This window comes from Saimiri boliviensis, chromosome 1 (genome assembly GCF_048565385.1).
Source record: "Saimiri boliviensis isolate mSaiBol1 chromosome 1, mSaiBol1.pri, whole genome shotgun sequence".
Classification (NCBI taxonomy): Eukaryota; Metazoa; Chordata; class Mammalia; order Primates; family Cebidae; genus Saimiri; species Saimiri boliviensis.
In genome coordinates, this window is record NC_133449.1 from 28,711,292 (window position 1) to 28,852,345 (window position 141,054).

At 49.4% G+C, this 141,054-nt stretch overlaps 4 protein-coding genes across 7 annotated transcripts in view; 2 read left to right on the forward strand and 2 right to left on the reverse strand.

Moving 5' to 3' along the window:
• Positions 1-22,484: 22,484 nt before the first annotated feature.
• Positions 22,485-96,809, forward strand: TOGARAM2 (TOG array regulator of axonemal microtubules 2). 4 transcript variants are annotated; one of them, XM_039463915.2, is made up of 21 exons: positions 22,485-22,708; positions 31,791-31,921; positions 35,811-35,937; positions 39,437-39,547; positions 40,489-40,776; positions 41,845-42,056; positions 42,780-42,961; positions 46,604-46,650; positions 49,438-49,604; positions 52,172-52,322; positions 53,131-53,295; positions 56,904-57,054; positions 57,795-57,900; positions 58,825-59,060; positions 70,590-70,748; positions 75,799-75,916; positions 76,332-76,426; positions 78,286-78,478; positions 79,389-79,605; positions 89,506-89,592; positions 96,455-96,809. In XM_039463915.2, the coding sequence occupies exons 3-21, from the start codon at positions 35,910-35,912 to the stop codon at positions 96,790-96,792; spliced, it is 3,051 nt and encodes a 1,016-aa protein (XP_039319849.1). In that variant the 5' UTR covers positions 22,485-22,708; positions 31,791-31,921; positions 35,811-35,909; the 3' UTR covers positions 96,793-96,809. The 4 variants fall into 4 exon arrangements, with proteins under 4 accessions (XP_039319849.1, XP_039319857.1, XP_074251748.1 ...); XM_039463923.2 differs by lacking the exon at positions 31,791-31,921; XM_074395647.1 differs by lacking the exons at positions 22,485-22,708; positions 31,791-31,921; positions 35,811-35,937 and having other exon boundaries at positions 39,037-39,547.
• Positions 61,480-69,618, reverse strand: LOC141583826 (syncytin-1-like). Its single transcript, XM_074395646.1, has 2 exons — positions 69,537-69,618; positions 61,480-63,855 (listed from the first exon to the last, which is right to left on the reverse strand). Exon 2 carries the CDS (start codon positions 63,848-63,850, stop codon positions 62,123-62,125), a length of 1,728 nt encoding a protein of 575 aa, XP_074251747.1. The 5' UTR covers positions 63,851-63,855; positions 69,537-69,618; the 3' UTR covers positions 61,480-62,122.
• A 13,574-nt stretch (positions 96,810-110,383) lies between the features above and the next one.
• The window catches only part of CLIP4 (CAP-Gly domain containing linker protein family member 4), a 128,810-nt gene continuing 98,139 nt past the window's right edge, over positions 110,384-141,054 (forward strand). The window contains exon 1 of the mRNA XM_039460520.2: positions 110,384-110,472. The gene's annotated coding sequence lies outside the window, so the exon portion shown is untranslated. The remainder of the gene's footprint in view (positions 110,473-141,054) is intronic.
• PCARE (photoreceptor cilium actin regulator) lies at positions 110,579-119,803 on the reverse strand. Its single transcript, XM_003941521.4, has 2 exons — positions 116,056-119,803; positions 110,579-110,966 (listed from the first exon to the last, which is right to left on the reverse strand). The coding sequence occupies exons 1-2, from the start codon at positions 119,721-119,723 to the stop codon at positions 110,768-110,770; spliced, it is 3,867 nt and encodes a 1,288-aa protein (XP_003941570.3). The 5' UTR covers positions 119,724-119,803; the 3' UTR covers positions 110,579-110,767.

The window sequence follows — 141,054 nt, forward strand, 5'->3', positions numbered from 1 at the left end:
CATATACTTAAGACAGTAGCTTGTTTTAGGGGCATGCAATGTTAAATGTGTTCTTGGGTTAAGGCAGTTGGAAGCTGCTTCTCTGATCTACATGGAGTGCTTTTCAGTGTGGCTGAGATGAGGCTCTAACTTGGGATTCCCACACACTCACAGCCCGTTTTCTGCACACTGGAATTATCTTCCCATCCTATACACGTGTGCTTGCTTTATCATGGTAGGATCCTAGTCTGTTTCAGCACTGTCCATTCCATTCCATTGTTCTCTCTTTTGACAGTACATGATTAACTTTGGGGGCTTTAGAATTTATTTTTATTGTTGGTGTCTTTATACTTCTTTGAAATATTTTCCTAAATATCTTTATGCCTTTCATTCTCCCGCTTTGCTAAGTAAAGATTATTTGGTTGTAAGAAACAAAAATTAGGGCAGTTTAAGCAAAACAAGTGTAATTACAATTTCAAAGAATTGTCAGGGTACACAGCGTGGCTGCAGGGAGGGATTACAGGAGGCAGGTAGTTTTTTTTTGAGATGTCGTCTCCAACTGTTGCCTGGGCTGGAGTGTAATGGCGCAATCTTGGCTTACTGCAGCCTCCACCTCCTGGGTTCAAGCGATTCTCCTGCCTTAGCTTCCTGAGTAGTTGTCATTACAGGTGCCCACCACCACACCCAGCTAATTTTTTGCATTTTTAGTAGAGATGGGGTTTCGCTACGTTGGCCAGGCTGGTCTCGAACTCCTGACCTTGTGATCTGCCCACCTCGGCTTCCAAAGTGCTGTGTGGTCTCTTAACTGCTGCCTTAGAGTTCGTGCTGTCATTTGGTTGCCTGACTGCTCCTGAGGTTATGTTATCATCCAGCCACTTTCCAGTTCTTAGGAGAGCTGGGCATTCTCTGCTCCTTTAGGTCCACCCCTTCCCCCCCACCCTCCACCTTTCTCCATCTGCTCTGTGCCCTTGAGGCTGAGTTCCACTGATGGCATCAGCTCAACTCCCTTGCTGAGATTGAAGGGTTGAAGGCCACGCAGAGTCCGCATTCCCTCGCTGAGCTCTGCCAGACTGTGGTTTGGTGGGGGCTGCCCTGGTCCTCCGCCTGTGCCCTTCACTCTGCCTGGAAGTCCAGTGACAATTTCCTTGTGTTGGTCCCTTTCTGCATGTCCCAGAATGCCTCACCCTTCCCCCACTCCGCCCTGTAGTCTCCCTTAACTCTACTCACCCTGTTAAGTACTGTAGTCCCTTTATAAAAATCTTAGCCCTGCTTAAAAGTGTTTGTTTCCTGCTGGAACCTGAGCCAGTCCGCATTCCCAGTTCCTGGGGGAGACATCTGATTGGTTGCATTTTGTTCAGGTGTCCATCCTAGTCCGATCACTGCTGCCTGGGCTGGGTTCACACTGGGCTGGGTTCACGCTGCACTGGTGAGTTCCAGGAGGCTTGTGAGGAGGGCAGTCTTCATGCCGGAAGTCTGGTGCATTGGGAACTGAGTTGGCATCTGCCTCACAGATAGCTGTTACCATTTAAAAAACACACTTAAAGTTGTAAAATATAAAATCTACCATTTTAACCCTTTAAAGTACACAGTTCAGTGGCAGTGAGTACATTTATGTTGTTTATTGCCACAATCATCTCCAGAACTTTCTCTTCCTCCCACAATGCAACTCATCCATTAAACGATAACTCTCCCTCCAGCCCCAGCAACCACCATTCTACTTTCCTGCTCCATGACTCACTATTCTAGGAAGCTCATTTAAAAATACATATTAATTAGACAAGTAATATAGAAATACATTCTTTTTTTTTTTTTTTTTTTTTTTTTTTTTTTTTTTTTGAGACATCGTTTCACTCTCTCACCCAGGCTGGAGTGCAATGATGTGGTCTTGGCTCACTGCATCCTCCACCTCCCAGGTTCAAGCAATTCTGCCTCAGCCTCCCAAGTTGCTGGGATTACAGGCATGCACCACCATGTCCAGCTAATTTTGTATTTTTAGTAGAGACGGGGTTTCTCCATGTTGGTTAGGCTGGTCTTGAACTCCCAACCTCAGGTGATCTGCCTGCCTCGACCTCTCAAAGTGCTGGGATTGCAGGTGTGAGCCACCACGCTCCACCAGAAATACATTATTGTAAAAAAAAAAAAAAAAAAAAATGCAAATGCAACGCCTAAGGCTGGAGTGACTTTGCCCGTCACCTGGGCTCTCCTTCTGGCTTAGTGATTATATGCAGAGGCTACTGCTGTTACTTTAGAGTTTTGGACCCCAAATCTTTTCTGTGAATCTGTATAAATATAGATGCACTCTCAGAAAATAAGTGATTTCTTTCCCCCCCGTAAATAGTATACTGTATGTATCGTTCTGGAACTTGAGCTTGCTTTTATTTATTTATTTATTTTTAAATTTATTTTACTTTACGTGCATACTGTATCTGGCATTTCTCCCAATGTTATCCCTCTCCACCCTCCCCTCCCCCCCACACCCCCATTGTCTCTCCCCTACCCCCACAAATGTCCCCTGTGTGTGATGCTCCTCTCCCTGAGTCCACGTGTTCTCGTTGTTCAACACCCACCTATGAGTGAGAACATATGGTGCTTGGCTTTCTGTTCTTGGGTCAGTTTGCTGAGAATGATGGTTTCCAGATTCATCCAAGTCCCTACAAAGGACACAAACTCATCGTCTTTTATGGCTGTGTAGTATTCCGTGGCGTATATGTACCACATTTTCTCTGTCCAGTCTATCATTGATGGGCATTTGGGTTGGTTCCAGGTCTTTGCTATTGTACACAGGGCTGCAATGAACATACATGTGCATGTGTCTTTATAGTAGAACGATTGATATTTCTTTGGGTATATATCCAATAGTGGGATTGCTGGATCAAATGGAATTTCTATTTCTAGGTCCTTGAGAAATCGCCACACTGCTTTTATTTTTTAAACCCAATATATTTTGGAGGACTTTCCAAATTAATGACATGGGACAACGTCCCACAGCAGGATCAGCAGGCGGGCTGGTTAAAACACAGACTGCTTTGCCCTACCCTGGAGTTTCTCATTCAACAGGAAGGGGGCCGAAGAATGCATCCCAGCTGCTGCTGCTGTCTTATGGCTGTGCCTCTGAGAACCACTTCAGGAATGTGGGCTGTTGAACCATTCCCTGATCAACAGATGCTTGGGGTGCTTCCAGTTTCTCAGGAAAGAGAAGTTGCGGTGACCTTGTTCCTGCCTTCTGGGCACCTGTGTCGGCATCTTTCTAGGGTGGGTAGGGACAGGTGGAATTCTGGTCATGGGCTACATGTACCTTAAATTTCAATAGGTTCTGTCAAATTGCCTCTCAGTGTGGCTATAAGAATTTATAGATGAGCTTTCACACATTTTACCCAAGTTAAAAATAAATCCTGTGGGAATTTTGATTGGCTTGTGATAAGCCAATAGGTTAATTTGCAATTGATTTCTTTTTTCTTTCTTTCTTTCTTTTTTTTTTTTTTTTGAAATGGAGTTTTGCTCTTGTCACCCAGGCTGGAGTGCATGCAGTGCTGCATTCTCAGCTCACTGCAACTTCCGCCTCCCAGGTTCAAGCGATTCTTCTGGCTCAGCCTCCTAAGTAGCTGGGATTACAGGCACGTACCACTACGCCTGGCTAATTTTGTATTTTTAGTAGAGATGGGGTTTCACCGTGTTGACCAGGCTGGTCTTGAATTCCTGACCTCAGGTGATCCACCTGCCTCAGCTTCCTAAAGTGCTGGGATTACAGGCGTGAGCCACTGTGCCTGGCCAAGAATTTATTTTATCATGGAATATTATAATGTTAAAACTTACGTTTCTTAGAGTAATACAATGACGATGTTTTAAAATAGGGAAACTGCCGCTTCTGCCTCCGGCTGGAGTCATGACATTGGAAGAAATGATCTCATTGCTCTTTTACGAGTGTATATATCTGAATGTCCCAGTTTAGGCAATGTTGATAAGGTTTGTACACATGGTACTTACCACACTGTTACCTCATGAATGAATGATTTTCTGTTTATTTTGAGCTTCAGTTTCATAAGATAGGGAAAAAAGGTGTCTATAAGGGTGGGGAGGGTATCTTAAGTAAGAGAAGTTTTTTTTTTTTTTTTTTTTTCCGCTACTATTCTCTCACAGCTGGTTGCTCAGGCCCTGCATTTGACACGGTGTTCAATGTCCCTAGGAGTGGGACTATGGCATAGTGATGAGCAGGGAGATATAGTTGAGCAACTAATTAGGATGTGAGGGTAGAGCACAGTGACTCACAACTGTAATCCCAGCACTTTGGGAGGCTGAGGCGGGCAGATCACCTGAGATCAGGAGTTCGAGACCAGCCTGACTAACATGGTAAAACCCTGTCTCCACTAAAATGACAAAAATTAGCTGGATGTAGTGGTGGGTGTCTGTAATCCCAGCTACCTGGGAGGCTGAGGCAGAAGAATCATTTGAACCCGAGAGGCAGAAGTTGCAGTGAACTGAGATTGCACCATTGCATTCTGTCCTGGGTGACAGAGTGAAAAAAAAGAAAAAAGAAAAAAGAAATTGATCTATTAAGAGCCAGGGATCTAAATGATTTTAGGATTTGAGGGAGGGCCTTTTAGAAAGCAAGAGTGATGGAAGTGCAGGACAAACAGGTCCGTTCTAGAAACTTGCAGCTCGAGCACTTTAGAACTGAGCGTCTTGATTCGGTTGGAAATCAGGTGTAAGACATTATCTAGTGTAAAGAAACCAAAATGAGTTTTCATGAGCGGAGAGCCTGTGGCAGATTCTTTTCAGATGTCTCCCAATGTTCCTTTCTCCCTCACTAGACATTGTTTTTTTTTTTTTTTTTTTTTTGAGACGGAGTTTCGCTCTTGTTACCCAGGCTGGAGTGCAATGGCGCGATCTCGGCTCACCGCAACCTCCGCCTCCTGGGTTCAGGCAATTCTCCTGCCTCAGCTTCCTGAGTAGCTGGGATTACAGGCACGCGCCACCATGCCCAGCTAATTTTTTGTATTTTTAGTAGAGACGGGGTTTTCACCATGTTGACCAGGATGGTCTCGATCTCTCGACCTCGTGATCCACCCGCCTCGGCCTCCCAAAGTGCTGGGATTACAGGCTTGAGCCACCGCGCCCGGCCGACATTGTTGTTGTTGTTGTTGTTGTTTTTTGCCTTTTCTTTTGAGACAGGGTCTCGTTCTGTTCTCCAGGCTGGAGTGCAGTGGCATGATCATGGCCCACTGCAGCCTCAGACTCCTGGGCTCAAGTGAGTCTCCTGCTTCAGCCTCCCAAGTAGCTGAGACTACAGGCATGCACTCCCATGCCTGTCTAGTTTTTAAATTCTTTGTTGAGATGGGTCTCACTATGTTGCCTGGATTTTGAACTCCTGGGCTCAAGCAATCTTCCTTCCTTGGCCTCCCAAACTGCTGGGATTGCAGGTGTGCGCCACTACACCGATGTTCTGTTTTTGCATTTTAGAGTGTACACGTGTGTATTGGCGTTTTGTTTTTTGTTTTTGACGGAGTTTCACTCTTGTTACCCAGGCTTGAGTGCAATGGCGCAATCTCGGCTCACCACAACCTCCGCTTCCTGGGTTCGGACAATTCTTCTGCCTCAGCTTCCTGAGTAGCTGGGATTACAGGCATGTGCCACCATGCCCAGCTAATTTTTTGTACTTTTAGTAGAGATGGGGTTTCACCATGTTGACCAGGATGGTCTCAATCTCTTGACCTCGTGATCCACCCGCCTCGGCCTCACAAAGTGTATTGGCTTTTTGCTGTTGCTTGGATTTGGTGAATTTAGTGGAAGCAGGACCAGGGTGCTACAATTGTATCTTTTCTCATCCTTTCCAGGCCTGTTGGGATTGTGCTGATTACTTTCTCCAGTTAGAAGTATAATACAGACGTCAATATATAAAGCAACCACTAGGTGCCAGCCTTGCTTTGTGCAAATTTCTTTTTATCCAAGACCAGGAGACTTCTGGGAAAGCAGTTTGTTCCAACCTGCTCTGTCTAACAGGGAGGGTCAGGGTGTGAACTCCCTGCCTGCCAGCCCTCTGGGGTTGGCTGAGAGAATCTCCAGAGTGCTTCCAGCTCTTTTCCAGTGTCCAGATCCTGAAGCAGAGCCTGAATGACTGTAGCCCAGCATCAGGCATCATGAGAGGAACCTAGAAGGAATCCTGGTGGGAGGAGATCGAGTCTCCAGGTGGTGGCTGCACCACCATTTTCGCTGGCCTGGCTGTACCCTCCCTGGACCTGACCACACTACCCCCCCTGCCCCCGCTACAGATGCTAACCCGATAAAGTGCCCAGCTGGCAAGAGAAGCTGCAGCAGCTCTTTAGTCTGACACAGTTGCTGAGCATAGGAAGCTTGAATTGACGTTTCCCCATCTTATGTCCTTAAAAAGTGAAGTAATAATAAGCGAAAAATACGAAAGAAATTAACCACATCATACAGCAACTGTGTCAGTTTCCCCCTAGACTTTGTCCATGAAAACCAGGAGTTTACATATGTCAATGATAGTGGGGGAGAGAGAGAAGAATATAGTTTTTCACTTTTCTCAACTTAGGAAAATTTCAAATATACAGAAAAGTTAAAAGAATAGTATAATGATCTGCATACACACCACTTAAAGCAAAACACGGTTGATAAAGTCATGCCACCCTAACCACGGGGATATGTTCTGAACGATGTCGTTGGGTGAAATGGTGTCATTATGAGAACATCATGGAGTGTGCCATCAACCGAGATGGCACAGCCTACTACACATGTAGGCTATACTGTTTTTAGGCTACAAACCTGGACAGCATCTTCCTGTACTGAGTGCTGTAGGCAGTTGGAACACAGAGACATATGAATCTAAACACAGAAAAAGCACAGTGATATGGTATTATAGTCTTATGGGACCACTGTCGTAGATGTGGTCCAACATTGACCAAAATAGCATTATGTAGTCCATGACTGTGTTTTGCCTCATCTATATTTGCGTGCATGAATTTATTTTTGTTGATCTACTAGAAAGTAAACTGGAGGCATCATAACATTTTGCCCTTTTTTTGGAGATGGAGTCTTGCTCTGTCGCCCAGGCTGGAGTGCAGTGGTGGAATCTCAGCTCACTGCAGCCTCTGCCTTCCGGATTCAAGAGATTCTTCTGCCTTAGCCTCCCAAGAAGCTGGGACTACAGGTGCGCACCACCCGCCGCCTCCTCACTAATTTTTGTATTTTTAGTAGAGAAGGGGTTTCACCATGTTGGCCCAGCTGGTCTTGAACTCCTGACCTCAAGTGATCTGCCCACCTCAGCCTCCCAAAGTGCTGGGATTATAGGCGTGAGCCACTGCACCTGGCCAACACTTCACTCTTAACCACTGCAGGGCGATGTGCCTAAAAATTCTGACGCCTGCATAACTACAATACCATTATTATACCCCTGAAGCCCCAAACAGTAATTCCCTAACATCATCCAATGGCCAGTTCATATTCAGCTTCTTTTCAAATCAGGATCCGGGCAACACTTACTCACTGGATTTGGTTTTCAAGTCTCCTTTAGTTACTGTTGCTCTGAAATGGTCTGTTACCCTTCTCCCCACTCAGTTTTTTCTGAAACATCGACACCCTGAGGAGATCAGGCCAGTTTTCTTGCGGAATGAGCCACATGCTGGATTAGATCATTTCCCTAAGTGAGTTTAACTCATTTCTGTACCCTCTGTATTTTCTATCATCTGGAATTTGTACCTTGGCACTACCCAGTACAACTTTCTGTGATGACAGAAATTTTCACTGTGCTGTCCAAAATGGAAGTCATTAACCACAGGTGGCCAGTGAGCAACTAAAATGTAGCCAGTGTGGCTGAGTGACAGAATTTTTAATGTTATGTCATTTTCATGAATTTACATTTAAATAGTCTCCCCTCCCCTCCCCTCTGTTCCCCTTCCCTTCCTGTCTCTGGTGTCTCACTCCATTGCCCAGACAGCTCTCCACAGCCCTGACCTCCTGGACTCAAGTGATCCTCCCACCTCAGCCTCCTGAGTAGCTGGGACTACAGGTGCCAACCACCACACCTGGCTAATTTTTAATTTTTAATTTTTTTTTTTTTAGAGGTTTGGGTCTCCCTATGTCGCCCAGGCTGGTCTTGAACTCCTGGGCTCAAGTGATCTTCTCACCTCGGCCTCTGAAAATGCTAGGGTTACAGGCATGAGCCACCTTGCTCAGTATGCGGTGTTTTCATTTTAAGAAGTCAGTTCTTGGCCGGGTGCGGTGGCTCATGCCTGTAATCCCAGCACTTTGGGAGGCTGAGGCGGGCGGATCACGAGGTCAAGAGATTGAGACCATCCTGGCCAGCATATTGAAACCCTGTCTTTACTAAAAATACAAAAATTAGCTGGGCGTGGTGGTGCGCGCCTGTAGTCCCAGCTACTTGGGAGGCTGAGGCAGGAGAATCGCTTGAACCCGGGAAGTAGAGGTTGCAGTGAGCTGAGATTGCACCACTGCACTCCAGCCTTGCAACAGAGAGAGACTCTGGCTCAAAAAAAAAAAAAAAAAAAAAAAAAAAAAAGTCAGTTCTTAGTATTGTCTAATTTTTCTTTCTCTTGTTTTTCTCTTTGAGTCATGGATTATTTAGAAATGTCATTTTAAATTTCCAAGTATATGAGCATTTTCCAAAGATCTTTTTGACATTTCTGATGAATTTTGCTGTGGTAAGGAACATATTTTGTAGGATTTAATCCTTTACTGAGATTTGTTTTATGACTCAGGGTATGATCTATCTTGGCAAATGTTTCTTTTTTTTCCTTTTGTTTTTAGAGACAAGGTCTCACTCTGTCGCCCAGGCTAGAGTGCAGTGGTACCATCATAGCTCACTGCAACCTCCAACTCCTGGCCTCAAGTGATCCTCCTGCCTCAGCTCCCCAAGTAGCTAGGACTATAGGCATATGCCACCACTTTCTAAATTTTAGTGTGTTTTTGTAGAGCTGAGGTCTTGCTATGTTGCCCAGGCTGGTCTTGAACTCCTGGCCTCAAGTGATCCTCCTGTCCTCCTGCCTTGGCTTTCCAAAGTGCTGAAATTACAGGCAAGACATGCAGTGCACCTAGCTGGTGAATGTTTCTTATGCACTTGAAAAGAATGTATATCTGGTCGAATGTGGTGGCTCTCGCCTGTAATCCCAGCACTTTGGGAGGCCGAGGCGGGCAGATCTTGAGACCAACCTGAGGACAAGAGCTTGAGACCAGCCTGGCCAAGATGGTGAAACCTTGTCTCTACTAAAAATACAAAAATTCGTCGGGCATGGTGGCGGGTTTTATATATATATGCTTGGAGGCTGAGGCAGGAGAATTGCTTGAACCCAGGAGGCAGAGGTTGCAGTGAGCTGAGATCGCACCATTGCACTTCAGCCCGGCAACAGAGCAAAAACTCCATCTAAAAAGAAAAGAATGTGTATCTGCTACTGTTGGGTGGAATGACCTGTAAATATCAATTGAATCAAATTGCTTGATAGTGTCATGCATGTTTTCTACTTTTTGTTTCTACTTATCCTATCAATTATTGAAATAGGTCTATTGAAATATTCAAATATCAATAGACATCATCTGTTTTTCCCTCAGTTCTGCCAGTCTTGCTGCGTGTATATTATGCTTTGTTATTGGGTATATTCACATTTAAGATTGTCATATCTCCTTGATGAATTGAACTTTCTGACGTTATGAAATGTCTGTCTTTATACCAGGTGACATTTCTTGTTCTAATGTCTACTTTGTCTAACGTAGCCACTCTGGGTTTTCCAAGTGGCTTATTATTTGTATGATGTATCTCTTTTTTTCCCCCTCTTTATCTGTGTTTTAAATTTCAAAGTGTTTTTCTTGTAAACAGCACCTAATTGGGTCTTGTTTTTTTTTTATTTTAATTTTAATTTTTAGTTCTGGGGTCCATCTGCAGGATGTGCGTGTTTGTTACATACGTAAACGTGTGCAATGGTGGTTTGCTGTACCTGTCAACCCATCACCTAGGTATTAAACCCAGAATATATTAGCTATTTCTCCTAATGTTCTCCCTCCCCCTACTCTATCCCCCAAACAGGCCCCTTCCCTGTGCCCATGTGTTCTTATTGTTCAGCTCCCACTTGTCAGTGAGAACATGAGGTATTTGGTTTTCTGTTCCTGTGTTGGTTTGCTGAGGATAATGGCTTCCAGCCTCATTCATGTCCCTGCAAAGGACATGATCTCATTCCTTTTTATGGCTGCATAGTATTCCATGGTATATATGTACCACGTTTTCTTTATCCAGTCTATCATGGATGGGCATTTGGGTTGATTCCATGTCTTTGCTATTGTGAATAGTGCTGCAGTGAACATACACATGTATAATCTTTATAATAGAATGATTTATATTCCTTTGGGTAATACCCAGTAATGGGATTGCTGGGTCAAATGCTATTTCTGGTTCTAGATCTTTGAGGAATCACCACACCGTCATCCACAATGGTTGAACTAATTTACATTCCCACCAACAGTGTAAAAGCATTCCTATTGCCGGGCGCGGTGGCTCAAGCCTGTAATCCCAGCACTTTGGGAGGCCGAGGCGGGTGGATCATGAGGTCAAGAGATCAAGACCATCCTGGTCAACATGGTGAAACCCCGTCTCTACTAAACATACAAAAAATTAGCTGGGCATGGTGGCACGTGCCTGTAATCCCAGCTACTTAGGAGGCTGAGGCAGGAGAATTGTCTGAACCCAGGAGGCAGAGGTTGAGGTGAGCTGAGATCGCGCCATTGCACTCCAGCCTGGGTAACAAGAGCGAAACTCTGTCTCAAAAAAAAAAAAAAAGCATTCCTATTTCTCCACAACCTCGCCAGCATCTGTTGTTTCTTGACTTTTTAATAATTGCTATTCTTACTGGCAGGGTTTTGCTTTTTTATCCCATTAAACTCTTCTGTTTAATTGGAATGTTTAGACTACTTACATGTATTTAGTTACCGGTTTGACTGGGAGTAAGTGTGCCACTTTGCGGTTTCTTTTCTGTTCGTCTCATCTGTTTGTGTTGCCCCTTTCCTCCTTCTTCTCATGACTTTTGGATGGAATCATTTTCAAATTTCACTGCACTCCACTATTGGCTGGTTAACCCTGCTTCTTCGTTTTGCCATTTTAGTGATGGCTCTGGGGTTTATCATGCGCTTCGCAATATGCGTGGCCTTTCCCGTTCCCTGGTGAAGGCCCTGAGCTATCAACAGGGACCCCTCTTTCTGAGCAGTTGGAACTCAGATGCTGTGTAAGCCCTGGGACCCCTTCGGCTCCCTGTTTCTCGGCGGCTCTTTGCCTGGAATGGTGCCCTCTTGTGCACATTTTAGTGTGGAGTGAAGCCTGAAGCAGACTCCCTACTCACACGCAGACTTCTGGTATTCTTTCAGAGATGGCTTCCTGCCGACCTCCCTCTCCTCTAGGAACTCTGCCATGTGACTTCCAGCTGCTTCAGCTTTTGATCTCTGTCTCCTCAACGCCACTAGATTGGGATGCCCCTTCCCTGCTTCGTGGTCTAGAATGTGCCTACACACTGAAAGCCTGATTCCTGGAGGCCTCACTTCCTCGGTCATCTTCTCTCAGGAATCACAGGGCTGCCTGTTGTCCAGTATCTGAAAATAACTGTTTCACACTTTATCCAGTTTTCTCGTTGCTTATTCTTCGAGGGTATTCTGGTCCATGTTATTCCCTCATGTCAGAAACAGATGGTTCACTTAACTTTTCTTTTTGAGACAAAATCTCCCTCTGTCACCCAGGCTGGAGTGCAGTGGCAACATCTCAGCTCACCGCAACCTCTGCCTCCTGAGTTCAAGCGATTCTCCCGTCCCAGCCTCCTGAGTATCTGCGATTACAGGCGTGTGACATCACACCCTGCTCATTTTTGTATCTTTAGTAGAGATGGGGTTTCACCATGTTGGTCAGGCTGGACTCAAACTCCTGACCTCAGGTGATCTGACCGCCTCAGCCTCCCAAAGTGCTGGGATTACAAGTGTGCTAACTAACTTTTGATTACTTGGTTATTAGACTGTCTTGCTTATGTGGCCACAAAGTGATTCTCCTGCCTCAGCCTCCTGAGTAGCTGGGACTCTAGGTGTGCACCACCATGTCCAGCTAATTTTTATATATTTTAGTAGAAACGGTTTTACCATGTTGGCCAGAATTATCTCGATCTCCTGACCTTGTGATCTGCTCACCTCGGCCTCCCAAAGTGCTGGGATTATAGGCATGAGCCACCGCACTCAGCCAAATTACTGTAATAATGTCAGAATGTATATAAATAATCCATGTTTACAGTAGAGAGCCTTGAAATAACAATTGCAGCAAGAATTACCCACAATCCCCTGCATCCTGAAGTAGCCAAAATTAATGGTTTAGCATATATCCTTCCAGACTTTTTAATGTGCATGTGTATCTATAAACGTAAAAATAAGACCATATCACCCCCACCACATGAAGCTTTATAATGGCTGCCTACTCCCCAAGAGCACAGGAGAAATGGCACCCATTTTTCCTGTGTATTATAACAGCTCATGGGTTTCACATGGAACCCTGCTGCATTTCGGAGATGTTTGTAAGACTCTAGACTTGAGAAATTTCATATGTAAAAGAAAGCCGTATTTGTTTTATTTTTAAAAGTCTGTAAGTCTGCAAATATAAAAGGTTTCAAGAGGAAGAATTTTATTTCATTAAAAAGGAAAGTAGCAGCTTTTATGTTATGTTTGTAGGCTCCCGAAGGTGCTCTACAAATGCATTGTTCAAGTGAATGGGCAAAAACAGTTAATGTTGCCAAAATAGATGATCAGATTTCAAGATATTTGCCAAAGTCTCGACTGTTTATGAATTTGGATCTTTTAACAATGAAAAACCCCCTGCCCTTTGAGGGGCCAAAGCGTGCCGAGACCAGCTCGGTCACAGAGACCCCAACCCGGACGGTGCTGAAGGAATTAAGAAACAGAAACAAAGATCGAGTGCAAAAGTGGGATCAGAGTGGGACCGTCGGGGTCTGCCAGCATTTCCCAGCTGCCAGCCCAGAGCAGACTCTGACCCACATATTTATTCTCTGTGAACAAGTGATTATTTTTAATAAGCAGGTGCTCAATGTTTCTTCATAGAATAAAGTTAGACTTAACAGGCAGCAGTACCTGTTCACTGCGAAGACAGAAATAAGCTAAAAAACGCTCTGGGAGTCAGCAGTAGGGACAAGCTCACATATCCTGTGTTTTGGGAGCTGGTTTAATTAGCGCATGACTGGTACGTACTGCTCACTTATTCTAGCAGTTTCCTTCCTGGTGATGGCTCAGTGTTCCTCACCTCTCAGCAAACAACATATACTCCCATCACACACACGTCAAGACCTCCTCCCAACAAATGCGGGGGGATTTCTGGAGCCCAGGAGTTTGAGACCAGCCTGGGTAACAGTGAAACCTTGTCTCTACAAATAATAATAAAATGAGCCAGGCTGCACCTGTGGTCCCTGCCGCTCAGGAAGATGAGGTGGGAGGAGCCCTTGAGCCCAGGCACTTGAGGCTGTAGTGAGCTGTGATGGCACCACTGCACTCCTGCCTGGGCGACAGGGCGGGATCCTGTCTCTGAAAACAAAACAGCAACAACAGCAAAATCAAACAGGCTGCTCTGCTAAAAAATGTAGAAATTAAAGCTCTGGAGCTCTTATCATGAAATGTCCTCCACTGGCCCTCGCTGAGGTGGCCACGGGCTGACCTAGCGTGCCTTTTCCTATAAACAAATTCAGTATCGAAAAAGCACTGGTGAGCGTGGTGAGGAGCTAGCCTCCCGCGCTTACTCTGTGACCTTTGGCAAGCCGCTTACCTCCCATGAGTGTCAATTTCCTCATCTACAAAGCAAAGATAAGAGCAATTCAAAGGGTGGACATGAAGATGAAATAAGATGGTCCTTTTTTTTTGAGACAGAGTCTTGCTGTGTTGCCCAGGCTGGAGTGGTGCAATGGCACGATCTTGGCTCACTGCCACTGCAACCTCCTCCTCCTGGGTTCAGGCGATTCTCCTGTCTCAGCCTCCCGAGTAGCTGGGGTTACAGGAGCATGCCACCACATCTGGCTAATTTTTGTGTTTTTAGTAGAGACGGGGTTTTGCTATGTTGGCCAGGCTGGTCTCAAACTCCTGGCTTCAGGTGATCTGCCCACCTCGGCCTCTCAAAGTGTTGTGATTACCACTCTGGGCCAGTAAGATGGTCTTTAATGTGTCTGGGGACAAGCACCCTCAGGTGTTCAATAAAAACTATCAGCAATGTTACAAAACTAGCTTAAATAGAGTCAATAGAGCAATAGATAGAAAACCACACCTTCTTTCATTTATTCCCATTATCTCCATCTCTTTTCCAGCTAGGTCCTCTCTTTTTAATAGTTAAATTATTATTATTATTTTTATAACACAGCAAATTCTACATTTGGCCGCCTTGGTTTCTAGACTCGTGGGTATGTTCTGCTCTCATATTCTCTCTCTCCCCTCCTCCCTCCCCGTCTCCCTCACTCCCTCCCTTCCTCCCTCCCCCCAACAGAGGCTGCCCATTTCCTCAGTGTGTCTGTTGGTTGCAATGAGGCCATCTTGGTCCTTTATACCTTTGTCCTTTTCCTCCCACCTATATGCACCTTAGGAAAATTGTGCATGACTTTGGGAGGCTGAGGTGGGCGGATTGCGTGAGTCCTGGAGATTGAGACCAGCCTGGGCAACATGGCAAAACCTCGTCTCTACTGAAAATACAAAAAATAATAGCTGAGCATGGTGGTGCATGCCTGTGGTCCCAGCTGCTCAGGAGGCTAAGGTGGGAGGACCACTAAGCCCAGGAGGTGGAGGTTGCAGTGATTGGAGATCGCGTCACTGCACTCCAGCCAGGGCGACAGAGTGAGACTCTGTCTTAAAAGAAAAAGAAAAATGCGCATGTTGAACTGAACGTGGTTTGGGTGAAGTACTCCCCTGTGTTACCTTTAAAAGGTCCTTAAAGAACCATTGCCTCTGCTGTGATCGTGGTCAATATTTCGGAAGCTGGCTCTCTCTTCATCTAGGATGAAAGAGGCCATTGGTGCAGGCAGTCAGTGAGTGCTGGGAAGATCAGCATGAGGGGAAGGCAGGGTATTTGCTCCTTAGTCTCACCAAAAGAAGATGCCATCCATTATTCACAGAGAGAAGGACAAAGGGCCACGTGTGTTTTAGGATGGAGTGCTGTGATCGGCTGTGCAGAGAGGTTTCAGGAGGATGCTAGCTGGGCTTCAGGAGCGTTGCAAGGTTTGCACTGCCGGCCATCTCTGGGGATTGAAATTTGTCATGGAGATTTTCAGCTCTAGTTTTAGCCTCATTGAAATGTGAGATTATTGGGGTCTGAGAGGTCAAGGGCATTGCCTGGCAGAAGGTGGCGCAGCAGTCGTGAGTGCTACAGTGGAGTCGGAGGCAGGGGGTTTGGTCCCGGGTGGGCACCTTTCCCAAATGCAGAAGTTGGAAGCTACGCTGGCAGGGCAAATGAGGATGCCAGAAGACAAGAGGCCCAATGGGACTTGGGTCATTCGCGCCAGTGGGTCATTAACTTTTGTACCCATGACATCTTGGTGGACAAGAAGAAAAACAAAAACGCCCAAACAAAAGTTTTGGCACCAGACAGACCTCTGCTGGGATCTAGACTCCAGCTTCCTGACGACAAGGTCTCTGACCAGTCCTTTGACCTTGGAATGAGAGAGAAGTTTCAGAAAGCCACTTTGGAATGAGAGATAACTCTTACAAGTAGCAATGTAACTGCCCTGGCACACAGTAGATGCCTCATGAACGTTAATTTCTTTTCTTTTTCTCTTTGCTTCCTTAAATTTGGGTTGTCTTCTATGTAATTCTTACAAAAGTCCCAGGACATAGGCAGGAACAATTTTTTTCCCCTCACTTTTGAGATGAGAAAATGGGGTTCAGAGAAGTTTAATGATTTACATGAGGCCCCAGGGACAGAGCCGCGTCTGGATCCCAGCAGTCTTGACAAGAGAGTAGAGCTGCTGCAGAATTAGATAAACTGGGTTTTAATCCTTTTGTGACCACTGCTAGTTGAGTGGCCTCTCTGAGCCTCAGTTTTTTTCATCTATAAAGTGGGGATAATAAGAGTACCTACCCAAAGGGTTGTTTTGAAGACAAATGAGCTAATATGTGAAGTGCTTAGACTGGCAAATAGTAGGTGGTAGCTCTGATGGTTAAATGAACCATTAGGATCCTGGCCCACTCTCTGGGGCTTTTGTTTAAAACATTTTCTTTGGGCATTCTAGGGACTGTCTTTCAGAGCATGGGTATCCTGCCTATTAATGTGGGGAAAGGGAGTTCATCATTATCCAGCTGTGTCAAGTTGCTTCTCCCTGGTGGCGAGTGCCATGGGGCTGCGTGTGTACCCTATTAGAAGCCCTGGGTTGGGGGGGCTGGGGGGCCTCCATTGGCTGACCCTGAGCTTGCTGTCAACTCCCTCCCCATGTGTGGCTCTGTCTGACTGTGGCTCTGAGAGAGTGGACTCTTTCTATTCAATTTGCTACTGACAGACACCAAAAATTGATTACTAGCCATGGTAACTGTCACCCAGGGGAACTGTGAGAAACAAGAATCTTTTCTTCCATTCACATCAAACAGAGCCAGTGCCCAGAGGCCTTCGGGCCTGGTTCTCACTCTGGCCGGCCCTGGCACATCTCCTTGAGGAGGAAGCGTATACCCTCTCCCACCCTCCTCTCCCTCCTGGGGAGCCCTGGCTGACAGCTTGACCCAGCAGGCCTGGACGCTGCAGGGCTGGGACGGGACTTCTTGCTTTTGAAAACTCCCCTGAAGCCTGACTCCTCAGGTATGGAGTGGGAATCTCTGGAAAGTTTTTGTCAATTATATGCCAGAGGGGAGTTGAAATTGCTCAAAAAGGCCTGTGTTTTGTGGGAGTTTATAGTTTTTTCTTTTCGGTTTTTATATGACAGTATCTCACTCTGTTGCCTAGCTGGAATGCAGTGGTGCGATCAGAGCTCTCTGCAGCTTCGACCTCCCAGGTTAAGCAGTCCTCCCACCTCAGCTTCCTGAGTAGCTGGGCCTACAGGTCTGTGCCACTATGCCTAATTTTTTTAAAATTTATTTTTTAAATTTTTGTTTAATAGAGACGGGGATTCACCATATTGGCCAGGCTGGTCTCGAACTCCTGACCTCGTGATTCACCCACCTCGGCCTCTCAAAGTGCTGGGATTGCAGGCACGAGCCACTGTGCGCAGCTCCGTAATTTTTAAATTTTTGTAGAGATGGGGGTCTCTCTATGTTGCCCAGACTGTTCTGGGACTCCCAGGCTCAAGAGATCCTCCTGCCTCGGCCTCCCAGAGTGCTGGCGTTACAGGTACCGGTCACCATACTTAGCTGGTAGTGTATAGTTTCTAGAGAAAGGACTGATGAGGGTGTAGGGGGATCCCCAGTCAGGTTTCTTGATGTGGGAAGACACGTTCTCTCGCTTCTGACCCATGAGGCTGGTTTTGTGTCTTCTCTGAGGTATCATTTCCCGACTGGTTTTTCTTCCTTTTTTGCTTCTGACGAGTTTTCTGAAGGGCAGTGATGAGGATGATCCTGTGCCAGCTGCGGGGAGAGAGCCACCTTGCCTAGCTTGGACACCTTTCTTTAGATCTGACTTTTCTTGATGGTTCTGAGAGTAAAATATTATTTAAATTGAATGATAAATGTGTTATTTGACTGTGCTCAAGTTCTGGGCTAGTTGCTTTGGAAACTTTGAAACAGATTAGAGCAGAGTTTTGCAGAGTTTTGTAATGTGTGTTCTTGAAAACTCTGATCTTAAGAGATATTTTATGAACAAACAAGTTTATATGGTCATATAGATTTGGAAATTGCTTCATATTCTACCTTTTATTGGAACATCGTAATACACAGTGAATATTAAAGGCCCTGAGACGAGGGATAGGTAAGAAATGAGTTCAGTAGTATTTATTTATTTATTTATATTTTATTTTTTGAGACGAAGTCTCACTCCGTTGCCCAAGCTGGAGTGCAGTGGCATGATCTCAGCTCACTGCAACCTCCGCCTCCCAGACTCAAGTGATTCTCCTGCCTCAGCCTCCCGAGTAACTGGGATTACAGGCACATGCCACCATGCCCAGCTAATTTTTTTGTATTTTAGTAGAGATGGGGTTTCACCATGTTGCCTAGAGTGATTTTGCTCTTTTGTCACCAGACTCCTGAGCTCAGGCCATCCGCCTGCCTCAGCCTCCCCAAGTGCTGGGATTACAGGCATGAGCCGCTGCGCCCGGCCAGTATTATTTATTTAGACTAGTCAAGTGCAGTGGTGAGAAGAGGGGAAAGAGTGGAACGAGGAGTTTATGTGTCACTGACTGTTATAACCGAGAGCACTCGCCACCTTCAGACCCAGCCTCAGCATTACTGAAGCCCATGTTTCCTGAACTTCCCCTACCATAGAACCTATCCATATTTCTTTCCACAGTCTTCATTCGTTCCACAAAACACACTTGGAGAATGGCCGGGCTGGAGATTCCCACTGGCCCCGAGGGAGGTCTGGCCAAAGGCGTGATTCCAGACTATAGCTGGAATAGAACATAGGCGCCAGCTGGCAGGCAGGGGACTGTGTCTTACATGTCCTCCGTATTCCAGGGTCCCTGAGCTAGAAGGGTTCTTGGTGGGGCTGGGAGATTGGGGTGGAAAGAGCCTGCTGTCTGTGAAACGTCCTGGAAGGTTGCTGCTGTCTGGCTTTTTGAACACCTCTATGAACGGAAAGCCTTTTGTTAGAGCCACTTGTTAGGAAGTCTGTCGTCCTACACCCCTGTTAATTAGTATACAAACCACAGGGCCAAGTTCAATCCCGCGTGGCTGGTTGTCCCACCACTGGTGGAATGGAGCCCTTGTGTTTGCCTCTTTATGTCGTCACTGTTGCTCACGTGATGTGGTCTAGAGTCCTTTGATTGGCTGGCATCCCTCCCACAGGGTGAGGAGGAGAGCAGATTTCAACACAGATTTGCCATTTTCCTTCTGTGCTTGGAGCAACAGCCCCCCCAGGCTCTGACCCAGATGCCTGTCCTCACCTGCTTGCCTTCTCCCTTGGATAGCCAGTCTGTGGTTCCCTTCTTTTGTCACTGCCTTTCTGTTTGAAGTACTTTCCTTAGTGTCTGTCTCTCCTCTCTCTCTCTCTCTTTCATTCTCTTTCTCTCTCTCTTCTTTCTTTCTTTGTCACAGTCTCACTTTGTTACCTAGGCTGGAGTACAGTGGTGTGATTGTGGCTCATTGCAGCCTCAAACTCCTGGGCTCAATCAATCCGCTTACCTCAGCCTCCCAAGTAGTTGGGACCAACAGTGTGCATCATCACCACATCCAGCTAATTAAAAAACAAAGTTTTTTTTTTTTTTTTTAGAGACCAGAGTCTTGCTGTGTTGCCCAGGCTGGTCTCAAACTCCTGGCCTCAAGTTATCATCCTGCCTCAGCCTCCCAAAGTGCTAGGATTACAGGAATGAGCCACTATGACTAGCCTGCCCTTAGCCATTCCTTTTGGGTGGATCTGATGGTGACAGATTCTCTTAGTTTTCTTTACCTAACGATGTCTTGATTTCATCTTTATTTTTGAAAAATATAGAATCCTGGGTTAATAGATTGTTTTTTTTCTTTCAACATTGGAAAAATCCGCCATTCTCTTGGTTGTCCATGCCTTCTGATGAGAAATCCATTCTCACTTGTATTATGTTTCTCTATAGACAATGGGATGTTTATCTCTAGCTGCTTTTAAGACTTTCTCTTTGGTTAGTTTTCTGAACTTTGATTATGATATCTTTTTTTTTTTTTTTTTCTTAGAGTCTTTCTCTGTCACCCAGGCTGGAGTGCAGTGGCACAGTCTCGGTTCACTGCAACCTCTGCCTCCTGGGTTCAAGTGATTCTCCTGCCATAGCCTCCAGAGTAGCTGGGATTACAGGTGTGTGCCACCACACTCAGCTAATTTTGGTATTTTCAGTAGAGACAGGGTTTCACCATGTTGGCCAGGCTGGTCTTGAACTCCTGACCTCAAGTGATCCTCTTGCCTTGGCCTCTTAATGATGAGTCTTGATGTAGATTTATTTGGGTTCATCCTATTTGGGGTTTGTTCAGCTTCTTGAATCTGTAAATTAGTATCTTTTTTTCAAATTTGGAGAGTTTTCAGCCATTATTTCTTTGAATTCTTTTTCAGACCCACATCCTTTTTCCTCTCCTGGAACTCCAGTCATGCAAATGTTAGATATTTTGTTGTAGACCTACAGGTCCCTGGGGCTCTGTTCATTTATTATTTGTTTTTTTAATTTTTTGGAACAGGCTCTTGCTCTGTCACCCAGGCCAGAGTGCAGATTTGTGATCTCAGCTCACTGCAGCCTCCGCCTCCTTGGTTCAAGTGATTCTCCTGCCTCAGCCTCTTGAGTAGCTGGAATTATAGACATGCATCACTTATGCCTGGCTAATTTTTTTTTTTTTCTTTTTTAAGTAAAGACAGGCTTTTACTATGTTGGCCAGTCTGGTCTTAAATTTCTGACCTCAAGTGATCCACCCACCTTGGCCTCCCAAAGTGTTGGGATTACAGGCGTGAGCCACTGCAGCCTGCCACGTTCATTTCTTTTCAGTGTATTTTTTCTGTTGTTGCTGTTGAGTAATTTCTATGGTTTTATGTTCAAGTTCACTGATTTTTTTTCCCTCTATCATAATCATATTCATGCTGAGTTATTTATGCTGTATTTTTCTTTCTTAAATTTTTTTCTCTTTCCCCTCTACTCCTGTGACAGATTACATATATATTTTTTATTATACTTTAAGTTCTGGGGTACATGTGCAGAATGTGCAGATTATATATATATATTTTTGAGACAGAGTCTTGCTCTATTGCCAGGCTGGAGTCCAGTGGCGCAATCCCAGCTCACTGCAACTTCCGTTTTCCTGTTTCAAGCAATTCTCCTCCCTCAGCCTCCCGAGCAGCTGGGACTACAGGTGCGCACCGCCACGCCCGGCTAATTTTTTTGTATTTTTAGTAGAGACAGGGTTTCACCATGTTGGTCAGGATGGTCTTGATCTCTTGACCTCGTGATCCACCCACCTGGGCCTCCCAAAGGGCTGGGATTATAGGTGTGAGCCACCATACCCAAACTGTATTTTTGAGTTCTAAAACTTCCAGTTGTTTTCCTTTGTGTCTTGTTTATCTTTGCTGAGACTTTTTATTTTTTTCAATGTGCTTTAAGCATGTTCATAATTGCAAATTGAAGCATTTTTGTGACTATTTAAAAATCCATGTTAGATAATCCTCCAGTCTGCTGTCTCCTGGGCATTTTGGGTATCGTGTTGGGAGATTCTAGATCCCCTTCTGTCTTCTTTTTTTACAGGGCGTTTCCCCTGTTTAGGTGCAGCACACAGATCTAGGTGGGATTAGATGTTGAGTTCGCCATCGGGCCTTGCCGATGCCATCTCAGCAAAGCAGGACGTTGCCTCAGATCCCTATGCCTGTCCTCATTGCTCCCTCCTTGCTCCCTACTGGCCATCTCAGGGAAGAGGAGAGAGTCCCAGGAAGGAGGTACCTGTGTGCAGGCATTTCAGCGGGCCTCGTGGAGGTGTAGCTAGCCTCCCACCAACCCTCCCTGCGTGTTCCACACACCTGCCGATTCCTCTATGTGGAATATGGGGAGGAGCTGCCTGGGAAAATTCACAGTGTCTTTGGGCGAGTGGCTGTCTGCAAGCCTGCATACAAATGGAGTCCTTGGCTCCCACTCTGTGCCCCCAGATGGTGAGGCCTAGAAGGGGGTAGTGTGAGGAGTGGGACTGGCTGTCATTCCAGGGAGAGGATGCCAGCCTGGGATTTCTGCCCAAGAGTCTGGGCTCAGTGAGGAAGCACACAGGGGCAGCTAGGATCCCATTTTCCAAAAGTGAAGGTGGAGAAATCTGCCTGGGAGGAAGGCCACAGACTTCCTGCTCTGCAAGCATTTCTGGGGAAGTGATGGAGAGCCTACCAAGTGCTAGACAAAACTACAGCTGTTACATGCACCTTGGAAACCCTATCAAGTCAGTACTATTGTTGTACCCATTTTATAGATGAGGAAATTGAGGTGAAGCAAGATAAAGTTCTGACCAGAGGGCACAGAGCTGGAAGTAGCAGGATCAGGATTCAAACCCAGCTCTGCCTGCTGCCAAGGCCTGGATGCTCCCTCTGCCCTTCTGCCTCCAGAAGAGCTAGTAAGCAGAAGCAGATTGAGCCCAGAGGCCGTTCGCAAAACCAGGGGTTCCACCGCCAACAACATGCCTGCGCCAAGCCTGCTATGCACTTCCTGGCTGCAGCCACCAGGCAGGGGGGCCCAGTGCGCTTTCTTTCTGTGGTGTCCATGACCCCAGAGGACAGATCGGCCACTTGAGAGTGCCTGTGCTCGGGTGAGCCACAGAGGCAATGAGACCAAGGGGAAAAGTCTCCTGGCTCTGTCTCTCCCCCACGCAGGGAGCTGTGCTCCTTCAGAGAGTGGTTGCTATGCAGCCTTGTTTGTTCAAGCAGAGCTTTGCTGAGAGCCGGAGCACCAGCAGCGGGGCTCACGGCCGCCCTGCACCTGCCCGGACAGGAGGCTGCGGCCTAGGACTGTGTGGCTTGGGGGGACCAGGGTGGGCCAGGCCTGGGGCGGCCCCATCTTTGCCTCCCTGGGCCCATGAGCATCAACGTCTCTACAGAGACCAAGGACCCTGGATTCCTCCAGTGACAGGGATTTGGCCTCTGGACAGAGAGGTGAGAGGTGATAGGTCCACTGAGCCGCCTGCTGTGGGGAGGCGAATGGGAGGGTGGGTAAAGATCCCTGAAGACCTTGGAGGGAGGGACAAGGTCCTGAACTGGAGCAAGCATAAAGGTACAGTGAAAGAAAAGGCATCCTGCCATGACACGGAGGCTGTGTGATGGTGGGGAGGTCCCTGACCCGCTCTGGGCCTTCATGTGGCGGCTCTAAGGGAGGAGGTGGGACTCACTGCTCTCTGAGCGCTGGGAGCCAAGGAGGGAGGGGCTGGCCTGGGCGGGTCCTTCCCTGAGTCATGGCCTCTGAGTGCAGAACCCTCACAGGGCAATGGCTCCCTGGGGTGCTGCGGGCAGAAGGTGCCAGAAGGGGTGCCGGAAGGGGTGGGGGCATGCTGTGGGGACAGCGCAGTGCTTGGGGGTGCTGGGGCACCCCACGAGAGCATAGGCCTTGGAGGGACTCTGCTCTGGGTTTGAATGCTAACACCCCTCTTTCTGGCTGTGTGGACTTTCGCTCTTTGCCTCGGTGAGCCTCATGTGTGAGGAGGGGTTTAAACAAAGCCTCTCTTGGTGCAGCGCGAGCATGGGGACAGCCAGAAGGGCAGCAGCACGTTAGCGCATGTGCGGAAGGGAAGTTAGCGCTGGTGATGCTGTTGTCACGGTGGAGACTGGCGTGTTTCTTTCTGGAGCACATTTCAGTGTCCTGAAACTAAGGTTTTCTAGTCACTTGTCCAGGGCAAGGGCCGGTGCTGGCGGAGGACCTCAGAGGCTGCCATGTCCTCAGGAGCGCGGGGAGGGTAGGGACGTGGCCCCTGCTCTGTCGGAACATCACTGAGGCCGGCCGCAGGGCATTGGTCCCTGGCCCCGGGAAGTGGTGTGAGGGGCCCATAATCGCCTTTATCCTGAATCGGGTAGTTCCTCGCCCTTCGCACCAGTGTCCTGCAGGAGATGGCCCTGCCACCTTCTAGCCACAGGCTGGCTCCCAGGACTGGCTCAGTTTCAGCCCATGGAGCCAGAGACCAGCAGATTTGAAGAAAGAGGGAACACAGTTGGGGGCAAGGGATGGGGAGGAGTTCGCCTGAGCTCTGGAGAGGTCTGCTCTGAGGGCAGCGCCTCCTCCGCTGACCGTACAGCACGCCCCAAGGCACCAGACTCTGCTCACCAGCATGGTCGCTGCAAGTTTGTTTTGCAGACGGAAGAATGCAGAAAATGCATGTGCAGCGTGAGGGATAATTATAAGGTGAATGTCCATGTAGCTACCGCCCAGGTCAAGAAATAGTCACACTGGCTGCTCCCAGCACCCACCCCCACGGGCCTGTCCTCATCACGGCTGCCTCCCTTCCCCTTAGGGTTAATTATGCTCCGCATTTTTTCTTGCTTTTCTATCAAGTTTTTCATCTATGTCTGCATTTCTATTTTAATTTAATTTCCCTTCATTTTTTGAGACAGGGTTTCACCCTGTCCCCCAGGTGGGAGTGTGGTGGCGTGATCTAGGCTCCCTGCAACCTCTGCCCTCTAGGCTCAAGTGTTCCTCCTACCTCAGCTTCCCAAGTAGCTGGGTCTACAGGTGCACACCACCACGCCCAGCTAAACCTTATTTATTTATTTTTTTTAGATGGAGTCTCGCTCTCTTGCTCAGGCTGGAGTGCAGTGGTGTGATCTTGGCTCACTGTAATCTCTGCCTCCTGGGTTCAAGCAGTTCTCTGCCTCAGCCTACCAAGTAGCTGGGATTACAGGTGCCAACCACCACTTCTGACTAATTTTTGTATTTTTAATAGAGATGGTCTTTCATCATCTTGGCCAGGCTGATCCTGAATTCCTGACCTCATGATCCACTTGCCTTGACTTCCCAAAGTGCTGGAATTACAAAAGACTACACAGAGTATGACCCTACTTTTATAAAGTTCAAAGGAAGACAAAATTACATTGAGTGTTTAGAAATGCATACATGGGCCGGGCGTGGTGGCTCACACCTGTAATTCCAGCACTTTGGGAGACCAAGGCAGGAGGATCCCCTGAGCCAGGAGTTTGAGACCAGGCTGAGCCTGGCCTGAAGTAGGGTCATGCTCTGTAGTCTTTTGGGTCTCACTTCTTTCATTAAACATTACACTGTGGCATTGTCCATAGTGTTGAGTGGGGTGGCTGTTTGTTTCACTTCCCTGTAATATCCCATATTGTGGGTGCACCGTGATTTATTCCTTCATTCTCCTGTTGGACATTTAGATATTTTCCTGATTTTGATCATTATCCATGGAGCTGCTCTGGACAGTCTTGAACTCCTTTCATGGATCACCTGTGCAAGATTTTCTCAAGGGTGGGTTCCTAGGAGCAGAATTGCTGAACATTAGGTTTGTGCATCCTTAGCTTTATCAGGTAAAGCCAGACTGCTTTCTCAAGGGGTTGTGCCCATTTGCACCTCACCTGCCAGCTATCATGAGTGCTCCCATTGCTCTGTGCTCTCGCCAGCACTTGGCATTGATGCCCATCTCAATTTTTGCCCATCTTTGTGAGATAGTGGTAGCATTTCATTTGCATTTTCTTGATTACCAGGGGGGTGAGCATCTGCCCCAGATCTTCTTCCTTTCCCCTTTCCTCCCCTATTGGATGCCTCCCTTCCTCTGCTCTCTGTGATCTCAGCCCCTCATGATGCTCAGGCTTTTGAGCTCCATTTTTCTCTCTGCCTTCCCTACCCCCACATCTCTCTCCTCCATTCTTCCATTCTTCTTCTTGGAGGACCAATCACTCTTCCCCATACTTCTTGGTGTTTGGATTACAGAGCCAGGCTCCAGAGCCACTGTCTGGAAGTCGGAGTTTCCCATTTTGTGTTTTAAAACCTCTGGTTCTTGGCCCAACTCACATCCCTTCCTGGGTCTTGGATTTTTCTTCAATAAAACAAAGACAGAAAAAAAAAAAGTCCCTCCACAGAAGGCATTTACGTTTCTCAGGCAAAACTCAGTGTATGCCCTGGAGAGGCACATGCAACATGCTAGCTCCTGTTCAAGGAAAGTTGACTTTCTCATGGGCCATTGGGAAGGGACAGGGCTGGGGTCTGAAGTCTTCTGAGCTTCTTGCAGGGAGGTCTTTGCCAAGAGTCGTCTCCTGGGATGTGATAGACATCCAGATGCTAGAGTCATGTCAATACATCTTTGCTGAGACTTTGGACAAGATGCTTTCTTGCTTCCTAGTCCCTTCTGACCCTCCAAGTACATGTGTGTATTCACAGTCTATAGTTTGAAGACTCAAGCTCCAGTTACCGGGCAGGAATCCTCAACTGATCAGCCAAACCCTGCAGAAGGCATTCCTGGGGTAGTGGACCAAGCCATTTTTCATTCGAGATTCCAGGACTATGATCAAGTGCTAGGATAACTCTGACCTCAATGGTGGAAATCTCAGCGTGGGGAGAAGACTTCCAAGCCCCAGCCAATGACTGTGTGATTTCAGGCAGGATTGATACAGTAGCATCCAACCCCTCCGAAAACCTTAGTCCTTGGAAACACACTGCACTTTCTCTGACCAGGCACAGCTATGGCAAGGTGAGCATTTCGGGAAGGCCTTGATGGGAAGCTGGAGAAGGAAGCTTTCCTCCCAGTCCTGTTGAAGACCTTGCCACCTGGCAGCCGGTGTGATGCCTACAGGGGTATGGGCCCTGGGATAGGCATTGGCTCCTGATGGCCTTATGTATGTGCTATAGACTGAATGCATGTGACCCAACAAATGCAAATGTTAAGGCCTAAACCCTCATGTGTTGGTATTAGGAGGTGGGGCCTTTGGGAGGTAACTAGATTTAGATGAGGTCATGAGGGTGGTGCTCTCATAATGGAACTAGTGCCCTCAGACGAAGGGACCACGGAGCTTGCTCTCTCTCACTGCCGTGTGAGGCCGCGTGAGGACAAAGTGAAGACAGCCAGCCACCTGCCATCCAGGAAGTGAGTCCTCACCAGGAACAGAATTAGCCAGCACGCTGACTTCCCGGCCTCCAGAACTAAATTTCTGTTTTTGTTTTTGCGGTGGAGTTTTGCTCTTGTTGCCTAGGCTGGAGTGCAATGGCATGATCTTGGTTCACTGCAACCTCTGCCTCCTGAATTTAAGCGATTCTCCTTCTTCAGCGTCCCGAATAGCTGGGATTACAGGCACTCACCACCATGCCTGGCTAATTTTGTATTTTTAGTAGAGATGGGGTTCTCCATTTTGATCAGGCTGGTCTTGAACTCCTGACTTCAGGTGATCTGCCTGCCTCAGCCTCCCAAAGTGCTGGGATTACACGCATGAGCCACTGCACCCTGCTAAATTTTTGTTGTTGAGGCTACCTATTCTATGGTATTTTGTTCTAGCAGCTAAGACAGTAAGCCACACGGCCTCTGTGGGCCTCAGATTAACACCCGATTTACAAGGAAGGAGACTAGCTGACCTCCAAGGTCCCGTCCAGCTTAAAATGTAATGACAGGAGGAAGGCACAGGGAAGTCTGTTAAATTGCTAGCCCAAGTTCTGATTCATCTCTCATTTACATTTGTACCACACCATACACAAAGACGGGGGCAGGTTCAGAAGATTTTGAATTTTGTAAATTTACGTATGTTACACATCCTTTACTAGGACTACAGTTCATTCATATGGTTCCTTTTGTGAATTAGAAAAAGATGTCTCTTTCTCAAGACACTTTTCTTATATGCATCAGAAAGAGACTGTAATGAATGTATAAATATGTACAGTGATTATCTAAAACAACATTGCCAGGACTTTGGAAAAGATGTAGTGTGAGGTCCAGCCTGCCCACTGCTTCCTGCTCACCCTTGACAGCTCAGGAAATGGAAGGACTGCCCACTGCACAAGGTGGCATCTCTGTGTGGCTGTCTGGCCTCAGCCAGGCCTCTGTAGCTTCTTGCTCCAAAGACTTTTTTTTTTTGAAATGGAGTTTTGGTCTTGTTGCCCAGGCTGGAGTGCAATGGCGAGATCTCAGCTCACTGCAGCCTCCACCCGTGGGTTCAAGTGATTCTCCTGCCTCAGCCTCCTGAGTAGCTGGGATCACAGGCATGCATCACCATGCCCGGCTAATTTTGTATTTTTAGTAGAGACGGGGTTTCTCCATGTTGGTCAGGCTGGTCTTGAACTCCCAGCCTCAGGTGAGCTGCCCACCTCAGCCTCCCAAAGTGCGGGGATTATAGCCGTGAGCCACTGCACCAGCTCCAAAGACTTTCAAAATGGACATTTCCCCTCTTCCTGAACATCTGAACACAGCAAAACAGTTACTAAACAGCCAATACTATTAATAGTCACTGTGGATTAAGCCCTTGGGCCCAATCAGTCTATTAAATGTTTCTCATATGTTTTGGAATATTCTCAATAACCTTGGAGATAGATATTATTTCCATTTTACATTTAAATGGAGACGTTAAATGGAGACTCAGAGAACTTTAATCATGTGTCTGAGGTCACACAGCTAGTAGGTGATGGAATTGAACTCAAGTCTGTTGACTCCTGAATGCATGCCCTGAAATACTACCTTCTACCACCTCCATAAGCAGAAACCACTAGCCTCGACTCTTCCACTTAGTAGCTCTGTGGCCTCAATCTAGTTACTTAACCTCTCTGAGCCTCAGTCATCTTATCTATAAAACGAGGATGAAAAGTTGGACTTTCTTTCTCTATTTCCAAAACTCAATGACATAATATTTGGAAGCATGTAGTACACTACCTGGGTACGTAGCAAAATGGAACTAAGAAATGTTCATTCCTTCGCTGAGTTTCTTCTCAACAAGACTGGAAGATACGTTTTAGTTTTGAATTCGTTCATTCAGTCACACTGCAGCTGCTGGGTTATCGCCATGAACCTGGAGCTGTTTGTCCCTTTGTCTGTGTTCTGTGGAATTGCTGGCTGGCTGCACTTCATACTGTCTGAGAACACAGTGGTTGCAGGAGTATTAGGAATAGCAGCGGAGACGCCGTCTGCAGCAGCGGTGTAGCCCCGGAGCTGGTGAAGGCGCCCAGCTGTGGTGGGGGGGTTCTCATCTGGGAACAGCCTTCCTGCTGGCCCCCACGTGCCAGTCCCAGCTGGAGTCGGGCTTGAGCAGTAGGGGGAGGACCTTGGATGCCCCCACAGGGGGTCTGGTGGGTATGGACATCAGTCTCCCAGTTGGGGGTGAAGTGGCTCTTGGGACTGCCAGCTCTAGGAGTGACCAAGTTGAGGGTCGTTGTGGAAACCAGCCCTGCCCCAAGCTAATAAAGATGGACACGCAGGTGGAGCCATCCAAAGCTCCCCGCAGCTTGTCTGCAGCTCCAGAGAGGGAGGTCTGGGCTCCACTTGGAAGTTCCAGTCATCAGATGGCAACTGAAATCACAAGGGTAGGTGCTGCCTGTAGGAAGCCCTCCTAATAAAGATGGAGGCTTCCGGAAGAGGAAAGGAAAGGAATGGTTTGGTTCTTCTACAGGCAGAATGTGCCCCCGCGGCGGCTCAGAACTTCACACTCCCCTCAGTCCAGCTCTCAGGCGCAGCAGTCTCTCCTCCCTCTTCACCGCCAATATCAAGGGCGTTCTATGTGTCCTTTCTCTTTTCCTGACCTCTCCCTCTGGAGGACCCTTCGCTCTTCCTCCAGTACCCCAGGACTGGCGCTCCCATCTGGCTCAGCCTTTGCCCTTCTCCCTCGGCTGTGAACGCTGGGCTCCTGCTCCATCAGTTCCCCTCCCTCGTGTCTTCAGCCTTTTCCTTCTGGCTCTTTCTCCTCCTCCTGCGAACATGCTCTAGACTCTCCTACCCAGAAAAATACAGAGAACAAACAAATAAACAGCACAACTTCATCCACCCTCATTGTCCTCCAGCGACTCCCCAGTCCCCGCCTTTCTCATCCCAGTTCTCCAGCGTTGTTTGGACCCACCGTCTCTGTTTCACCTTCCACCCATGCCTCAGACCACAGCCATTTTCTGTGACACCCTCACAGTTCCACAGGCCAGACATTGCTCTCACTAAGCTCCCGACGATTCCCTAATGGTCACATCCAATTGGCTGAGCTGACACTTCTAAGCACTCTCCGCTCATCTGGCTCTGCTAGCGCCAGCTCCCCTGGCCTCCCTGGCTGCCCTTGCTCAGTCTCCCTTAGGCTCTCCTTCTCTGCCCATCTCTGCTCAGTGCCCCTGTTCCTGGGCTGTTCCTTAGTTCTGGGTACTCCCCTGTGGCCAGGTATTTTTATTTATTTATTTATTTTTTGAGATGGTGTCTAGCTCTGTTGCCCAGGCTAGAGTGCAGTGGTGTACTCTTGGCTCACTGCAACCTCTGCCTCCCAGGTTCAAGAGATTCTCCTCCCTCAGCCTCCTGAGTAGCTAGGATTATAGACATGTGGCACCACGCCCAGCTAATTTTTGTATTTTTTGGTAGAGACGGAGTTTCACCATGTTGACCAGGCTGGTCTTGAACTCCTGACCTTAAGTGACCTGCCCGCCTCGGCCTCCCAAAGTGCTGGGGTTATAGGCGTGAACCACTGCACTGGGCCTGCTTTTCATATTTTATTGAATGCAATATTGAAGTGAGATAGGCATTATCCTGTTTTTTTTTTTTTTTTTTTTTTTTTAATAAGGTCTCACTCTGTCACCCAGACTGGAGTGCAGTGGCACAATCTTGGCTCACTGCAGCCTTGAACTCCTGTGCTCAAGTGATCCTCCTGCCTCAGTCCCCCAAGTAAGTTGGACTACAGACACATGCCACCATGGCCGACTAATGTTTGTATTTTTGTAGAGATGAGGTTTTACTATGTTGCCCAGGCTGGTCTCGAACTTAAGCGATCGGTCCCCCTTGGCCTCCCAAAGTGCCGAGATTACAGCATGATTTCCATTTTGCAGTTAAAAGAACTGGGGCTCAGGGAGTTTAGCAATGTGCCTTCAGTCACACAGCTTGCAGATGCTGGATTTTAATCTTATTCCCCTTCATATCCTAGTACCTATGGCATGTTTGAATGAGTGAGTGAATCTCCGATTCTCAGTGATGGCCCGAACTCTGGAGGTCAGAGCCTCGTAAGTCGGTCACCTGACAACATCCAGAGTCCTCCCTGGAGGTCTACGGGATGGGCTGCCTCCCGTGGGGGAGCAGAGGTGGGCGGAGGGTGAGATGTGTGCGTGGTGGTGAGTGGAGGCCGGGTAGCTAGCTGTTCCTTATCCTCAGGGAGACAGCACCGGATACAGGAAGGCATGTTCCGTCCGATCAAAACCTGCAGGTAATCAGTGTCAGATAATGGTTAAGTTACTAATTTCAGGTGCCTCGTGCAGAGGCTGGGCTAACATCGCTGTGTTTCAGTCCTTTAATTCTGTCAGAGGCTCCCTTTCCTGAGGAAGTTCTTCTAAGGTCCCACTCCAGGGGTCTGCATGAAACTGCAGATCAGGGACTGCGGTTCCTCTCCTTGAACAGTGTTTGGAGTTCCTCTGGGCTGCTGAGCGAGCCCCGACTCTCTGACAGAGCATTCTGGGTCTCCCCCGATGGCCCTCATCCCGCTTCCCGGGCCTGGGTCCTCTTGCCAGACCCTACACTCACAGGCGCATTTCCTCCATGCCTTTCCTCAGCCTGGAACGCCTCTCCTACTCCTACCCGTTTAGATCCCGCTCCCAGGCCCAGCATGGATGCTGCTTTTCCATGGAGCATCTCCAGGTGCCCTGGCCAGACAGTATGGAGGGTCTCCCTAAGTGGCCGTCTCTGCGGGAGGGTTACTTCATCCTGCCTGGCATGACAGTGACTGTCCACCCTCTCTGCCTGGCATTACAGAGAGCATCTGCTTAGGAGCGTGGGCTCATGGGTGAGAGCTGGAGGTCAAGGGCAACGTTTGGTTTGAGCCTCTTATTCTATAGGCACATCTGTTTCCTCCGCATGAGAGGCGTCTGTGTCACCTGGGTCTGTCTTACAGGAATGGAGGCCTGGCCTGTCATGACTTTAAAGACAGTGTGGGTGTATGGACATGTGAGAGTGTGAGTGTGTGTGTGTGTGTGTCGGGGTGTTGCTTTTCCCCAGGGAAGGAGAAGGAAGATTCACACCTGAGATTATGGAGCAATGACCATATGCCGGTCAATAGGACTATTATTGCTAACATTACTTCATTTATTCTTTCTTAGTATGTTTTTTTTTCCGATGAAGAAACTGAACCTCAGAGGAATTAAATCAGCTTTCCGAGTTTATGCAAGACGGTCCAGGGCAGGATTCCAGCCCCGCTGTGTCTGAGCCCACAGCCAGCATTCTAGGAGTTGTGAGTTGAGTACTTGGGTGCATACTGGCTCGGGGGGTGTGAGACGGGAGGGGGGCCTAGATCTGAGGCCTCTCTTCTGAGAGTGTGTCAGTGGGGACCATGATTTGGTTCCAGAACGAGGGCTTGGAAATGCCGCCACCTTTCCCCTCAGCCTGGCTCACCCCTCCTTCGTTTCTCTGTCACCTCTGTGTTCCCACCGGCTCTCTGTCACCTCTGTGTTCCCACTGGCTCTGAGAATTCTGGCTGGAGGCCTCTCAGAGGTCCCTGAAAGCAGATGGGTGGTGTCATGGCAGCAAGAGAAGCCAGGGGAGCGGCAGCCCCGGGGCTGTGGTGGGTGGGCTGAGTCTCCGCTCAGCTCCTTGGGAGCAGGGTGGACGTGGAGCCGGGCGCTCCCTGGAGACTGTGCGAGGCCCCGGGAGGTTGGGATTTTGTGCTTGGGGCTGACCTTCTTTACTGGGCCAGACTTAGTTAGCTTTCGTTCGCTTTCCACTTGAAACTTGAGTCCCCTCTGTCACCTTTCTTCATTCCTGTGGTGCGGTCACTATGGAACCTCTATAGCCATAGCGATAATGGGAGGGGGGACAACGGTCACTTATCTTGGGCCACTCCATTCCGTGGGCCAGGAAATGGAGGCTGAGAGGGGAGGAGCCAGCCAGGTGGAGCAATTCAGAGCATCAGGAGGTGAGGACAAGGTGTCCCCAGAATCCACTGGCTCATTTAGCCCTTTGGGTCAGGCCTGGCTGCTCTAACAGAAGAGGAACGCCTTAGTGTCCAGAGCAGTGTTGGGGGCGATGGGGCCTCGGTGAATTGTGCCTTGGGGATCAGGTGCTCAGTGGTGTCTGTGCTCTGTCCACACTTGTGCTGGACTTCCTGGTTCTGACTTTTATAGTTTGGATATGGATCACTCAGTTCCTACAGGCCCCTGGGCCAAAGTGATTTCCTGGCGTGATGCCTCTCACTGCACCCACATAAGTCAGGCTGTTTGCCCATTAGCAGCTTTGGCCCCTCCTCTTGGGCAGGTACCTAGGAGAGTCTGCACTGTAGACCCTGGGATCTGTAGGGTCGAAGGTGTAGACCCTGAGAGGGTCTCAAAGGGGATCTGCTGGAGGGGATGCCTTGGCAAGCAGTGGACTGGCTCCAGGTTTCCTTGCCATGCTGCTGGTATCCGGGGACTGGAGGAAGCTGGGCTGCCTTGGCCCGTTGACCTCTGACCACTGAGGAGGCTATGGTGAGAGAACCGTCTTGTTCAGAAGGACCATTGCAGTAGGGGTGGCTGTTGAAACTTAAGCATCCTGTACCCTGAGGCAGCTCAAGTCTTTAGCCTCCAAGAGAGTGATCGCTTTGGGGAAACTGAGGCAGCAATGACCACTCTGACAGCCTAGGGTAAGAAATAGGGCTGAGATCTTATTATAAAGTGAATCTGAACTACCGACCAATGTTTTTTTAATCCTGTTTGAACATCAAAATCAGAAGTTAAGGCCAGGCACGGTGGCTTAACACCTGTAATTCCGGCACTTTGGGAGGCTGAGGTGGGCACATCACTTGAGGTCAGGAGTTTGAGACCAGGCTGGCCAACATGGTGAAACCCCGTCTCTGCTAAAAACACAAAAATTAGCTGGGCATGGTGATACGCATGCCTGTAATCCCAGCTACTTGGAAGGCTGAGGCAGGAGAATGACTTAAACCCGGGAGACGGAGGTTGCAATGAGCCGAGATCACACCACTGCACTCCAGCCTGGGCGACAGTGAGATTCCATCAAAAAAAGAAAAAAAAAAGAAAAAAATCAGAAGTTAAAGAAAAAAAAAATCCCCTTGGTCTATTTCCTATACTTAATTCAGTAGGAGCTGGAAGTGGGGACTGGAAATCTGTAATTTTAATTGATTCCCAGGCTATTCTAATCTGCAGCCAAGGAGAACAAAGGGTTTAGCTAAATATTGCTCTTGTGCATATAATTTTCATAGAGAGCGTATCCTCTGGTTAGGGGTGTGAGGAACAGGTAGGGCTTGCTGCTCTCACAGACCCCAGACCCCAGGACCCCAGCTTGTTCGCTGTCATTCAGCCATGGAAAGTCTGTGCCAGCCTGGCACATTCCTTCTGGGCGTTGTCTGGAAACCAGTTGCCTGGTCTCTTGAGCCTTTTCCCTAGCTCAGGGGGCAAAGTACCTGTGGAATAGAATCTTTCCTCTCCTTGCCTGGGAGAGGTGCTGTGTCTCACAGGGGTTCATGACTGCCTTTCACCACCGTGTGGCCACATCCTCATCCCAGCAGATGTTAAATAGAGAGCTTTAGAGAGTTCCCCTCTCCCTGGTTGTGAGAAAAATTCTCCTCAGACAGGGAACTCGTGTCTTGAGGTTCTAAGCGTGAGACAAGGCTGGGGCCATGCTGGGCTGGGTGCTGGGCTGGGTGCTGGGGTGGGCACTGGGCTGTGTGCTGGGCTGGGTGCTGGGGTGGGCGCTGGGCTGAGTGCTGGGCTGTGTGTTGGGGTGGGTGCTGGACTGCGTGCTGGGGTGGGTGCTGGGCTGTGTGCTGGGGTGGGTGCTGGGCTGGGCACTGGGCTGGGTGCTGGGCTGTGTGCTGGGATGTGTGCTGGGCTGGGCGCTGGGCTGTGTGCTGGGCTGTGTGCTGGGGTGGGTGCTGGGCTGTGTGCTGGGGTGGGTGCTGGGCTGTGTGCTGGGCTGTGTGCTGGGCTGGGCGCTGGGCTGGGTGCTGGGGTGTGTGCTGGGCTGTGTGCTGGGGTGGGTGCTGGGGTGAGTGCTGGGCTGGGCGCTTGGCTGTGAGCTGGGGTGGGTGCTGGGCTGTGTGCTGGGCTGTGTGTTGGGGTGGGTGCTGGGGTGGGTGCTGGGGTGTGCGCTGGGCTGGGCACTGGGCTAGGTGCTGGGGTGGGTGCTGGGCTGGGCACTGGGTTGGGCTGCGGCCTGTGTTTGGGTGGAGAGTTGCTAGGAGCTGCTCTGCCTTCTGGGGCCTGGGCGGGGTAGTGACTGGCTGGCTTCCAGGTGGAAGGCAGGTTTCTCAGTTCCTGAGTTGGGATTTGTTGCTCAGAAAAGGGAGTTGGCACAGGTTCCTGCCCTGTCCCCAGATGCTTTGTGGTAGGGAGCTCCTCTCTGGGGTAGAAATTGGGAACTGTGGGCTTCACCCCTGGTTTTACCACAGACCAGCTCTGGAGGCACCTCTATTACCTGGCAGGGGAAACTGGTCACCATGATCTCAGCAAAAGATTCATAGAATTGTGTGAAGCCACAGAGTCACAGGGGAAGAAAATGAAGTTAGGTCAAAGGCAAGAGCTGAGGGCTGACCCCAGAAGCTGAAGGGAGGGCTGGCGGGCTCCAGGTGCGGGCAGTGCAGTGGCTGAGGGGGTCACAGGTGTGGCTTGTTTAGTCAGCTGAGAATGAGTGCCAAGGACATCATGGAGGCTGTGGCCACAAATTCTGAGAGACACTGGACAGCCGGTGTCCTGGAGGCCCCACCAGCACCTGCGTGATGAGTGGGCACAGAGGCCAGCATCGCCGTGGGCTTTCAGGGCAGCTGGTGGACTGAGGGGCATCTAAAGCAAATAGAAACTATGGAGAAGCAAAATGTCAGACACTACCTTGAAAAAAATCACCTTTCCCCGCGGCCCTAAAGATTCCATGTCCCGGTGACAAGGGACAGCAGGTTGATGGGTTTCGCTGACACTCTACATAATGAACTCTTCCCAAAGCCATGTGGCCTTGCTTTTGGGAACTGAAGTGTCTGTGAATCCAATGTCAGAAAAACGGTATCCTTCTTCGGTTCAGCGGCTGATTTCTTCATGACAATAACGCTTTGGCTCCTGACAGGCTTTCCGGGAAGTAGTTTAAAAGTGTTAATTTGCTTTTACTGACTTACTTCTCCTTTCTCCTCCCACCCTTAGTTCTGAATGGCGCTCTCCAGACCCCCAAGGACCGTACTCAGTGCCCAGGAATAGCTGCTGCCTCTGGGCAACCTTGCAGTCACCATCTCCACCCAGGGCATGGGCACCCGTGATGAGACCCTCGAAGGTAAGGGGCACCACGGGAGGCCTGCTGCTGGTGTTTTCCGGGCTAGGGGATCTGCCTCGGACCCTCCCAGGGGCCAGGAAAGGGGAGATGCGGGGATGAAGGGCTGCTGGGAGGTGCAGCCAGGTGGCGTGCCTTTCCTGCCCTGGTCAGCTCCCACGTGCTGTGCCCAGCTGGCTGTCTGGGTGGCTCCCCGGCCTAGGGAGGGGCTTGGAATGTTTAGGACCTTGGCCTGAGCTTTGCCTCTACTCTTTGCATCAGGGTGGCTGGTTCCTTGAGGGGCCAATTCTGTTCTGTGGTCAAGGGTATGTGGATGAGCAGCGGATCTGGGCTGGGGCTTTGGGGATGGTGGATGGCGCCATGTCCCTAGCCAGCCAGGTTGGGGAGTGGGAGCAGTACGTGGCCACTTAGCATCAGGAGACGGGCCTCGAGGGCTGGCTCTGCTTTTGGGAGCTGGCTGGTGAGCCCTGGTTTCCTCTGGAAAGTGAGGGGATTAGTCCAGTCCCAGATGAAATGGGGGCTGGCAAGGTGTGGAGCTGCTTCATCCTTCAGGGCCTGAAGGCAGACAGAGAAGCATGGTGGCCAGAGCAGCGGTTCAGGAGACAGCTCACGATGCACACGGCAGAACTCCCGGGGGCTTTGACATAGGAATCGGAAAACACCTGCTCACTTTAGTGCTAACCCAGATCCCACCTGAATGTAGATTCCAGTGGGGAAGTGGGAGGTGCTGAAATCTTAAAGAAGAATCTTCCCATCTAGAAATAGGATAAAGATGTTGTATGAACCTTTAGTGCTGTCAACTCCTTTGCTTTACTGATGTGGGAACCGAGACTCAGAGAAGTTCGCTTATTTCCTCAAGGTCACACAGGTGGCAAAAAGTGGGAACCCAGGCTCCTGAGTCCCAGACTAGGAGTCTTTCAGCCTCGGGTGGATGAGCTGGGTTTCCAACTGCATGGGGGCTTCTCCAGGTGGTGGGTTAGGGCCCCATGGATGATCCTGAGGTGTGCTCGGGCAGGGCTGAGCCAGGAGGGTGTGGAACCTACGTTTGTTAAATTCCTGCTTAGTGGCTGGTACGGTACTACAGAGATGAATAAGACACAGTGCCTGCCTCTAGGGAAGCCACAGGGCAGGACCAGAGAGAGGCATGGGGAAGAGAGAGTAATATGGAGGTGTGCCTGGGGCTGGGGGAATATAGGAGAGAGAGGGCTTCTCTCTCTTAACGAAATTGACACATAATAGTTGTACATATTTTCTGGGTGCACACGTGATGTTTGGATACAGGCATTCAATGCGTAGTGACCAAGTTAAGGTAATTGGGATTCCCATCACCTCAACCACTGGCCATTTCTTTTTCTTGGGAACATTCCAACTCTAGCTCTTTTGAATTGTACATTACTGTGAGCTATATTCACCCTACCACACTATCAAACCATGGATCGTATTCCTTCTACCTCACTGGATTTTCGTACCCATTGACCAACCTGTCTTCATCCCACCCCCTTCTCTTCCCAGCCTCTAGTAACCACCATTCTCTTCTTTGCCTCCGTGAGATCGACTTTTCCCATATATGAGTGAAAACAAGTAGTAATTGTCTGTCTGTGCCTGGCTTACTTCACTTAAGATAAAGACCACCAGGCTAGGCGTGGTGGCTCACATCTGTAATCCTAGCACTTTGGGAGGCAGAGGAGGGCAGATTGCCTGAGCTCAGGAGTTCGAGACCATCCTGGGCAATATGGTGAAACCCTGTCTACAAAAAATTAGCCAGGTGTGGTGGTGTGTGCCTATAATCCCAGCTATGGGGAGCTGAGGCAGGAGACTCACTTGAACCCAGGAGGTGGAGGTTGCAATGAGCTGAGGTCGCTCCACTGCATTCCAGCCTGGGTAACAGAGTGAGATTCCATCTCAAAAAAAAAAAAAAAAAAAAAAAATAGATAACGACCTCTAGTTCCATCTATGTTGCTCCAAGTGACAGGATTTTATTCTTTTTTTATGGCCAAATAGTGTCCCATTGTGTGTATGTGCCACATTTTCTTTCTCCATTCATCTGTTGATGGACACTTAGGTTGATTCCATATCTTGGCTATTGTGAATAATGCCACAGTAAACACGAGAGTGCAGATAGCTCTTCAGTGTACCGATTTGCTTTCTGTTGGATATTTACCCCGCAGTGACCTCAAAAGCACAGGCAACAAAAGCAAAAATAGACAAATCGGATGCCATCAAGCTTAAAAGCTTCTGTACAGCCAAGGAAACAGTCAATAGAATGAAGAATGCGAGAAAATATTCACAAACTATCCAGCTCACAAAGGATTAATAACCAAAATATATAAGGAACTCAAACAACTCAGCAACAAAAAATGGGGAATTTGCTTTAAAAACCGGCAAAAGACGGGAAGGCTTCTCTTTTTTTTTTTTTTTTGAGACAGAGCCTTGTTCTGTCACCTAGACTGGAGTGCAATGGTGTGATCTCAGCTCACTGCAACCTCTGCCTCCCAGATTCAAGTGATTCTCCTGCCTCGGTCTCTCAAGTAGCTAGGACTGTAGACACGTGCTACCAAGCCCAGCTAATTTTTTGTATTTTTAGTAGAGATGGGGTTTCACCGTGTTAGCCCGGATGGTCTTGATCTCCTGAGGGAGGGCTTCTTAAAGGAATGCACACCTTAGCTGAGCTTACCCTCCTCTTTCCTGACTCTGCTTCCTGTATGGTCTCAGCTCAGTGGTCCCTCCCTCTGAAAAGCTTTTTCTGTCCCCATCTCTGACCAGGGCTCCCTGGCCCTACACTGTCATTGCTTGTTAATTATCGTCTTCCCTGCCAGACTTCAAATCTTGCTGAGGACTGAGTCAGGCTTGCTCACTACTGTCTCCCTACACACAGAGAGCATTCATAAATCCCTGTGTCGGGGACAGAGGGTGCCTTTTGTTGAGCTGAGGGGGGTTAGGAGAGAGAAGAGGGAAGAGCAGTGTAGGACATGCTGTTGAGGTGCCTGGGGACTTCCAAGAGGGAGTTGGCAAGGTAATCAGATGCTCTGCTCTGCAACGGGTGGGATTGGTCAGGGCAGGAACTATGGGGTAGGGGGTTATCTGCAGGGGGCGGCAGTGAGGAAGTGGTCCCAGGGAGAGCAGCTAGTGGACAGAGGCAGGGTTGGGCACTCCAGGGGTCAGTGATGTTGGCTGATGGAAACGGGGAGCCCATGAAGGAGATGAAAAGGCACGGATTGGGGTTTGGAGCAAAGCCAGGGTGCAAAGAGGGAGGAGGCAGCCAGGCTGAGTGGCTGGAGCAGGGAGCAGGTGGGGTTGGAGGGATTTGGTGGAGATCACAGGCACCCTCCTGGCCCGGTCAAGCTCTGGTGTTGGGGGTGGGGCCCCCACATTCCTTGGGATTTTGGGCAGGGACGCTGTGGGGATGGAGTGCCCAGGGGTATGGCCCGGGTGTTCTTGGTTTGCTCCCAGTCTTGGCCTTGGAGGACTCTCGGGTGGTGCTCTCCTGTGCTTCTGTCTCCAGCCAAGGTCCCGCCCGCCGTGGCTGTGTACTGTGGGAGCATCCCTCGGAGCGGTGCTGGGCCCCGGGTGCTCCTGCCTGGAAACATCAACTCCAGTCTGCCTCATGGAGAAGGTGAGATGGGAAGACCCGGCCTGGTCACGGCCCCTGGCCGCATCCTGGAGTGGGAATGAGTGTGGCAGATGCCGGCTGGGTTCTCAAGCTACCAGCAAGTGTCATTTTTCCTGTGGCTCCTGCTGAAAATGCCCGTTGTTTTTAGGCAGGTTCTTTCAACCCCGTGCTTCAGAGGTTGGAGGTGTGTAGAGGGAGACCCGCAGGAATAGGGAGCAGGGCCCTTGCACGCACCTGGACGCTGGGACTGCACTCAGCACCCAGGGTGGTAATGGGGAGAGGGCCCCGTCTCAAGATGCCCACTCGGCATCTCTGCCGCTTGTCCAGCATCTGTGGCCTGGATCTCCAGAGGGGCTGGGATGTGGCTGAGCTTCTGAGAGCCCGCCTGTCTGAATGCCTTCTCTGCCCCTTTCTGCTCCAGTGCTCCCCCAGGGCCCAGGTGAAGAGCACTTCTTCCTGAAGGTCTTCTAGAGTCTCTTCCCTCCTCTAAATGTGCAGAGCGTTTTGTTTCTCTCCAGTCTGGTGTGTCTGCTGGAGTGGGTGTGGTTTGCTCTGAGACGCCTGGGCTCCTTCTTGCAGGCTGTGCTTGGCATAGCTCCGTGCTTGGGGATCTGATGCCTTTGTTGGACCCTAGAGATTGGTGGGTGGTGGTCCCTGGGCGGATGACCTATGTATTCATGGCCTCTCATCTGCGCTGTGATAGGACTGCAGGCTGATTTCCCCTTTTGTCCTGAGCGCCTCGTGGCATGGGACTTTTGTGACGGTTAGGTGCTTCAGAGATGCTGTCGAATGAATGAACCTCCCCCAGGCGTCACTGAAACACTGACCGGGTCTCACTGGGCAAGTGGCTGCCTGTTTAAAGGAAGCAATGGCAAGGAGTCTGCTGTGCCTGGTGCTACCCTGGGTACTGCTTGTGAGGCCATTCACACCTCTGTCCCCCTCAGGTTCCCTCCAGCCTGAGCCCAGCACCCTGCTGAACAATGAGGAACCATCACAGCTCCTGAGGGGACACAGAGAGCTGGGTGGCCTCAAGCTGGATGCCCCTTCCAAGGGCTGGCAGGCCAGGAATGGTCACCACAGGAACGTCGGGGCCTTGTCTTTGGGGGCCCAGCCCCTGGTGTTCCTCCCTTCTCTGGAGTCAGAGGCCAATAGCATGGCCAGGGACACCACCCAGATTAAGGACAAGCTTAAGAAAAGGAGGTTCTCAGAGGGCTTGGCAGCATCTTCCCGAGGTAAGCACTGGCCCCTCCCCACCCCTGACCCACCCACTTCCAGGTCGGGGGCCCAGGCCACCAGGGCTGTGAGGGTCAGCAGGCATCCAGGTGGCATGCTGGGATCCACTGGGGGTGGTCAGTGGGCACCTGCCAGGTACCCTCTCTATGGCCTCAGTGACCTCCCTCCCGGGCCCTGCAGCGCTTCCCAACAGGCCTCTTCATTCTTCCCTTGCTCCTTCTACTCTTGTTCCAGAAGGATCCTTTTAAACAAATGTTCTCATTTCCTCCAAAACCAGCCAGTGGATTTTGGATGTGCTTGGACTAAGACCCCAAATGTCCCCTCTGGCCCTGGCCTCACCCCTGACTGTGTCACTCTCTGCCTTTGGTCTCTGCTGTCCAGAGCTTGGGGCTTATGGGCTCTTTCCTGCCTGAGGTTTAGAGCCGCTGCTCCTCCCCCATCCCTCCTCCATTTCCCACTCTGAAAATCGCCCCCCAGCCTCCCTTCTTGGCTTCAAAGCCCTCCTCAGAGAGCCTTCCTTGACTCTCCAATGTGAATTTGCTTTTAGGATGCTCTCCAATAATGCCCTATCCTTTTCTCCTTCGGTGCTTTTCATGGTTTACATTTATATCTTTACTTTTGTGACTATTTAAAACCTGAATCCTCTTTCAGCAGGGGCCAGGGATCCTGGCCTTCTAGAAGTGCTCTCATTGAATCACCCCATTTCACAGAAGCGTCCATGGGGGTCAGAGAGACAGTGGCTGGCCGAGGTCACACGGCTCCTCCCCATGGCCAGGACCTGCTGTGCTCCCTCCTGATCTAGCACTGCCTTTATTTCCCTTCCTTCCCATGCTGCCTCTGAATTCTAAACACATAACTTGGATGGGTACTTTCTGGAATGGTACAGACACTCAGAAGCAGCTGCTTGCTCAGTCTACCAGGGGGTGTGGGGCTGGGGGCAGATCCGCCCTCTCTCTTTGCCATCCCAGGCCTTCCCAGGGCAAAAGCCCTGTGGCTGGGGTCTGAATTCTCCCTCCGCCCCCTGTTCTTCTGGGACTAACTGATTTCCCATCTGCATCTCTGTACAGCCTCTCTGGATCCAGGGGGAGGCCTCCAAGGAGTTCCCCTGCGGAGCACCATCCCCCGAGCCATGTCGCAGAGGCTGCTGAGGTTACCTAGGCCGATGCCTCCCATCCAGAGCATCCCCACCACCCCCGAGGCCAGCAGAGCCAAAGAGAAGGGCCTGGACCCTCTGGGGAGCATTCAGGGTCCTTACGAGTTGCCACCCGGTGCTCAGGAGGTGAGGTGGTTCCCTGCTGTGAGTCTCTCCTCAGCTTCTTGCCCTCCCTTGTCCTGCCTTTCTCTCTAGCCTCCACCAACCCCTGACTCCACACCCTGAGCATCCCTAGAGGTGTCTCGAGGTCTGCACTGAGGATAGGGGCAGCACTGGGAGAGGCTCAAGGCTCTCATTTCACCTTCTGCTGCAGCATTGCAAACTGCCATAGCTGGCCTAGGGGGTCTGGGGGACGGTGGCCGAGGCTGCGTGACCTTTGTCCTAGAATTGGCGGTCCCCTAGGCCTTCTGTGGTCTAAATGTTCCAGGATTCCTCCTGCTTTCTGGCCCCCTCCATTTGAAGCAAGAGTATGACAACGAATGCTGGGCTAGGGATTCGGGCCTTGGTGTCTGCTCTGGTCCTCACTGGCTGTGTGACCTTGGGCAAGTCACATGCCTCTTTGGGCCCCAGTTTGCCCATCTGTGAAAATAGAGGTTTGAAGGTCCTTCCAGCTCTGATGTTCTAGGATTTTTCTGAAGTGAGAACAGAAAAACAAATAATAATAGTCCCAAAAGGGCTTGCCAGTCTCCTCACCAGGAGTGGTAAGGAAGCGGTCAGCCTTCTGGGGGTCCCCGGGATGAATGGCTGAAAAGAGAGAGCAGGCACCACACTGTGTGAGGTGCCTGGGAGGTGAGCATTCAGCCTGGGATGTTTCCATAGCCCAGACCCCTGTGTCGCCTCTGCTCCCAGGTGCAGATCTCCGGACAATACCTGCACTGCAGTGATGAGAAGATGCGGAAGTCCCTGGGGGGCGTCATGGTCCTACCCATCCCGAAGGCCAGGACGACTCCCTCCCATGTGCCTGGCTCCCTTCCCAGCCCATTGCCTCCAGGCCAGGGTGACCTCGCAGGCCAGAGGGCTCCACGCACACGGTACGAACGCTAAGTCAAGCCTTCCTTGCTGACTTCTCTTCCTCTGTCCCCCTAAGATCCACTGGGGCTCCTCACGGCCAACCCTCCGTGCTGGGGCAGGGTTCTTGGGGAACCAGGCAGGGAAAGGGCTGAGTGTTCCACCCGTAAGCCACAGACCTAGGGAGGTCACAGCATGGGTGCCAGGGTGTCTCTGCCTCTCAGCTCCAGCATGCTGGATCAGTGGCATGACCAGCAATATCTCCAGCCTCTGCCTTCTCCCAGTACCTTAGTGGATGCAGTTGCTGGAGTAATGAATAGAACACTAATTATTGTATTTTATGTGTACATTTTTTGAGACAGAGTCTTTCTCTGTTGCCCAGGCTGGAGGGCAGTGGCACGGTCTCGGCTCACTGCAACCTCTGCCTCCCAGGTTCAAGCAATTCTTGGCCTCCCAAGTAGCTGGGATTACAGACATGTGCCACCATGCCCAGCTAATTTTTGTATTCTTAGTAGAAACAGGGTTTCACCATGTTGAGCAGGCTGGTCTCAAACTCCTGACCTCAGGTGATCCACCCACCTCAGCCTCCCAAAGTGCTGGGATTACAGGCATAAGCCACCACACCTAGCCTTTTTTTTTTTTTTTTTTTTTTTTTTTTTAGTGCAGTGGCATGATCTCGGCTCACTGCAACCTCTGCAAGTGATTCTCCTGCCTCAGCCTCCTGAGTAGCTGGGACTACAGGCTCTCACCACCAGGCCCTGCTAACTTTTGTATTTTTGTTAGAGATGGGGTTTCTCCATGTTGGCCAGGCTGGTCTTGAACTTCTGACCTCAGGTGATCTGTCCACTTCAGTCTCCCAAAGTGCCGGGATTACAGGTGTAAGCCACCGCGCCCAACCCAGTCTATTTTATTTAAACCTCATTCTGTTCTTTAACTTGGAGCACCACAGGGCAGGGGCCATATGTCAAAAACGTCTGTGGCTTCCAAGGGGCCAGGCTTGGTACCTGGCATGGGTTAGTTCCATAATAAATATCTGTCCTTTCCTGTCTGGTTGTGACATGGATTTCTCTTTGTTGACTCTGTGGGGTTCTCTAGCCAATGGAAGGGACAGAGGATCTGTTACCATTTTACTCATCCATGGATGGTCCATGTACTCACCTACATAGTAGCTGTTAAGGACCTACTATGTGCCAGGCGCTATGAAGACAAAGACAAATAGGCCACCATCTGTGTGGTCCAGGAGCTCACAAGAGATACGTCCCAGGAAATCATCAAGGTAAAGTCCAAAGAGGTGGGTGCATAGGCTAAGGCTGCCTGTCATGTTGGTGAGCCAGGAAAAAGAGATTTGAATCACACCAGGCAGACTTCTCAGAAAAGGGTGAGGGCACACTTGCAAGATGGAGATGGAGGTGGAAGAGGGAGAGACAGGAGGAGGATTAAGCCCCTGCATTCATGTGGGATAGCCTGCGGGGTGGGGGTGAAGGGCCCGTGTGCCAACTGAGAAGAAGGAACTGCATCCTGCTGTGAAGAGGTGGCACCAAAGGCTTTTGGGTGTGAAAGTGGCGTCTGCTCTGACTTAGAAAGGCCACATTGGCAACCTCAGAATGGCATGGACCATGTCGACGGAGGTGGGGCTGCTGCAGAAATTAGGGGAGAAGGCCAAGGGTGCCTGAGTGGGGGAGAGGCAAGGAATGTGTGGGGTGAGGATGCAGGGGCGGGGCGGGGTGGGATGACTGGCAGGGCTAAGCCACAGGCTGGGCGTGGGCAGAAAATGGAGGTGCTGAGGCCATGCTGGGGTTCCTGGCTTCAGCCGCTGAACAGATACCGGTACCCGTCCTGGAGACAGGGGATGGGGAGAAGAGGCAGGTGCTGGGGACAGTACTGAGGCCATTGGACATGCTTAGACATTTGGCCTGGAGCAGGGAGGGGCTCTTGCTGGAAACAGGGGTTTCCTGCCCCTGCCCCGCCCACCTCCTTGAGGCCTGGGGAGGAGCCTGAGTGATGGTGGGTTTTCTGTGGGGTTTGCAGAGGGCAGGGCTGGGCTGCCACATCCAGGAAGGCAGGAGCTCTGATGGGCGTGGTCTGTCTTGGCCTCAGCCCTTTCTGGTGAGGGGTCTCTAGAGAAGGGGAGGGCAAGAGGCTTCCTCCAGTTTCACAGCTCGAGAGAAGTGAGCCAAGTCCTCTGAGGCCAAATCCCTTGCTCAGAGCTGGGGTCGGGGGGTGGCTTGAAGGGGTGGAGGTGGCAGGCTGTAGCTCAGAGCCCAGGGGCACAGCCTAGGCATGAGCAGGATGAGGCCGGGCCTGGGAAAGGGGTCGGCATCAGGGTTTTTGGCCTCAGGCAGCCTGGGACCTCCATGAGCTCGTAGAAACCAAGAGCAACCATGGGGACTTTGACCCTCTGCTTCTTTGCCTCCCACCACCAATCCTGTCAGTGCCATTGGGCAGTGGTTGAGCAGTGGTGGGTTACACTGGCAAAGGCCTAGCGTGTGGGCTCCTCAGGTCAGGGGGGCCCTGGGGCATTCACTTACTATCTCCAGCCCATACAAGCCCTCCCTGTGGGTCCAGACCCAAGAGGCTGGGCCTGGCCCCAGACACAATGCTGAGTCCTGGCTGATCTAGGCCCTGATTTAAGCTCTGCTCCTCCCGGGGACCCAGGGTCCCCTGATTGCCACAGTCCCCTAGGATCAGGGTTCCCTTGGATCAAGGCAGGCACTGGGGTGGGCTGTCCTCCCACCCCTCCTCTGGCCCAGCCTGGACTGTGATTCTCTGCAGCCAGAGCATGGGATGTTGCATTCCTGTCCTGTTGCTATAGCTTGTCACTCCGTCAGCCCCTCAGTGGTCCTGATGTCAGCTGAGAAGGGAAAGACGTGGGATGCTGCATGGCTGGTCTCCATGGGACCCTGAGCTCCTGGAAGGCAGGGAGTGTCATGTCTTATTGACGCTCTATTCCCGGTGTCTAGAATGGTGCTTGACACATAGTAGGTCTTCAGAAAATATCTGTTGAATAAGTAAATGGTGCTTCTAACTCAAGAAATTACAATTAAAATCAGTGCCAGGGATGCCACTGTCTTTCCTTCCTGTGGGTGATTGGGATTGAGCTTCTGGTACAAAGCAGTGGTGACTTCCTGCCACAGCAAAGGGGGTCAAACCCCCAGGCCCTGCGGGATGGGAGATGGGGGGACAGGAATTACAGTCATGAGGAGGGGTGACTATTTCGGGATCACTAAGCTCTCACGGGCTTGGGGCAGCTTGGAGAACTTGGGCTCAGTGCTGTCTGAGCTGCGAGGCCGTTCACCCTTGTCTGCTGCAGCTGCTCTCAGGTCTCACAGGCCCAAGCAGCGCAGCGGGAGGGCCGGGGCTTCCTTTAAGACAGCAGCTTCCACGTGGGCGTCGGCCTCCTGGGGAATGAATGAGCTTGCTGGAAACAAGCTCATTGCCAGGAAATAGGGCTGAGCCTGGCCTGGCGGTCAGCCTGCCCTTGTGTTTGTGGACGTTATCTCCTGCAGCTTGAATCTTGGGCCAAAAGCCTCTGCAGGGAGAATGGCGTCCTCCCCTCTGTCCCTCATTTCGGCCGCTGCCCCATCCTGGAGCCACCCTGGGCTCCCCCAGCAGTGTCTCTGGCTGGCCGTTCCTCATGATGCTTTTCTCTCCCCCATTCTTTTAAGATTGGCTGGGGAGAGTGGGCCTCGGGAGAAGACCCCTGCATCTCTGGGTATGTATTTTCCCTGCACGCCTCCTTTTGTTATTTGACTCTCTGCATTCTTGGACTGGGTCCTGGAAACAGAATGGGGCCAGAGGAGATCTGAGAGCTTTCGTGTCCGGGCCCCTCATTTCACAGCAGGAAGCTGAAGTCACCGGAGTCTAACTGGAGGGTGGCAGCGGGCCCACGCCAGGCGTGGAAGAGAAGCGACATTTAATTGGCACCTGCTCTGGTACGTCAGGTGTGTCGACGTACCCCAGCTTGTGCAGCTCGACGTGGTCTCGATGAGAGAGACAGTGCTGGCCCTGCATGACAGACGAGCTGGCACATGGAGACTCCGTAAGCAGGATGTTCTCCCTGGTTGCCAAGCCCCGTCAGGCTGGCAGTCGGGCTCCCATAGCCCCACAGCTGGGGTCCTGACACATCAAGCAGCTGCCCCTTGTGATGTGTTAAGCAAGTAGGGAGAGTATTCCTCACTGAGAGAATGAGAGGGGACGGGGCAGAGTAGGAGGCCTTTAAAGAGGGAGGAGGGATCCTTCCTTGATTGAACTCTATGGGGAGGCAGGACGAGTGGATGGAGGCTGGGCCTCTGCTGCAGGGTTGGGGAGGAGAGCACCCCAAACCCGGGCCACAGTGGGGAGGAGTTTGGAGGCAGCCACTCTGCTGCCTGGCAGGAGGGACCGGCTTCCTGGCAGGTCACTCTGCTAATCAGCTCAGCTGGGGGGGCGGTTGGCAAAGTGGGGAGGCTGTTGCCCAAGAGGCGCTGGGATCAAGACACAAAGCTGGACCTGGCACAGAAACCTCTGTGGCAGCTGCATCTCCCCTGCCTCCGGGCTGGGCTGCAGCAGGGTGAGCTCAGGCAGTCTGTGGTGAAATGCACTGGCACCCTGAGTGACCTTAAGAGCTAACCCAGAGAATGCTGGTGTGGAGGGTGGGCCAGGAGACCCTAGTCAGTAACCACTTCCTCCCCTGGCTCTCCAGCTTGCTGCTTGAAAACCAGGTCCCTCAGGGCCTGTGGCAGGGGCAGGCTGCTCAGACGAGGCTTTCCAGGGCGTCACTTTGGGGTGCAGGTGAAGAAGTGACATACAAAATAGCTAAGTCCTTAAAGGGCTCTCTGCTCTCTGGCTGGCAGCCAGGGCTGACACTGCCCTCTAGGAGGGCCACGCTTAACACATGGTAGAGGCTCACAGGGGCTTGTCTGAAGCTGGGAAGTTCCCCTCACATCTGTGGCCTTCCTGCAGTCCTTGCCTTGGCCAGGTGGCACCTACCACCGGTGCCCTCTGCCCTGCCTCTTACCTCTGGGCAGACGAGGCTTCAAAGCCCCTCTTCTTGCTTGGCCCTTGATCCTTTTCTCTGCACGAAGCAGAGGAATCCTTTGCAGAAGACATGGGCTGGGCAGAGGACCGGGGTGACCTGGGAGTTGCTGCAGGGGCCCCAGACATAAGATGCCTTTTCCAGCCGCAGGCAGCCTCAGGTGGTGGCCCCATCTTGGCAGACCCCTGACTTCCAGGTTCACCCAAGGATGGTGAGCTCCAAACCCTGTGAGTGGCAGAAAATGAATGAACGGACCTATTTGGATCCTGCCTTCAAAATGAGAAATGTACCTTTAAAATCCGCTGATGGGGAGAATATAAATGACAAAGCAATCCTGTGGATTTGATGCCACCAAGTAGAAGTGAATGGGTGTTTTATCCATCCCATGAGCATTCAAAGGTTCCTGGCTATATTAGATTCTCCAGGGGGACAGAACTGGTAGGCTGTACATCTCTATATAGGGAGTTTATTAGGGAGAATTGGCTCACACGATTACAAGGTGAAGTCCCATGATAGGCCATCTGCAGGCTGGGGAAGAGAGAGGCTGCTAGTGGCTCAGTCCAAGCTCGAAAGCTTCAAACCAGGGAAGCCAACAGTATAGCCTTCAATCTGTGACCAAAGGTTCAAGAGCCCCTGGCAAGCCACTGGTGCAAGTCCCAGAGTCCAAAGGCCCAAGAACCTGGAGCCTGATGTTCAAGGGCAGGAGAAGTAGGAAGAAGCATCCAGCAGGGGAGAAAGCAGGCAGCCAGCACACCGGCAGCAAGGCGATCCCACCTTCTTCCACCTGCTCTGTTCAGCCGGCAGCCGACTGGACGATACCCACCCACATTGAGGGTGGTTCCTCCCCTCCCAGTGCACGGACTCAAATGTCAGTCTCTTCTGGCAACACCTTCACAGACACACCCAGAAACAATACTTTACCAGCTCTGTAGGTATCCAGTTCAGATGACATCTACTATTAACCATCACACCTGCTCTCAGCTTTCCTGACTGTGAAATGGGACTGGACTAGTGTTAGTTCTCTGGCCCTGGCAACTCTGCCCTTTCATGCTGCGCCATGATTTCAGGCAAGCCCGTGGTCATATGAAAGGGTCAGTGGGCCCATTTTGTTTTTTCTTTTCCTGCAGTACATACCTCCTGGGACAGTTACACTTAACATTCTAAGGAAATGTCTTACATCTCTTGGATAACACAGCTGGCCCTCTTTCCTGCCCAGCCTCCCCACCTCTGCACTTATCTTGGAATAAAGTGTGCAGTGAATGAATCAATGAATCAATGAATGAATGAAGAGGGACGCTGGTCCACGGGCAGCCCGCTCTGTGCCTGCAGGTGCTGCCCTGTACAGTGTAACTAACCTGAGTCTTGCTCCATCGAGGAAGAATTGAGGGTGCGGGGCTTAGCAGCAGAGTTGAGCCAGCCACAGGGTCTGCAAACTCAGGAGGGGCCTGGGTGTCTTTAGCTCCACCCTTTTTCTCAACCCCTCAGAGCCAAAACCTTTGGCCTCACCCAGCAGAAACAGGCCTGCCGCTGCTGAGAAGCTGGCCCTGCCTTTTTCTCAGTCTGCTCCCAGGCTGACAGGCTTCTCCTTCGGCCATGCCAAAGAAGCCCAGCCTCCACTGAAAGAAGAGGACCAGAAGGAGATCAGCAGCAAGGTACGTGGGGAGCAGGAGGAGGAGGAAGGGGGGCTGGAGGGGACCACAGGCTGCCTGAAGGCAAGCAACTGCCTGAAGTATTCAAGAGTGGGACCAGCCGCAGAGCAGAGCCGGGAGAGCCCGAGGCAGCCACCCAAGGACTAAAGGCCAGAACCCGCAGACGGGGGTTGGGGTGAGGGCTGAAGAAAGGAAGAGAAAGGCTGGGGGTCAGAAGAGGGGTGGGGAACTAGTGCAGGGACAGAGGGTCACTGAGGGGCAGGAGGCAGGCAGGCAGGAAGGATGAGGAGGTTGCACAGGGCTCAGGAGGAAGCCAGATGTCGGGGAGAGAGCAGAAGGCCACGTGGTTTGAACTGACACCCAAGATAGCAACTGAGAGGCAGCTGATTGAGGGCTGGTCAGCCAAGGGCTGCGCTCCCCAGGCTGGCGAATACCCCAGACTTCTAGGTGACCTTGGGAGGTGTGTCTCTTCCCTGGTCGGAATGAATTTGGTGAAGCCTGGAGTCACTGTGGTGAGGAGCCTGTGCTCATTCTTTGAAACAGAACCTTCCAGGTCCATAAGCATATCCTGAGGGCCTCCCGGGGGCACAGTGTCTGTTAGAGACTGGGATTCCAGGGTGACTGTGTGAAGTCGTCACCACGGCCCTCCCACGCTAGAGAGGGCCACAGAACATGAAACAAAACAATGATTCCGTTTAGCAAAACAAGCTTGTCCTCCACCCCACGTCTGTGTGCCACCTCCCACCCGTGGTCACATCACAGGCCTTGGCATTTTAAAGTGTGGCCCCCACCGTGGTCCCCATTCCAAGCATCCCCTCGGTCACCAGCAGCTCCTGCTGTTCCGCCCAATCCGTCCAATCCTTCAGCTCCAACACTTGTTCCCTCTCTGGCATCAACAATATTCCCCTTGAAGCAGGAGCATTGCTATCAGCATGCTAGCTCTCTGTGACCACTTTCGTTTTAAGAAAGCAAAACAAAACCAGAACAAAATGATTGCTGCGTCTCTTCTCTCCTGAGTCCACTCCCGACAGGCATCAGTGCACACCCCCAAACTGAAACTGCCCGCATTGGGGTCACCAGTGACCTTCCCACCGCAGCCACAGTTAGTCCCCTTCTACCTTGACCCCATCACAGCTTTGGACACGACTTATGTCTCATCCCTGAATTCTCCAGCCAGGGATGGAGGTGAGGGGTGGCTCTTTCTGGGTCCTGCCTGTGTGAAAGGCAGCTCCTTCCCAGCCCTTCTTTGCTGCCTCCTCCTCATCTCCCCAACTCTGGATGCCGGCACTCCCCCAGCGCTCAGCCCTCTGACCTCTTGGCTATTTATTCTGACCCTCTAGGTCCGTGTTCCGTCCAGGCGTTCAGTCCTGTAATCTCTGTGCTGAGGACTCCACACCTCCCTTGCAGCCTAGACCTTCTCCTGACCTCCAGACTCACATATTTAGCTGCTACTCAATATGTCTGCTTAAATGCCTAATTATACTTCCAGCTGACTGTGTCTAAAACTGAACCCTTGAACACTCTCCTCACAAAACCTCCTCTCTCCCCAGAGACCCACTCAACTCCAGCCTTCCAGTGGCTCAGGCCAACCGTCTTGGGCGGCTTTGGCTCCTCTCTTGCCCTGCACCTCACGTATCAGCGAAGAGTGAGCTGCACCTTTGAAGCGTGTCCAGAATCAGCCCATCCCACCACCCCCGTGGCCGTCCAGGCCCTGCCACCTCTTGCTTGGATGTTTAGCTGCCTCCTGACCACTCTTCCTGCCCCCAGTGTGAGCCAGCTCCAGACCCTTCCCCTGCAGCAGCCTGCATGAGCCTTAGAGAAACAGACGTTAGACCATTCTGTGGATGATGTTATCATTGGGGAAGGGTGAAGGGAACACAGGAAGTCTTGGTTCTATTTTGACAACTTACGAGTTGTTCTTGCGTCTTAAACAATTTCAAAATAAAAGTTTATAAAAAACAACACGTAGGGACAGCCGCTGCCAGCGGAAGTCAGATCATGTCATTCCTCTGCTCACTCCTCTGCTCAAAACCTTAAACGGCTTCCTGTGTCCTTCAGAGGAGAAGCCCAATCCCTTTCATGGCCCTCGTGCTATGGATCCTGCCCCCTGCCCCATCTTGTGTCCTGTCACTTCTCTGACTCAAGAGAGCTCAGTCAGTGTCTTCTACACTGTCCCCAACCAGCCAAGCACACCCCGGCCTCAGAGCTTCTGCATTCACTCCCTCTGTTTCCAATTCTTCTCTCTTAGAAATCTGTGGGGCAGACCTCCTCCCTTCATTTCTGTCTCCACTTAAGCTTCACCTCCTCGGGGAGTCCCTCAGGGCCTTCAAGGCTAAAAGCCACTGTCATCTCTGTCTCCTTACTTTTCCTTCAGCACATACTGCCTGATATCAGCAATCAGGCTGTTTATTGTGTCTCCCCCACGCCACAAAGCTCTTGGGGTACAAGGAGTCGTCTGTTTTGTTCACTTCCAGGACAGCAGTTGGCACACAGGAGACACGTGTTCGATGATTGCATGTTGATGATTGAATGAATGGAGGTTAATAGAGTTTGCCTTGACCTTGTGCCAGGTCCAAGTCACCATCTCCAAGTCTGCCCGGGAGAAGATGCGGCTGAAGCAGATGAAGGAGATGGAGCTGCTCCGGAGGCCGGAGGTGCCCAGGATGGAGCGGGAGCTCACTCCTCAGGGCGTGGGCTCCCGGAGAGCCTTCGTGAAGGAAGGTACTGGGTGCCTGGTGCAGGTTTTGCTCAGGCTTGGGGAGCTGAGGCCACTCTCTCATAGCCTGCTGAGGGGCCCATTTTCTTTTTTAATTTTTAATTTTTTGTTTTTGTTTTTTTTTGGGACAGAGTCTTGCTCTGTCACCAGGTACCAGGCTGGAGTGCAGTGATGCGATCTTGGCTCACTGCAACCTCCACCTCCTGGGTTCAAGCAATTCTCCTGCTTCAGCCTCCCAGGTAGATGGGACTACAGGCGCATGCCACCATGCCCAGCTAGTATTTGTATTTTTTTAGTAGAGACAGGGTTTCACCATGTTGGCCAGGATGGTCTCAATCGCTTGACCTCGTGATCTGCCTGCTTTGGCCTTCCAAAGTGCTGGGATTACAGGCGTGAGCCGCCTTGCCCAGCCTTCTTTTTTAAATTTTTTATTCATTACTTATTTATTTATGTAGATATGGGGCCTCGCTCTGTGGCCCAGACTAAAGGGCAGTGACGCACTCACCTCAGCCTCAAACTCTTGGGCTCAAGGGATCCTCCTGCCTCAGCCTCCCAAGTAGTGGGAACTATAGATGTGTGCTACTGTGCCTGGCTAATTTCTTTTAAATTTTCTGTAGGGATGGGGGTCTCCCTATGTTGCCCAGGCTGATCTTGAACTCCTGGCCTGAAGCCTTCCTCCTACCTTGGCCTCCCAACATGTTGGGGGTACTGGTATGGGCCAGCATGCCCAGACACGGGCCCATTTTCAAAGTAGGACATTGAGGCTGAGGGAAACAGGCCTGCTGATTTCTCGGACTTCCTCTGTGCCCACAGGCCTCCTTCCCCTTCGGAGCAGCAGGACCCTGTCTGTGCCCACTAGGCTGAGCAGCCCATGCAGAAACGACGTCGGCATCATCCTGAGGAAGCGGGCCAGCCGGGCCTCCCTGCCCAGCATCCCCGTCAGCAAGCAGGAGCCCCGCTTCACCCGCCATGCCTCAGGTGGGCAGGCCTGACCAGCAGGCGCATGCATCCCTCTGCCCATGCTGCCTTGGGATGCCCTGAGGCATGGCAAAGGTGACCTCAGTGGCTTTGCTTCTGCCCCTTGTCCATGTTAGACCAGGAGGCAGCCTGCGGTGGTGGTCACCTTACCAGAGGAGAAACAGTGCCAGGGACTCATAATTGTCTATGGGCTGGGCTGGGGGACCCAGGATCTCATACCTGGAGCTGTGACGTGCTCAGCCTGTGTGACATGTCCTGGAGGAGTGACCAGTGCACCAGGGCAAAGACGCGAGGCAACAGCATGTAGGGAGGTAGCTGAGAACACCAGGAAGAGGACGGGAGGGTTGGGGAGGAACTCGGTTTCTTTCCTGTTGCTTCGTAAAATGTCAGGGCTGCGCAGCGCTGGCTGCAGATGGGAATCACAGGGTCCAGAGCTTCTACCAGGGCACCTCGGGAATTGTGCCCAGGACAAGGGGACACTCTGTCCCCATTCTACCAGAGGAGCTTCCATTTTGCCTCACTCTTTTATATACTGGGCATTCATGTGACATTTCATTTGCAAAGATTTTGCTACTGAAAAAAAACTTAAAAACAGCTTGGTTGGGAGTTTCTTTAAGTGCGGGATGTGATGGTAAATGATCATAGATTAGAGCACAGTTCTGTGCTATAAACAACACCAGCTCACCTCCCTTTTCAATTCTCTTTCTATCCTCAAGCAGAAAGTCTGAATTTGGTGCTAGTCTTTAGCACCTCTTTTCATATTTTTAATCTTTTATAAAGAAAAGAGGTTTAATTGGTTCATGGTTCCACAGGCTGTACAAAAACCGTAGTGATTTCTGCTTCTGGGAGGCCTCAGGAAACTTATCATCACGGCAGCACCTCTCCTTTTAAACAGGGAGATCCTCTTTTAGGCTCAAAGATATCAGAGGCTGCTGTAATTTTTTAGCTAGGGTTTTAAACATTGTTTTACTTCCATTGTAAATATTTATCTTATTCTATGACAAACAATGTTAGTTTATGGTAGTGAAAGTTCCCTTTACAATTAAATTCTTTAGGATTTGAAACTGGTGTGATATGAAGAAAAATACAATGTAAATAGAAGGACAGGCTATTGAGAGGTATGGCAGAAATCATGAAAGTGGTAATTGAATGATATGATTGATACTGAGAACTACTGGTCTGTCTAACCCAACCCACTTTTTAAAAAATTTTATTTTTTTTAAGACAGAGTCTCACTCTGTTGTCCAGGCTGGAGTGCAATGGTATGATCTCTGCTCATTGCAACCTCTGCCTCCTGGGTTCAAGTGATCCTGCCTCAGCCTCCTGAGTAGCTGGGACTACAGGTGCATGCCACCATGGCCTGACTGATTTTTGCATTTTTAGTAGAGACAGGGCTTCACCATGTTGGCCAGGCTGGTCTCGAACTCCCAACCTCAAGTGGTTTGCCTACCTTGGCCTCCCAAAGTGCTGGGATTAGACCCAGTGATGCAAAGGCCACCCAAGGTCACTCAAGTTCGTGGTGCCCCATAGTGCCACCATCTAAAGATCACTAGACTGACACTTTGGTTAGTGACGCTTGACCCACTCTGTTGTCCCTTTTTATTTGAACTGTTTTATGTTTGGTGGGTGAGTGGATGGGTAGAAACAAGATCTTCAAGTAGGTTAGGTTGTTGGAGTTAGAAAAAAGAAAAAAAGCCAACATTCTCCTCTTACTACCTCCCTGGAAGCTGCATCTGAATCCTCCTCATCTTCCTCTCTCCTCACAGTGGACGAAGAATCCCTTAACTTACTTTATAGTTTGGATTTTTAGTCTGGCTGGAAATGATAGTATTTCAGGACTGTCAACCTGCTGGTCCTCCTGATTCTCCTAATAATTCTTGTGAAGGGCTGGCCTTTCTTGGGAGACTGGATTGGTTTAGGTGAGCTCAGTTCAGGATCTGTTCAATTTCTTTTGTTTTCTGTGTGAAAAGTAGAAATGACTGAACCAGAAGGTACAAATATGAACAGAACCGGAAAGCTGTCAGAGGTAGGGCAAACGGGGAGGCAACACAAGCCCTCAAGACACTGGAGGCTGGAATCCCCCTGCCAGTGCCTTTCGTGGGTTTGTTTTCACATCCAGTGGATGCTAATGCCCCTGCAGGGTGCAGTAAAGGTAGGGAAGGGGGCAGGGGGGCAGGAGGATGGATTGCTTCCTCCAGAAGACCGAGCCTTTTTTAGAGAGGGTCACAGACAGCGTGTCATTCTCGTCCGTGCTGCCCAGGGAAGGATGGGGAGGTTGGATGTTACCTCCTGACTCTCAGAGAGTGACTGAAAGAACTGATGAAGAGACCGTTCCACATGCCGAGGGCAGTGCTGAGAAGTGAGGGCTTTGTGTCTCCCCCTTTTTTTTTTTTGAGACAGAGTCTCACTCTGTTGCCCAGGCTGAAGTGCAGTGGCACGATTTCGGCTCGCTGCAACCTCCGCTTCCTGATTCCAAGCGATTCTCCTGCCTCAGCCTCCCATGTAGCTGGGATTACAGGCATGCGCCACCATGCCCAGCTAATTTTTGTATTTTTAGTAGAGACGGTATTTCATCATGTTGGGCAGACTGGTCCTGAACTCCTGACCTCGGGTGATCCACCTGCCTCGGACTCCCAAAGTTCTGGGATTACAGGCGTGAGCCACCACGCCTGGCTGTGTCTCCGCTTTCCATAAAGGGCTTCCTCTCCACTCAGACTTGCCCGGGACCTCGGGATGTACTGTGGTGAAAATCGTCCGGGTGGAGGTGAAGCTTGGCAGAAAACTCACAGGAAGGGAGATGTGGTAGTGAGCGCTCTGGACTGTGACGGGGACCATGTTGTCCTGGCCGTGCTGACAGAGGAGCTGAGGGGCTGTGGAGGGTCCCCGACCCTCTCTGGTCCTCAACTGTGTGATCAAGGCGTTTGGTTAGACAGAGGCCCTGTAAGATGCCTGCCTGTCCTAGAAGTTTATGATTCTAGCATCTGTCCCCAGGGAAGGAGAGCCTAGAAAACACGACAGCCTGCTTGTTGTGGGTCCCTGTGTGCATGGTTGCGTCTGGACCGTGTGGGTGCCAGTTAGCTACATTGCCTTCCTCCAGCCATCTGCTTTTGGACCACTTCCCTGCTCGTGGGCAACCCCGCAAAAGGCTGGATAGCATCAGGGAAGGAGGAGGCACTGCTCACACAGGCCTCTGGTTGGGCATGTCAGACCGCCACCAAAGTGAGTGGGGAGGTCATTCATTGATGGCTCAGGGGCCCCCACCTCACCACAGAGGAGGCAGGGTTGGAGGTGTCTCCCCGACTGGGGGGGCTTTGTCCCATGACATCACTTGGCTTATGACAAGTCTGTTTATAAGAATCTCATTGGCAAGGTCAGGAAGGGAAAAAGTCAACCAAAGGTAGAGCTAGGAGGTCTTTATGGCTCCCAGGCAGGGAAGCCCAGGCGCTGGCTTCTCAGCCTCACCAGCCACCTCCCCCTGTACACCCTCCCTGTTAGGTGGGCTCGGGGCGGTGGCACGGCCTCCCGTGTGAGTGGTGGCAGGAACGGCCACTCAGGGCTCTTACCTGTCCTGCTGCGTGAAGCCTGCTGTTTCTTTCTTGTGAATGCAGCTAACTCATTACCTGCGGTGCTCACATTGGGGTCTCCTGAATGGGAAGAGGAGGAGGAGATGGATCTTAGAGGCTTTAAGGAGCTGAGGCCTTTCTCAAACCCGGAGCTGGGGCTGATGGACGCACTTCAGTGCCTCAACAGCAGTGACTGGTGAGGAGACGCCTGCCCCACGTGCTATGGTCTGGCCAGAAGCGGGGCTGTCGCACTAGCTTCTGCACCTCAACTTTCCTCCTCTCCCACTCTGAGGTTCCAGCACCATGGAGGGAGGACTGCGTGTGTGTGTACATACGTGTGTGCCTGAGTGTGTGGTGCTCCTGGCTTTATGTGTGCGCCCTGAGACCCTCCATGCACCTGTGCATGGCTCCGTGACGTGCCAAAGCCAGGCATGGCAAGGATGCATTTGATTCCACACCATGGGGCCCGAGAAAGGCTGCAGCCCTTTCTTTCTCTGATTGAAATTGAATCTGCTCCGAGTGCTTCTTCCCACTGTGGGGATGCAGGACCATGGTCATGAGCAAAGCAATGCCTTGGCCTCTGGAACATTTGTGAGACGTCCTCCTTGCCTTCAGTCCTCTCTGTTCAAGTGCCTTCTACTGAAGGTGTTGGCTTTGTGTCAAGGGCGCAGGCAGGTCCTGGGGTGGGCTTCCGTGCAGCACTGTCAGAGCTGAGGGCCGGCCAGAGGCCACATAAAACTGGCTTTTACTGAGGGGTTAGGATTTCAGGCCACGGTGTTACCCCAGGAAACCCTGGTCTGAGGCCGTAGAATGGCACCCTACTGTGCACTGTGAGGGTGGGCCATGATGGTGCATGATGTGGGGCCCCTTGTCTGCAGAGGGGTGGGGCTCCTCCCTCCCCACCCGCCTGCAACAGGGCCTGGCCTTGCTTCTCAGGCAGATGAAGGAGAAGGGCCTGGTGAGCATCCAGCGCCTGGCAGCCTGTCACTCGGAGGTCCTCACCGGGAGGCTGCACGACGTGTGCTTGGCGGTGACTGGGGAGGTGAGGCCCCCCCCCAGCCTGTGTGCTGTGCATCTGGCCCTGCTGCGGCTGCTCCATGCCGTCCCCTAGCAGCTGTAGAGGGGCTGTGGCTCCAGGAACATGGGCATCCCTGCTTATTTCTCAGCCTTCAGCCACCGAGGTAGGAGGTAGCCACCCATTTCTCAGATTGGAAAACTGAGGCCTAGGGTTTCCTTATTTGTAATCTTTGGGAACGGAAACAATGAGGATCCCACATGCCCATGTGTCGGCCTGCATGGTCCTCTGTACCTAATGCCTAAGGAGGGCTGGAGTGCTCTGGGCCAGATCCCCAGCTCCAGGGCCGTTGTGGTGCTTCCCAAGGCCTTTTGCTCATGGCTCTGGGGCTTGGTCTAGGCTGGGTCCAGAGAGGCGGGAGGCTGTATTTGGTCTCATGTGGAGGCTGTGTCCCACTCTTGGGAGTGGACTGCCCCAGTGGGGGTGGGTGGGGATGAATACTCAGGATGCTGTTTTGTTGACACGCAGAGGCCTGGGTGGTGTCGGGAGCACCCGCCTTCCTGCATGTGGCCTGGGGTCTCTGCTTTCTTTGTAAAGTGAGGCATGCAGAAAAAATACAGTTACTTTCTCCCAGGTTAATTAGAGTTAAGTCAGCACTACAGTGCTTCTCATGGCACCAACTCTCACGGTAGCAGTGAAGATCAAATCAGTGCTTTGAAGATGGTGTACACATTTCCGATGGCCATGATAATATAGATTAACAACAGATGATAACAAAATGGGACAGTTTTGCTCAGAGCAGCTGCAGGGTTTTCGTTTCCAGCATGGCAAGGCTTAGGTCAGGGGAAGGGTTGGGGAGGAGGAAGAGGGTGGAGCAGGGCCCATTCTCAGTGCATCCCAGAGCCCTTGGCAGGGTCCAGCACCCTGGAGGGCCGCTCTCCTCTCTCCAAGGTCACCAATCTGCGCTCCAAGGTGTCTCGCCTGGCCATCAGCACCTTGGGAGACCTCTTCCAGGCCTTGAAGAAGAATATGGACCAGGAGGCCAAGGAGATCGCCCGCTGCTTGCTGCAGAAGATGGGGAACACCAGCGAGTTCATCCAGAGAGCAGCCGGCCGGTCCCTGGGGGCCATGGTGGAGAACGTGACCCCTGCCCGCTCCCTAGTGGCCCTCACCTCGGCGGGCGTCTAGTACGTGGCTGCCTGTTGTCTGAAGGGTGGGGGAGGTCAGGGAGGGTAAGTCGAGGGGAGAGGCCCTGGGATGTGACAGGAGGAGGGAAGGGTGCAGGGAGGGAGGCAGGCAAGTGAGGCTGCAAGGGGTCCATTGGGATGCTAGAGGCCAAGGTCAGAGGTTCAGAGTGAAGAAGGGGCCCGCCTCAGACTTCGCAGCAGGTGCCTCCCATTTAGCTGAGGGAGGAAGAAGATTCCTGCTTCCCTGTGCCAAGCACCGGGCTTCTCTCCCACCTTTCATCAGCCAGGCTGGGGTAATGCAGGGAGCTCTGGCTGGAAGAGGAGGGTGCTGTTGCACGCTGTCGCTGTGGGAGCACCCCGGGAGACAGGGCTGCAGAGGCAGCCTGAGCGTGGGCCCTGGAGCTCCTATCCCCAGGAGCCGTGTTGCTTTCTGATGAAATGTGGGCCAGTGAGAAGAGAAAGGTGCAGAATCAAATACTTCAGCTTGCCCCGCTGGGCCTGCTCCCGTGGAGGGGAAGGTGTTGGGCTCCTATTGGAGCCTTTCTGCTGATTTGTTTTCCCATCATTAAAAAACCACACTAAAAGCAAAACCAAAAGCATTTCCCAAGCACTTTTTCCCACAGAGCAAAACGCCTTGCCACCCCGGAAGTGGACCATTACGCTATGCATGAGGTTTCTCAGTAGTCTGGGGGCCTGTCGGACCAGCTGGGAGACCTTTAGTAATTGCACCATAGCATATTGAGATCCTGCTGGGCGAGATCCTGCCCAGGCACTTCGCCTGGGTTCACATCCTGCTTGTCACTTCACCTCTCAGCGTCTCAGCTGACTCATCTATAAAATGGGAATAATAATGGTGTCCACCTCATGAAGTTGTTATGATAAGTAGTTGAATTGACTCATGAAAGTGCACTTAGAACGGTGCCTGCCTGTACCTGACATTCACGGAGTGCTTGCTGTGCCTATAATTCACTTGGGAGAAATTAATTGTATTTTTCTCTGGGTGCCTCCTTTTGGCTCAGCTTCCTCGTCTGCAAAATGATGATGATAATAGTAGCTAATGGGGTGGATGTGAGATAATGGATAACAGGTGCTGGCATGGAGGGACAGGCAACGATCACTGTCAACGAGAACGAGGGGTGGTGGCTTGTGCATCTGAGTCCCCTGCGATCTTGCTGAAATGCAGATTCTGGTTCAGATGCCAGTGCTGCTGGTCCAGAGACCATGCTGAGTAGGGAGAGCTCTGATGTCCTCACTGTGTTTCTTCACTGGGGACAAAAGGGTCAGTGCTGCCTGACGGAGTGGGGACACACAGGTCCTTTGAGAGAGGGGGCCAGGTGTGGTGTCACACGCCTGTAATCCCAGCACTGTGGGAGGCCAAGGCGGGCGGATCACAAGGTCAAGAGATCGAGGGCATCCCGGCCAACATGGCGAAACCCTGTCTCTACTAAAAATACAAAAATTAGCCAGGCGTGGTGGCAGGTACCTGTAGTCCCAGCTACTCCAGAGGCTGAGGCAGGAGAATCACTTGAACCTGGGAGGTAGAAGTTGCAGAGAGCCAAGATCATGCCAATGCACTTCAGCCTGGCGACAGAGTAAGACTCCGTCTCAAAAATAAATAAATAAATAAACAAACAAACAAACAGAAATAGAGAAAGAGTGCCATTCTGACACGTTTCTCTGATGGAGCTCGGGTTCCACTTGTTATGCTCATCATCTCACCCAGTAATCCCTCTTCTCCCTCCTGTCTCAGTTTAGTTCAGCAAATGTGCAGTAAGTTCCTGCTAAGCGCCAGGGATGTGCCAGGCACCGGCGGGGCAGTGGGGTTGCAACAGAGGGGGAAACCAGGACTCCAACCAGGATACCAGTCGGGCAGGGCCAGGGGTCTGGGGGCAGAGAAGGCAACCAGCCAGCCCTGAGGGGCCTGGAGAGCGCAGCCTAGCTTCCCTGGGACTCTGCAGAGGGACAGGCAGGTGGGTAAAAGCTGTGTCCTTTTCTTTCAGCTCTTGTCCCACCCCTTCCATCAACCCAAGTCCGCTGAGGGCCCATACTCCCGGCCTCCACCTTCTCACCTCCCATTTCCCCTCTACCCACTGAATATTGCTCTTGTTTCTGCCTCACCCCAGCACCGCTCTCTGTAAGACCATTCAGGCCTTTCTTTTCTGGAGGTATTTAATGATCACTCTTTTTGTTATTATGGATTCAGCAGTGAAAAAGAGAAATGAAGCCCCCTGTTCTGGAGCTTACTTCCTAGTCAAGGGAGACAGATAACCTGGTCCGTGGCTACAGGGAGCTGGCAGCCTGGTGGGAGACCTAAGGGTGTGCTCTGTCCCGCAGAGCAACAAACAGGAACCCGAGCAAGCCTGTCGTGGATGAGAAAGGGATGGGACAAGAGGCGCGAAGAATGGCAGCAAGACAAAAGTTCTGATCAAGCTGCAAAGTTTATTTCAAAATGGGTTCCTTATATAGGGAGGGGAGAGGGTAGAGAGGGGAAAGGGGAAGTAGTTCTGATAGGCTGGGAGACGAGTGTTTAGCTCATGATCAGCTACCCCATTGGTGCAGCCATGCATGTTCTGTGCGTGATCAGGTCCTCCATTGGTGGCCCTGAGGCATGTCTTGCCCGTGATCAGGTCCTCCATTGGTGGCCCTGAGGCATGTCTTGCCCGTGATCAGGTCCTCCATTGGTGGCCCGCCACCACGCCCGGGGCATGCTTTTGGCGGGGAGGGCTGATGCAACCTTTTGTTCCAATAGCATCAGCTTAGCCTGGGTTCCCAACATCTCCTCCCTTTTTCTTTAAAAAAGAGGAGGCGGACCTTAACCAGCTAGGGGAGGTAGAGGCTGTGCTCCTCCTGAGCCTTAATTTTCAGGCTTACAGGTACCTTTTTGGGAGGAGAGGATTTTTCGAGTACCAACCTCTATGCAAGCCAGCTTACCTCTCAGGAGACTCGACAGTAGCCTTAGTAAGGCCTCTCCTTGCAGTGCCTTGCCTTGCACCTAGCGGTGTCCATTACCTTCGTAAAGCATAGTGTCGAGCGGTATGCTGCTCCCGTAGGAGGGGAACCGGCTACAGTCTGCCATATTCTAGATCACGCGTTGCTAGTTGGTGATAGTGGATTTGTATGGGCTTTCCCAGTAGGGAATTGAGCTGATCCCTGATTAACGCTGTTACTCGTCTTAGGATCCAAGGGGCAAAAGAGAAGAACAGGATGATAGCGAATAAGGGTCCAAGGAAGGGGAGGAGGTAAGGGAGAAGTCCATTGAGGCCGGTGAGGAAGGGATTGTCTGCAAGTGCCTTGCGTCTTTGTTCGAGGTCTTCTTGTAGATTTTTTATTTTATCTCGGACAATTCCTGACTTGTTGGCATAAAAGCAGCAACGTTCCTGTAGAGCCAAACAGATACCTCCCTGTTCTGCAGTGAGTAGGTCTAAGCCTCTTCTGTTTTGTAGGACTACTTCGGCTAGGGAATCTAGTTGGTCCTGTAAGTCATTAATGGTGCTAGACAAGGCTTGGATGTCGTTAATAAGTTGATGGGAAAGTTTTGTGTAAGATTGAACAGCCACCCCGAGTCCTGCTGTACCGGTAGCGACTGCTGTAGAGACACCCAATCCTACTAGCAGGGGAATCAGTGTAACGGCTCGTTTCTGCCGCCCTGCAATATAGTCAAAGGTAGGGATAGGGACAGGGTCATCACCAGAAATAATGTCTATATCTGGCAAGAGGGCGGCTAACACACATGACCCTGTCCAGTTTGCAGGCAGAGCAGTAAAGGCGAGGTTGTTGCCGCAAACAAAAGCTTGGCCTGGGCCAGGGCAAAGGGCCTCACTGTGGTTGGAACTACTGGAGCAGTTTACAAAGTTGGCAATGCCAACCGGAATATCAAAGCTGTTGTTTTGTGCACCTTTAAAGAAGCAAGGGTATACTTGGGAAGGCATGGGCTGGACTCTAAAGGGTAAGCTGGGGGTGCAATTATTTTGTGAGGCATTAAAACTAGATATATTGACAGGGAAGGCTAGGGGCATGGAGGTACCTTGATTTAAGCATAACCAGCAATTTTGGGCTAGGCTGGGGTTGGAGATATTGAGGGCCTGGTGGGTGGCTGACAGAATGTCAAGCATTTGCGCATCAATGTCAGGTCCTCTTGGTTTTGAGCGAGCTAGGGGGTGGTAGGATAACTTAGGGAATTGGCTTTGAATAACAAGCTCTATTTGTTTTTGTACATAAAGCTCTCTCACAGCATCTTGGGGTCCGCCACCGTCGGAGACGTGAATAGGGGCTTGCTGATTCCAAAAAACCGATTTTCCAATCGTGCCATCGCATCCGGCCTGGAGGACCCCATGAGGTTGTAGGCCGCTGGTGACAGGATTGGTTTCTGAGGTGCTCATTGTTCTTTGTAGAATGGCAGTAAAATAAGTATTATTGCCTTGAGTACACTGTGAGAAACTAGAATAGCAGGAGGAGTGCATCTGGGATTTAATGTTGTTTGTGCACTCGCTTGGGCACGGGCCTGGGCGGCCATTAATGACCGGTATACTAGGAGGCTTGCGCACACAAAGCCACTTAGGTGAAGATACTCCATTCCAATTGGTGTCATAGGTAAGATAGGCATTTTTGTCCCCACAATCTGTTACCTGAGTGTAAGTTGGGGTGGCGTAATTATTGGTCTGAGTCCCCCCTTTACAGTCACATGGCGCTCCAAAGAGGGCAGTGTAAATGTCTCCGGATGGCTTTCCAAGTCCTCCCTTTGTGACTGGGCAGAGGCGTGGGTGCAGTAGGAGGATGAGGATGCAGAGCATTCTTTCTGGAAGAAGAGAAAAAGAGCTCCTCAGGGCGAGCCTTTTGGCCCTGGGGCTGTATTTGGGTTACTTGGCCTGTCACACAAGGGGGCTGTCTGATTATTGATGTGTCTAATTAGTCGCTCAGGGAGCCAGCGGGGGCCATCCTCCTTTTGATCGTATATGCAGGCTGAGCCTCGCCCCCATATGAGAACAGGGTCAGGGCCCTTCCAAACACTGGTGAGAGGGTCACGCCACATAACCGTAGCATGCTGCTGAGAAGTTTGGGGATGCCATAGACGGTCAGCTGCCGAGCGACCTTGACTGTCAAGCTGTAGAAAATTTAGTTGAAATAGGGCATGACTAAGAAGGTTTCTGGGTTGTTGCATAGAAAACCCAAGGGGGGAGCGGGCTAAGCGACTTAGGGCATTTTTTAATGTTTGATGAGCTCGTTCAACTACTCCTTGACCCTGGGGGTTGTACGGTATACCAGTAACATGTTTGATTTGGAGTTTTTGGCAAAAGTCTTGGAAGTTTTTTCCAGTATATCCTGGGCCATTGTCTGTTTTAATGGTGTGCGGTTTTCCTATGGTAGCAAGACAGTGGATAACATGAGAGATAACATTTTTTGATGCTTCACCTGTTTGGGGAGTGGCTAAGATAAAACCACTAAATGTGTCAACAGTAACATGAACAAACCTCTGTTTTCCAAAAGGAGTAAAATGAGTGACATCCATTTGCCAAATGGCATTGGGGACTAAACCACGGGGGTTCACGCCAAGATGGGGTACAGGGGTGGCTACGACACATTGTTTGCAAGCTTTTACAATATCTCTGGCTTGTTCTCTAGTAATTTTATAGAGTAATCGTAGGGTGTGTGCATTGAGGTGATGTAGGGTGTGAGCTTGAGTAGCCTCATGTATTGGGTCACTTATAATGGGGAAAATCTGTGTGGCAGCATCAGCTAAGGCATTGCCTTCAGCCAGGGGTCCTGGAAGATTTAGGTGGGCCCGAAGATGTCCGATAAAGAAAGGGTGTTGTCTGTTTAAAATTAGCTGTTGCAGTTTAGAAAATAAGGGGGTAGCATTGGTTGAGGATTTGATAAAGGGGACTGTCTCCAAAAGAGGGACTGATTGAGCAATATACGCACTGTCAGTGTACAAGTTAAACGGTTGGTGAGCTAGAACTGTGAACACCTGGAGAATAGCATAGAGTTCAACAAGTTGAGCTGACAGGTAGGGGGATTTTATTGAGATGGGTTGATTATCAATAATATATGCAGCAATTCCGTTTGAGGATCCATCAGTGAAAACTAGCGTGGCTTGAGGAATTGGGGCAGATTTTGTGATCTTGGGAAATATGAACTGGTGAAGCTTGGCAAATTGGATAACAGGGTCACTGGGGTAATGATTGTCTATGTCTCCTGTGAAGGAGGATAATGCAATGGCCCATTCGTCAGAGGTTTGCAGGAGCCAGGTTAATTGATCCTGGGTGTATGGAATGATTATCGAGTGGGGGTCCCTGCCAAACAGTTGGCGGCCAGTGTACCGACCCTTAATAATTAACATGGCGAGGAGCGAGGGGTAGGTGAGTAAGACTTTTGATGGGGAGGCAGGTAGATGGAGCCAAAGGAGGGGGCTTCCGTATTTAGTAGGGTCTGTACCGTTTGGTTGCCAAAACACCGCGGTGGGTGTATGGGGAGTTGGGAGCAAGAGGAGTACTAGGGGAAGGTTATACGAAATTTGTTGAACACTTTGATTTTGGATGGCCTTGTTGATGAGGGCTAGAGATTGCTTTGCCTCTGGGGTCAGTGCTCGAACCGATAAAGGATTTGGATCGCCTTTTAGAATATTGTTAAGGGGAACAAGGGCACTGGTGGGCAATTTTAAATAGGGTCGAAGCCACTGAATGTCCCCGAGTAATTTTTGGAAATCGTTAAGGGTTTTTAAGTGATCAGTTTTTAAGCAGACTCGGGGAGTAAATACTTGCTGATGGTGTAACTCAAATCCTAAATAAGAAAATGGCTCAGACACTTGTACCTTGTCTGGAGCAATTTTTAGTCCATATGAGGTAAGACAGGATATAATGTGAGCATAGCAGGCCTTGGCTGCCTCGGCGCTATCACAAGCAAGAAGGATGTCATCCATATAATGGAGGATATAGGCCTCTGGCCACTGGGATCTTACTGGGGCAATGGCGGCAGCAACAAATTTTTGGCACAGTGTGGGACTGTTGGCCATGCCCTGTGGCAGAACCTTCCACTGATAACGAGGCATAGGACTTTGGAAGTTGATTTGAGGGACGCTAAAGGCAAAGTAAGGTCTGTCTTCAGGGTGTAAGGGGATGGTAAAGAAACAATCCTTAAGGTCAATAACAATTTTGTGATAGTTTAGGGGAATGGCTACAGGAGAAGGAAGACCAGGCTGAAGGGCTCCCATGGGGACCATTACCTTATTAACGGCTCTCAGATTTTGTAAAAGATGCCAGCTACCTGATTTTTTCTTAATGATAAATATAGGAGTGTTCCATGGAGAATTTGTGGGCTCAATATGTCCTGCTGCGAGCTGTTCCTGTACTAACGCAATGGCAGCGAGGGTTTTCTCATATGTAAGTGGCCACTGATCAACCCACACAGGGTCTGTAATTTTCCAGGAAATTTTGTCAGCGTGGGGTACAGGAATGTCAATGGCCGCTACGGTAAATTTTGGTGGAATCCTAGGCCTGTTTTGTCTTTTTTGGGGGTAATAGTAATGGGCTGGGTGATTCCTTGATTATTTTTTCCCAACCCTTGGCCGGGGAGATACCCCTGGCTTAGCATTTGGGTCATAACAGTATTGTTAGGACTGCACATAACGAGTTTCATTTGAGAGAGGATGTCCCTTCCCCAGAGATTGACTGGCAGATTGGGGAGGACATAAGGGGTAATGTGACCATTATTGCCTTCAGAGTCCTCCCACTTAAGCATTTGAGCACTTTGTTGGGGGTTGGTGGCCTGGCCAATACCGCGCAGGTGAGTAGCAACGGTTGTTAACGGCCAGTTCCTCGGCCAGTGAGTGTAAGATATAACGGTGGCATCGGCCCCTGTATCGAGAATGCCAGAAAAGAGCTTACCATTTAATTTAAGTTTCAGGGTAGGCCGCTGTTGAGAAATTTGTTGAACCCAGTAGACATCAGAAGACCCAGGGGCACTAGCCCCGCGGTAGGGCTTATGGAAATTGGAGTTAATTTGTTGGAGGGGGAGAATGACTATTTGAGCTAGTCTGGTGCCCTTTGGGATGGTGACTAAATCTTTAGTTGTAGAGAGAATGATATGGATTTCTCCATCAAAATCATTGTCTAATATGCCGGGCAGAACTTGGATCCCTTGGAGGGTAGAGCTGGCTCTGCCTAATATGAGGCCGAATGTCTGGGGTGGTAAGGGTCCATATATTCCAACTGGAAGTATCAGAGGGCTATTTTGGGTGGTTAGTATTGTGTCGGTGGTGGTACAGAGGTCCAGTCCTGCACTGCCCGCTGTTGCTCGCCAGAGGTCTGTGACGTAGCGGCGTGGTTGATTACTGGGAGGGCAGGGGTTGGCTGGCGGTATTGGGGGGTGAACTGTGAAGCCCCGGAGTTCATCCCGGTAGTGGGGCCCTGGGGCTGGCCCCTGTTCAAGTTTCCCTGCCTAATAATGGGTTGTCCATTAATGTCTAATCGAGAACGGCATTCTGAAGCCCAGTGAAATCCTTTTTTGCAGCGAGGACATTTTGTTGTGGGACCTAAATTTTTTATAAGGCTAGCCTGTGGGGCATTAGGTTGAGTTGGGAGTTGAGTAGGTGGTTGTATTTTTTGGGGGCAGTTTCTTGAAAGATGGCCGGGTTGGTGACAATTATAGCAAAGGCGGGCCTGGGCTCCAGGCAGTTGCGCGGGGGCAAGATTTTGGAGGGCAGCTCCTATGGCTAGGCCAACAGCATGGGCAGAGCCAATACCAGAGCAGAGGCGAACATAGTCGCAAAGCTCCTTCTGCCTAAAAGGCCGAATTGCACTTTGGCAAGCGGGGTTAGCGTTTTCATAGGCTAGGTGTTTTACAAAGGAGCTCTCACTTTCCCCGGAGCCAAAAAGGCGATCTGCCGTCTCCTGGAGGCGGCTTACAAAATCACTGTATGACTCATCGGGGCCTTGTCTAATCTTTGCAAGGGAAGTAGTAGCCGCTCCCTTTTGAGGGAGTCGCTTCCAGGCTTTTAGGCCTGCGGACTGAATCTGGGTTAAAAGCCCTGGGGGGAATTGGGCCTGTTTGTCATTGCTCTGATAAGGGCTGGCGCCCAGGAATTTTTTAAGGGTCCATCCTTTGGAGGAGGCCTTACGCGCGTTGCGCTCTGCAAACTGTTTGGAAATATCCTCATACTCAGACTTCCAAAGGATATTGTCCCCTCCGCTCAGCGCAGCACGAGACAAGAAAAACCAATCACTAGGGGTAAGCCATCTTTCACTAAGACTCTCTACAAGGGCCACGGTAAAGGGGGCAGTAGGACCATAGTTAGCAACAGCAGTTTTAATTTTTTCTATGGTCTTTAGATTTAGCCGCTTATAGGAATGGGTGTAGGTAGGCTCAGTGGGCTCTGAGCTTTCCTCCTCCTCATCCTCTGAGTCAGATTCTCCGGAGTCTGCTTCCTCCTCCTCAGGGATGGTGTGTGTGTCAGGGTGAGGAGACGCTCGGCCCGTGGTATTGGAGCTAACCTGTCCCTGACTTCTGGTAACGGGAAAAGCCATAACTCCCGCGGGAGGTAGAAGGGCCAAATCGGACAGTTTTGTGACTAAGGTTTTAACCCCATCAAGAAGAGAAACAGTCTCATCAATGGGACCGGAGGGTTTGGCTAGGGCTACACCGGGCAAGTTTGGGGCCGTGGGGGAACCAGGAACGCCTGAAGTAGGGGCATGCAAAACAGGAGCCGCAACTGCCACTGGGGGCACTGCTGTAGGAACATAGGGCGGTGGCCGGAAAGGTGGCAATGCCGGGGTGTTAGTTAATTGGGGCCAATCAGGGTTGTTATATTGGGCAGCTGCCTCTTCCAGATCTGCTTGATCGGCGGGATTTAGTTGATCATCCTGACTACCCGAGTTATGGAAGGTTTTAGAATTAGCAAGCAAGGGCAAATGTTGGGGCGGAGTATGCGCCCGAGAATGAGGACTTTGAATGGGGGGGTCCGTAAGGGTTGCAAGGTTGGGGTACAGTGAAGACTGCCCTGTATCATCTGAACCAATGTCAATTGCAACCGAGGGGCAGGTAGAAGGGGCCCTAGAGGGAGGGCGAGAGGAGGCCTTTTCAGAGGTGGTAATTGTTACAGGGGCTTGTCTAGATGGAGGTCGGGAGTGGCTAATAAGAATTTTGTGACCCTCCTTGCAGAGGCGTTGAATGTCAGGGGAGTCGCCCTGATTAGTAAGGACGTCCCTTATTAAATTATAATAATTAAAAGTGGTGATCGGAATAGTCTCAGGACCAAAAACACGGTAATAGTCGTTCAGACAATCACCAACACGTCCCCAAACACGGGAGTCAATAGACCCTTCCTGGGGGAACCATGGACATGTTTTAAAAATGAAACTAAAAAAGGAGACAAGGTCTTTCTTGCGAACCCGAATTCTACGCACCTTGAGAGATTCCTTTAACTGACTTATAAAGAGATCATTTTCACTGTGTGAAGATGCTTGTCCCATGATTGGGTCTTACCTGAGTAATGCCGCCGTCGAAATGAGGAACGAACTCCAGGAGTCGGCTCGCGGTCGGGTGGTCCGCGGTGCTCCGTGCGGGGAATCGGTTAATCGGGACGGCCGTGCAGGGAACCGGTTACAGGGGACGGCGGTCCACGGAGGCCGGCATCGAGCCCCACGTCTGGGCGCCACTTGCTCTGTCCCGCAGAGCAACAAACAGGAACCCGAGCAAGCCTGTCGTGGATGAGAAAGGGATGGGACAAGAGGCGCGAAGAATGGCAGCAAGACAAAAGTTCTGATCAAGCTGCAAAGTTTATTTCAAAATGGGTTCCTTATATAGGGAGGGGAGAGGGTAGAGAGGGGAAAGGGGAAGTAGTTCTGATAGGCTGGGAGACGAGTGTTTAGCTCATGATCAGCTACCCCATTGGTGCAGCCATGCATGTTCTGTGCGTGATCAGGTCCTCCATTGGTGGCCCTGAGGCATGTCTTGCCCGTGATCAGGTCCTCCATTGGTGGCCCTGAGGCATGTCTTGCCCGTGATCAGGTCCTCCATTGGTGGCCCGCCACCACGCCCGGGGCATGCTTTTGGCGGGGAGGGCTGATGCAACCTTTTGTTCCAATAGCATCAGCTTAGCCTGGGTTCCCAACAAGGGTGCAACCGTGCTTCCCTGGGGAACAAAGACAGCACTGCCCGTGGCTGGGACATCTAATTCTGCCTGTGGGACTGGGGAAGGAAGAGGAGGCATTGGTTAGATAGGGCTTTTCTAGGTGGAAGGAAGATGGAGAAACGTATTTAGACAGAAGGAAGGAGCTGTGCTCAGGAAGCGCCCACGAATGGTGGCATACGGTGTATTGGAGAATGTCGTGTGGCTTCATGTGGCTTTCCTTCCCGCTCCCGTTGTCGCTGTCGCCCTATTAGTAGAAAGTGAGTGCTCTTTCCCCAAAGAGTTCCCTCAGCTCGCATGGGACAGGTATTTTTGGAGCCCCTGGCTGGCATGAAGCATAGGTCTGCAGTCTGGGGACTCCCACTCCACCATCCTGAGACTGACCCCTGGCCATGATTTCCTTTCAGCCACCGGAACCCCCTGGTCCGGAGATGCACAGCCGAGCACCTCTGGGCCGTGCTGGAGCAGATCGGCGCTGAGAAGCTCCTCTCGGGCACCAGAGACAGCACAGACATGCTGGTGCGCAACCTGGTGAGGCTGGCCCAGGACTCCAACCAGGACACCAGGTAGGGCAGGGCCATGGGCCTGGGGGCAGGGAGGGGAACCAGCCGGCCCTGAGGGGCCTGGAGGACGCAGCTCAGCTTCCCTGGGACCCTGCAGAGGGACAGGCAGGTGGATGGAAGCTGTGTCTTTTCCCTTCAGCTCTTGTTCCATCCCTTCGGTCAGGCCAAGCCCATTCAGGGAGGGGCCCAGACTTCCTGTCCTCACTTTCTCCCTTCCATTTCCCTCTACCCAGAGAGCATTGCTCTTGTTTCTACCTCACCCCAGCACTGTTCGCTGCGAGACCATTCAGGCCTTTTTTTCTGGAGATGTTTAATGATCACTCTTTTTGTTATTATGGATACAGCAGTGAAAAAGAAAAATGAAGCCCCTGTTGTCTTGGAGCTTACTTCCTGGGGATGTAGTGCCTGCCGTTCCTCCCGTTCTTCCCTGCTGCAAACAGTGTTGCATGGCACTGCCTCTGACGTGCCCAGGGCCAGGACTGCGGGTCAGGCGCAGGTGCGCTCCAGCAGCCCCGCCCTGCCTGAGGTCCGCGTCGGCCTCCCTCCTGCCCAGCCTCTCAGTGCGGCAATGTCTGGATTTCCATTTCTTATCTATCTAATGGGTAAAAAATGATAGCTCATCATTGTTTTAGAGTGCATTTCCCGCCTGCTTATTCATAATGAGTTTGAGTGTTTCTTTACATGCTTGCTAGCCTTTATGATTAAAAAAAAAAGCCCGGCGCGGTGGCTCACGCCTGTAATCCCAGCACTTTGGGAGGCCGAGGCAGGTGGATCACGAGGTCAAGAGATCGAGACCATCCTGGTCAACATGGTGAAACCCCGACTCTACTAAAAATACAAAAAATTAGCTGGGCATGGCGGCGCGTGCCTGTAATCCCAGCTACTCAGGAGGCTGAGGCAGGAGAATTGCCTGAACCCAGGAGGCAGAGGTTGCGGTGAGCCGAGATCGCGCCATTGCACTCCAGCCTGGGTAACAAGAGCGAAACTCCGTCTCAAAATAAATAAATAAATAAATAAATAAATAAATAAATAAAGCCTCTCTGGCTGCTGCAGGACTGGTAGTGAGAGAGAAAGGCAGGGATGCAGGAGGAACAGCAGATGATGGCTGCCCCACAGCCCAGGCCAGAGGGGCTGGAGGCTCGGACTGGAAAGTGTGGGGGTGGCTTTGGGTGTATTTTGAAGGCAGAGCCAACAGGATGCAGGTGGTAAGGGTTTCAAAGACAAATTGAAGATGGTCTTAAAGTGTTACCCTGAACAATGGTGAATAATCGTGCCATTTGCTGAAATGAGGAATATCAGTGGAGAGGTAGAAGGTTTTGCTTACTCCTGCAAGAATAGCCATCATCAAAAAATCAAGAAATAATAGACGTTGGCATGGATGTGGTGAACAGGGCACACTTCTACACTGGCAGTGGAAATGTAAACTAGTTCAGCCATGATGGAAAACAGTGTGGAGATTCCTTAAAGAACTAAAAGTAAAACTACCATCGGATTCTGCAAACCCGCTACTGGGTATCTCCCCAGAGGAAAAGAAGTCATTCTACAAAAAGATACTTGCACACGCATGTTTAAAGCAGCACAATTCGCACTTGCAAAAATGTGGAACTACCCCAAATGCCCATCAATCAATGAGTGGATAAAGAAACTGTGGTATACACACACACACACACACACACACACACACACACACGCACGCAATGAATATATACACATAATGGAATACTACTTGGCCATAAAAAGGAATGAATTAATGGCATAATGGCATTTGCAGCAACCTGGACAAGATTGGAGACTATTACTCTAAGTGAAATAACTCAGGAATGGAAAACCAAACGTCATATGTTGTCACTCATAAGTGGGAGTTAAGCTATGAGGATGCAAAGGCCTAAGAATGCCATAATCGACTTTGGGGACTCAGGGAAACCAGTGGGAAGGGGGTGAGGGATGAAAGACTGCAAATAGGGTGCAGCATAGACTGCTGGGGTGATGGGTGCACCAAAACCTCACAAATCACCACTAAAGAATTTACTCATGTAACCAACTGCCACTTGTTCCCCAATATCCTATGGATATAAAAAATTAAAACAAAACATTACCTGGCCAGGTGCAGTGGCTCACATCTGTAATCCCAGCGCTTTGGGAGGCCGAGGCAGGTGGATCTCTTAAGCCCAGGAGTTTGAGATCAGCCTGGGCTGCTATGTTGAGCTATGTAGAGACATAGCAAAATCCTGTCTCTACAAAAAATACCAGAAATTAGTGGGGCATGGTGGCCTGTGCCTGTGGTCCCAGCTACTTGAGAGGCTGAGGTAAGGAAATCACTTGAGGCCAGGAGACAGAGGATACAGTGAGCTGAAATAGGGCCATTGCACTGCAGCCTGGGCAACAGAGTGAGACCCTGTCTCAACGAAAGCAAAAACAAGCAAAAACCACAAATCACATTGCCATTAAACTTGGCGAAAATGCTTTGAAGAGTGAGTTTTAGGGGACTGGAGGGGCGGGGTGAAATGTCTGCAAACAGCCATTCTTTGTGTAGCATCTACCGTGTAGTAAAGTGTCATGTAGCTCTGCCATGCAAGGTTAAAAAAAAAAAAAAAAAAAAGAAGTAAAAGGTTTCTGTTTGTTTGTTGGTTTTAAATTGTTGGTGGAGGGATGGAAATCAAGGTCTAAAATCTCTCCACATCTGACGCTCCTCTCCATTCGGACCTCTCCCTTGCACTGGATGATGTTGACCACATTTCCTTTTCCCTCCTGGAACTCTGTCCTTCCCGGTTTCCATGGCACTGTACTCTGGGGATTCTCCTTGTCCCTCTGTGGCCATTCTGCCCCTGCCTGCCACCCGAGTGTAGGTGGCTGCCAAGGTGTCTTTAGACCTCCTGTCCCTCTATTAGCTTTCACTTCTGGTGGCTCCAGCCGCCAGCAAAGTCGGAGGCTTCCCAATCTTTCCCTCCGGTCCAGATCCGTCTTTGAGCATCAGTCCCTGATTTCCAAAGCCCCCGTGGGACCCACCATCCAATGTCCTACAGCCATTGCCAGTGCTGAGGGTCCCTAAATGAACCCATTGCCTCCTCTCCAAGTCTGCTTCTCTGACTGTGTTCTCTATCATTAAAAGTGACCATTATTTACCAAGCCACCCAATAGGCAAACTGGGGACTCTCATACTTCCTTGATTTCAAGGCACACATCCTCCCCTGATTTTAATATCTTTAAAGTTGGCATGCATCTTACAAGGAGAGGCATTTCACAGTTGCTGCTGGGTTTCCGTTGGGCTAGGCAGTGATTATGACGTTGGTGTTTTTGTTGTTTTTAAGAGATGGGGTCTTGCTATGTTTCCCAGGTTGGAGTGCAGTAGCTATTCACAGGTGTGATCTTTGCACACGGCCTTGAACTCCTGGGCTCATGTAATCCTCCTGAGTCAGCCTCCCAAGTAGCTGGGACAACAGGTGTGCACCACTGTGCCCAGCTTATGATGTGGTTATACCATCCACACCTTCACACACTTGGTCATTGTCACTGAGTATTAATTTCTGAATTAAGTTTTGCATTGTAGGAACTACACTATGATCCTTTCTTTGTACACTTAATTTATTTTCAGAAGTGATTTTTGGATACTCTCTGGAGAATTATTGAGTTTAATCTGTTTAAAGTTTCTTAGAAATATTACACTATTATTTTCAATTGAAAGGAATCATTATTGTATATGAGAAAAGTCTTGGCCACATAGCAGTGACTATCCATTAGATTTCAATGAAGCAAACACTGTGGAAGGAATGACCAAGTCCCACATTTTTTTTGCAAAGCAATCAATAAGAACTTTACCTCAACTGAGGAAGAAAAATACCGACAAGTAATGCTATCTCCTGTTTCTTGAGATAGCAGGTAGAAAGATTGCCTTCACACGCGGGGCAGTGTCTTTGGAGGCTGTGGAAATCACCAGTTTTAATTTTTCTGATTTTCCTTAGTGGAAAATAAAGTAAGGCTGCCTTTTGCAATTAATGGAGCCTTAGGTTTGAGTGAAATATGATTTATGATTTTAGATGCTTCCTGCTTCACTTCCAGCCAGCTACCAAATCCTGTGGCTTCAACCTTCTCAGCAGCTCTTGGATCTGACTGTACTTTCTCGTCCTCACTGTACTGCCTTGTTTCAGGCCTGCACCATCTCTGGCTTGGACCCTTGTGGTGGCCTCCTAATATGTCTCCTGGCCCCTAGCCTTGTCTCCACCGAGCCATCCTCCGCACCGCTGCTAGAGACATTTTGGCTAATGTACAAACTGAATCATTCTTCCGCTTCCTGTTGCCTGCAAGCTGAAGCCCAGCTCCTTCACGTCTCCCTAAACAGGGTCCTGTGTTCTCCTCTGGCCTGTTTCCTGTGTCCAACCCCTGCTTACTATTCTCCAACATATCCCCCTGCAGACATGTCAGACTGTGTTATAGTCCTAACTAACCCTTTTCCTCTGATGTATCCCAGATCCCACCCAACTTGTGAACTCCTACTTATCTGTGGAGTCCCAACCCAAAGGTCACCTCTTCTATGAAGCCCTCCTTGATTTCCTTACCTGCTACCACTGTTCATCGGGTAGATTAACTATGCCCTCCTGTAGTGTCGTGCTTTACTCTTTCTCAGACTTCTAAGTGTTCCATATTAGAAAAAAGTTGAGTATATTTAGGTATAGCCATTAAACAGAATATTGTGTAGCCATTAAAAAGGATGTTTATGGAGAGTTTTAAGGGACTTGGGAAGATGATTAATGAATGATAAAGTGAAAAAGCTGGATACAACTTGTATATACATTCTGATCTCAACTAGAAAGTAAATGCACAGAAAAAAGACTGTAGGAAAATATGTACGAATTTACTAGTGATTTTCTCTTGGTAATGGGATTATGGGCGATGTTTATTCTTTTATTAATCCATTTTTTAACTGGGTAGGGATTGCTTTTATAATTAGAAAAAGTATTAAAAACTCTTTAATTAGGAAGATTATGTAAAGCTATAAAGTAAATTTATTATGCATTTCGGAGGCTGTTTCTTTATCTGGCTCTCTCTCCTGTGGCAGATTTTATGGCCGGAAGATGGTGAATATCTTGATGGCGAACACTAAGTTTGACGCATTTCTGAAGCAGTCCCTCCCATCTCACGACTTGCAGAAGGTCATGGCAGCCATTAAACAGCAGGTGAGTTGTGGGGCATGGGTGGCTCATGGCCTTTTGGGGGTGGGGGTGTCGGTGCTGAGCCTGGCAGCCTTCGAGTGGGTCAGGGGAGTGGGGAGTGGATTTCAGAGGCATCAATTTCATCCACTGCTCCTGACAGGTGGGATAGATGTGATTTCTGTCCTCTGTGCTCACACCTGGTTCTGTCCCCACTGCCTTTGTTCCTTGAGCCTCCCTGGGCCTCCACACCTTCATCTGTTAACTGGGGATCTTGATCCCTGCCCCAGCTACTTTCAGGGCCCTGGAAGGCTCAACTGTGACCTCCGAAGCTCTTCTAGGCGGAAGGGGATTATTGCTGTTGTTATGTCTACACTAGAATGTCTGGCAGTGCCCTGGAGGACCACTCCTTCTGGCTCATGCTCTGTGTATATTTTTCAAGGGAACAGAAGATCACGGTGAACTTCCCTCCACCAAAGGCCACAAGGTGTCAAGGAGTCTGATGGTGTGTGAGAATGGGCTGCCCATCGAGGAGGGGTATGGCTGCTCTTGTCTCTCTGGGCTTCTGACAGAGGCGTCCTGCTTGCCCATGGCCAGGGGTAGCTCTGGGGTGGACCTGTGGATCTGGGGTACCTCTGAGACCTAGTTGGGTCTGCAATGCTAATAGATGCATTTGCAAGATGTGTTCCCCAACCCAGATCCCAAGGAGACCAAATCCTGGGCTTGGGAGCATCAGCCAGTAGGAGTTGGTTCCTGCAGCCCCAGCTGAGTGGGTGGGATTCCTTTAGTATCCGTGGTCAGGCTCTCTGAGAGCTCAGTGTTTCCCATTTGCTTAGACCAGCAGATCCTTTACCCACCAGAGTGGCCAGCCGGGGACTAGTTCAGAGGCCCAGCCTCAAGTAAGGCAGATGAGAAGGCATGGACTGGGAGGCTGGGAGGAGAGGGTGTGGGGGTGCTGGGAGCAGTTAGAAACCAAGCAGGAGTCCGATGGTCACTCCTGTGCTTCAAACTTAAGCCTTTCTGCAATGTCCTGGGCTGATCCCGTCTGAACTCCTTAGTTCAGGGAAGCCCCCTGCCCACTTCTTCAAAGGTAACTTCCTGCCCCCCTCCCGCCCTTCCTCTCTCAGCCAGATCAGAGCCACACCTGGGATATGCAAAACACGACAGCAGCTCCTGTTCTGGGCCCCTCCACGTCCTCTCCCTGCTGTGCCTGTGCTTATCCTAGGTGTCATCCACACCTAGAACATGCCTGTTGGTTCTGCAAGATTCAGCTCACCTGTGCCCTTCTCCAGGAAGCTCTACCACCCGGTCCCCACGTCCTCAGGGTGGCAGGCTGCCCTGTTCTTTATACCTCTGTCAGCCCAGTTGACGCCTCGGTCTCCCATTGGTCTGTGCGCTCCTACAGGCTAAGGCTGTGCTCTCATCTCACACTTCTCAGTGCCCAGCACAGCTCTCAGCTCTCAGTAGACAAGGAGTGAATCACAGACTGAGGGACAGTGGGCCCCGCTGGATGGGACCTGGGTGTAGGGCATGAGCTCAATGACCCAGGCTTGGAACTGAGGGAGGGAGACAACAGTTCTGCATGGAGCTGCCCTCACGCTGGCTGAACAGGCCACGGGGCTGTGATGGGCATATGATCCCAGCGTAAGAAAATGGCGGCTTTTTACAATTTCCCAAGTCGCTGGGGGATGTGAGCAGAGCCTAGCCAGCGGGGGCTCAAGTACAGGGGCCAGGCAGAAGGTTGGCCATGATGACCTCCAAGGTCTTTCTCCACTCGTACATTAAATGTGCACCAGCTGGCCAGGCGTGGCGGCTCATGCCTGTAATCACAGCACTTTGGGAGGCTGAGGTCAGTGGATCATGAGGTCAGAAGTTTGATACCAGCCAGGCCAACGAGCTGAAGCCCTGTCTCTACTAAACATACAAAAATTAGCCGGGTGTGTGGTGGCACATGCCTGTAATCGGAGCTACTTGGGAGGCTGAGGCAGGAGAGTCACTTGAATCCGGGATGTCGAGGTTGAAGTGAGCTGAGATCATGCCATTGCACTCCAGCCTGGGCAGCAAGAGGGAGGCTCTCTCTCTCAAAAAAAAAAAAAAAATGTGTACAGTTATTTTTTTATGGATAGCTACTACCTCACTCTGACTTCTCCCACTGCTTAAATATCTTCTGAAAAGAGAAAAAAAATGGTGGGAGGAGAGAACCCTGACCCCTGACCCCTGACCCCTTAGGGCCCTGGGCAACACGCTGTAGGTGGAGGGGAAGCTGGGGATGGTCTCAGCTGCAGGTGGCACTCTTGTCTCTGCCCTACCTGCCTGTAGAAGGTGGCATGGGACCAGAAGTGGGTTCATTCTTCGGGGCTCTTCCCTGGGGGTCAGACACTCTGCTCCTTACCTAGGCTCAGCTCCAATGGCCCGAGGCTGGTGGGGCTGCGCTCCTCGCTGCGGGGCGCCCGGGAGATGGTGGAGCAGCTGCGCGAGCTGACGCGGCTGCTGGAGGCCAAGGACTTCAGGTCCCGGATGGAAGGCGTGGGGCGGCTCCTGGAGCTCTGTGAGGCCAGGCCGGAGGTCGTGGCTGCCCACCTGGTCCAGGTGAGCACTGCCGGCTTCTCCCCTCCCGGCTGTCTCTCCCCTGTGGGTGCAACTTGAATTTGGACTGCCCTGAATGGGGCTGGACGTTGTGTCAGACCCCTCCGGGTGTAAGGAGCACTCGCCGTGCAGTTGGCCTTTGTCACGTGATGACTACCTGGGAGTGGCTGAGTGGGTGAGGCACCGCCTCCTGCTGACACCTTGGAAATGCTCAGCGATGTCTCTTGTCTTTCTAGCAGATTTACAGCGAGTCGGGTTGGAGGCAGAGGTGGAGGATACTGGGATGAGGCCTTGGGTTGCTTCTGGGGAGCTAGGTGCATAATGTTTGGGGCAGAGCGTACAGCTGGACAGGTGGCGGGGCCGTGGCAGCTGAACAGATGTGTTAGGAGTAGGTACAAGCCCTTCACAGGCTGAACGCTACGGTGGCTGCCTGCTTCTTCGTGGAGTGACATTGCTGACAGTCAATTTCATTGCTGAACAAAGACACAGGCTCAGAGTCAGCAGACCTGGGTTTCCATCCAAGTTTCTTACTACCTATGTGATCTTGGGCAAATCACTGAGCGTCTTGGAGCCCCAGCTGTTGCTGTTGTTTATGGGAAAGTGAGGGTGATAACACGTGTTCCCTGGGTGGTTAAGATCAGTCAGTGAAAAGGAGAGTGCAGAGCAACTAACAAGATGTCCTGGACACTTGTCATGCGATGAGTGCTCAGTACCTGCGAGTTCCTTCCCTCATGACCACGCTTTTGAGGAGGTGAGCTCTTCGTTTTTGGGAGTGCTCTGGCATAGGTCAGGGATTCAGGAAGAGTCCCTGCCAAGGGCGCTCTGTTGGGCTGGGGGGAGCTCCAAGCTGCCTGCACGGTGGGAGTCCCGCCAGCCTGGGTTCCCATGTGCTTTTGGTTTATTTCCTCAATAGGTCTTTGATGCTTTCACCCCAAGGCTTCAGGATTCCAACAAGAAAGTGAACCAGTGGGCGCTGGAGTCCCTCGCCAGGATGGTCCCCCTCCTCAAAGAGAGCTTACACCCCATGCTGCTCTCCATCATCATCGCTGCTGCAGACAACCTCAACTCCAAGAACTCGGGGATTTATGCGGCTGCCGTGGATGTGCTGGATGCAATGGTTGAGAGCCTGGGTGAGTGTCCCACCTGGGCCTGCGTGGCTGTGGTCATCATACCCACCTGCCTGCTTGGAAATCCGCAAGGTGGATATGACCTTGGTTGGTTCCTGGACCAAATGTTTCATGAGAGGCTGTGTAGGGCAGAGGTGGAGCCCAGGGCTTCCGAAGGTCTTGGCTGGTGGGCTTTCCTATGTCACGTCCACCTATACCTCTGGATGGTTGGAAGTGGAGGGAAATGACCCCCCCCAGGGCCACAAGGCACCACAGTGGATGAGTCAGGAGTTCTGGGAAGGCTTTCGTTTGGGTGGGGTTTGTGGTGATGGGCATGGAGGGGAAGTGGAGGGAGGGGATAGAGGATATCTGGGAAAAAAGGTGGGAGTTATGGAAGAGACATCAGGGAAGGTGAGAGCTTCTTGGTATGACATTTTGCTTCTGGGATGTTACAGGGAGTGTTGGTACATCTGCTCGTGTTTTCTTATTCCTTTCATGGAATATATAAAGTGATGTTTGGTGTACTCAGTACATGGACCAAAGTGCAAATTCCAAACTTCGGTTGTATGGAAAAAGTAGCACATGAGTAGACTTATGTCCGGCCCAGCAGAAGGACCAGCTTTCCCAAACAAGCCTTGCTTCAGCACGAGGAAGCTGTAGTCTGAAAACCGCCTGTTCGCCTTGTTGCTGTGTGTCCCAATGAGCATAGAGCAACATCTTGCCTTTAGCATCCAAAGACCATCCTTTAGTGGGGCTGGACACACCTACTGACGTACTGGCTTCTCCCCAACCTGCTTCCTGGCCTGAGCCCAGCTCCCTGGGGCTGGGACAGCCGCCATGCCCTTGGCTGGAGGCTCCAGGAAAAGTTTCAGTTACAAATCAAAGGCCTGGTCAGGTCCCTCTCTGCCTCTTGAGTTCATAAATATTGTCAATTTCTGCTCTTCATCTCAGAGGGAATTTATGATTTGCTGAGTTTGTTGCTGTAGAACAAACAATATAAATCCAGCTCTAAATTACGGCTTGTTCTCAGCGCTGCTCTGGGTAAGTGAGATTGCTGTTGCCAATAACCAAGGCGCTTGGTAAATCACTATGGGCCTTGGATTTATTGGGAAAACCTGTACCAAGCAAAATGGGCTTTAGCTATTTGGAAAGGATAAGCATCCTTGTCTAGGGAGAGAAATTTTTAACTCTTTCCCCACCAGGTGTTTTAGTTTCCACCTGTTGCCATCAGGCCAGCCTCCTTGAGCTTGCTGGAACTGTGGCGCTTCAGGCAACAGAACGTCGTGTCTCACATTGTCACAAGGCTCAGGTCCCTCTTATTTGGGGCCCTGCTGTACCCCTACTAGACTGGACCTCCTGGAAAGGAGAGCCTGGGGATGGCCTGCTTTTGTGATCTAAACTCACCTGATGGCAGGACTGTAGCTACCAGGAAGATGCCTAACTCCTTCCTTCCGGGACAGGGCCTCTTTGGGTATGGCTGACAAGGTACCCTCTGGTTCATCAGCCAGAGGCTTTGGTGCAACGGGAAGCATTGCTGCCTTCCTCTCTAATCCAAAGGTCAGTGCTCAGGCTGGAGTGCTGTGGGCCTCAAAGGGACGAATGGGATCCAGTAAATCCCTGGCAAAAGGCTCTGATGGAGCCCAAAGGGTACGATATACTTTTTTTTTTTTTTTTTTTTGAGATGGAAATTTCACTCTTGTTGCCCAGGCTGGAGTGCAATGGCACAGTCTCAGCTCACTGCAACCTCCACCTCATGGGTTCAATTGATTCTCCTGCTCCAGCCTCTTGAGTACTGGGATTACAGGTGCATGCGCCACCACACCTGGCTAGCTAATCTTTTGTATTTTTAGTAGAGATGGGGTTTCACTATGTTGACCAGGCTGGTCTCGAACTCCTGACCTCAGGCAATCCACCCACCTCGGCCTCTCAAAGTACTGGGAATACAGGTGTGAGCCACTGGGCCCAGCCAAATATACTGTTTTAGATCCAAGTCATTTTTGAGCAGGTGAGGAGGCATGGGCTATCTGGACCCAGTGGCTTTGCTGTAAGCCACACCCTCTCAGCCCAGCCAGCAAAACAGGTTTTGAAAGTGTTCCTAACTTTGAAGTGCCAGGCTGATTTCCACATCCACATAGGTCAGAACTGGAGGGAGTTAGGTCATCCACAAGGAGAACTCATCATTGCCCGGGAGTACCTAGGGTAGACTCTGTCTCTGGGAATGGTTCTTATCTGCCTATAATGGTCTGAGCCTGGGCTGCAGATGGAAGTAGCTAAATTCCTTCGGTGTCCCAGGGAATTGAGTGGTAGCGGCAGAGAGTGCAAGTTGGACGGAAGAGAAGGGGTATAAAGTTCTCCCAGATCACCCAAGCTGAGCCTGGTGGTTCTAGTGGTTTCTTGGGGGACCCTTACCACCAGAGGCCTCTCCTGGAAGTGGCTCGAATTGGATATGATCCAGTTTCTCTGATAGGAGGAGTGTTCCCCCAACCCTCCTTTTTCATGCTGCATAAGGGATTCTGGGCTCCAGGCTGGAGATGAACTGTTCAATGCTGTGAAATATTTCAATGTGGAAACTAACAGAGCAACAGCTCAGCAGATTACTGTTTATTTCCTGCAATCCTGGAGGTCAAGAGGATCAAGCAAGAATAATGCCAAGCTAAGATGTCTTCTGGCATAAAGTCCAGATGGCACAGCCAGGTTGGGTGGATGCCCTTCTTAGGGGACCTGCTAGAACTCACTAATTCTAGAATTCAGTGATAAAGAAGCCAGCATCATCTCTTCTGAGCCCTTGTTTTCCCCAAGGTGGGTGGGGTTGTATGGAGTATCGGTGGAGCAGGTAGGGATTTCTGCCCGTGTCCTTTTCTCGGGAAGTAGTAAGGAATGAGACATGTTGGCAGCTTGCTTCTTGACCTCTGCCATCTGTCACTGCCAGCCTTGAGGCCTCTCTGGGATTGAGGCTCAAGTGGCATTCTTTCTACTTAGCACTAAGATCTTCTGATTTCAGGAGAATTATTCCGGGATCAAGGAAGTTCCTGAGTCAACTAGTTGGCTCTGTCTTTGGGCTCTGTTACTGAGTTAGTTACAGAGGAAACGTCACTAATTAAAACATCAGGCTGCTGACAGCTCATCCCTTCCTGGTCAGACCTCAGCATTCAGGCTTCTCAGTGCCAAAAGGAACTCTCGTAATTTAGTCCAGCCCCTGGTCAGTACTGGAGAGAGCAGATAAGCTTGGAATGGGGGTGGCTTCAGGTCTACTTTTGCTATTTTGCTCTCTGACTTTAAATTTATTACCTTATATAAATCCTATGAACATTATATTGTTAATGGAATTTAAAAATGCATCCATGATGCTTCCGCAGTATACCAACTGCTTAAAAATATCTCCATCTTCTATTTTTGTATCTCTATATACAAATTTCCCTGGTTAAAAAACATAATGTAAATACAGTTTTGATCTTGCTTCTTTCATTTAACACTACCCAGTTTCCCATTAGGCAATATCTCTAGTTAATTAAAAAATCTAAAGTTCGCTTCTACCACTGTAAAGAAATCATACTTACTATTGAGAAAATGAAAATACAAAGCATTTGAAAGGGAAAAAATTCCCTCACTCATAGTCCCAACTTTTAAAAGAAACCGCTATTAACATTTGGCATTTTTTGAGTTTTTTCCTATGTATATTTGTGTGCATGGGTGTTGTAGGGTAAACACACCTGATAGCAATAATTTAAGCATCCCCTTAGAATGACTTTGAATGGCAGACATACCTGAACATGTGTTCTGAGCAAAGGAACCTGAGAATGGCCAACTCGGAGATTTGTTCCTTGTTTATGAGGCACATCTGAGCCCCCGACCTGTCCCTTGGAACATGAGCCACACAGGGGGTTGAGGCTCCAAGTTTTGGGGGTAAATGAAGGTTGCCAGGTGAATATGCTGTATAAATTGTATGCTGTTTGCAGATGATTGCGATTTTCCTGTCCAGCCCTCCCACACTGGGCCATGAGGTTCTCCCATTCAGCCCGCAGTCACTAGAGTCTCTCCCCTGTAGGTAAGGCCCTTATAAAACCCCATGTCCGTTTGTTGGCTCTGGGTCTCTTGAACCAGATACGCTTCCTGTTAATAGGGGCTCAGTGCAACAGTTGTGATGTTATACATTTGAATTTGCATCCTGCTTTAAAAAAGTCAGCATACGCATTTGCAGAAGATTATACTCTTGAGTGACTTTTTTTTTCCTTGAATTAGGGTCTGGCTCTGTCACCCAGGCTGGAATGCAGTGGCGCAGTCAGGGCTCACTGGAACCTCCACCTCCTAGGTTCAAGCGATCCTTCTGCCAAGTAGCTGGGATTGCAGGTGTTTGCCACCACACCTGGCTAATTTTTGTCTTTTAGTAGAGATGGAGTTCATCATGTTGATCAGGCTGGTCTTGAACTCCTGACCTCAGGTGATCTCCCCACCTCAGCTTCCCAAAGTGCTGGGATTACAAGCGTGAGCCACTGTGCCTGGCCTTGAGTCACTTTTAACAGCTCCATCATGTGGCTGCACTGTAGCTTGCATGTTTCTGTGCAAATGAATCAGTCTCAGTTTTTTCTTTTTCTTTTTTTTTTTTTTCTTTGAGTTGGAGTTACACTTTTGTTGCCCAGGCTGGAGTGCAATGGTGCAATCTCGGCTCACTGCAACCTCTGCCTCCCGGGTTCAAGTGATTCTCCTGTCTCAGCCTCCCCAGAAGCTGGAATTACAGGCATGCGCCACCATGCCCAGCTACTTTTTTGTATTTTTAGTAGAGACGGGGTTTCACCATGTTGGCCAGGCTGGTCTCAAACTCCTGATCTCAGGTGATCCACCTGCCTTGGCCTCCCAAAGTGCTGGGATTACGGGCGTGAGCCACCGCGCCTGGCCCAGTCTCAGTTTTTTCTTTAGATGAGCATACTTAGTGTTGGCAGCCACGGTGAGTGTGGTATGTCATAACTTACCAACTCTGTGGTTATTTGGGGGACCCCAGTCTGACCCAGTCTGGCTCATTTCCTTGCTGCCACTGTCCTTGCTTTCTACTATGTTTTCTACACTTTCTTAAAAGCTCTTATCTGGCTTCCCAGTAGCTGGAGGATGATGTGACCCGGTGGCCTCAGGGCTTGGCTGAATGGGACAGGTGTAAGGCCCCTTAGACCTCCACCCCGTTGTAGAGAGGGGAGTCTGAGCCTGGGAAGGACAGCGTCGCTGGGCTGAGGTTGCTTTCTGTTTTCTCTCCATTGCAAGGCCAGTCTTTGCTTCCTTGTGATGCAGAAAAGGAGCCTAGGAAAGCCCCAGGCTAGGCTAGCGGAGTGTAGATTTTCAGCTTTTAAAAAGTAGATTTTAGCCTCTTCATTGGTCTTTCTACCATGTTGGTTGCTGGGCTCTCAGAGAGTTTTAAGGTAATAATAGTAACAATATTAGCTGATATTTGCATAGTAATTATATGCTCTAGGCCAGGCGTCCCCAAACTACGGCCCTCGGACCGCATGTGGCCCCCTGAGGCCATTTATCCGGCCCCCTGCCGCACTTCAGGAAGGGGCACCTCTTTCATTGGTGGTCAGTGAGAGGAGCACAGTATGTGGTGGCCCTCCAATGGTCTGAGGGACAGTGAACTGGCCCCCTGTGTAAAAAGTGTGGGACGCCTGCTCTAGGCACTATCCTCAGCACTGTTTATTCATTGAACCCTTACAGCAACTTTATGAGAAAGCTATTAGTATCATCCCCGTTTTATAGATGGGTAAACTGAGGCAGAGAGCAGCTAAATGGCTTGTCCAGTGTTCCACAGTAAAACATGAAAGAGCCGGGATTCAAACCCAGGCAGTCTGTTTTCAGAGCTCTTATAACTGCTATGCTTCAGTGTGTCTTATTGAACCTGGAGGTAACCTGAAAGGTGAGCCTTCACTCTAAAAGTGGCCAGAGGAAAGGCAGGCCACCTGCCTGGGCATAGTGCTCTGGGGCTCATAGATCAGCTCAGGCACACTGTGTTCTGTCTCGACATTGCCCTGCATGCTACAAGCATTTATGCAACACCTGCCATGTGTGTGCACCATGGGAGCATGGTCTGGCACAGGTCTCTGCTGGATATGCATTTTGTTTTTTTGAGACAGAGTTTCGCTCTTGTTGCCCAAGCTGGAGTGCAATGGCGTGATCTTGGCTCACTGCAACCTCTGCCCCCCAAGTACAAGCAATTCTACTGTCTCAGCCTCCCATATGGCTTGGATTACAGGCATGCACCACCACACCTGGCTATTTGTGTGTGTCTGTGTGTATTTCGTAGAGGTGGGGTTTCACCACGTTAGTCAGGGTGGTTGCAAATTTCTGACCTCAGGCGATCCTCCTGCCTTGGCCTCCCAAGATACTGGAATTACAGGCGTGTGCCACCATGTCTGACCTGGATATGTATTTTTAAGTGTTCCCCAAGTTCACTTTCTGGCTTTGGGGAGGGAGGATGTTTGGGGCCAGAAGTGGGGACCCCCCAACTGTGTCTAGATGTCAGGTTCGTGATAAGCCAATTGTCACACCCAGAGTCAGGTTCGAGTTCATGCTGAGGTATGAAGGGAGGGGGTGGATGAGCAGAAAGAACACTTGGGGGGCGGTAGGCAGGTGAAAGATGACTTTATTCAGAAGCAGCTCTCATGAGCAGCTTGCTCTCACACCATCTCCTTGGTCTCAGCTGCTTAGTCTGGTGGATCCCACACGCGGCTGCACTGGTTCTCCCTTGTCTTCAGGGTCAGTGGCTTAACTCTTTCCCTCTGGGCACAGCCGTTTCCTGGCTCTATGTCTATCTGCCAGATGGTCACTCTCTCTTACAGGGGGCAGTAGCTTCACTCTGTGGGCACACACCAGCCTGTACAGTGTCAGCAGGGCAATTATACCTTTTACAGACAATAGTGGCTTCGGGCCAAGGCATGGCCTTCCCATGTTATGGTTTCATGGCTGTGATAACAAGTGGAGTTATACGCCTGCGCCCTAAACTTGCTGAGTCACTCTGGATGTTTATCTTGGCCTATCCTTGACCAAAGCACAGCTATGTTCCTTACATTAGAGAATGTTCTAGACTGAGTATTGTGGGAGATGACCAAGGAGGAAGAAGTCCTTGTTTTCAAATCTGAGCCCAGGTAAATGATGGGGGTGGGACAAACAGAAACACCTGGAAGCAATAAAACAGGTGCCATTCATATAAAAACCTATTCTTATTGCAATTAACAGCTTTACCAATGCACCCCGAGACCTTGTCTTGCTAATTGCAATATTCTAGAAGCTGGCATCTCATTTATCTCCCAGGACAAATTATTTTAAAGCCTCTTGCTTTGCGGATGGAGCGTTTGCAAACAGCAGAGATGTACCCGGGTACATTTTCTCCTCTGTATCCCTCAGGAGGAGAGCAAGGGAAGCAGGGATGAGCTCTGAGCTAAACTTGTGCCTGATGAGAAAAGCAAAGCTTTGAGTTCCCCTCTGCAGTGGCTGTGTGCTGAGGTCTTGAAGGAACTTGGGAAAGGTCAGACTGGAAAGAATTCCTCGTGCAGAGTTCTAAAAACTCTGTCCCCTGCAAAGAGAAGTCTGCCCTTGAGATGTCAGCTCCTGGGACCCAGGACACGCAAGTTAGGGCTGCTGTGGTAACACCACGCAGGCCACCTGCCCTCCCCTCCCTGACAGGTGCAGGCCAGCCCCAGAGCCACATCTCTGAAAAGTGCTTTGTGTTACTTGCCCCACCTCCTACTGAATTAAGCTGAGACTACTATGGTTGCAAAATGCTGGGAGCCTGGCATGCTGGTTCCTCTGTAGTCCACAGGGAGGAGGTTCTGATGATGATGCGTAGTTCTCAGCTTAGCCACCTTTCTAGGACAGGGCCACTTTTCTCACCTTGTGTATCTTTGTGAGACATGCAGCTCTTCGAGTTTAATAGTTGGAGAAAGCAGGAGGTGTCAGCTAGCATGGGGAGAAACAAGCAGCTGCTAAATTCAGTAGATACGGCGTCCTGCTGCAGTCGACCTCGAATATGAAGAAGCCAGAGCCTCTTTATCCTGGAAACTCCCCACCCCATTTGCTTGTGATTTCACCATTACAGAGTGGCTCATCTCTGTAATAAACACTCATACTATTTCAGTTCTTTCAAGATACAAATGGAGAGGTGCTCAGTCCCCAGAGCTTTACCTGTGGGAGTGGCTGGGCAGCCGGGGAGCTGTGCCTTGCGGCTGGGTGTGGCTGGATGATTGGTGGAGCTGGGATTGGGGGTGGGGGCGGGGACACTGGGACAATTTTTAAAAAAGGGTTTAAAATCCCTCTTTCTCCAAACCTCCTGAAAGGCGTATTGGGGCACAGAGAAGATAAATTTAGCCGTCTTTGCAAGTACATTGATGCTGGGTCTGGGATTCAGACCACCTGGAGTTTACAAGCATGAAGAAAATCAGGCCCAGGCAGTGAGGTCGTACATAAACCACTGATGATAATACTTGCTCCTCAACCCACAGACTCCCTCCTCTGACCCTGCTAGGGCTGCTTAGTCTGGCGGCTCCCTCACGGAGCCATGCTTCTGCTCTGCATAGAATGACTGTGGGAAGTAGAAAAGTTCTTTTTTACAGTTTCCTTTCGTGTTAAAGAATAAGTCATAAGTGTGCTAATAACTTTGTTAAGCCCTATCCTACGTAGCTGTTAGACATGCCATGCTTACAGGCATGTGGTACATTTTATGTCCTTATACTTCAACCAAGATATATGTGCTGGATGAGCTCATAGACATGTCCCAGCTCTCCGTTGCTTTTATCTGTTTAGAAAAGTTTTAAGTTATTAGCCAATTGGCTTTTGGTTTAGATTGTGAGGTCTGGCTTCAGCCAACGGAGATCTGCCACAGCAGTAAGGTCAACCCCAAGTGCGTAAGGGATAAATCTGTTTTCCTTTGTTCATTGTACTCTCGTGGCACAATGGTTAGCAAGGGTACCCTTCCTGCAGTCCAGGAAGTAAAAAATTGCGTTGCTGAAAGATCCTTTGTCTCAGTGCTAATTTTTCTTTGCAGCACCGAGCATCTATTTCCAACAATGACCAAGCATCCTGGGTTCCTGGGACTTGGGACTGACCGTGCTGAAGTGGGGAGAGCCCAGGCCCACCAAGACCAGAGGTCACCCTGGCTTCAGACCTGCAGGCTCTTGGTTATAAAAGCACAGTGCTTCCCATCCTGTGTCAGGGTTCATGTCTGAGCCTCTGTCTGCTCGTCAGAGGAGCCTCTTGAGATGGATGGGAGGACTGGGTTTTACTTGGCTTCTAGCCCCATGCCTGTTACATAGATGATATCAGTGTGTTCAGTGTGGAAATAAACCACCACTGGCTGTGGGTACATCTTGGTAGTTAGAGCACAAATTCAGGCTTTGAGAAGAGCTATAATTTCTGAATTCTGATCCTAACCCTTTACTGACCTTTGTGTAACTCAGTTTCCCCTAAAAGAATATCTGTATATCCATACATTCATCTCTATTTTCTATCTATCTTCCATCATCTTATCTTCATCATCTATTCATCCATTCATCCATCCATCCATGTATCCATCCATCTTCTATCTATCTATCTATCTATCTATCTATCTATCTATCTATCTATCTTTCTATGTACCTATCCATATATCTACTCTGTTTTGCCCCAAAACTATGGCAATTTTGAGAAGCACAGACAATACAAACCAGATCTGTGGGAATAAATGAGGTCTGTTTGGGAGCCAGCCTAACTATTTCAGGCCACTTACTCTTTCCCAAACACGCTACATACATTCACTTTAAGTGGCCCCTTGTGACCTGGAAAAATTAATTCAGCTCCCCTGAAGGCCTCACCCCCATGCAGGCATTGTGGGTCTGTGGCTCTGCAAACTCCTCGTGCTGGCATCACTCAGTCCCCAGCGGCATGGCCACTGACATCCCCCTTCTCTTTCAGACAAGCTTTGCCTTCTTCCAGTGTTTGCTGGGCGGGTGCGTTTCCTGAGTGGCCGTGCAATGCTCGATGTCACGGATCGCCTGGCAGGTGAGCACCCCCAGCCCTGCCCCAACCAGCCTCCGGGTAGATTTCTGTTTTCTACTGGCCTGTGGTTGAACTATTCACCCAGTTATCTTAGACCTGAAATAAACCCCATCAATCATTTAAAATTTTGATAATCTGGTTTTCTGTGTGTGTGACAATCTCCACATTGCCAGAAGACAGTCTTTGTTTTTGATCAAAATGAGGTTATGTTTGTACAAAAGCAAAAGAGTTTTTAAGAAACTGTTACAGGTTGACTCTCCCTAATTGGAAAATTGGAAATGCTCTAAAATCTGAAACTTTTTGAGTGCCGACATGACATTCAAAGAAAATGCACTTTGGAGCATTTCTGATTTCGATTTTGGGATTAGGGATGCAGAACTGATGAGTATCATGGAAATATTCCCAAATCAGGTACATACCTGAAGTACTGCTGGTACCAAACACTTTAGATAAGGGACACTCAACCTCCGTGACTTTCTTCCTCCTTGTGGACATGGATGCTTCTAGCCTAGAAAGTACCTTTGTGTGAGTTAGAAAAAGCCTCCCTTTCCAGATAGACACTGCCTGGTGGGTGCATATGGCTTGGTCAGTTGATAGCACCATCAAGAGTATTAGAAAAGGTTGCTGTGTGCAACCTTGGCGTGTGTACCCTGGCACGCAGGCGCAGGCTGGGTTTCAACCCCACAGGACCCCTTGGCTGGTGCTGGGACTGTGTTATGTGGAGACAGGGCCTCGGCTTGAATCTGCTCAGCCTTGCTCAAGCTTCAGCTGATGAAAGGTTGCTCCAATCCTGTTTCTGCTTTGAGTCTACAGAAGTCCAAGTGAATTCGTTCCAGGGCTGAAATCTGTTCCTGTGGCCCTTGAGGTGGCAATACAGAAAGGACATAGCCTTTGGGGTCCACAGACCCATCTGCCACCAGCAGCCCTGAGCTTGGGCAGGTTACTTAGTTTGGTTTCATGATCATTTTTGTTTGCACAAAGCCCCCTCACTTCTCTTGGGAAGGTCACATCTAGGGAGGGGGGCAGGGAGACTCTGTTCCCTCAACTCCTGATGGTCCCCCTGAAATGCAGACACATCATGCACCAGCCCTGCTTCAATCTTTGTGAGGCTCCTGGGCTGTCTTCAGGATGGTGTCAAGGTCCCTGGAGTGGCTCACAGCTGTCACTGCTGCTCTAGGCTATGCCCCCTTCATCCCGCCCCCAGCTCTATGCACTGAATCACTGAATCCTCATCACCAGCTCACAGGAGGATGTAGATTCCACTTGGTGGAGAAAAGGAGAATGGAGCTCAGAACAGTAACATGCACAAGGTCCCTTGGTGAGGAATCCAGCACATGTCCTGGGATCCTTGGTGAGGAATCCAGCACGTGTCCTTGGCTGCAGAGCCAAGCCCCCAACCCTGTGCTGCGCTGCTTCCCACGACACTGTCTCCTGGGTGCCTGCATGCACCCTCCACGCAGTGGCCGGTCTCTCAACCTCTTGCTCTGCCCACACGTGGCTGCCTGTCTGGAAAGCCTTCTCCGTTCTTCTTACTCTACCTGGGGGATGCCTGCTTGGCTCTGGCATTACCTTCTCCCCACGTACTTCTCAAGGCTGCATCCCACGTGGTATCACTGGTCTTTCTGCTGCCCGTCCCCCCTAGCCCGGCTGTGAGCATTCAGAGAGGGGCCCGGCACATGCTGTATGGCAGAGGACCTTGATGCCAGCTGCCCTTTCAGCTCTTCCCCTGCCCCATCTCTTGCTCCTGGTCTTGCCTCTGCCTGGTTCTGTCCTTGTAGCATTCCTGGAGTGGCCTCTTACCTTACGGGAAGGCAGGTTCGAGGTCTCCCCGGAGCAAATGGGGCGAGCGAGGCAGCGCTGGCCGCAGGTGCGCTGGGGCAGAACAGGGTATGTAACTAAGACAGCCCTAGACACCAGACGAGGAACCCTTTGCCATTGCTCAAAATCAGCATTTTCTGCATGAAAGGTTTACCTGTCCTTGTCTGGGTAATTTATGGGGCCCAGAGGTAGGCTAGTATCTTCACCTTATCCACTTACTGTCATTTTTTTTCTTATTTCCAAGAGACCTCAAAAGCAAGAGCTTCTCCATGGCTCTTCTGTTAACTCTGTGTCCACCAGGAACAAAGAAAAATTTTATTGACACAGGCGATGTCTAATAATAGAACAGCTTAATAGGAGTAAATCTTCTGCTAATTACTTCAGCTGCTTCTAAGCTTGAGTTTAATGGGGTTTAGTCCCTCATGTTGGCCCCCAGAAGGGCCTCACCATCTTTGCCAGCTTCAGAGTCGACCCCTGCAACGCAGGTGCCCACCACATCCTTGCACCTGGGGCCCGTGGCTCTGAAGTAGCCTGAGTTCTATTAGCCAAGATGTGAGCGGAGAAGGTAGAGTTGGCTGTGGAACTGAGTTCAGGTGGGGACTGCTACTCTTCCTGTGGAGTGAGCTTCCTGGGGGCTGAAATGTAAACGCACCTCACTCTGGAAGAGAATGCAAGGAGCAGGAGTGGAGATAATGTAGCAGGGTGGGGAAGGGGGCTCTTCTGGGGACAGGTGGAGGCGCCCAGCCTTTGGTGGGTGTGGGGGTGGAGGGTGTGTGCCTGGGCCTGGTTCTTGAGATAGTTCTCACTTTTCCCTGCTGTATTAGTCTGTTCTCACACTACTGATAAAGACATACCCGAGACTGAGGAATTTATAAAGAAAAAGAGGTTTAATGGACGAACAGCTCCACGTGGCTGGGGAGGTCTCACAATCACGCCACTCATCTTACATGGTGGCAAGGAAGACAGAATTTGTGCAGGGAAATTCCTCCTTATGAAGTTATAAAACCATCAGGTCTCCTGAGACTTACTATTACTAGAACTGCACTGGAAAGACCTGCCCCCATGATTCAATTACTTCCCACTGGCTCCCTCCCATGACACGTGGGACTTGCGGGAACTACAATGCGAGATGAGATTTGGGTGGGGACACAGTCAAACCACATTGCCCCCTGTTAAAAATACTGTGTTAAAATGCACAACATAAAATTTGCCACCTTAATCATTTTTAGATGTGCAGTTCAGTGGGTATTAAGTGTCTCTGAAGTTTTACAGTCATCTGCGGAACTCTTCACATCTTGGAAAACAGAAACCATGTCCCTGTTAGGCACTAACTCCCCATTCCTCCCTTCCCCAGACCCTGGCAACCACCATTCTACTTTCTGTCTCCATGATTGTGGCTGTCTTGGTATGTCATATAAATGGAATTATACAGTTTTTGTCATTTTGTGTCTGGCTTAATTCACACAGCAGAATATCCTCAAGATTTATCCATTATCCATGTTGTAGCAGGTGTCAGAATTTCCTTACTTTTGTTTTTTTTTTTGAGACAGAGTCTCAGTTGCCCAGGCTAGAGTGCAGTGGCACGATCTCAGCTCACTGCGACCTCTGCCTCCCGGGTCAAGCCATTCTCCTGCCTCAGCCTCTTGAGTAGCTGGGATTACAGGTGCCTGCCACCATGCCTGGCTAATTTTGTGTGTGTATGTTTTTATTAGAGATGGAGTTTCACCATGTTCGCCAGGCTGGTCTTGAACTCCTGACCTCAAGTGATCCACCCACCTTGGCCTCCCAAAGGGCTGGGATTACAGGTGTGAACCACCGCGCCTGGCCCCCCCAACTTTTTTGGGAGGGAGAGATTCTTATCCTGTCACCTAGGCTGGAGTGTAGTGACGAGATCTCAGCTCACTGCAACCTCTGTCTCCCAGGTTCTAACCATTCTCATGCTTCAGGCTCCCGAGTAGCTGGGATTACAGGTGCCCACCACAATGCCCAGCTAGTTTTTGCATTTTCAGTAGAGAAAGCGTTTTGCCATGTTGGCCAGGCTGGTCTTGAACTCCTGACCTCAAGTAATTCACCCACCTAGGCCTCTCAAAGTGTTTGGATTACAGGTGTGAGCCACAGAACCGGGCCAGAATTCCCTTCCTTTTGAAGGCCGAATAACATTCCATTGTATGTACATACCACATTTTGTTTATCTATTCCTCAGTGGACACTGGGATGCTTCTGCCCTCTGGCAATTGTGAAAAAGGTTGGTATAAATATGGGTATACAAATATCTCTTTGTGTTCTCACCTATTTTTGCAGGTGAGATTCCGTGGGGATTCAGAATACCTTTGAATAGGTCAGGGTCATCCATTTTCTTTTCTTTTCTTTCTTTGTTTTTTTGAGACGAAGACTCACTCTGTTGTTCAGGCTGGAGCGTAGTAGCACCATCTCAGCTCACTGCAATGTCCACCTCCTGGGATCAAGCAATTCTCCTGCCTCAGTCTCCCGAGTAGCTGGGATTACAGGCACAAGCCACCACACCCAGTGGGTTATTCATTTTCTTTTGGTTCCCTCTCACTGAACCCCTTCTAATTTCCCTCATCTCCCACCCTGGGGCTGACAGGGACTGCTTTCCTGTCACCTGTTCTCTTCCTACTCAGCCTGTTTCAGGCATAGGGAACAGAACTCTCAACTCTTTCCAACCAGTGTACCTCTTTGCTTCACTTTAGAAAGCTCCTCCAAGCCCCTTCCTCCAGGATCCTTTCCTGGGGAATGATGGGGTGACCCACAGGGTACAGTCCTGCCCTTCCAGTTATCAGGACCACCTTCACCTCTGAGGTTCCCCGCAAGAGCCCTGAGGGTGTGGCCTCAAAGACAACATTCCTTGGGAAATGTCACCGAGACAGTGTCAGGCTGACCAGAGGTGGCCCAAGTCGTCTTCCCTGGTTCCTCATTATTGAAGGCTGGCTTTGAAATCAGAGGGACCCATGTGGCTCTCAGAGGAAGATATCCTAGGGGATTGGATGATGTGGAGCTGATGGGGAAGGACAATTTGCAGTTTCATTAAAAATAAAACATGGCGGCTCACACCTATAATCCTAGCATTATGGGAGGCCAAGGTAGGTGGATTGCTTCAGGAGTTCAAGACCAGTCTGGGTAACATAATGAGACCTCATCTTTACAAGAAAATTTTTAAAAAATTAACTGAGCATGGTGGCACATGCCTGTGGTCTCCAACTACTGAGGCTGAGGCGGGAGAATTACTTGAGCCCAGGAGGTCGAGACTGCTGTGAACCATGAATGTGCCACTCCACTCCAGCCTGGGTGACAGAGCAAGACCCTATCCCAGTAAATGAATGAATGAATGAATGAAGCTCCAGATCAGCCTCTGAAATGCGGAATCCCTAGAAACTTGGGGATAGTTGGGGATAAGAAAGAGCGTGGACTGGAGTCCAGGCAGATTTGGCCTCGGTCCTCTGCTTTGCGCTCGGCCTTGGTTTGAGTCTTGCTTTCCTCCTCTGGAAAGTGAACAGACAGCCTGCCTCGGGGGTGCTGTGAGCCTCAAATGGAGCTATGCTGCGAAGCTCTGAGCCCTGGACTCAGGCAGTTTCCACGATATGGAAACTGTTTTCTGCAGAATTCCCGGCCCGCAGAATCTTCCAGTTTGCCCCCAGAATCACTGCTATGAGTGTTGTTTGCCTGCCCCAGCAATTATCCTTTGGCAGGATGACAGACAGAGTGTGCGAGTCGCAAAGCCAGCTTCGTTAGTGCTAATGCATTTAGGGTAACGCGGCCACAGTTGAAGGCCTGAACGGCCCCTCTGGGGACCCAGGAGAGCTCTTGATGTGGTTTTGATGCGGCCACAGCTCTGGCATTTACACTGGTGATGAAGGGCTGGTTGGCAGATTCAGCTGGCTTCTGGGTTTTCTGCGGTTTAGAGAGGGTTGGGGGCCTTGGGCAACCAGATTTGAGGGATTCATCAATGGAATGGTCTGTGCAGAGCTTGGTGGTTCACAAGCACGTTCGTGCCTCTGCAGCTGGTCTCGTCCTGAGGTTTGGCATCCGGGCGCTGGGGAGGCTGTGCTAGCCGTCTTCCCTGCCAGCTGTCTCGTCTGCCGGCACGCTTCACGCGAGAGGATCTCGATTTCCCTCCCCAGTAGTTTTTCTCTGTATTCGTGTGGACTTCCGTAGGTGGTGCTGTGCATAAATGCAATACTAATATAGTTGCTATTTGTCATCTGTCTGCCTACAGGTAGGGACCTCATGTATATTTATTATAGCATTTCTAACAATCTTGAGAGGTTAGTTAAGCTTTTTTTTTTTTTTTTTTGAGAAGTCTCGCTCTATCACCCAGGCTGGAGTACAGTGGCACGATATCTCGGCTCACTGCAACCTCCGCCTACTGGGTTCAAGCGATTCTCCTGCCTCAGCCTCCTGAGTAGCTGGGATTACAGGTATGCACCACCATGCCCGGCTAATTTTTTGTATTTTTAGTAGAGAAGGGGTTTCACCATGTTGGTCAGGCTGGTCCCGAACTCCTGACCTCGTGATCCACCTGCCTTGACCTCCCAAAGTGCTGGGATTACAGGTGTGAGCCACTGTGCCTGGCCTTAATTCAGCATTTTTCCCCTTACCTTATGGATTTGGAAAAAAGAAAGGTCAGGTGGCTTCTTCAGGCTGACACAGCTGGTGGGGGCAGGATTGTAGCTAGCTGTGCTTGCCTTTTTCCTGTTCCCTGGGCTGGAGGAACCATTATGATTGTCAAGAGACTCTGCATACTTCTGTCTTTACACGCCCCTTTCTCCATAAAAAAAATTCAAAAATTATAGTTTTTAATGGTTGGTATAAGTACTGATATAAACCAGGTTGGATATATTCATATATTTTCTACTAATGTTGAAAGAAGCTAACACATTTTCATGGGCCCCTAAATGTGTCATGATCCTTAGGCCCCGCGTCTGCTGGGCTGCTAGTCCTTTGGGGGACAAAGTTGGTGTCCTAAGAGAGGGGAGTGGGAGAGGGAGAGAGTGACTGGCTCAAGTGATTTTCTTTTTCTGCCTGACAGTGCTGGTGGCCTCAGTTTACCCCCAGAAGCCTCAGGCTGTAGAGCGGCATGTTCTTCCCGTCCTCTGGCACTTCCTGAACACCACCCCCTGGAACGGCACCCTGCCCGTGCCCAGTGGGAACATCCGCACGGTGGTGTGCCGGCTGTCCCGGAGCCTCCAGGAGCACATGGGCTCGCGCCTGCTGGACTTTGCCGCCAGCCAGCCAAAGCACATCCTCAAGACGCTCCAGGAACTCTTAGACTCAGAATCCTTGGCAGGCAGCCACAAGGCCACTGACAGAGAGGTGGCCCCTGACAGCAAGACAACTGGCAGCTCACACCCTTTCCAGCTGGATTAAAGACGGATCTGAAATGGGCAATTATTATTTTTTATCTTGTTTCATTTTTATGGTGGAATATTCTCCTGGTTACTTTACCCCTTAGAGTTCCAGATGTACACGGTATATTTTGAAGTAGAAATAAGAGTTACTTATTTTTCTAAGGCTTTATTATCTTGTACTTTTTTAATTGCAGATAATTTTTTAGTAAATAGGTTTGTGATGAATGAAATGAAATGTGATAGCAGCAAAACCAGTTGGGGACAATGTTGAGACAAAGAAGAAAAAGGGTAGCACGGACCTGTAAGTTGCAGCCTGTTTGAGACGATAGTTCCCCATCTGTGAGCTGCTGGGCAAGCCCTCCCGAAACCCGCAGCTCCTGGGTTGGTCATCGAATCCAGTCCGTTTGTTATGGGCCTGACTGGAGGTGAGTGTAACAAATGTGTTCAGGGATGTCGTGCGTCCCCCCTGCGAAAGCTGCAGCATGTCTCTTGGTCCCGTGGGAGCCTTCTGATGGGATCTGCTCAGCTTATCAAAAGACAAGGGGAATTTGACATTTGCATCACTAAAAGCCTTCTCTAGAAGGTGGCATCCTGGCTAGTTCTGGAGAGGACTAGATGATGCTTTCCCCGTGAAGCACCCGAAATGGAGATTCATGTGGAGCATAAAGCGCTATCGGTGTGCAGTTGCTGACCAGTCTGAAATTGCACGGGCTGCAGCTGTGGGCTGCGTCACCAGGCTGGAGACGTGTGTGGGCACAGCACAGGCCAGGACTTGTGCAAGCAGAGAAGGTGTTGGTCCCTCTGGGGGAGCAGCCAGTGAAATGAGGTCCTGGCAGTTGGAGAGGAAAGTCTGGGGCTCAGGCTCTGGACACCCTAGAGGTGGATCTGCCTTGGCTGGGACCAGTGGCAGGTTAACAACTGTGTGACCAGAAAGAGAGCTCAGGCCATGATCTTAAATGCATGGGCAGGCAGGGCTGGTAAAGCGAAGGCTGAAGGGGCAGCATCCCAGCTCTCTCAGGGAACCCACCCTGCAGCCACATGCTGGGGCAGATCGAGAAGACCTTAGCCCTGAGGGCCCAGCCTCCAGCCAGCAAGTTTTCTGGCAGACACCCCCTTCCCCAAACCTTCCCCAGTGGAACCTCTTTCCACTGTCACGTGCCGCCTAGGCGTAGCATCTGTTCCACATCCCTATTCTGAGCCTCTCCCGGGGAGTCTGGCTCTGGAAAGCCCCCAATCTACTCACTGATGTATTTCCAGACCCCGCCAGGCTGAGGAAGCCACTTTCCCATCTTGCCTTTGTGGCAGCTGTAGCTAAGCCGGCCCCTCCTTATGCCCTGGGGTGAGGTTGGGCCCTGCAAGTCATCCCGGTCCGGGCCGTGGGCTTTTCATAGGCGGCTTAAGAGTGACTTTGGGTAATTCCAGCCCAGTGAGCTGCTTCTCACCTGATTGTGACCCCAGCTGGGGCTTCCCTGGGACCATCTAGCTCTTTGTTGATTCTTACTGAACCAGGTTAAAGGCCTGAGAGACAGGCAGCCATCCAAAAACGCCCAAGAGGCTGACAGTCAGTGTTTGAAAAGTGTCGCACAATGTAATTAATTGTGTTTGCCTGTCATCAGAGCAAATGTTTTTGGTTTGGTGAGGAGACTCGCATTTTCTGCTTCTATCCTAGAATGTATCAGAATATTTCAGGATTTTTTAGATCCCCGGGAGCCCAGGGATGTAGAGTCTGGGAGGGATTCTGAGGGCAGAAGTGAAGCTGAGCAGCACTGTCCTGTCTTCCTGCCTTCCATGCCTGTTCTCACACAGGAAACTTCCCATCCCATGGGTCCCCCTCCCACTCAGGGGTGGAGTTATCGAAAACAACGGAAAACAGGGGAACAGTGCAGAATACATCTTCGCACTGTTCTCTTTTCCCTCATTATTTCAGGTTTTTTTTTTTTTTTTTTTTTTTTTTTGAGACAGAGTTTCGCTCTTATTACCCAGGCTGGAGTGCAATGGCGCGATCTCGGCTCACCGCAACCTCCGCCTCCTGGGTTCAGGCAATTCTCCTGCCTCAGCCTCCTGAGTAGCTGGGATTACAGGCACGTGCCACCATGCCCAGCTAATTTTTTGTATTTTTAGTAGAGACAGGGTTTCACCATGTTGACCAGGCTGGTCTCGATCTCTTGACCTCGTGATCCACCCGCCTCGGCCTCCCAAAGTGCTGGGATATTTCAGGTTTTAATCACACCTCTGGTGTGGCACTGATGGGATGCCCTGGGTAGCCCCGGGGTACCTTGGGAAATTTTCTTCTCAAAAGATTTCCCCATGTCATTACTTTTAAAACAAAGGGAAGACTGCATGTTGGTGACCTGGCCCTGGGCCTGTTGGGAATACCTGTGGGAATCTAGTGGGAAGCCTGTCCTGGGAAATGAAGATTGTCCTCAGAGCCGGGGCTGGGGCTGGGGCTGATCCCACACATCCTTTGCTTGGCTCTGTGTGGCCAGGAATGCCACTTACATGAGATGCCCCTGGGCGTGAGAATGCAGCCTCTAATGATGGAAGATTCTCTCTCAATCTCTCTCTTCATGTAACAAAAAGCATTCAAGTTCAGTCACTTATCGCGTGTAGACTCCAATGAACAAATGGGAGGTCTGGAATAAGGAAAGCGACTTTTTATTCCAAAGCTAGTTTAGGGGAAGAAGCTGCCTTGAGGGGTACTGCTTCGTTTATGGACCAGAAAGTGGGCACTTTTAAAGTGTGTGGGTGTGTGTGGGGGTGTGCTGGCATGAATGTCCTACAGGAGAAGAAGCGGGCAGGTGGGGGAGTCCACATACTTGCTTTGATGACTTATCTACTGGGTGGTTGAGCTGGCATCTCTGTGGGAAAACTGGAGGTTGTAAAGGTGGCTGAAGCTCTCCAGGTGAGGGAGAGCTTCGTAGTAGGCACACTTTGGGTTATTAATTAATTGACTTGTCTCTGTAGGCCGTTTCCTGGTGGGTGCAAGTTCTGCTCTGGAGCTTCTAAGCACACAGTGAGATGAACTTGCCCTGTAGGAGTGTCTGGTGAAGGGGAGTTAGAAGGTTATAGTTGAATTTCTAAAGAGCTAAGTGGGAAGCGGGGAACAAGGAGAAATAGGGAAAAGAGAAGATATATAGATATATATATATAGATATATATATATATTTATTATTATTGTTTTATTTTATTTTATTTTTTTAGACTGAGTCTTGCTCTGTTGCCCAGGGTGGAGTGCCGTGTCGCAATCTCAGCTCACTGCAACCTCCACCTCCCAAGTTCAAGTGATTCTCCTGACTCAGCCTCCCGAGTAGCTGGGACTATAGGCATGTGCCACCATGCCTGGCGAATTTTTGTATTTTTAGTAGAGACAAGGTTTCACTGTGTTGGCCAGGCTGGTCTTGAACTCTTGACCTCGTGATCCACCTGCCTTGTCCTCCCAAAGTGTGTGATTACAGGCGTGAGCCACTGCACCCAGCAGACAAATAATTTTAAGAACTTGTTCTTTCTTAGAAAAGTGGGTGTACTCAGTTCCGAGTGAGACTTACAGACTGGAGACCTGTCTGAGAACTGTAAGTGCCAGGACTTCCTTTTATATCAAGTAGAATTTTTTGAGATTTTAGGAAACTTTTCCTCTAGGTCCATTGTGGCAGGTCAGGTCTCGCTAACGCAGGCCTCCGTAACAACTGTTTCAATACTGACTGAGTGGTTAAGCTAAACATTCAAAGCTGAGAGAGCCAGTAGCCTTATACCAAGGCTGGAATGTAATAAAAGCCCAAGAATTTTGCCCAGGCCTTTCCTAAGCCTTAAGGCATGACAAAATAATGAAGGAATTCTTAGTGGGATCCTTTTAGGATTAAACAAGTTTTATTGGGGGTCTGAAGAAAACTACCCAGGTCTCCACAAACAAGTTTTATTGGGGTCTGAAGGAACTCCCCAACCCTCCATGATTTAGCAGGAGACAAGATAAGGGTAATCACACCAGCACCTGAACCCATCTAGATTAACTAAATTTACTGAGGTTCCAGAGGAAGGTCTTCAGGACTTAGATCTTAGTTATAGATTAGAAGTTAATCATGTATGTCTTTGGATGAAGGCACATTTACACATAGACATGTAGCTTAGAAGGTATATAAGTTCTGGAATACTTTGTAATTTTGAGTTGGTCTGATGATATTTTTTCAGGCCTTCTCCCTGTGACCGGTTACAGAAATAAACTCTCTTCCTCTTCAGTTCATCTGCATCTTGTTATTGGGCCACGAGAAATAGCAGCCCGACTCTCAGCTTGGTCTGGGAACAAAATTTCTCATCTTGTTTTCGCCAGTCTTTGTTGTCTCCTACCTTCTGACATAATGAATGTTTCTCCCCTCTCACTGTGCTTCAGAATCATCTGGCAGGACTTAAAAAATACTGAGTTCTGCCGGGCGCAGTGGCTCACGCCTGTAATCCCAGCACTTTGGGAGGCCGAGGCGTGTGGATCACAAGGTCAAAAGATCGAGACCATCCTGGTCAACATGGCGAAACCCCATCTCTACTAAAAATACAAAAAGTAGCTGGGCATGGTGGCTCACGCCTGTAATCCCAGCACTTTGGGAGGCCGAGGCGTGTGGATCACAAGGTCAAAAGATCGAGACCATCCTGGTCAACATGGCGAAACCCCGTCTCTACTAAAAATACAAAAAGTAGCTGGGCATGGTGGCTCACGCCTGTAATCCCAGCTACTCAGGAGGCTGAGGCAGGAGAATTGCCTGAACCCAGGAGGCGGAGGTTGCGGTGAGCCGAGATCGCGCCATTGCACTCCAGCCTGGGTAACAAGAGCGAAACTCTGTCTCAAAAAAAAAAAAAAAACAAAAAAAAAAACCAAACTGAGTTCCACCCCAACCCCCGACCCTACAGAGTTTTGATTCAATTGGTCTGAGGTCAGGCCTAGGCAGCTGTATATGTTTCTTCTTTTAACTCCAGGTGATTCTAATGGCTGGGCAATTTTTAAAAACACAATAAAAAATCTGATAAAAAAGGAACCTGCCCATGGCTTAGTCCCCATGGGCTCCTAGCCTGCCAGCTCCCCTTACCTCACAGCCCTAGAGCTACTGGGATTAACAGCAGAAACTCAGTCCATGCCCTGAAGTCAGGCCTGTGGCTGCTGGTGTAGGGCTTGGGACCCATTTGTCAACCTCTGTGATCTTCACTTTCCTTATTAATCTAGCATGTGGGTGACATCAGTACCCACTTTCACCGGGCTGTGGTGAAGATAAATGAGAACATTCTTCTTTTTTGCGATGAGTCTCGCTCTGTTGCCAGACTGGAGTACAGTGGTGTAATCTTGGCTCACTGCAAACTTCACCTCCCCAGTTCAAGCGACTCTCCTGCCTTAGCCTCCTGAGTAGCTGAGATTACGGGCATGCACCACCATGCCTGGCTAATTTTTGTATTTTTAGTAGAAATGGGGTTTCGCCATGTTGGCCAGGGTGGTCTCAGTCTCTTGACCTCGTGATTTGCCCACCTCGGCCTCCCAAAGTGCTGGGATTATAGGCATCAGTCATCATGCCGAAATGAGAACATTCATATGAAGTACTTAGCATAAGGCCATGAAAACTGGGAGCTGTTCTGTTTGGGACTGTCATTTCTCCAGCTGCCTTCCCCTTTCTCCATGTGCTCTGACAACCACCCCCCCACCCCCACATCCCAATAGACACAGAGAAGAAAACCCAGAAGCTCTTCTCTCCTTGTGGCTGCTCCCTCCCTTTTATTCCTCTGACCTTTGAGGCTGGAGTGGGGATGATTTACAGGGGAGCAGAATGCTTTCTTGCCTAAAGCATTTCCCTTTTATTACAACTTAGTTCTGCCATCAGGAAAAAAAAGGAAGAAATGACCATCAATCTTCTGTTCTCCTTGTATTGGAGGGAGGAAGGCGGGGCCCAGAAAGGGAAGCCGAGAGAAAGAGCCAACCTTCTCATTCAATGTCTGCCGTGTTCCAGGTCTGCCGTTTTTCTTGACATCTTATAAGGAAGATATTATTTCTCCCATTTCCTGATGAGGAAACTGGGCTTCAGTGATGCTTAATGAACAGCCTCAGTCAGTGCACAGGAATCTCCTGGGAATCTTGGTAAAGTGCGGATTCTGCTTCGGCAGGTTTGGGTGGGGCCTGAGATTCTGTACTGTCCAATTTTCAGGTGATGTCAATACTGTGAGTCTGGCAGGGGCCACACTTCTCGGGGTCAGACCCTAAGACAGCAAGAAAGTGGTTGAAACCTGGGAATGTGTCTAGTCCTGTTTGACTCCAAAGCCCCTGACTTTCTGTTCCAGAATGCTTTATAGCTCAAAGACATTTACCTTTCCTTGGGTTGGTTTGAGCCCTTTGAGAGGATCCACTGAAATCCCATGGATTTCTGGAGTTAGTCTGGTCCCAGAGTTTTGCCCCCAAAGGCTTCAGGGCAGAGAGGGTCTGCTTGGTCAGCTCTGATCCTTAGGATATGCTGTGAACCTCTGGTGGGGTTAGGATTTGTGAATACAAATGAAGACATGAGAAAAGCGTAATCTATTCAGAGCTTGCTATAGCAACGGAGCCTGCCATGATGACCCGAGTTTTGCCAAAGACTCATATGCAAGCAGAGAAATGCTGAAGCTTCATAGTGGAATAGGGAAGGCTTCAGGTATGCCTTGATTGGAGGCTGTTGGCCTGGGGACAATGTAGGCACCAAGTGCAGACGGTGGCCTGCTTGTTACAGTCTCACCCACAGTGCTTGTTAAAGTACAGATCCCTGGGTTGTACTCCAGAGCTACTGAATCAGAGCTTCGGTCGCTCACTCTCCAGGTTGAGAACCTCCGTCACAATCTCAAAGCTTTCAGTGGTTATTAGGTTCCCAGGCTAGCCCACACCTGGGAGTCTTTATCCTAAACCAGTCTTTAGCAAATGTGGTTGATGAAAAGAATTGCTTGTAGGGGAGACGGAGAGACAGGAACAAGTGCTCTTTAAAAAGGCAGGCTCTTAGTCTTGGCTGTAGATCTGTTTCTGGGGGGAAGGGCTGGAAATCTGCAAATTATCAAGCAGCTGACTCTGAAGATCAGGCAGGCTGGGAAGCAGCGTCCTAACTGCCTGCTCCCAGCAGGGCTCCAGACAGCATGGCAGCATCTCTGCGCGGGTGCTCCCTGGTGGGTGCGTGTTTCTGAGTCAGGGACCACTTGGGGGCTTCTCTTTGGTCCTTATCTTTACTGGGGTTTATTCAGGGGGTGTGCTGGTTTCACCATATCCTATCCCCTGGTGTTTCAGTGAAGCCGGCTATAACATTTGAAGGCTCTGCTTTGTTTTAATCACATCTTTATAATTACCTCTCTGCGGGCTGACAGCTGTTATTAGCATCACCTTGGGTTCTCCTTGAGAATTTTTACATCCTTAAAGTGATCCAGCGCCTCTGCAACTGATGTCAGAAGCTGCTAACTAAACAATCACTTTAAAAAGTCACCAGGTTTTGTAAACATAGCCAATCCTGTTCCCTTCCAAAGGAGGAAAAAAAATAGCTAGATAAATAATTTTCATGAAGGCAATTTGTTTCCCAGGGTCTATATTCCTTTCTGTCTCATCTACTGGTTTTTACCACTGTGAGGCACTGGCAATAAAGAGCTGTCTCCAGAAGGAGGCCGCGTCTGCTCCTGCCAGCTTTCATCTGGAAGCCCACTTCAGGGTTCAGGCAATGAGAAGCAAATATTTTTTGGAAAAGACTTTTCTTTTCTTTTTTTTTTTTTTTTAATGTTAGCAGCAGTTGTGTATGTGTGTATGGGTCAGGGGTGGAGGTGGAAAAGGATGGGAGTGGGTGAGATTCGTAGAGGGATTTATTATTTTTTAAAATCCTTGGCTGGGCGGCGTGGCTTACACCTGTAATCCTAGCACTTTGGGAGGCTGAGGCAGGTGAATCACCTGAGGTCAAGAGTTCGAGACCACCCTGACCAATATGGTGAAACCCCCATCTCTACTAAAAATACAAAAATTATCAGGGCATCGTGGTGTGCACCTGTAGTCCCAGCTACTCAGAAGGCTGAGGAGGAGAATTGCTTGAACCCGGGATGCGGAGGTTGCAGTGAGCCAAGATCACGCCATTTGCCATTGCACTCCAGCCTGGGTGACAGAGCGACACTGTCTCAAAAAAAAAATGGAAACCTTGTTTTGAGTTTTCATCCAAGCTAGTTTGAGGAAGGGCTAGAATTACAGCTGAATTTTGGTTGGAGATGGAAAATAGTTTCCTGGGCTAAGTGTGGCAGCTCACACCTGTAATCCCAGCACTTTGGGAGGCTGAGGTGGGAGGATTGCCTGAGTCTAAGAGTTTGAGAGCAGCCTGGGCAACATAGCAAGACCCCATCTCTACAAAAAATAAAAAATCATAGCTGGGCATATATGTTATATGCCTATAGTCCCACTTAATCCAGAGACTGAGGTGGGAGGATCACTTGAGCTTAGTAGTGTGAGGCTGCAATGAGCTACAGTGAGCTATGATCGTGTCACTTCACTCCAACCTGGGTGACAGAGTGAGACTCTATATCATTAAAAAGAAAAATAATTTCCTATTTGTAAATGTTGGAGAAAATGGAGCATTTCTTCCATAGAAAGGTATACTGTCTCCTTCCAGTACGCTTCTCTGGAATAATCTAGATCCTGCTGAAAGCAGTATCAGAAGGAAGACTGGCCAGGGTGGGTAAGAGGGCTGCTCTGCTCTCACTGGCAATGTATGTTTGGAGTGAGATTTTTTTTCATGTGTAAAAGGTATTGAAAAGACACCTGCTTTGTCCATCTCATAGAGTCTTTTTTCTCCCAAAGATTTAATGAAACATTGTAGATAATCGCATTTTGAAAAATAGAGCGTTACATACAAAGAAAGGTAGAATTATTATTAATGGGAGCCTCATCCCACACTGCGTGCAAAGCCTGCTGTTTAGGAGTGTTCAGAGTAATTGCCCGCCTTCTGTCCTGACTGCCTGACAGCCTCATGACTCAACATGGGAAAGACGGGAGATTCAAAAGCTTCATTTGTTTTTTTCCATGTGGCATATTTGACATATGTACTTGCAATTGCAAGCAAATGTTGTCAAGTCTTTTCTCTTCTCTGAAAGACGTGAAAACCTTCAAAGAAGGAAGTCAATTCTTGCAGAGTTTGACAGCTGTTTTTAACTGTCTCCAAAGATCAAAGCGCAGCTCGGGAATGAGGGGGAAATGATACTGGTTTCTTTTCTTAATCGGGATCTTACAGTGCAGAGGCAGCAGAGATGAACATTAAAGACCAAAATGGCCAGGATTATGAATTCTGTTCCCCAAGATGGCTCAAAAAGATGGCTTAGAAAAGACAGGTTTGCCGCTGTCGTGCAGATGGTGGGATAAGTAGGCTGACGTTATTATCACCGCTTTGCAGATGAAGACACAGGCCCAGGGATGCCAGGTCACAGAGCCAGGGAAGGGAGGTGTCAGGACTCAGGCTCTGGTGTTCTACTGCAACCTCAGGAGCGTGATACCCTCTGGCTTCCGAGGGTGAGTGCTCCATTTACTACAGTCCTTCTTTCTTTCCCATCCTGTTCCCTTCTTCCACTTTTTCTTCTTCCTCCAATTTACGCCGATCACCTTTATCTATGGGCATTAGCTGAGCCATGCCAGTGCTATCACTCCAGCCAAAACCGACTGCCGCTTCGTGTGCTAGACTTTAAGGGTGTCTGGAATGACAGCATTCAGAAGCGGGTGACCAGGTCAGTGGAATTCTAGAGCCACCTGATGCGGGCCCCACAGACTATTCTCGAAGTTACTTTCTGAAGTCCGGGAGTGCGATCAAGCCTGTGGCGTCCAGGGTCCTCCATAAAATTGAATTAGAGTGCTGAGTGAATTAACTGTTTGCTCCTCTTCTTGTGCGATGCATTTTTAATTACATTTCATAAAAATGTCTGGCTGGATTGATGGAACTTTATTTAAACTTCAGATCGGCATGGGGAGCAGACGATAGTGCAGTAGAACATGTTCTGTTAGTACGGGCTCAGAACACGTGTACTTTATGGCAGTTCCACTGAATCTTTGATGTGGGGCTACTTAAAAATATATTACCTTTGAAAAGATTTCCTTTGAAAGATAGAGTGGGTGCTTTAGCAGCCTGTACGCCGTCAAGCAGATGATCAATTGACAAACACATCAGCACTTATAATTCACTGCGCTGGCTCCCCTGATACATGCAAAACATGGGTTTATTTCAGAAATAGAATATATATCTCAAAATCCCTTTCATTCACATTGCACGGTTTATGAGGCAAGTCTTGTCAAGCCTAGGCCCTTCACAAAAAAAGAAGAGTCTCTTTGGTCTGTCTGCCCCGCCTTTCCTATCAACATGGATTATTTCAGGCTCTGAACTGGGCATACGAAGTGAAGAAGGAAAATAGATGCTCCTTAGAGTAAACAGCAGCCCAGACCCCAGCCGCGGAGGGAGGTTATATTTCCTCTTGAAGATTGTATTTATACTTGCAAAAAGCTATCACTGTTCTGCCAGAATATAATGTTTTCTTTTTTTTTTTTTTTTCCCTCCATGAATCCTTTCGATGGAAGCAGAAAAATTGTGGTTTTTTTCCCTGGAGTGGAACTGTTTACAGTGTCCCTAAAGTGCTGGGTTAAAGGGCTGGGCTCAGTACCTGCCTCTCCACAGCTCTGGGGCCTCCATGGTCAGGATGATGAAGGTTGCACTCCTCCAGAGTGGAGCTGGCTGAGGAAGAAGATGGGTGTGCTATGTGCCCCTTAGCTTGATCTGCGGTGGGTTCCTCCTTGTGTGTATCCTGACAGTCCTTGGTTTCTAACTCTATGAAGAAAAAGTGCAGACTCATGGGTCTTCAATGAGTTGAGTCCGTTGGCTTAGTAAGAATTTTTTTTTAAACCCCAAAACAAAAGGCAGAACAAAGAAAAACTGTCCTCCCTTCTCCCTTGGGCAAAGGAAGTGGATTTGGCCCAGCAAGGATACCATTCTCGGGTGGCAAGGAGAGGGTGGGCGTGAGCAGCACATCTGAGACTGTGCAGCTGGGTTTGCCAACTTCTGCCACCAGCAATGTGTGCTCCAAGGCAGACTCAAGTTTGTGGAAGGCCTGGTCTCTAGGAGGGGCAAAACTGAGCAGATGCCATGAAACTGTTGGTTGTGGATTCAATTTCTTTTTTTACAAAGTCTAACGTGTAATTTGAGCTAAGTCTGGTAGTTGGTATGGTAGCCAAAAACACATCTTTGACCCACCTACTCCTATGCTGGCTTGGCACTGCTTCGCCTTTGACCTCATTGACCCCCAGCCCCCAGCCCCTTGGCAACCCCTCCCTGTCTTCCCTGGAGTGGGGGAAGCTGACTTGGAATTCCAGTAGTCTTGGGTCACTGGGCAACACAATGGTGTCACGAACTCACTGTCCCTGCTGCCTAGGTCTGGTGGCAGCTGGGGGCTCTTATGACATCACATGTGGGGTCCTATGGCAGGAGCTTCACCCCATCCTGGCACATATTGGCACCAAGCAAATGTGGAGGTCTTCCAGAGGGACAAGGAGGCATCACGGGCATCTCCCCAGCTGATGGCAGGAATCCAGGTGCCCTGAACCCCTCATCTGCCACCTGCAACATGATGGGGGGCACTTCTTGCTGCTTACCAGCCTAGCCTGTTGAGGGGCAACCTCCAGTCCCAGCCTCCTGCCACACACACTCATGGAAAGCAGCAGTCATTCATTGTGGACCTTCCTGTGTGATCTCCGTGACACTGACCCCTTCTGTGGTGGAGTCCTCTGCCTGGCTCCCTGCTTTCCCTACTAGCCTGCATGGCCACAGTGGCGGGCATTCGGCCACCCTTTCCACTTTCCACCCAGCCCTGGACTTCTAAGATGAGGCCCTTTGCAGAAGGAGGCCTGGGCTGGAGACTCAGCCTTGCTTCCCCTCACTGCTGGTCTGGCTCCACTTCATATCCTGGTTCCAGTAACTAAAATGTTTATGATTCCTGTGGTTACACCCCCTTATGGTACCCCAGTTTCACCCACTGTATCCCACTCCAGTCTCCCTGCAGCTGGGGAACAGCTTGGTTTCCTCGGAGCTCCAGGAATCCTGCCCCTAAATCCTAGTCCAGGCAGGGCCTGGTTTCTGAGCAGTCCCTCCTGAAGCCACTTACCGGTGAGCTGGACCTCTCAAAGGCTGCCCACATTGTGTGTCTCCTGCTTACTCAGCTCAGTGCCCAGCCTACCTAAGGCTCACCCCATGGTAACCCAATGGTTGGCCTGCCCAGTCGTTTAGGGAGAATGCCCAGATCTCTATCCAGCAAGATACCTGAACCTGGTTCATTCTCATGTGCTTATCTCAGCCCCTGCCCTGCCGGGGTGGCTGGACTTCCCAGCATTGCCTGCAGCCCAGGCAGCTCTCAAGTGTCCACCCAGAGGTGGGTGTGGCTTGGCTCTAGCATCGGCCAGCCCGGGCACTGCCTGAGCACTGCTCTGAGATGAGGGTGGCAACAGGAGCACACGTGAGCAGATAGCTGGGTATGTGTGTTTTCAGCAGAGGGATGGGCTGTGGCCCCTCTTGGTAGTTTAATCAGCTGTTCTTTGAGTGCCTTTGAATAATAACTGGACAAGTCGAGGTGGGATTCATTTACTCAGAGTCAGCCTCTCTCTGGGGGAGGTCGCTGTAGTCCCTAGGGACTCAGTTTAATGAGTTTTGAGCCCACAATCTATTTCAGCAAGAATGGGTTTGAGGTCTATAATTTCCCCAAACTTAAAACAATCAGCTTTGCAGCAGATCTGGAAGATCGTCCCTTAGCTGTACCCCGGTGGGTAAGAATCCTTGTCTTTTGCCAACCCACGGAGTGGGCATTGAATCACTCAATTACTGCAAAATCTTTTCTAAATAGAACGCATACCACAGCCTCCAGTGGAAACATTCCAAGATCTGCCGCAAATATCTAGCTCATTGGCAGAAGCAGGTTTTTGGCATGAACAACTGTTTTTCACTTTGATTTTGACTCCAGCAGAAGTTCTGCGAGATGACCTGGGAAGAAAGTTGGCCAAGAAGCCTCCGAGGGGGGATTGGCATGTGAGTGTATATGCCTTACCTACGCTGTCTTCTGAGCTCCAGCATGCAAGGCATGTGGAGAATGGGGTGCTGTTTGGGAGGCTTGGTTCACCCTACTCAGTCGAGAAGCATGTAATACATAGGGCAGTGAGAACATTTGCAACGCACTTAGGCCGAGAGTCAGTGTGGCTGGTATTGTGAGCTGTCAGCTTTAAGTTTACGACATTGAAACTCAGCTTGGGAAGGAGGAGAAGACAGAGGGCGGGTGGGGCTGTGTTTTAATCCCAGCTCACTCAGCCTTTTCATTTTGGGAGCCATGCACGTCCAAACAAAGCTCTCAGCGGAGACTTCAATGCGGTGCCACTACTTAACCTTACAACAAAGAAGCTTTCCGATCATTTGTGCAGCCATGTCTGCTTTAGGCAGGTGGAGTGACACCCTACCTATGGGCCATGGGACGTAATAAAAAGAGCGGAGAGATTCTAGCACCAGACTCATCTGTGCAAAATTTCACTCTATTCTCTTCTTAGCTCTATGACCTTCAGCATGACACTTGAGAGGGGCCTCCTCTCCACACCTTCGGTTTTCATATGCACGAAACTAGAGAAGGCTGTCTGCTTCATTCCCTGTTGTGAGGCTTCAGTGATCTCCTGGAACGAACCCAGGTAAAACCCCATCAAGCAGGCAACAAATTAAGGCCAGCACTTGAAGGATTAAATACTGTCATTGTGGGGTCTAACGTTCTGGTGAACCTTTGAACCCCAAGGCAGAGCAGGATCTGGGACTGAAACCGGTGACTTTAAAATTCAGCACAGCCGCTGGGCAGCGGATCTTCCAAGCCTTTCCAGGAAGCCTCAATAGGAGTTTGGTTTGCCCACCATCTCTGGGTCAGGCTGGACACTTGGCTGTTACACGTGGCCTTCTGGGCTGACTGCATGAGTGTGGCCCCTCGTCAGCCTGTCAGGACACCTCCTCCTGTTGGGGCTGTGCCTCTGGTTGCAATTTGTCCTGGACATGGCCGGCGCGGGGCTCCGGTTGCAGCCCGTGGCCCAGCACACAGAACTCCGGGGGAGATGCCTGCCTGCCGCTGCCCTGTGATTCAGGGGCGCAGGGGCTGCTCCCTGGTTCTGCATCCTTCTTAGGGCTCTCCCCACTGCTGCTGTTGCTGCTGCGAGAGAAAGGACAAGGGCAGGTCAGACACTCGTCCTCTGCGGCTCTTTCCCACCCCATCCCCTTCCTCCGTTCTCCCTTTCTGTCCCTCCCCAGCTCTCTCCCACAGGCCTGTTCACCCTGGAGGCCAGGCCTCTGACGTCTGTACCAGGCTTGCCGGGCGGGTGCCGCCGTTGCCATGTGTCTGCAGGGGCGGGTGCTGCGGGCGCTCGGGTGACAGGCTGAGTCCTGTTCTTTCCCCTGAAGCCCTGGATCCTGCTGCTCTGAACAAAGCAACCCTCTCAGAAGCTCTGGGAGCGGGCCTTTGTTTTGTTTTTGTTTTTAAAGCACTTTGTTTAATAAGGGCTAAGCTTAGCCAGTTGAATCAAAGAACAACAACAACAACAACAACAAGGAAAAAAACCAGCTTCTCGCAGCTGCCACCCTCTCCCTGAATAGAGAAAAATGCAAGCAGCTTGGCCCAGCCCAGGCCCCGAATTTGGCTAGAACAGAGCTTCCCAGCTGCGGCGCGACACAGCTAGGAGGGGCTTTGCATGGGGTGGGGACCCCCACAGGAGCCTCCGTGGGATTTGGCATGCGTGGGAGTGCAGAATGGAGGGTGGCCCCCAGCAGGGAGAAAGCTGCTGCTAGCAGGGGACCAGCCCAGGAAGCCACCCTGGCCGACTGCTAGCAAGACAGCCTGAGGCTCCCCGGGGGGGAAATTAGAGGCTAGCTGCCTGGGTTCAAGTCCTGACTCTCTGGCTTACTGGCTGTGTCCCCTGTGGCATGTTAGTTCATCCCTCTGCGTGTTAGTTTCCTTCCTTATAAAATGGAAGTAATAACAGTGCCCATCTCATCAGGCACTCATAGGTATCAATACTGGGTGAAGCATGGGTGACCTTTGGCATACTATTATGGTAATAGCATAAGTCCTCCATGGTGGGTGGCGATACTGTGGTGCCACACTGTTGAATGAATAGGAAGTCACACTAGGAAAGGGCTCTAGGGACCACACTATTATCCCACGGAGACTCTGGGGCCTTGGTCCGAGCTCTCAATCTGTCGCCTCAGGGCCAGGACAGGACCCTGGTTCCGCAAAGGCAAGAAGGCCCTTCTCTGCCCATGACCGCACATTCTTGCCTGATCTGTGAGCTTTGTTGTGCAGTGTGCTCAGCTCTGTGAGGTTAGACTTAAGTGGGATGCCAAACCAGTGGAGAATATGTTTGCATTTGGATCTGAACAAAATCGAGGTGGGTGGTGGGAGTCTCGGGTAAGTGAGGTGGGCGCGAAGACAGCACACAGCTATGATTGTCACACAGGAAGGAACCCAGCCCACTGTACCATGGAGACAGTCTTATCGGAGTTGGCCTCTGGCCCCATCACAGGTGCCTACAGGTGTTCAGGGCCCAGGGCCCACTGGGCAGCATGATCCAGGAGGCTGAGTAAAGGCAGCAGAGTGCACGTGCCTGGGCAGTCCGGTCAGGCAAGAACTGAAAGCATCGCATTGAGGGGCAAAAGTCTGGAGCCTTCTTGAATGCACACAGTGCCCCAACACCCTGAGACCTAGAGGCTGGCATCCCCGCTAGGGGATTTGGCACATAAAGAACAGTAGACGCTCAGTAATTGAGCTTCCTGGGTAAGCCTCCAAGGCCTGTTCCCAATCCCCAGGGCCCCGAGATCAGGAGATAGAAACATCATCCATTTTTCTACAAAGGGGGCTCCTGCCTAGCAGGGGGTGTCTGGAAGGGCAGGCTGGTTCAGTCTGCAGCCTGCCTCCACTGCAAGACATCGTGGCTGTGCCTGTGTCTCTGCATGTGCATGTCCCTGGCTGGGGGAACAGCCCGTTCTCAGTCTCTGGCTCTCTGGCACTGGCTTGTTGCATGATCTCGGGGGAAATCATGTGCCCAGTTCCTGGTGTTGTTTCCCCAGATGCAGGATGGCAGAAAAAAATGCTTGCCATCCACAGGGTGGCAAAGGCTTGGTGTGTTTACAGCAGGTGCATTTCTGCTCCCAGATGCCAGCTTTATGCCTGGAGGCAGGGTTGCTGGGGAAAGAGCTCTTTCCCATCATACGCTCACAGTGTGGAAAGGCTTAGAGCTGTGTGGTGTTGTAAGAGGCAGGGGAATGGTTGTGAGTTATTATATAAACTTCCACATGACCTTGGGGAGCCTCCTGTTTATGAACTCTCCTGTCTCTCTCTCTCTCTTTCTTTTTTTTTCTTGAGTTGGAGTCTTGTTCTGTCACTCAGGCTGGAGTGCAATGGTACAATCTTGGCTCACCATAACCGCCGCCTCCCAAGTTCAAGTGATTCTTGTGCCTCAGCCTCCTGAATAGCTGGGACTATAGGCATGCGCCACCATGCCTGGTTAATTTTTGTATTTTAGTAGAGATGGGGTTTCACCACATTGGCAAGGCTCCTCTCGAACTCCTGACCTCAGGTAATCAACCCACCTTGGCCTCCCAAAGTGCTGGGATTACAGGTGTGAGTCACTGTGCCTGGCTGTCCTTCATCTTTCAAGCCACTGACTCCTCCCCACCGCCTCTGCCCCAATTATTGAGATTCAGGACGTAAAACAACCTTTGGGCTGCCCTATTCTGAGAAGAAGCCTGGGAGAAGGGCATTATTTTCTTCTTGAACAATTTTATGTTACTTTATTATTGCTCCTGCTGTTTTAAAATGTTAGTGTTTTTAATTAATGTCATTTTATTGTGCCTGTTCTCTCAAGCTCTTCTCCTGAAGGGCACCGTTTTTGAAATCTAATAACTGAGTAAGTGGCTGGAGTGAGGAATAATGTATTAACATTTATAGAGCTTCTTGGATGAAAACCACTATACTGTAGGAAGCTCATTTTAGATTTAAGAAAAGAGCAATGTTACATTAAGATTCTTGCAAAAATAATCAATATTTCATTTCTTTCAAGTGGCTGGGGAAGTTTATCTAACTGTAATAGTGCACAACTTTCCCGAGATAATATCTTTATTTAAAATTGACTGCCGAGGACTTTGTAAAAAATTACCATTTGTGCCTGGACAGATCGTGAAGTCTGCAACACATATCACTGGCAGAAATTTAACTGCTGATTTGCACAGTTGTAGGCTCTCACAGATAGCAAGGATGGATGGTAGCTGAGCTTTGTCTGATCTGATATCAAGACACATTGATAAGAGTTCTTCTCTAATAGACCTCAGATATCTTTTTGTTTCACAGTTTGAGAAAAGGTACATTTCTCCATGTATTCTGTAAAATAACCACTGGAGCATCCGAGTTCTCGCAGCGCCCACGCGATGGCTGTACTTTGACTCGTGCCCCATTGCGGCTGCGTGTCTGGGACTGTTGGCACGGCTGGGCCAATGGTGAGAAAGGCACACTTGGAACTCAGCCTGCCCCGGGGGAGGTAGCAGCTCCCTCCCTGGATTCTGGTGCTCAGCACTCATGAAGACTCTTGTTCTCACTCTACAAACTTTTGAAGTTAGAGGAGAAGTGGAGCCAGGTCCTCAGGGACACAGGAAGCCACACATTTATATTCCATGCCTCCAGGCCTAGCCATTCTCAAAGTGTGGTCTGCGGACCGCTGGTTATTCCCGATACACTAATAGGTCAAAACTATTTTCATCATAATACTAAGATGTCACTTCTCCTTCTCACTCATTCTCTTGTGAATGTAGGGTAGAGATCCCAGAGGCTGCTACTGATCCCAGTCAGGCTACAGACTGACTGTGGAAGCAGAGCTGAGAATCCAGTTACCTCTTCATGTTAAGCCAGATGCTAAAGACATTTGGAAAATGTAAGACAGTGCTACTCCTTTCCCTAAATTTTTTTGTTGTAGAAAATACTCTTTTTGTAAAGACACATGCATGCGGATGTTCACTGCAGCACTGTTCACAATAACAAAGACACGGAATCAACCCAAATGCCCCATCAATGACAGATTGGATAAAGAAAATGTAATACATATGCACCATGGAGTACTATGCAGCCACGACAAAGAACAAGATCATGACTTTTGCAGGAACATGGGTGGAGTTAGGGGCCATTAATTATCCTTAGCAGGGGCCTCCGTGAGGGTGGAGGGTGGGAGGAGGAAGAGGAGCAGAAAAGAAAATGACTATTGGGTCATGATCACCTGGGTGAAGAAATAATCTGTACAATAAACCCCGGTGACACAAGTTTACCCATATAACAAACCTATGTATGTACCCATGAACCTAACATAAAAGTTTTAAAAAAAAGTAGACAAAAGAAAACAAAATATACACTTTTTCTAAGAGTATATGATTTGCGTTAACATGTAATGTTTCTTTAAAAAATAATAAATATTTTACGTATTTCTCAGTTTTAACTTCCACTACAGTACACATTGATAGGCACAGCCTCCACACACAAAGGCCCTTTTGGGCTCCTTAATAATTTTAAAGGGTTTAAAGGTGTGCTGGGACCAAATCGTTTGAGAACCTTCCAACTAGATGCTGGTTTCTTGCAGTGAGGCAGAAACAGGGAGCCCGAGGGCCAGCCGCAGGGGCAGGTCTTTTCATCTCAGTTTACCCCACTGTAAAACATGAGGTTTGTGGGACTAAACTAACTTGAATGTTTTGAACTTCATTATTTTATTTTTTGATATTTTATTTTTTACTTTAAGTTCTGGGATACATGTGCAGAACGTGCAGGTTTGTTACACAGGTATACATGTTTCCTGGTGGTTTGCTGCACCCATCAACCCATTGTCTAGGTCTGAAGCCCTGCATGCATTAGCTCTCTGTCCTAAGGCTCTCTCTCCCCTCGCCCCCCCACCCCTGGCAGGCCGGGGTGTGTGCCCTTCCTGTGTCCAGGTGTTCTCATTTGAATTTTACTTTTTAACACAGCAGGGCCTCTTTTCAATTAAAATCTTTCTCAGGAAGCTGGGATGTGTAACAGATTACAGTAAACTCAAGCTTGTAGAGTGGGGGAGCTGGAACTGCCCCCCTACACCTCTTTTTCCCAACTGCCTCTTCTCTTGGAGCGCAGTCTGCAAACTACTGACCCAGAAGATCCTGAGGCCCATTCGCTCCGTTCCTCTCTATTCCAAGCCGCTGAAGGGTGGTGAGCCCAGGACACTCCTTACCTGCTTTGGCCGAGCTGGGATTCACAGGAGGCACTGGTGGGGTCGGGAGGCTGCAGGCGGGCACCCGGCTGGCGGTCAGAAGCGGTCCTCCTGAAGAAAGGCAGAGGGTTGAGGGCACACAGAGCTGCTCTCCGCTGTGAGTCTGCTCTCAGCCAAGGCCCTGAGCTGCTCCTCCAGCACCCTGCTGCGTTCCCAAGAGGGCCCCCAGCCTCTGCCGGGGACAGTGGGTGGGCTGTTGAGAGTGGCGATTTAGCTTCAAACAGAGAGGAGGTGGCCGGGCAGAATATGGAATGTGTGTTCCCAGACACTTTGGTTATGACTGCTTGGCTGTCTTCAGAGTCTCTTGTTTCCTTGTGCCCCTGAGACAGGGACATTGGGGGTGATGGGGAGGGAACTGAGGAAGGGGCGCTTGCTTCTGGGCGCTGGGTTGGAGGGCTGGAGACCCTGCACTGAGCGGGTGGGCTCTCGGGGGGAGGGCTGGGCAGCTTGGGCTGGCACGGTGGGGACGTTCGCCGCTTCGTGGTTGGTGGGCTTAGCACCCTGGGGCTCACCAGTGGGCTGGGAGCTCCAGGGCTGAGTGGTGGGCTGGGGGGTGTCTGCATAGCAGAGGGGCCTGGCTGGGCAGGTCTGTAAGAGGAGGGCAGGCTCCGGCGCCTCTTCTCTGCCTGAGGCACGCAGTGTGTCCTCGTGGGAGAGGCCTTTCTGCCCACGGGGGGGCTTCTCTCTCGGCTCTGCCTCAGTCTGGCCAGGCTGGACTCTGAGGTCCTGTTCTGTCCGGATGGAGGGCTGCAGTGGTGCCAGGCAATTGCCTTCCGGGGCTGCCTGTAGAGGCTGGCGGCCTTCTCTATCTGACTCGAAGTCCCACCCTTCCCCTCTGGGCTGTGGCTGGTGGCTGGTGGGTGGCTCAGGTCCAGGGCTGGCTTCCTGGGCTGGCAGCTGCTCTTGCCACTCCCTGGCTCTGTGCTGCGAGGCTTGGTGGGGCTGGCGGTGCTCTTGCTGGGCAGCAAGTCCGGGGGGCTCACAGAGGCCCTCAGCTTTGGGGAAGCCCATGTTCTCCTGGTGGGGCCAGCCTCTCCCGGTTCCTGGGTTTCCTCGGGAGAGCTCTCTGTGGACTTGCTGCTTTCCTGGGACTCCAGAGAAGTAAATGATTTGTCCATCAGGACTTCTAAGGGCGGTGGAGGGAGGTGCTCAGGGTTCCCCTCCACTTCACAGCTGAGCTCCCCACTCTTGGCTGCCGCTGCTTTAGGCAGAGGCGGAAAGATAGGTGCTAAGGGCTTCCAGCCTATGCCCATTTTGAGAGATTCTCTGCCTGAGGCTGGAGAAATTTGGGGCTTCGGATACAAAGGGACAAGCCCCCTGGACATGGGAAATCTGGGGGGCATGATGCTATTCCTAAGGTAGGGACTTTCCTCAGAGTCCTTGGAGTCCCCCAGCGTCCTCAGACTCTCCGTGGGACTGAAAGTTTCAATGAGCTTCTTGACGGATGTTCTGGTGGGACAGGTCCTGACGTTCCAGTCCTTGGCCCCGGCAGCCTCACTGACCTCTCCTGATAGGGTGGCATCTGGAAGCTTCTCAGCTTTGCCCTGTTCACCCTCAGGATGAGGACTGCATTTCTGCAAGATGCTCTTGTCCTGACTAGGCAAAATGCTGAAGTTCTTGGTGAGGGATGCCTTGAGCCTGCTGGTGGTGTTGCTTGGACCGACCCTGCAGGCGCCATTGGGCCACCCGGCTGCTGCTCTGGGCTGTGGAATCTGCTCCTGGCTCTGCCCCTGCCCTTTAGTGCCCAGGGCATAAAATGCCTCCAGCTTCCGACTGAGGTCCCTCTGGACCCTTCGCAGCTCCTGAAGGGTGGGGTCCTCCACGTGACTCTGGAGACACGGCTCTGACCGGGACCTCCTCTGCCTCTCGGGGGCCCTCCTGCTGCCACTGACCGTGCTAGGTCTTGGGGGGACCGCTGTTCTCCCCTCCTCCTCCTCCGACCAGTCCTGGTGCCCAGAGGGCACAGGGACAAACTTGATCCTTTCGCTGATTGCTTTCTTCATCTTCAGAATCATTTCCTGGGCCTGGGGGCTCCTAAGCCTCCTGGAGTGGGACTGAAATGGGCTTTCCCGGTCAGCAGGTGAAGATCTCGGCCTCGAATCTGGAGCTTTTACCTGCCATGCACACACACTCATGCTGCTCATTTCTTCTTCCTCTTCCTCTGAGCTGCTGTCCTCGCTGTCACTGAGAGATGGAGCGTCCATCAGTCTGGAGGTTTTGGAAAGATGTGCTTCCACAGGGACCCCAATCCCAAATGAATCACTTGAGGTGCTTGTCCCCAGCTCCAAAGGCAGGGAGGTGATAGTTTCTGGGTTTGTGCTGGAGAGGCAGGGGCTCTTTGCTTCGTCCTGTGCTTGTGGCTGAACCTTTGCCACAGAAACCCCTGAGAACAGGCAGTCCTGGGGTCGGTCTGAACCCATACAGAATGAACTTTGTTGCCAGGTGTGTCCTGACCGCCCGGCCTCTGTGTGGGGCGAAGTCACTGACTTCCATTCTTCAGGATCTGGTGCAAGGTCCCAGCTGGTTTGCTTGCCCAGCTTGTCCCCTGACTGCACGGACTCACTGTCAGCACCAATGCCACTGTCCTCCGAGCATAAGGGGAGACCCTGCACTCCAGGGTCGCCACAGCCACTCGCCAGGCTCTCTAGCTGCCCCAGAGCCCTCAGGACGCGTTCATCCACATTCTTTTTTGTGCTCAGCTTATTTTCCAAGTGGGTTGCGGTGGAGTGGAGGTAGCTGCTGGAGCCCTCCAGGAAGCTGCTGGTGAGCGAGGCCACCGTGCCATTGAGCCCCTGCAGCTTGCTGACTGTGTACTGCAGCAGCTGTTGCAGGAGGTCTGGCTGCTCCTGAGGCTCCCTTTTCTTCAAAGGCCGAGCCAGATCCTCCCTAACTTCCTGCAGGAGCGCTTCTCCATCCTTGGAGATCTCCCTCAATAGCTGGCTGATCTCCTCAAAGCACAGCAGCAGGAAGCTGACCATGGGCTGCAGCAGCTCCCGGGTCTGGGTGGCCTGATGGATGATGTGCAGAATTGCTTCGTATTTGGAGAGGCTGGAGTGCAGATAGGCATAAGCATGTTGGTGGGCCTTTACCAGCGGCTCCGGGAAGTCCACTTTGCCTTCAGACCCATGAGCAGGGTGGATGGTTTGGCGGCAGTGACTCTGTGTGCTTGACATGTGGCATTTTGGTGTCCTTTTCCATTTGGAAGCATCTTGGGTACCACTTTCCTCACTCTCATCTCCAGAAAGTTCTGCCCCTTGAAATCCATGGGAACCCTGTGTCTTGAATGGAATGTCTTTAGCCATGTGGCTTTGGGATTTGTTGGGCTGGGATGAAAAGCTTTTGGTTCCTGGGATTAGTCCTTCCATATCTTTCCTTTTGCCTGAAGCAGGATCTCTCATGAGCTGACAAAGACCTTTAGCTGTGGTTTGGTTCCTCCTGGAACGTGGCTGCTCCTCTGCCAGGCCCTCCCCAGCGTCATAGCAGGTGGAGTTTTTAACCAGCAGAGGGATGGAACCTCTTTCACTGCCACCCGGACCTCCTGGCCGAATGGCTTTGGGTTTTTTCAAGAACTGAATGCCACTCTTTGCAACGCTGTTTACGATGTCACTGTGTGAAGGTGTACAGCCCATGATTTCAGCTTGTATTCATCTTCCACCCACAGCCTTCACAATTTTCCAAGAATCATCTTTGAAATAGACACAAAAGGCAATCTTACTCGTCCTTCCGGGCAATTTTCAGGCCAGAATCCTTTGAAGTCCAGGGTACAATATCCTAAACTTGGAACCAGCTTTCTGTATTTTCTTGGCCCAAACGTGAAGAGGGAGTGGTACCTGTCATCCTGTTGTTCTAAGTTTGGAATCCTCTGCTGTTAGTGAGCAGCGGGACAGTTCTGCAGGCCCCCAGTCTGGTGGATTACGGGCCTGTGTTCTGCTCCCATCCTGACAGATGTGGATGGCAAGTAGAGCTTAAGCCTATTAGGTTAATCATGCCCTAGCCAGTCAGCACTCACAGTGTGTTCTAATATAGAACTTCTCAGCATTTACTATCTTGGGAAGCGGATTATTTTTGCACGTGCTCATGCTTTTAATTCTGTTCAGACGCCTGCCATATGAAACCTAGAGAAATGAGCCATAATTGCAAAAGGCTCTGGAAGAGATGCATTTGTGGGAGAGAAGAGAGGGCTCGCTGATTACGGTCCCTGGAAGAGAAGTGACCTTCACGGTTTAATAAGGGCAAACCAGCCAAGTGTGCTTCAATCTGCTGTTATCAAGAAGACCCCAAAACATGTAATAGACAATAATTGAAGCAATGCATTGTTGTTTGTGTGGCTTACAAAAACCCCAGGACTCTAGTGATAGGGAAGCATCTCTAAATAAGATAGTGAGTGAAGAAGGCAAGGTTGCTTTCCTTTGCATTAGAAAATTGAGTTAGGGAGCAGGAAAGCCATCACCCCAATTTGGATGGGGACGGCAGGAAAAGTCACTGCCATGTAAAGCTCAAGGCTGGTCGCTACGCTCAAGAAGGCAGTGCTTTCATGGGAAGAGTTTTTTTTTTTGTTTTTTTTTGTTTTTTGTTTGTTTGTTTTAATAATTATACAACTCACCATCCTGTGGAATCAGCGGGAGCCCTGAGCTTGTTTTCCTGCAACTAGACCGTCTCATCGGGGAGATGGGAGACAGTGACAGATCATCAGGCAGGAGATGCTCGTAGGAGCACGCAGCCTAGCTCCCTGGCAGGCAGAGTTCACAACAGGCCTTGAGCTCCTATGAGAACCCAGTGCCTCCTCTGACTGGACAGGAGACGGAGCTCAGAAGGGAATGTCCGCCTGCCGAGTGGTATTCCATTGTCTCTGCCAGCCACAATTCTTTCCTTCGCTCTATTCTTTTGATGAACATTGTGGGGGAAAAAAAAGTCTAGCTCTTGGTGTGCCTTTTTTTTTTTTTTTTTGAAAAAGAATAAAGAAGAGGAAGAAAGAGAAAGAGGAAGAGGGAGAGAGGATGGGGGTATTGCTTTATTGCCCAGGCTAGAATGCAATCTAAATATGGGTATGCCTATAATTGTCCTTAATAACAGAGATATAAAAGAAAATGAGGGAAGAGAAGAACAAACAAGGAGCCAACCAACATTTCGTTTAAACTTCTAAGTTGATATGATGTGGTACTGATCTAAGTATTCCTGTATTGGGTGCGTGTATATTTAGGATCTTTAGCTCTTCTTGTTGTTGCATTGATCCTTTTATCATTATATAATGTCCTTCTTTGCTTCTTTTGATCTTTGTTGCTTAATTGTAACTTCTACTTTTTATTTATTTATTTTAGCTCTCTGTTTGGTTGGTAAATCCTTCTCCATCCCTTGTTTTGAGTCTTTGTGTATCCTTGAATGTGAGATGGGTCTGGATGCAGCATACTGATGGGTTTTAGTTTTTTATTCAAATTGCCTGTCTATCTTTGGATTGAGGGATTTAGTCAATTTAAATTTAGAATTAATAATATATGTGAGTTTAATACTGCCATTTAATATTAGCTGACTATTTTGCCCATTAGTTGATGTAAATTCTTCATTATATTGATGCTCTTTTTGGTATTTTTTTTAGAAAGGCTGATACTGTTTGTTCCTTTCTATGTGTAGTGGTTCTTTCAGAAGCTCTTGTAAAGCAGGCCTGGTGGTGATGAAATCTCTGAGTGCTTGCTTATTCACAAAAAAACTTTATTTTTCCTTCACTTGTGAAGCTTAGTTTGGCTGGATGTGAAATTCTGGGTTGAAAGTTCTTTTCTATAAGGATATTGAATATTGGTCCCCACTCTCTTCTGGCTTGTAGGGTTTCTGCTGAGAGATCTGCTGTAAGTCTGATAGGCTTCCCTTTGTGGGTAACCTGACCTTTCTCTCTGGCTGCCCTTAGTATTTTCTCCTTCATTTCAACCCTGGTGAATCTGACGATTATGTGCCTTGGAGTTGCTCTTCTTGAGGAATATCTTTGTGGTGTTCTCTGTATTACCTGGAGTTGAATATTATCCTGCCTTACTAGGTTGGGAAAATTTTCCTGAATAATGTCCTGAAGCGTATTTTCCAGCTTGAATTCATTCTCTTCGTCACATTCAGGTACACCTATCAAGCGTAGATTAGGTCTTTTCACATAGTCCCATATTTCTTGGAGACTTTGCTCGTTCCTTTTTATCCTTTTTTCTCTAATCTTATCTTCTTGTTTTATTTCATTTAGTTGGTCTTCGACCTCTGATATCCTTTCTTCTGCTTGATCAATTCGGCTGTTAAAACTTGTGCATACTTCACGTAGTTCTCGTATTGTGTTTTTCAGCTCCATCAATTCACTTATACTCCTCTCTAAATTGTGTATTCTTGTTAACATTTCATCAAATCTTTTTTCAAAGTTCTTAGTTTCTTTAGATTGGTTTAAAACAAGTTCTTTTAATTCACAGAAGTTTCTCATTATCCACATTTTGAAGCCTGCTTCTGTAATTGGAACACACTCGTTCTCCATCAAGCCTTGTTCCGTTGCTGATGAGGAACTGTGATCCGCTGCTGAGGGAGAGGCGTTCTGATCTTGGGTATTCTCAGCCTTTTTTGGCTGTTTTCTTCCCTTCGTTGTAGATTTATCCATCTGTGGTCTTTATATTTACCGTCTTTGTAATTGGTTTTCTGAGTGGACGTCTGACTTACTGATTCTCAGCGCCGAAATCTGAGCAACCCACTGCGCCGACTAAATCAGCGGCGTTAAGATTGATGGTGCTTTTTGATTCTGCACCAAGAACCGACGCTCCGAGGCGCCGGCAAAACCGCCTCGCTGGTCACAAGAGTCGCGCTGGCAACCCGTGGGGCTCCTCCGCTGGGAATCTCCTGGTGCGTGAGCAACAAGAATTCATGTGAAGGTGTGGCGTCCTCTCGTTCTTTGTGCTTTCACTGGGAGCTACATTCCCGAGCTGCTAGTGATCAGCCATCTTGGATCTCTCCCCCGGGAAGAGGTTTTTATGCAACTTTCTTCCTAGGAAAACAAGCTAAAATTGGGGAGTGGAGAGCCATTTTGTTATTAGGAGAGGAACTCTAGGGGAAGCCCATCTCTCTGCTCAAGCTGAGCATGGGGATCCTGCCTGTGGCTAAGGGTAGCAGCTGCCTATTTAAAAACTCCTTGTCGGCTGGGCGCGGTGGCTCACGCCTGTAATCCCAGCATTTTGGGAGGCCGAGGCGGGTGGATCACGAGGTCAAGAGATCGAGCCCATCCTGGTCAACATGGTGAAACCCCGTCTCTACTAAAAATACAAAAAATTAGCTGGGCATGGTGGCGCGTGCCTGTAATCCCAGCTACACAGGAGGCTGAGGCAGGAGAATTGCCTGAACCCAGGAGGCAGAGGTTGCAGTGAGCCGAGATTGCGCCATTGCACTCCAGCCTGGGTAACAAGAGCAAAACTCCTTCTCAAAAAAACCAAAACAAAACAAAACTCCTTTTCAACTTTATTTGCTGTCAGTAAAGTCTAGAACAAGGGTTTGGCCTAGAAAGACTGGAGTTTGAATCCTGACTCTTTCTCCTGTTAGTTGGGGGAACTTCTGAAAGTTTTTTTTTTTTTTTTTCTTTAAACTTCCCTGAGGCAGAGCTCATCTTTGAAATGAGGATCATGGCACTTGCTTCACAGAGCTATTGTGGTGATTAAGTCAATTAATACTTGGTGAGTGCCTGACCCAGTGCTTGACCCAAGGTAGCTACTTAAAAACATGCAGTTTCAGCCAGGTGCAGTGACTCATGCTTGTAAATCTCAGCACTTCGGAAAGTTGAGGCAGGCTGATCATTTGTGCTCAGGAGTTCGAGACCAGCCTGGGCAACATGGTGAGCCTTTGTCTCTGCTAAAAATATAAACCTTAGCTGGGGATATTGGCACACACCTGTAATCCCAGCTACTCAGGAGGCTGAGATGGGAGAATCACCTGAGCCCAGGAAGTTGAGGCTGCAGTGAGCTGTAATAGAGCCACTGGAAGCCAGCCTGGACTTTGGAAGTGAGACCCTGTCTTAAAAAAAAAGGAGTTTCTTACTCCTTTCCTTCTGGAAGCTAGGGTGCTTATTAACAATGAAAGTCATAAGAATTTCATTGGTTTGCATTGCTTTGTTCCTGAGTGGTCTGGAAATAATTGCCTATGATGTGCTTAGAGCCCTCTGAATTTGGTGCTCTTTTTGCACCCCACCCCACCACCTCCACCCTGTGCTCAGTCCACCACTGCCTCAGGATTTTTCTAAGGCCTCATTGTATAATCTCTCTGCTCGCAAACACAATGATCCCCATTGTCTGCAGGAGGAAGAGGGGCTTTTATTTAACCATTTCCTATTTTGGGGCATCTAGGTTGTTGCCAATTTTGAAAATTTCCAAATAGGAAAACATTGCATTGAGCATCTCTGAGCGTCCCCCTGAAGTTGCTGAGATTGGAGTTGCTATTCTGGCTTTCCAGTCTTCCTTTCTTCCTCCTTAACTCCGTTACAACCAACGAACGCATCACCGTGGGTATCAGGATGTCTCGGAACAGGCAGGACTTAGAGCTGCCTCCTGTGAAGGCTGCAGACTGGCCACTGGGGCTGTGTGCAGCCTGCTGCCTATCACAGCCTGATGCCCCAGAGTACATCATTAATAAACTTCCCTGATCTGTTTATTTGAAGCTGAACTCAGGGGAAACACAAAGCCGAATCAGTGCCTGCAGGCGAGCCGCGTTAGGCATCAAAACATTGCTTCATTTGTCACAGCTCTGGGCTGGTCCGGTAAACAAGGGTGCCACGTGGGAACGCTTCCTTTCCCCTTCAGGTCTTCCATTTGAACAGAGTGAAAACCTCATCTGGAGAACGTTTTATGTAAATTCTTCTCCTTTTGGGATTTGGGCCCCTGCTTGACTCATCTTTGTGAAAAACTTTGATCTAAGTGGCTAAAATTATTTCCAAACCAATGATCAAAATCAAAGTGTTTGCCTGGAGGATTTGCTGTCAGATAGCTCTGTACCTTGCACATGAGTTTCCTTGACTATTCCAAATAATTCAGGAAGCTCTTTATTCATTGTCATTTATTTTTCATTAAGACCAACTTTTGTTCTTCTTTCTTTTTAAACTGGAGTTGCTTTAAATAATAATTTAATAAAAGAATTATTTTGAGTGGGCATATTAAAAGAGTACAACTATTTTGGAAAACTGATACTTAAAAATATTCTCTGTGACCCGTCAATTCCACTCCTAAGAATTTACCCAAGAATATTGAACGTAAAGGTCTGCAAAGAGACTGGTGTAAGAAATTTACGTTTCTACTCATAATAACCTTGAATTGGAAACAACTCAAATGTTTATCAACAGGGAAATAGATAAATTTGACATAATTGTACAATGGAATACTACCTAGCAATGAAAGGAACAAATTAATGAACCATGTAACAACAGGATAGATTTTAAAATCATTATGATGAGTGAAAGAAACTAGATGTTAAAGAGTACAGGTTGAAACATTCTATTTATATGGAGTTTGGGAACAGGCAAGTAATCCATAGTTATATTAAATAGTTAGAAAAGTGGAGATTGGCGGGGCACGGTGGCTCACACCTGTAATCCCAGCCCTTTGGGAGCCCGAGGTGGGTGAACCACAAGGTCAGGAGTTCGAGACCAGCCTGGCCAACATGGTGAAACCCTGTCTCTGCTAAAAATACAAAAAATTAGTGGAGTGTGGTGGTGCTTGCCTGTAATACCAGCTACTCAGCAGGCTGAGGCTGGAGAATCACTTGAACCTGGGAACCTGGGAGGTGGAGATTGCAGTGGGCTGAGATCATGCCATTGCCCTCCAGCCTAGGTGACAAGAACAAGACTCTGTCTCAAAAAAAAAAAAAAAAAAAAAAGAAAAAAAGAAAAAGCAAAGTGGTGATCCCTGGGAAGAGCTCTCAGCTGGTTGTGGACATGAAGGAACTTCTTGGAAATGTTTCACATTTTAACGTAGGTGGTAGTTATATGGGTATATACTATATAGGCAAAAATTCTTTGAGTTTCACAATGAAGTTGTACACTTTATGTATGTTGCACTTGCACACACACACACACAGACACACACCCCTCTCTAACTAAAATGCAGTATTGTATGCTTTGTTTTGTGTGTAAGAGGGTCCTAGCTCTAAAGCTGTTGGTCTTGGCAAAGGGTCCCTCTATTAATTGTCTGTTTTTATATAACAAACTACTCCAAAAATTAGTAGCTTAAGATAACAAACATTATCTCACAGTTTGTGTGGGTCAGGAATTTGAGGGCAACTCAAAAGGATCTCTCATGAGTTTGCAGTCAAGATGTCAGCCAGGATTGCAGTCATCTGAAGGCTTGACTGAGGTTGGATGATTCTCTTCAAGATAGTTCATCTACGTGGCTGTGATCTCTCACTCACATGAAGGCCTCAGTTCCCTGTCTGTTTGTGGGGGGCCTCAGTTACATGTCATAACCCCTCTATGGGACTGCTTGAGTGTTTTTACAACAGAGCAGCTGGCTTCCCCTAGAGCAAGTCCTAATCTCAAAAGTCACCTTCACTTCTTCTATATGCCATTCTTTAGAAGCCAGTCACTATGTAGAGTCTATATTCAAGAAAAGAAAAATTAGGTCCACCTTCAAAACGTCACTTGAAATAAAAAAAGATCAGGTCATATCACAGCTCAAACCATGGCATCTAAAATATCACTATGTATACTAAACATTAGTTTGTAAGGTACTAGTCTTTCCTCTTTAGCATGTTAAATAAATTCCATGCCATTTTGTTTGATGTGGCCCTGAACTAATTGATCAGCAAAAGATGGTTCTAGTGTGACATCCATTTTGAACCAAGACTGAAAGTCATTGAAACAATCTGAGGAATGTTTTACCTCTCAAATTCTATCAGCTTCACCAATGGGCTCTCCTGGACCTCAAAAGCTAAGAAAAATTTTCCACTAGTCAAGGCCTACTTAGGACATACCTGGTCCTCCGTATCTGAAGGGATGCTTTTTGCAACACAGTTCCCTGGTCTAGACGTGAGATGAGCAGGTAACCGAGAGATAAGCAGGCAACTATTGTGGTGAGCTGGCAGGGAAAGGTCATGTTTGTGTTCCAAGCACTTCATTAGGCACTCACTTTACATTGGTCTTTTCAGAAGCTGGCCTTCCTTGCTTTGCTTTGGAGGATCATTAACCATCATTTAAAAAAATCAGTCTGGCTACTGTTATATACCTTAGAGCAGGCATCCCCAAACTACGGTCCGCGGGCCGCATGCGGCCCCCTGAGGCCATTTATCCGGCCTCCCGCCACACTTCAGGAAGGGGCACCTCTTTCACTGGTGTTCAGTGAGAGGAGCACAGTATGTGGCGGCCCTCCAACGGTCTGAGGGACAGTGAACTGGCCCCCTGTGTAAAAAGTTCGGGGACACCTGCCTTAGAGCAATCCATCCAGAGATGCTCGTGTGATATGTAATTCTATCAGAAACCAACATGTGACCTCCAGGTGTCTGCCCTAAGTAGCTTCTGATTTGGTGATCATAGTAGAAACACATGCCTGTTTCTCTTGGATCTTAGTGTGCACAGCGTCTGATCTGAATCAGTCATCACGCAGGCATGTTGTGCCTTTGGAGGTTGACTGCTTAACCCTTTAGGGTGCCTCTAAGGATTCTCCAAAGCAAATTTTATGTACACTAGTTAATGTATCTGTAGAATCAAAGTATCCTAAATGTACCACAAGCTTGAAAAACATTTATCTAGTTTTTTTGTATGATAATAAGAGAAAGTGTTTTATTGAAATAGATTCAATTCTTACGTATAAATTAGGGTTTTTTTTTTTTTTTTAAAGTGTAGGCTAACTTCTGTAACTAACAATCCCCAACTTTCAGTGACTTAGCACAGTAAGAGTTATTACTGTTCACACAATGCCAGTGTAGACGTTGGGACATTCTCTTAAAGAGTCCTCCTCCACATGGTGACTCAGGGATTTAAGCCCTTCCATCTTGCAACATCGACATCTTCAATACGTGACTTGGGAAGAAAGGGAAGAGAGTATGGGGAAGATAGGCCAGATCCTTGACTGTCTTTGCCCAGAGTTGACATCCATCATTTCTGCTTACATTCTGATTGCCAGGACTTATCACATGGGCCCACTTAGGTGCAAAAAGGACTGGGGAATGTAGTCAAGAAGAAAGCTGTTTACCAGCAACATTTCTATACCACGGAAGAAGAGTCCCAATTTGAGGGAGGGGGGGCAAATAGTCTCCTAAACTATATGTGTGTTTCCAGATGAGGAAACTGAGGCTGAAAAAGTTCACATAATTTTCTCAAGTCATATAACTGGCATGTAGCTGATCTGGGATTTGAACCCTGGTCTCTCTGATTCCTAAGTCTGTGTTATTCCTACTACATTTTAAAAATGAGATATCTATATTTCAATCTTTACTTGGGCTTGAAAGTTCAACCATACTGAACTTTTCAGATTCTGAAAATCTTACCAGACTCTGGCCTTGACAGAAGGAAGGCTGCAAGAGTCTATGGTGGCTGGGCACGGTGGCACACGCATGTAATCCCAGCACTTTGGGAGGCTGAGGCAGGTGGATCATGAGGTCAAGAGATTGAGACCATCTTGTCCAAGATGGTGAAAGCCTGTCTCTACCAAAAATACAAAAATTATCTGGGCATGGTGTCACACTCCTGTAGTTCCAGCTACTTGGGAGGCTGAGGCAGGAGAATCATTTGAACCCGGGAGGCAGAGGTTGCAGTGAGCCAAGATTACACCACTGCGCTCCAGTCTGGGCGACAGAGTGAGACTCCATCTCAAAAAGAAAAAAACAAAAAAGTCTATGACAACCAACCTCAGATTTGCTTTACAGCCCAAAGAAGTCCTCCAGGTTGTCTTCCGAACCTTCTTTGTCCCTGACCAGTCACTTTGGATTGATGGCTTTGCTGGATGGTCACTGTTTTTTAAACTTTGTTCCTGGATGGGGACTTTCAGATAACCTCAGCTCCGGGTTGTAGTTCCCAGAAGGAGTCCCATGCTCAGCCACCTCTGACCTCAGCCCAATCTCCTGGTCTCTGGCCCTCAGCCAGCCCACCTCCCAGCAAAGTTCTGGGATTACAGGCATGAGCCACCATGCCTTGCCACCATGCCAGAGAGGTGGTGTGGCTGGGGCCAGGGAATTAGATTTGTAAAGTGGCTTCCTACTAACTGCTGATTAAATTCTCTATTACAATAAAACAATTTCTATTCCCAGATATATTTTAAAGTAAGAAATGTTGATTTTTTGCAAAAATGTTTATGTTTCATTGAAATATTTGAATTTTACAAGCATTATCATTTTTAGTTTGGCTTGTTCCAGTCTTTTACTTGTGTATGTACCACGTAGTTGCTAATCATAATGTACATATCATTGCATTATTCTTGTTCATTTAACACATCACAAACATTTTCCATGTTAAATTGTTTCATAGCACTTAAGAAAAAGAGCACGACATGTACAATCAAGGCAACGATCTCTCACTTTAGCAAAAAGATTAACAGCAAAGCGTTTATAGGTGTCAATTGAAGTGCAGCATGTGAATTTGCTATCTTTTCTTCCCCATGCAGATATTTCTCAGGGAGAAGTCATTCACAGAATTTCATATGGACATCACCATATATACCTACCCTGTGGCAACAGTGGATGCCTGGGACTACAGGCATGTGCCACTATGCCTGGCTACTTTTTATTTTTATTTTTGGTAGAAATGGGGTCTTTCCATGTTGTCCAGGCTGGTCTCAAACTCCTGGGTGCATGTAATCTTCCTGCCTGAATCTTCCAAAGTGCTGGAATTACAGGAATAAGCTACTACACCAGGCCCTCCACTTTTACGTGTTTCATATTTTGGGCTTTCCTGTAAAATATCTTCCGAGAGATGTGGCAGGAATCTATCAGGGCCTACTCTGGGCTTTCACAATCCCTGTGGCTGTTAATAGATGACTCCCAAGGTCCCTCTGCCACTAACATTCATGTAGTTAAAAATGTACTTCTGCAATAGTTTGGCCTTTCAGAGCAGCAGTGTAAAAATGTGGTGTCCTAAGGTCTGACTGCCATCTCTACCTTGCTAGTGATTATTAGAGGAACCCAAATCTCAAACCCTGTAACAATCGTAGAATTATTTTTTTCTTCCACTTATAGGTACAGATTTATTGATCTGGTTTCAAATAAAATAATATAGATGCTAATCATGGAAACAATCCCTTTGCACTCTTCCAATTTTCTTAATGCAGCTTAATGCAGTTTTTCATAACATTTTTAAAATTTAAAAACATGTTTACTATCTTTCCTCAATGTAAATATCATTCATGCACATCGGAAAGTCAGAACATTTTTTTAAAAAGTAAAATGTGAATAATCTCATTGACTCAGAGTTGATGATGATGTTGATGTTCACATTTATACATGTAGCCCATTGCTGCATGATGAGCAGGCTGTGAAATCGAATACCCACAAATGGAATTTAGCGTTATTAGGCAAGATCCCACATTAGGAGGAAAAGAAAGGTTAAATTCAGCTGAGTTTTCCTGGGAGCTGGTTGCTGAGGTGGTTGTAAGGAAGACTCTGGCCTGAAAAGCTCAAGTCCACAGGTTGAATGGGGGCCCTTTCTTTCTTCATTCCTGCCTTTCCTTCTGCTCCCCAAGCCTGTGAAACATCCTCAGATCTTTGGCTTTGTCTCCTAGGTTTGAGTCTCTCCAACTGTAACAGAGAATTGTCCCTGTCCTCTGAAACTCAGCTCTGATGTGAAGACAAGATAGCTCAGGGAAAGAAATGCTGGGCTTTGAGTCAGAACACAGCACAGAAGGAAGGAATTAATTGAGAATTCTTCCCAAACTGTAAGATCACTGCTCGGCCATGTTATCAGAAGAACCTTCAGGAAAACTATGTCAATGTCCTTATGAACTGTGGAATGGTTTGCTAATTCCCTGTAGGGAAATAACAGCAGATTTGAATTTCTTGACTTTTGACTGGTTGCTTGTTTGTGTATTTACTTTCACATGTATGCACTGTCACGGGATCCTTAGGGTGTCACTTTGCCAGCTGGAAACCTCTGTGGCTAGCAGTGCCTCTGCTTGGGTTTCGCCCATGCCTGCCAGGCTTCTTCTGTTCACTCAGCCTGACAGGCTGCACTTGGCTCCTCCTTCCAGCCTGGATCCCACACCTGCAAGGGTGTGTGAGCGAGTGAGTGTGGGGTCTGGCCTCAGCGCACAGCTAGGTGTGCTGGCTGTGGTGGGGTATGCAGTAGACACCAGCACAGATGAGGCTGCAGCTGGACCAGACTTACTGCAAGCAGTTTCTGCTGTGGGCACCAGCATGTGTACAAGGGGAATGCAATAGCACCAGAAAGCTCGGGGACTCCAGGAACCACAGAGCCCCAAAGAGGGAGTTATCCCATGTCACAGCCATGGCTCGGGGATCCCTGAGGTCTGGGCCCAGAAGGGCTGTGGCTCTTTTCTTCTCCTCATCACCCACACTGTGGCGAGTGGGGGACATGTTTCAGGCCTGTTTGTATTACAGGTCTGTCAGTCCCACCATTCAATGGGTCCTGAGTTCTTGTCCCATGTCCAGGAAGAATGAGGTGCATGGACAACTGAAGAGTGAGCAAGATGGAGAAGGGCTTCACTGAGTGACAGAACAGCTCTAAGGAGACCCAAAGTGAGTAACTCCTTTCCACAGGCAGGTGGTCCGGATGAGTGGATGAGCTGTCAGTGGAGAGGAGACCCGTAGTGGGCAGCCCCTTTTCACAGGTAGGTCATCCTGACAAGTATGCAGGTGTGGCTGAATCCACGGTTTTTATGGGCTCAGAAGGGAGGAACTGCGTGCTGATTGGTCCATGGGTGGCCATGGGCACACCTGGAAAAAAGCACCGTAAGTTCTCACTCTGGGTCACGGACTCCACTCGGAACTGGCAGGCTCGTCCCCGGGCTTCAGGCTGTCCCCGGTTTGAAGGTGGGGCTTCACTGGGGACCCACCCCTTCCCTCCTAGGAACCTGTCTGCCTCCTGCCACCATCAGCATGCTGTCCCTGGCGCCCAGGCTGTTCACACCAAAGGGCACCAGCAGGACTGCACCGAGCCTCCCCCAGCTCTCCTGGCCTCCTTTCCTGAGCTTGCTCGTGCTCAAAGTTTCAGAGGGGCCGAGACAGCAGGGGATGTCTGGCATACCAGTGCTGCCTGAAGCGTGCACCCACCTACCTGGGCCCTGACAGCGCCCAGGCTTGTCTTCAACTTTGCTCTGAAATTGGAGTGGGCGCCGCGAGTGGGGAGAGGCCAGGGAGCGGGAGCAGGCACCCGGCTTGCGGGGGCAGGGGGCTTCCCAAGCCCCTGAGAGTGCGGGGGTACCTAAGTCTGGAGCTGCGTCCCTGTGGCTGCAGCTGGACTAGGGAGTGAGGAATTCTTGCCCAGCCGACTCCGTATGGGGCTGGAGTCCCGCCTATCCACGCCTTCTGTGGAGCACGTAGCCCCAGCTGCACCTCCCTGACTGCAGCTGGCGTCCCCACAGCGGCTGCTCCAAGTGAGCCACTGCCACCATCAGTACCCTGAGCTTTGGAAAGATAATGCCTGACAGTGGTACCAACTTCTCAAAATAGACTCTTCGCTCCTGTTATTGTTTATGAATTTGTGCGTGTGCGTTTGCGTGTGGCCAATTTGGGGAAAGACATTGGTTGGGTGATATGGATTCAGGGTGGAACATAAGTCAGAACTGAGTTTCACAGTTGCCCAGGGTTATGCGACAGGAGGGAGACTGGCTCAGAGTCTTTGAAATATTGTAGACAACTCAAATATTGTGTGCATTTTTCTCAGAAAAAGTTACAGTATTTAAACACTGTATTTAAATTGTTATTTAATTGTATTGTAACTTAGTCTAGCCTGGACGTCGTGGCTCACGCCTGTAATCCCAGTGCTTTCGGGGACAGAGGCCGGTGAATCAGGAGGTCTGGAGATTGAGACCATGCTGGCCGACATGGGAAATCGCATCTCTACCAAAAATGCAAAAATTAGCTGAGTGTGGTGGTGCACGCCTGTGGTCCCAGCTACTCCAGAGGCTGAGCACCGAGCATTGCTTGAACCTGGGAGGCGGAGGTTGCAGTGAGCCAAGATCACGCCACTGCACTCCAGCCTGGTGACAGAGCAAGACTCTGTCTCAAAAGAACAAAAACAAAACAAAAAAACCTAGTCCAAAATTGCTTTTGGACTGAAGAGCAGATAGCAGATTCAGTTCCCCTTTATATTTATCCGTAAGGATGGTTTGTCTGTGCCGAGTGGGGGAATGGGACATCAACCATTACTTATAACCCTACTTATAACTTTATAACCTTATTGCTGGGAAATTTCACTCCTGCTTGCTCATCACTTAAAAAAATACATCTCATTTATGCATTTAGAATGACCATGACAAAAATAGGCCCCCTTCTCTAGAAAAAAAACCCCGTATTTATAATAATATTTAAAGGAGATAAATTACCCAACACTGGCTCTTAAGAATAATCCAGGGAGGTGATGTGATTAAAAGACTTTGGCCTTGTGAAAGGAGCATATCTTTGGACCAGATTAATTTCCTTTGGCATTTATGCACAACAGGCTTTGATCTCTGTAGATTCTAATTTACAATGTCAACATTTAAAATAGACTACCTACTAATAAAGACACCAAAAGCAAACATGCCTCTAACCTGGCATACAGCAAATAACTCTTCCTTTGTTTGTTTATTATTTTGACATTAAATGCGAATAAATAGAAAAAGGGGACCAATATTAGGAACGAATTTAAACTGTGTTTAATAATAATTGTATGAGCAGCTCACATCATTAGCTTTTTTATTAGCTTTTTTATTTTTCAGGTAGAACTGACACATGTCTTTAAAATACACAGTTTGATGAGTTTATACACACATATGCATCCATGAACTATTGCAGGACTTTTACTTAGTTCAGCTAAAGACGGGGTTCTTTGTCCTATGGCCACAAAAATTTAGGCTTGCAGACCACTGAGTAAGACTGGGTTTTATTGGGTAAAAAGGGAGAAAAGGGGGAAACAGAGACTCTCACTAGGCCAGAGTTCCTGCTGGAGGGCTCCCTGCCCACCGTTCCACACAGGAAGAGAGAGGCTGGCTCCTCCCACTGCAAAGGGTGCCAGCTTCCGGAGGCTCCAACTCAGTGGGCAGCCTAGTTGGAATACCTCCAGGGACCCCCACCCACCTGGCTATGTTAAAAGCATCACCACAATCAAGATGATAAAACATATCCATCAGCCTCAAAAGTTTCCCCACGGCCCTTTGTAATTCCCCGCTGTACACCCCTTCTCATCCCATCTAGGCAACTGTTGATCTTCTTTCTGTCACTGTGGACTAGTTGGCATTGTTTGGGATTTTAAAATTTGTTATTTTATTTTTTGTAGAGAAACGGTCTCACTTTGTCACCAAGGCTGGCTTGCAGTGGTACCATCATAACTCACTGCAGTGTTGACTTACTGGGCTCAAGTCACCCTCCCACCTCAGCTTCCTGAGTAGCTGGGACCACAGGCATGCGTCACCATGCCTGGCTAATTTTTAATTTTTTTTTGTAGAGACAGAGTCTTACTATGTTGCTCAGGCTGGTCTCAAACTCCTGGCCTCTAGTGATCGTCCCACCTTGGTCTCCCAAAGTGTTGAGAATACAGGCATACAGGCATGAGCCACTGTGCTCAGCCTGGAATTTCATATAGATTTTTTTTTTTTTTTGGTTCAGTTTCTTTTTCTTGGCATAGTTATATTGAGGGTCATTCATGTTGCTGTACGCATCATTAGTTCATACTTTTTCATTGCGGACCAGGATTCCCATATGATTAGCATTTTTTTTTTTTTCTTTTTTGAGACGGGACCTCACTCTGTTACCCAGACTGGATTGCAGTGGTCCATTCTCTGCTCACCACAACCTCCGCCTCCTGGGCTCAAGCAATTCTCCTGCTTCAGCCTCCCAAGTAGCTGGGATTCCAGGTGTGCACAGCTACTGCTCAGCTAATTTTTGTATTTTTAGTAGAGACAGGATCTCACCATGTTGGCCAGGCTGGTCTCAAACGCCTTACCTCAGCCTCCCAAAGTGCTGGGATTACAGGTGTGAGTCACTGCCCCCAGCCCCACATAGTTAACTTTTTGATAGCTTTATCTCTGAACCAGGAAACAGTGGACACATTTCAAGATGGGTAACTGTAAATTATGGCCTCTCTTAAGGATTCCTGGAGCTGGTTTTAATGTTTCAAAGAATCTCAAAATGGGCTGAGAGCAGAGGGTCAAGTGTGTAATCCCAGCACTTTGGGTGGCTGAGGTGGGAGATTGCCTGAACCCAAGAGTTTGAGACCAGCCTGGGAAACATGGCAAAACCCTATCTCTACACAAATTTTAAAAATTAGCTGAATGTGGTGGTGCACACCCATGGTCCCAGCTACTTAAAAGGCTGATGTGGGAGGATCACATGAGGCTGGGAGGTTGAGGCTGCAGTGAGCCATGATTTCACTGTTGCACTCCAGCCTGGGTGACAGAGTGAGACCCTGTCTCAAAGAAGAAAAAAAAAAAGTGTGATTGTTAAATAAAAAGACGAATTTTCTCATAATCTGCCTTAGTTTACTAGGGATGCCATAAAAAAGTACCACAGACTGGGTAGTTATGCAACAGAAATTCATTTCTTCCAGTTCTGGAAGCTGGAAGTCCAAGATCACAGTATCAGCAGAAATGATTTCTTCTGGGGGCTTTTTATTTTTATTTTTGAGATGGAGTTTCACTCTTGTTGCCTAGGCTGAAGTGCAATGGCATGATCTTGGCTCACTGCAAACTCCACCTCCTGGGTTCAAGTGATTCTTCTGTCTCAGCCTCAAGTATCTGGGATTACAGTGCATACCACCACACCCAACTAATTTTTGTATTTTTAGTAGAGACGAGTTTTCATCATATTGGTCAGGCTGGTCTTGAACTCCTGACAGGCTATCGACTCGCTTTAGCTTCCCAAAGTGCTGGGATTACAGGCATGAGCCACCACACCCAGCCCTTTTTCTTTATTTTTGCTGGGGGGTGGGGTAGGGGACAGAGTCTTACTCTGTCACCCAGGCTGGAGTGCAGTGGCTTGATCTCAGCTCATTGCAACTTCCACCTCCTGGGTTCAAGCAATTCTTCAGCCTCAGCCTCCTGACTAGCTGAGATTACAGGCACCTGACACCATGCCAGGCTAATTTTTTGTATTTTTAGTAGAGATGAGTTCTCACCATGTCGGCCAGGCTGGTTTCTAACTCCTGACTTCAAGTGATCTGTCCCCCTCGGTCTCCCAAAGTGCTGGGATTATAGGCATACGTCACCATGCCCGACCTAATGTCATCTTTATATGGCAAAGGAGGACTGGTATTCAGACACAGGAGGACTAGAGACTGCTGTTCATAGGTCTAAGTGGCACAGGAGGGCACCCACAGTGTCCCAAAGACTTCCTTGTCGAATACAATTCAGCAGAGAAAGAGAGAGCCACTGGGAACCTAGGATTAGGTGAGAACTGGGTCAGGACTGAGCTGCACTCTCAACAGAGGGAAGAAATGGGAGCCCCTTTGTATTTTGTGGACCACCCAGGTTCTCTTTCAAGGAAGTGCCTGCTCTCTGTGATGCCCAGAGGCAAACAGGACCCATTAAGATCAAGAAGTAGACTTTTTGGATAAGCCCTTGAGAGCTCAAATTCAATTCTAGAGTGGAGGGAGAGAGGGGGAAAAAACGGGAGAGAAAGAGAATTTTAAACTGAATTGTGACTGCATTATTAACAAGAATTGACTAAGAAATGACTGAACTTGAATGAATTTATCTGAAATTGACTAGATTGAATTTTCTTTGCTTTGAGGCAGAATGGAGGCTCAAGGCAGAAATTAAACTCAATTATAAGAGAAGAGAGAAAATTACATTTTTGCACATTCAAGTCAGTAACTGTGAAATTTGTACTGGCTCCAATAATTGCAGGTGGCCAGGTGTCAGTAAAATCTCAAGAATAGACCAAGGGGTCGTTATGTGCTGTTCTTCCAAGTTATTACCTCATCTGTGGCTGTGCCTCAAAAGGTCAATACAATATCTTCTCATCAGAAATCATGATGAAGCCCATTCACATTTCTGTTCACAATGTTCTCTTGCTATCAGAAAGCAGAACCAAGCCTTGTGAAATGGAAAAGCACATTTTTTTCAGAGTTCTGGGGAAGTCTAGGGCTAGATTATAAACCTGTGACCAAAAGGTGGAAAGTAAGAAATTGCAGGTGGTGCTGGGTCTCTTCTGCCTGGCCCTGCAGACCACTGTCCACACCTCCCCACACTTCTTCTGGGAGGCAGACCCCTGTTCATGGCATCCCTGGGGCTCCTGCCCCTGAGAGGCATTGGCAAGAAATCAGAGGAAGAAAGAGAGTGAGTTTGTTGGAAGTGGAAGGGATCCAAGTTACCTGCAGCGAATCTGTACAGGTCTGCAGCAACCTCAGTTTTTGCCTCCTCAGAAGAAAAAATTCGACGTATAAGGCATAAGGTAGAAAAAGAGACCAAGACAAGTTTTAGGGCAGGAGTGAAAGTTTGTTAAAAAGCTTTAGAGCAATAATGAAAAGAAAGTAAAGTATTCTGGGAGGAGGGCCAAGCGAGCATCTTGGAGGACAGTGTCGCCTTTGACCTCGGACTTAGGGTTTTATGTGTTGGCATACTTCCAGCATCTTGCTTCCCTTTTCCCTTGATTCTTCCCTTGGGGAGAGCTACCCGTATGCGTGGTGTCCTGCTAGCACATGGGAAGCGGCAGCATGTGCAGTGTGTTTATCAGAGTTGTACGCATGCTGACCTGAGGCATTCTTCCCTCTACCTGCACGATGTTCCTGGAAGGTCTTACACCAGTTCAACGCTGCCCTTTTGCCTCTTAGTGCACATGCTTGAGCTCACTTTCCCAAGATCTTATCAGGAAGCAGCTAATCACAAGTTTCAGGTTTTTTTTCTCTCTATAGGGAGACTTCCTTTCCCTGGTGCTGGCTGAAACCAACTATTATTTTAGACAGACAGTTAATAACCACCTGACCATCACCTGAGAGTTGCCTGGCATTCTCGGTCAGGTAGAGGCCTCTCCTTCCCTGCTCATACCTGACCAGCTACCTGCTGCAACAAGTGAGGATATTGATTCCTCTGTCCTCCCTGTCAGTCCCCACAGATTGGCTGCAGCCCTCTCCAGAAGACCACAGCACTTATCAGGCAACCCCATTCCATACGGTCACCTTCTCTGGGCTCCAAAAATCTCTCTCCTTGCTTTTTAGGCTAGGGTAGTCACATATTTTTAGTACTTCCCCAAAGTACTGCCTTTTTCTGAGGGTTTCCGTAAACTTCGCGCATACCCTTGAAAATCATACCTTTATTAAACATTTTCCAATTAACTGTTGCATCTCCTCTGGTGTTCTTGGCTGATGCTTTGGAGATGGTTATATGCTATATAGCAAAGCCCCATGCTATCTGCATGAACGTAGGGAGTGGACCATGTGAACATGCGTACTCCAAACAGCATGTTTTCTTCACACAGTTGAGTCAAGAGCCCTGAGTGGGCTGGGTGCGGTGGCTCAAGCCTGTAATCCCAGCACTTTGGGAGGCTGAGGTGGGTGGATCACGAGGTGAAGAGATTGAGATCGTCCTGGCCAACATGGTAAAACCCTGTCTCTACAAAAATACAAAAAAAAAAAAAATTAGCTGGACGTGGTGGTGTGCGCCTGTAGTCCCAGCTACCCTGGAGGCTGAGGCAGGAGAATTGCTTGAACCTGGGAGGCAGAGGTTGCAGTGAGCCGAGATCACGCCACTGCACTCCAGCCTGGTGCCTGGAGACAGAGTAAGACTCTGTCTCAAAAAAAAAAAAAAAAAAAAGATTACCCTGTCAGGAGTTTGAGACCAGCTTGGCCAACATGGTGAAACTCCATCTATACTAAAAATACAAAAAATTAGCCAGGCATGGTGGCACATGCCTGTAGTCCAACTACTTGGGAGGCTGAGGCAGGAGAATCACTTAAACCAGGGGCAGAGGTTGCAGTGAGCTGAGATCATGCCACTGCATTCCAGCCTGGGTAACCAAGTGAGACTCCATCTCAAAAGAAAGATAAACAGACATATGACCCTGATAACTGGAATTTTTTTTTTTTTTTTTTTTTTTTTTTTTGGTGGGAGCACCTTCCTCCTAGAAATTGCTCAGTAATGGTTTAGCCAAAAAGGCTTGGAATTTATTAAGAGCTAGAATCATGCACCATGTTTTGTGTGTTAAACTCATTTTTTTTTAGTACAGAGACCAGAAAAATGTCACCGCAGAGTACTTTCAGCTAAAATGAATGAAGTTAGATTTTGTCTTTTCAAAGACTTGCCACAAGCCAAGAAGCTCTGGGCCTGGCATTGGACAGCGGTTCTTTCCTTGTGTGTGAAGTGATGGCTGGTCTGTTTGCAGAAGAGAAAATCAGCAAAGACCAGCAATTTTTACTGCCCTACTCTGTTCCTTAGAGTATGTTAGAGAGCACAATTTCAAAACACACTGGGGCCACAGGTCTCTCAATAGTCAGAGAAACCCCTGCAGCCTTGTCCTGGGTGCTGTGGCAATTTGGGCAAAGATGGAGATGGGAAGTGTTTTGCCCTCATAAGCTGAGCCTCTGGCAGTGACCACTCCCAGCACCAAAGCTGCTTAGTGACCTCTTATGGGCTGCTTGCTCCCTCCTCTGTTCTTACCATTCCAGATTCCATGTTAAGAGATTAAAGTTTGTGTCTCCTAGACTCCACGACATCAGTGAAGCTTGTGTCTTATAGATGCAATATCCAATTCTGGAAATAGCCTCTTCTTGACTCACTTCAAGAAGTTGGACTAAACTTCAGAGAAACTGATATGCAAGGAGCCCCAGATGGGGATACAGGGTAACCCAGGTCCTTGATGACTTGACAGTGACTTTGAGAGAGTCTTTTCAAACTTCCTGGGCTACTTTGCTGTGAAGTGCAAGTCGAGGCCCCATTAATGTTTCTCCTGCCTCTGCCATTGCTGTTGGCAGCCTACGAGGTAGGTGAAGGGTCATAATTAATAGCGTCTGGCCCTTTAAGTCTGGTCTCCATAGCACCTCCACAATGCCATTATTGTGTATGTGCTGCCTGTGGGGTCGCTGGCTGGTGCTTTCAAAGGAGGACTCCGCCTAAGGGAGGCCTGCCGGAGCCTGCCACCACCACCAGGCTCTCTGTAATTGGATCTGCATAGGGGCCTCAGGGAGTGTAGGATGAAAACATCTATTTCCAGGTACTCCCAACCAACACGCTGAACAATCTGTACTCTTGCTGAGAAAGACCCATGAAGGACTGAAAATTCTTTTTCTAGGTGACACTGAGAAGACAGTCACATGATTTAGGTAAGTCTTACTAGAAAACCTCTTGTCTACACAGCCCTCTGAGGAAACTCATTTCTACTAAGGCAGAGGTGAGTATCCTGAACACAGTGTAGCATTATTTGAGACAGATGAGTATGCGTTTCAGTAACTGGGTATCTATTGAGAGGCAACTTTGACGTATTTTACAGGAATGCAAACTTTTGTACATAACAGCATGATCAGAAAGTTAGTTCAGTGCTCCAAACCTAAAAGGAGTATTAAAAATGCTTCATGGCCAGGCGCAGTGGCTCATGCCTGTAACCCTAGCACTCTGGGAGCCCCAGGCAGGTGAATCACAAGGTGAGAAGTTCAAGACCAGCCTAGCCAAGATGGTGAAACCCCACCTCTACTAAAAATACAAAAATTAGCTGGGCGTTGTGGTGGGTGCCAGTAATCACAGCTACTTGGGAGGCTCAGGCAGAAAATTGCTTGAACCTGGGAGGCAGGGGTTGCAGTGAGCTGAGATCATGCTACTACACTCCAGCCTGGGCGACTGAGTAAGATTCCGTCTCAAAATAAATAAATAAATAAATAAAATAAAAAGCTTCACAATTGACTTT

What these genes read in the sequence shown, in the direction of transcription:
- TOGARAM2 (XM_074395647.1), top strand. Translation starts at nt 39,355, where the DNA reads ATGGCCCGGGTGTTCTTGGTTTGCTCCCAGTCTTGGCCTTGGAGGACT. An exon ending in CAGTCTGCCTCATGGAGAAG is followed by an intron (nt 39,548 to 40,488) that starts GTGAGATGGGAA and finishes TGTCCCCCTCAG; the next exon opens with GTTCCCTCCAGCCTGAGCCC. An exon ending in TGGCAGCCATTAAACAGCAG is followed by an intron (nt 75,917 to 76,331) that starts GTGAGTTGTGGG and finishes ATATTTTTCAAG; the next exon opens with GGAACAGAAGATCACGGTGA.
- LOC141583826 (XM_074395646.1), bottom strand. Translation starts at nt 63,850, where the DNA reads ATGCTCTGCATCCTCATCCTCCTACTGCACCCACGCCTCTGCCCAGTC.
- PCARE (XM_003941521.4), bottom strand. Translation starts at nt 119,723, where the DNA reads ATGGGCTGTACACCTTCACACAGTGACATCGTAAACAGCGTTGCAAAG. An exon ending in TCCCAGCTCGGCCAAAGCAG is followed by an intron (nt 110,967 to 116,055) that starts GTAAGGAGTGTC and finishes CAGCAGCAACAG; the next exon opens with CAGCAGTGGGGAGAGCCCTA.